Genomic DNA, 144179 nt, shown 5'->3' with positions numbered 1-144179 from the left:
GTGTTGAGGTCCCGGAGTTTAGCCTAGTGGTAGAGTGCTTGCCTAGCATGCACGAAGACCCAGGTTCCATTCCTTGGTACCACATATGAAGAAAAAAGCCAGAAGTGGTGCCGTGGCTCAAGTGGTAGAGCTCTAGCCTTGATAAAGCCCAAGGAAAGTGCCCAGGCCCTGAGTTCAAGGCCCAGGACTGGCAAAGAAAAAAAGTTCATATGTTGGAAATTTAATTCCAAATTCAGGTGTGAATGGCATTTAAGGTGATAACTTAGAGAGGGAATTAGGAGATAAATGAGATCAGCAAGATGGGGTCCCCATGATGTTATAAATGTTTTGTTTTTTTTTTTAAGATAAATAGACTATGACAAGGAGACAGCAAGAAGACTGAAGGGATACTGAAGAGATGTGGCATCATATATTAGACTTCCCAGAATGCAGATTAGTGCCCTTGTAATAAAGATGAGAGAGTTGCCCATCACCTTGCCACATGAGTGCAAGCAAGAAACTTGGCCGTGACCAGACTGAAAGCCTTTCGGAAGGGAATCTGAACTCACATTTGCCAGCCTCCAGAAATACAAGCAGTAAATTTCTGTTATGTATAAAGCTACCCAATTTATAGTATTTTTCTTACGGAAGCCTAAGTTGATTCAAATAGATATCATGTCATAATAGAAGGAGGCATAGACATGAAAAAAAAGAGTACTGGTGTTTGCTCTACTATCTGTTAGATTATGGTCAGTGTAATTGATACAAAAATTTTTGGTAAACCAGGTTTACCCTGTGGCCCAGGTTGGCTTTCATTTACTACCCTCTTGCCTCAGTCTTCCAACTGCCAGGATTACAGTCGTGTATCCCCAAACCCAACTTGAAAAAGCAACAGTTGACACTGGCAGAGTATCTGGGGCTGTCAGTCTATCCATCAATGCAATTTGAGAAAATTCTAAAGTTAACACAAATGAAAGGCACAGAAAAAAACAATGAAGGCAGAGATAGCCTAAATTATTTTTATTTTATTTTATTTATTTTTTCATATATTTTTATTGTAATTAATGGAAGGGTTACATGATATTTGCCAGATAGATGGTGCATTAATTCCCATACATTGATACCCTTTCACATGTCTTGGTCCCCATTTCCCTCCCCCCACCCCCACCCCTCATCTTGTTTTCCCCCCTTCCCTATCCAATTTCAAATAACCAAATACAAATATATCCGATATATCAGGTAACAAAGTGAGATAGTATAACAATATGACATAACCAAGGGACAGCAAAAGAGATGAGAGATAACATACTACCTTAAGAACAACAATCATTCATTATATGGCTATGTTTCTATATCCTAGAGATCCTTTCATTTAGCGTCCTACTATATGGCCTTTTGTATCAAGGTTTTTCTCTATTGCAAATATCTGGTAGGAGAGCCCAAGGTTTCTACTGATTATGACAAATGAGGGAAACCATTGAGCCTAAGTTCCTTTGAGTCTGGCTTACTTCACTTAATATGATCTTTTCTAGGTCTTTCCATTTCCTAACAAATGGGACAATGTCATTCTTTCTGACAGCAGCATAGAATTCCATTGTGTACAAATACCACATCTTGTTGATCCACTCATCAACTGAGGGACATCTAGGTTGGTTCCATATCTTTGCTATGGTAAATAGTGCTGAGATAGCCTAAATTATGTGACCAGTTTAGTACTCTAATAAGTATCAAGTCAAAAATGTTCTGCTTTTATAATTATAATACATGGATTAAAATATATTCAGATTTTACTTTCTTTTATATGCTTATCATACTCATTGGCTAAGAATTTCATTTTTATTTATTTATTTTATTTATTTATTTATTTTTTGCCAGTCCTGGGCTTGAGCTCAGGGCCTGAGCACTGTCCTTGGATTTTCTCAAGGCTAGAGCTCTACCACTTGAGCCTCAGCACCACTTCCAGCTTTTTTCTATGTATGTGGTACCGAGGAATCGAACCCGGGTCTTCATGCATGCTAGGCAAGCACTTTAACCACTAGGCCAAACTCCCAGCCAAGAATTTTATTTTTAAAATATATATTAAGGGCTGGGAATTTGGCCTAGTGGTACAGTGCTTGCTGAGCATGCATGAAGACCTGAGTTCATTTCCTTGGTTCCACATACACAGAAAAAAAAACAGAGGTGGTGTTGAGACTCAAGTGGTAGAGCACTGGCCTTGAGGAAAGCCCAGTCCCCAGGACTGGCCAATATATATATCTATATATAATAATAGAATTCTCATTATATAGATTTACTAATGAAATGAAACCAACTCATTAATCAATAAATATTTGAAGAATTAGGTGACTGCATTATATTATATCCTATTTTATTTTCAAAACTTTATTATAGCATCCAATCTGGGGAAGAAGCTCACTACACTGAACACATAGATTACGAGGAAGTACTTACTAAACCATACTTATGCAAAATCCGTTTCCTATTTATTTCTTTAATTTTAGTTCTTAGGTGTGTGTGTGTGTGTGTGTGTGTGTGTGTGTGTGTGTGTGTGTGTGTGTGTGTGTGTGTCTGGGGGCTTGAATTCAGGACCTAGGTATGCTCCTTGAGATTTATTGCTCATGTTTACTGCTCTACCGCTAGACTACAGCTCCACTTTCAGCTTTTTTTATTTTTATTTTTTGGTAGTTAATTAGAGGTTAAAGTCTCAGACTTTCCTCCTGAGTTGGCTTTGAACTGTGACTTTTCCTAATTGAAAACTCTGCCCGTGGTAGGCACTTACTTACAATATTTAAGGCCGTAAGGCACAGGGTATAGAAAGAGAAAACTGACTTGGGTCTGATAAATATGTCCTGTAGGTAATCCAAACAACTGACTCATCAGACATTTTCCTTTGGGCAAAGTCTTCTGTGTATCACCTCTCAGTAGCTTATTAGAATTTTCTTCAGGTCTTCTCTTTGTATCCTGGAGATGTGCTTCATTTGGTTCTGTTTGCCCAGAGTAGAGCATCCACTAAACCCCACTGATAACAAACGCTATTTGCTCAGTTTTTGGAGACCAGAGGTTTGCACAAGTACAGCAGTAGTAATTACTGTACTGCTAATAGAATCTTCCCATTCATTCTGTTTGCCCCTGTAGCAGAGTACCCCTCCCTCCCTGCCTCTCTCTCAAGCTGGCACAGTTCCACTGAGGAAACTCATCCCCTGTGGCCACACTGGAAAAATTTGACATGGGTAAGATTATTCACATCCCCCTCAAAGGGATGGGGAAGGAATCATGATGAGGTTATGCTTTATCCTCATTCTAAATCAGAGGCCATTTGTATGACACAGAAGAAATCCCTGTCTTTGCTTTTGTAAAAGGATTAAAAGGTAGCATTTTAACTGGCTTAGCCTCTCTCTCTCTCTCTCTCTCTCTCTCTCTCTCTCTCTCTCTCTCTCTCTCTCTCTCTCTCTCTCTCTCTCTCTCCCCCCCCTCTCTCTCCTAACTCAATGTATGAAATAGTTTATCCCTCATCTAGGGCCACTCTGGATATAGACTGTTTGTAACTCCACCCCATATTCCTATGCTGAAATCCTAGCTCCTAACTGGCAGTGTGAGGGGGAATCTTTAGGGCTCCTGGCCCTTCCTCACCATCTGAGTACACAGAAAGAAGATGGTCAGCTATACACCTGTAATCCCAGAGACATAGGTAAGAGGACTGCCAGTCTTGATCAGAAGTTTGAGACTATACATGAAAAAATAATTAAAAGAGTGCTAACAGGCCCAGGTTCCTCCTGATTTCAAACTCCAGCACCACACATAGACACTAGAACAGAACTTTCCCTAATACATTTAATAGTACACTCAAATAACGTAATAAGTTTGTTTGTTTCTTTCTTTCTTTCTTTCTTCTCTTTCTTTCTTTCTTTCTTTCTTTCTTTCTTTCTTTCTTTCTTTCTTTCTTTCTTTCTTCTTTTTCTTTCTTTTTTTTGCCAGTCCTGGAGCTTGAACTCAGGGCCTGGGCACTGTACTGGAGCTTCTTTTTTTGATCAAGGCTAGCACTCTACCACTTGAGCCATAGCACCACCTCTGGCTTTTTTCTGTTTATGTGATACTGAGGAATTGAACTCAGGGCTTCATGAATGCCCGGCAAGCACTCTACCACTAAACCACATTCCCTGCCCAATGTAACAAATTCTGTAAGTACATATTTTATCCTCCAGAAGTAAGAGATAATACATTCCTATTGTGCAAGCCATTCAGTCCATACTTTATTGTTGAAGCCCTACTACAAGTCATAATAACTATCTTTTTGAAAATCTCCTTCTAGGAGTTTATCTCATTCTAGGTTTATACCAGTAGATGTAAAGATCTACATTTACTTATACACAGACATATATATGTGGAATTTTCATCCAAGCATTAGAGGCTGGTTTCTCCTTAGGAAATTATTGATGACTTGCAATAAATGCAGAAAGATTACTGGGTCACCTTTCAGCTCATACTAGAAGCTGTCTTAGCAAGCTGGCATAAGTCATGAGCCACTAAAGAGAGTTAACTTTGTTTGATTTACTATTTACTATTGATTGAGGTTCAGATTCTACTGTTAGACGTCAACTTAGAGTAAACTGACAGATTTCAATTTTTTTTCTGGTAGAAATACAGTGATTCTCGGTTCTTGCATTTAAATTAGCAATTTTATTTCATCTTTCTTTGGGTAATCCTTTTTTGTTTCATGTCCTTCTCCAAAAATAAGTTTGTATTTTTGTTCATTGACCCAGGAATGTGTTCAAAACCTCTCTGACATCTGCACACTATATATTTGTATTAGAGTTATAGTTTTTGTTCGTTTGGTTTTTGCTGATCCTGGGGCTCTAACTCTGGGCTTGGATGTCCCTGAGCAACTTTGTACTCAAGGCTAGTGCTCTACTATTTGAGCCACAGTGCTACTTCTGGCTTTTTCTATGATTAATTGGAAGTAAGAGTTTCATGGCCCTTTCTGCCTGGGCTGGCTTTGGGCTGTGATCTTCGGCCTCCTGCTCCACCAGCACCCAGCTAGAGGTGTGTTTTGAATATTTAGAAAATTCTGCTTTGCCCTGCCTTGGATCAATGAAATCAGACTTTCAGGTTTCATGAGGAAGAAAAATAATTGAAAGGAAATGAAATTGGATTACTCAATTTGCATTTTCCACCTATGTCAACTTAAAATCACAAACACTGGAAAAAACTATCACCTAGTAATGTCACCATTTCATAAATTGCAGTACAGGGCTTCTTAATAGCAGAGGAGTGGAAAAAAATGTCATACAAACTCTGTAGCATGATGGAAATTTGTTCCATTCTGCTCATTTTTCTCATTACACTAAATTTGGGTAAAAAAACTGCAGCAACCATCATAATTTAGGGAGCACTGCCTACAGATGACACCTTTCCTTTGTACTGGTACAGTTTCTTCTGTTCATATTTAGGCGGCTTTTACTGGTATCTTCTATCTTCTATCCTGTTGAGTAATTACCACAAGATTAAGAGCACTGTATTTTCCAAGGGGCAACCTCTAATACAAACATGGTTCCTGAAGTTATGTAGTAGAATATTAACTCCCTAAAGACACACACACACACACACACACACACTCTTTTGCGGTGATCCCAGTGCTGGTGACAAACTCAGATCTTCAAGATCTTGCTCAATTTGTTTTTACTCAAGGCCTATGCTCTACTACCTACTACTTGAGCCACACTTTGAATTCTATCATTTTGCTGCTTAATTGGAGAAAAGAGTCTCTGGGATTTATCTGTCCAGGCTGGTATCAAATGCTGACCCTCAGATCTCAACCTCTTGGGTAGCTAAGATTATAGATGTGAGCCATTGGCATCAGGTTCTTCATATTATTTATGTAATTATAAAGTATGCATATTGTCTCATCACTATAGTCAATTTGATTAATTACTATATTTAATAATGAACTTTCATTTTTCCAGACACAAGAGAAACTAGAAGATAGGAAATCAAGATCAGCAGATATTATTGTACCTAAAGAAAATTTAAGATGAGATCTCTAAAAATTGTAATCACTGGCCAGAAGCATGGCCTAGTGGTAGTGTGTTTGCCTAGCATGCATGAAGCCCTAAGTTTGATTCCTCAGTACCACATGCACAGAAAAAGCCAGGAGTGGTACTGTGGACTCAAGTTGTCCAGCACTTGAGAAAGCCCAAGGACAGTGCTCAGGCCATGAATTCAAGCTCCAGGACTGGCAAAAAAATTGTACTCATTTATCATGCATAATATAAGATAAACAACAAAGAAAATATAAAATTATGTCTCGTGACCATTTGTTTAATACTTTTCTTTTTTCCCATATATTTTTATTGTAATAAAAGGGTCACATTATATTCATCAGATAGAAGGTGCATAATTTCACAAACTTTGATACCTTTTCTCATGTCTTGATCCCCATTCCCCTCCCCACACCCCCTCCTCATCTTGTTTTTCCCCCTTCCCTATCCTATTTCAAATAACCAAATAAGGATATATACAATATATCAGATAACAAGGTAAAATACTGTAACAATATGAGATAACCAAGGGACAGCAAAAGAGATGAGAGATAACATAGTACATTAAGGACAACAGTCACTCATTATATGGCTTTTGTTTCTATATCCTGGAGGTCCTTTCATTTAGTGTCTACTATATGGCCTTATGTATCTAGGTTTTGCTCTATTGTAAATATCTGGTAGGAGAACCCAAGGTTTCTACTGATTATGACAAATGAGGGAAACCATTGAGCCTATGTTCCTTTGAGTCTGGCTTACTTCACTTAATATGATTTTTTCTAAGTCTTTCCATTTCCTTACAAATGGGATAATGTGGTTCTTTCTGACAGCACCATTGAATTCCACTGTGTATAAATACCACATCTTGTTGATCCACTCATCAACTGAGGGGCATCTGGGTTGGTTCCATATCTTTGCTATGGTAAATAGTGCTGCAATGAACATTGTTGTGCCCTTGTTTCTGGATGGTTGGGTAAATGCCAAGTAGTGGAATTGCTGGGTCATAGGGGAGTTCTATGTTTAGTCTTTTGAGGAATTGCCATACTACTTTCCATAGTGGTTTAACGAGAGCTTGTACTCTTACCAACAGTGTAGCAGTGATCCCTCCTGGCCACATCGCCACCAGCATCTATTGTTATTAGATTTCTTGATCCTGGCCATTCTAACTGGAGTGAGGTGGAATCTTAGAGTTGTTTTGATTTGCATTTCTTTTATGGCCAGAGATGTGGAGCATTTCTTCATGTGTCTATAGGCCATTTTTGTTTCTTCTTCAGAGAAGACCCTGTTTAAGTCTTTGGCCCATCTTTCAAAAAAAAAAAAAGGAAAAGGAAAAGTAGTAACTGTTTTACCAGTGCTGAATTTTTTGTGACATTGTGCAATTGAAAATATTTTAAAAGTGGACATGATGACATTTGAGATATTTTTTTCCTCATGACATTTGATAGTATCAATAGTTAATAGGAAATGATAGGAGGAAAATATTATAGTTTATATACTGTATAATATGTAGTGTGTAGTATGATATTTTATAGTATTACTATGTTTACAGTACTATAAAATGTTTGAAGACAGTATAGTAACACACACCAGCAAGAATAGCTAATTTGGAGGCAGAATACATAAAATCACAAGTTCAAGACAAGCTGAGACACAGTCAGTGAGTATTTATCTCTAAAACAAAGTAGGAACAGGAGGTCTGCAGGTGTAATTCAAGTGGTAGAGCACATGCATGAGACCCTGGGCTCAGTCTGCCTTAACACACGAATGCAAACAAAGAGCTTGAAAAACTGTTTAAAATCAAAAGCAGGCATCTTTTAGGAGGCAGTCCAAAATGAAAATTAGTGTGATCTGGATTTAAAAAATCATACATAAACTTTGAATCAATCTAACTCTACAGGCATAATCCAATTATATTATCTCTTTTAGTAATCTTCAATATCAGTAATAGCTAGGCTAGTTCATTAAGCCTCTATGTGAGCGTGGGAGGTTGTGGAACTAAATATATTGCTTATACCATTTGTCAATTCACTTAATGCATCAGAAGTGGTTTCCATCTCAAAAACTAAAATGTCTCATGTGAGATTTGTCCTATAATTTGTACTCTAATCCCAAAGTACTGTAGAGAAGTACTTTGGGATGCTTTCTTTCTTGTGTTCTTATTCATTAGTATTCTCTGTGATGTACCAGGTGAATTTCAGTTTACAAACTGTGACATCCACAAATATACTTGAATTACTCTTTGAATTCAATCATTTAATCAACAAATACTTACTGAGTAAATACTGATCCAGGCTGATTTTAAATCCTGGGTATGTGAGCTAGAAACTGTTTCTATTCTCTTGGAACTTATATTCAAAATGTTATCTTCTGCAGATAAATATAGGAATGTGACATGTATTGTACTGACTGCTATAATGTACTGTTCAGATGACCCTTTGGGAATAAAGGCACTCATTTGCAAGCTGCTGGGAGTGTTGTTGGCTGAGTCTTATAGCGACATTTCTCTCCTGGTATTGCCCTCTGTCAAAGGGACCTGCCTTGTCCGAGGTCACAACTCCTCCCCTAGGACAACTTGCAACCAATTACTGCTTGAAGCAAAGCATGAAGGCATGTTACCCTTGCATCAATTTGTAGGTAATTCTGAGAGACTATGTCAGCTCCAGACATCCCCAAAGGATTATCTGACACTTCAGTTTTAATTTTATCACAGTGGAATTTTTGTCTCTGTGCAGTTTGCCTCTGTTTCTAAGTGCTGTAATTCTTTTAAGGTGTTTTTGAGAACCGTCCCCAATGTTCTACTCACATATCTCCATTTTAGATCTGCTTCTAGGAAACTCAACCTAAGGTGATAGGCACCAGAGATGGGCTTCGAAAATGGATTCCTAATGAAATTTTCAAGCAGCTCACCTCCTGCTGAATGGTGGGAAAAGCTAAGGTCAGTCTGAGAAACTAATTATAACTGTAGTAGAGCTTCAGAGTAGATTGAACTGCTAACCTCCATAGTTGTGCTGCAACAGGGAAAAGGCACCAATTAAGACGTGAGCCCCTTGGACCAAGGTTGGGGATATCTTAGGTCAATACACCTGATAATGTTACAACCCAAATGTAACTGACCCTAATGGACAAGAAGAAGGGTCTGACAACTCTATTTTTATGGTTAACCTATCCATCTTGCATGTGGATGATGAAGTAATCCCTTCTGAATGACAGCACATGCTGTCAGAGTCAGCCCCTCTTGTAAAGGAGCTACATCGACCTCCAGTTAAGATTAACTCTCAGCATAACCCACCTGAAGAATTTCTGGACCTGCTAACTAAGGTCAGGGATTATTTACTGAAAGTGTACAGGCCCCCCAAACAAGAACTGTTAGGAGCATATAGGTCAGACTGGACAATGAGGTTAGTAGACATGAAAAACTTTCAGATGAACAGATGGATGAGAGATTATTGATAGGGAACCACCCTCCTAGAATGCAGAATTTAACACCCTAACAAGCCCATAAGAAGCAGTGCTCATCTCTGCTAGGATGTGACTTGTAAGATGAAAGGGTATGTCCCAAACTACATGAAATATAAATGCCAAATCTTTTGGAGGAGATATCAAGGAAGAAATATGAAGGCTTAGAAAAGAAGTATGTACAAATGGGCCTAATACTTGACCTGCCAACTCTATTATTATCTGAGAGGAACCATATCTGGGAAATTGAAAGTAAGCAGTTTATGGATGAGTTGGCACTGACATTAAATAAAACTCAGTTGTGACTGCTCTCTTTGGGTCAGGAGTAACAACAGTAAGATGCTCTGGAACAGGACCAAACAAATGGAGGTGAAGATGGGATTCCGTGGAATACCATTCCCAAGATGAGAATAATCACCATCATGAACTGCAAGGTTGAAAGGATAGTCAAGAAGCCTCTATAGATAAAGTGTCTATAGATAAAGTGTATAAAACATGACATTTGTGGGTGCAGGGTTAATGAAAAACCAAAAAGGCTTTGCCCAAATATATGCATTATCAAAAGTGATCAAGAATAAATTAACAAAATGATGGGGTAAGCCACCTCAACATAAACACAATCTTTTACCAGGTTTCTGGAAATGAGCCAGTTCTCAGATCTAGAACACCATTGATGCAAGCTGGGTGTTCATGAACTAGAAACTCAGAACACAGGAAATCTATACAGTATTCACTCTACCATATGAGCAAAGATTTTAAAGGGACAAGTCTGAGGAGCAAGATTTGGAGAAGCAAGGTCGGAGATATCCTGGAACACCATAAACCCAGAACAAATGGCTGCATGCCCCTCTTCATCACACTGCAAGTAATCGTGCCCCAGGCTTCTGAGGATGCCTCTCCACACTGGTATAACACTTTCAGCTACTCACATAACAAGCAGGAAAGCTACTACAATGGTGTGAGGCCTGCTTGAGGAAGCATCCACACAAGTCCAGACTGCACAACAATCCACTTTGTGGTTGGGTCATTGATCCAGCAAACCCTGTGCTACTAAATAGGTCTGTGATATAAAAAAGACCTATGATAAAACAGATGGGTTCTAGGGAAGTCACACAGAAGGTCTGGAGAAGGTCATGCCATGTTCAGCCAAGCTTATTCCATTGAACAAGCAACTAACTACAGGTAGGCTACCTTGTCTTGCTAGTGAAAAGACATCTGACCATAGGATATCAAGAGACTGTGTGGTGAGTGCATCACCAGCAGAATCCAACATACAGCATTCTATCATATAGTCAGGCAACCCTCCACCATAAGGTGAGAGTCAGACTAGTTATCATTGATTATGGCCATAGATAGAGAACATTAAAAAATATGATTTGGTGGCCCACACCTTCATCTCATTTACCTCCAGTGCATGGGCCACTCTTTCTCAGTGCATTATTGTCCCACATCCTGAACAATGGATGACCTTATTTTTCCTTTATTGTATGCTATACAATAAAGGAGAAAATGAGCTGAGCTGGGTTGATGGAGAGGTTAGCTTGGAATGTGTGTGCAAGCTGGAAATGGATTGCTATTGTACCACAGCCCATTAAAACCTGACTCTGGGTATCATTCAATAAGCTAGGGGAACCTGAGGAATCAAGAGAATTTCTGAAGCTGTCTTTTTGCAGGCTTTTGCTGATACATTGAAGAATTCCTGAGTCCCTAGCAAGCACGAACTAAAACCTTCCACTTTGGGGAGGGATGCATAAGAATTGTTCGGTAAGAGACTCTGCCACCCGGTCTGTGATGAAAATATTCTGGGGTGTCTCACCCATTCTCAGTAAATCCCTGTAGGACTGAGCTCCTTCTGAATCACAACTATCTTATTATTTTCCTGGGCTTCTCCATTATCTCTCTCACTTTCACTCATTTCCTTCCTTGTGTTTTCTGGAATCCTTTCCAAGTGAATGGCTGTCATGGGTCTTGGTTATAGGAAATACACAAAGTAAGAATAATAATGATTAAATCGTGATGATATTGACGTCAGATCTTTACCTAACATTTTTCTCTCTCTCCTCTCCATCGAAGTTCGAGTTCTTTAAAACCCAGCTGAAATCTCATCTCCTTTGCAAAACTTTGATCACATTGCTCAAAAGAACCATCACTTGTCTGCCCAGGATTTTTTAATTCATTTTGTACTTCCTCATCATCCTGGCCTCAGCACCCTTCCTTACAGTATCCTAGGAAGCCTGACTCTAGTCCTAACAGCAAATGTTTGTTTTCTCTTTTCCCCCCTTCCCCTTCCTCCCTCTCTCTCTGGATTTATTTCCTCAGGGACTGACATGTGTGAGGCTTTTATTTCTTTTGGGTAAACAGATGAAGATTTAAGTTTAGATGTGAGAGGAGACAATCACTGGGTGTATGATTTGTGGATAAACATAACACAGACTGGACCAGTTTATTTGACTACTTCTGTAGGGTCAAACACTACAAAGAATGACAACATATTCAACAGTTTTGGAGCTCTTGCCCTTTGCATATGTCTTCAAGGCAGAAAGACCTGGTCCGGGCTTACGTGCTCCTTGTATGAATCCCTGAGTGATGTGCATAGCCCAGTGTAAAGAGGGCTGGCTGCTCAGCTGGCCTGCCTGGGCCGGAAAGCTCATGACATAATTAATCACTTGAATTTTAGGAAATGTAAAACTGGCCCATGATGAAGCCAATAAAACACACATTGAAGGAGAGAGTAAAGAGTTTCTTTCATTTTTTGGCCATCTTTATAAATAGTAAAATGACCAACAGAAAACAAAGGTTTGAAAAAGATAGCATTAAACAGACCACATGTGGATACTTTTTGACAGCTGAGACCAAAGAGCAGAATGTCACCTTGTTTATTAAGCTCAGCTGGTTCCTGCCCAGTGACAGATTTTATTGTTTTCTGCACATATCTGTACAGGACAGAGAAACCATTCAATATTGATATTAGGATTAAGTATACATTTTATCAAGAATATAAATGTGCAAACAGAGAATCCAAAAATAATGAGAATTGACTATGTATAACAGCTTACCCTCATATAAATAGTCACATTACCTGACACTGTTTATGACTTTGCCCCAGAGAGATTTACGATTAAGTCCAAAGCACACCCAACAGTAAGATGGAATAGGCAATCCATTAGCTAGGCTTTTCTGGACTTAGGGCACCCTGACATTGAAACTCCTTGTCTTAAAGTCTGCTGACCAGGTATACTTGTGGTTTTCATTTAGCTATAGAAGGTACTCTACTCTTGAGTTTGGCGTTGTGGTTTTTTGCTTCCTATCTGTGTTTTCCGTCTATGATTTCTCCTCTATGGATGGACATGTGACAAGTATTTGGTTGTCCCAAACAAGTAGTGAAAGGCACCTATCTACTGACTGGGCAAGGAAAGGAAGCTAGCAAGAGCATGGGAGGCTGGCAGACTTTCTGCCACTGACTCTAATCTCAGCTGGGTCCTAATTCTGCTTTCCCTAACCCATTTCTCTTCCCCCTCTTCCTCCTCCTCCTCCTCCTCCCCCTCCTCCTCCTCCTCCTCCAACTTCTTCTTCTCCTTCTCCTTCTCCTTCTCCTTCTCCTTCTCCTTCTCCTTCTTCTTCTCCTCCTCCTCCTCCTCCTCCTCCTCCTCCTCCTCCTCCTCCTCCTCCTCCTCCTCCTCCTCCTCCTCCTTCTTCTTCTTCTTCTTCTTCTTCTTCTTCTTCTTCTTCGCCTCCTTCTTCTTCTCCTTCTTCTCCTTCCACTTCCTCTTCCTCCTCATCTTCCTCCTTCTCCTTCTCCCTCCCCTCCCCTCCCCTCCCCCTCCTCCTCCACCTCCCTCTTGTTCTTTTTCTTCTCCTCAATTCTAAGTCTTGAACTCGAGGCCCATTAGCTGTCCCTGAGCCTCTGTATTCAGGGCTAGTCACAGAGCCACTTCCAGGTTTTGTGGGGGTTTTTTTGCTTGTTTTTTGAGTAGTTAATTAGAGACAAAAATCTCATGAACTTTCCTTCCCCAGGCTGGCTTTGTACCATTATCCTCACCCTACTTAGTAGCTAGGATTATAGGTGTCGGCCACAAGCTCCTGGATCATGCCTAGTCTATTTCTGTTGCCCTCTGCTACGCAGATACTTTACACCTTTACCTCTTACCAGAAACTTCAGATCTCTGTGCAGTCAGTTGTATCGTTAGGGTTTTCATTTATCATAAAACCATTCTGAAAGCAACTAGAACATCATGTTCCCCATTTTCAACCTCCATTGTTGAATCTATCTCCTTTGTTGTAAAGAAAAGAGAATTCATCAGGATAGCGTTTCTGTGCCTTCCCAGAATGTTTATCCAGATAGTTCTGCATCTACCCTTCTCCTCCCTATTCTGATGTCTATTAAAACAACTGACCCATTTGTCCTTCTATCAAAATTAACTCCCTCCTTTGTAACTGGGATCTCATCCCATCTTTTTCTCCCCCAGAACATCACTGCAGCAATTATCTTTTCTTGTTCCACATTTTCCCTCTATACTGGTCTAGATCTCAAAAAAAAGAGCATACTGTTATTTCTCACAACTTGCAAAGGAATAAAAAAAACAATCACTAGGTTTCATATGCCCTTCCAGTTGCCATTTGTTTCTACATTCCTTTAATTTGAATGACTTTGAGAATTATTTGTGCTTACTATCCTTAAGTTCTTTATGGATTTTTAACTTGATTGCTTTCTGGAAAAATCTTTTATTCACCACTCAACCAAAACAGCTTCTCTGGAGAAGCCCATCTATGGATTACTCCTAGTCCACAATTCATTTGGGTCAACCAGTGATAATACTACTTCCATCTGGATACATTTTCCTCATGTGGCCTCTGGTTATTATTATCTCCCTTCACTGCTCTAGTTCTTTGTGCTTCCTAAACATCCTAATCTCCAGTAGCACCATGTTGGTCTTTGTCTTCGGTCTCTGTACCTCTAATATCTATGTTCTCTCTATCTTCTCGTCTCCTCTCCATTTGCTATTAGATTTCATATGCCTTCCCTATGGAGACTGGACTCCTAAACTTGAATCTACAGCCAAGGCCTCTTTCTTTATCTCCAGAATCATACATCCAACTATTTCTATGTCTTCATATTCTTTTTAATGTCATGCCAACATCTAAATAACACACTTCTGATTTGCCTCATAAACCTCTTTCCATCTCAATAAACTTCAATCCATTAGCAAATTCTATCAGTTCTCTCTTTAAAGGAAGCTATATATGCTGCCTACTCCTCACTGCCATGCCACAGGTGCTCCCCGACCCATCATTTCTTCTTGGACTGGTTTCTTACAGCTCTTAATGACTTTTTCCCTTCCCTTCTGGAAGTCTATACTTAATACACCAGGGCCAGTCATTTGTTCATCAACACTATAGCTGATTTAATATCTTCACTTTCATGAATAGTGATGCAAAAAAAATCATAGAAATGCAAGTATGCATATGACAGGCTGACGTATCCCCTGGATCTATCCAGTCATGGGATTGTTTGATCCCATGGTACTTCATTTCTAGCTCTTTGAGACCCCGTATATGACTTGATTCCTTTAAAAACAATGGCTGTGGTAATTTATATTCCAACCGACAAATTTATGAGAGTTCACCTTCTCTACATCCTTACCAGCATTTATTACTTTTTGTCTTTTTAAAAATAGCCATCTTGGTGGGTATTCATAGTGCATACATGTAATACTGGTTACTAAACATCAGAAGGACTATAGTTTGAGGCCAGAACAAAAATGTTTGAGAGATGGCATCCTAAAGAAAAACCTGAACGTGGTGGCATGTGTCTGCTACTCAAGCCACTCAAGAAAAATAAATAGATCTTGTCCAAGCCAGCCAGGGAAAAAAGCAATATCATGCCTTGAAAGTTATTTGAGCGGAAAGGGCTAGAGGCATGACTTAAGTGATAGAATATCTGCCTTGTAAATGTGAAGCTCTGAGTCCAAACCCAAGTACTATAAAAAGATAACACAAAATAATAACTATAATTAAAAAACACTAAGTGTGGTGCTCTTTGTGGCTTTGATTTTCATTCTCTAATAATTAGTTACATTAAATATTTTTTCATCTTCAGTTTTAATCAGGCTTTTTGTTCCTTTAAGTTTATTATATAACCTAGATATTAATCCCTGTAGAATGAAGAGTCCTAACATGCTTCAGGCTGTTTGTTTATTCCGCTGATTGCATCCTTTCGGTGTAAAACTTCGAATTTGATAGTATTCTATTTGTCTATTATTTGCTTTTGTTACCTAACCATTTGGGTCTTATTCAACAACAATTTTTGCCTACACCCAAGTCTTGATGTGTTTTTTCCCTTTTCTTTCTTCTGATAGGTCCATAGTTTTGAATCACTCAGGCCACTTTTTTTCTCTTTTTTTTGCCAGTCCTGGAGACTGAACTCAGGGCCTGAGCACTATCCTTGAGCTTTCTCAAGGCTACAGCTCTACCACTTGAGCCACAGGACCACTTCCAGCTTTTTTCTATATATATGGTGCGGAGGAATCAATCCCTGGTCTTTGTGCATGCTAGGCAAGCACTCTACCAGTAGGCCAAACTCTTGACCCTACTTTCACTTTGCAATATGCTTGGAAGTCAGGTAGTATGGTGCTTCCAGCTTTGATTTTTTTCCTCAAGATTGTTTTGTCTATTTAAGATATTTGTGTCTCCATAAAAATCATAGGTTGCTTTTTGTCCAATTACGAATGCCACTGATATTTAAAACAAAGGGTTTTTTTTAATATAGTTTTTTTTTCTTTTATTGTCAGGATGATATATAGAGGGGTTGCAGCTACATTTATAAGGTAGTGTTTAATATAGTTCTTGGTAGAATAAAAACTAGAAGAAAGATTAGCATATATTTTAGAATATACATAGTAAATGCATTTTTATCTATAAATAAACTCCTTTTAAAACCTCATCATTTTTGACAATTTTTGAGAAAACTCTGAAAGAATATATATCCAGTATTTAAAAAGTGACTAAACCTAATGATAGAGTTCTGGTATGCATTTGTTTTTATGCCTTTTCGTATTTCTATGTCAACAAACATTGAATGCAAGGTACAGAATAAGAATTCCAATAATGAAAATGAAGCATTATGTTTTCTCTTAAGCATATAATAATGTTTAAATAATGTTAAGGTTCAAATAATGTAGTAAAGAAAAGAAAAAATGTGGTTTAGGATAGATTAGATTTTAAGCAGGAGAATGTCAAAAATAATATAAAATATGTTTTTTTTCTGCTGATGTCTTGTGTCTGAACAGTGAGCACATGTTGCTTTTACAATAAGAAACATGCTTTTGAAATTTGAAACAATTTTTAAAAGATTTTTAATCTAAAGGAAAATGAAAGCTTGTTAATCCCATGTCTGTTTTTCCAATAGCTCTGAATAGACCAGTACAATGACACATACGTAGCATAAATCAAAGTCAACTTTACTTGGCTCATTCACTATTCCATCACAGGAAAGTGAATATTACTGCATTTTGACATTGTTATTCAGTATTGTCAAAGGTACATTTGCCTTCTATCCAAGGCTTTGATTTTATTCTATGAAAATTTACATTAGTATCATCAATGAAAATGCTACATTCCCCCCAGCCATTGCTACTCAGCAGAGTCAGGAATGTGATCACATTAGGGTTAATTGCTGGATTGTTGCTTGTAGAATAACATCTGTGTGTATGTGTGTAATCTGGGCTGAAATATGTCTGCTTCACTGCCCAAAACTGATGTTATTGCAACACATCTCAGAGATACAACAGCTTTCAAAAGAAACTCTAAGACCATTTTGCTTTCATCCCAGGAAGTTTTTCCGAGTATACACAGGATCCCAAATGTCTAATGTGCTTGGTATGTTTTCAGTGCTGTCCAGTTTATCAATGGACATTACTGCTTTGATTGTTACCTTACACCGCTCAGAAGACGACCTGGGGTGAGAATCGATTCCTCTGTTGTTCTACTGAGTAGAATAATGTCTGCCTCCTGGCTAAAATTTGTGAGACTATAGGTGCCAATATTACCAGGAGCAGTCTACTGAAAAATCTTATTTGTCCATGTGCTAATAAGGAGAGAGGCTTTGAATAAAAATATGAAAGCTGTACATTTTCTGAGTGTATTATGGTACAACCTTATTTTGACAAATTGGCTACATCCACTTCGGTGCACTCCTGATGGTCTGAATCAGCAGTGTAGATCTATTACCTAGAGAGCACAGCCGAGTTCTAGATTACCAGACTATCTTGCAGACTTTTTCCAGGAGCCTCTCATAGTTGTAAATACCTTTAGAGACAGATGCCAGGAAATTTTCTTCTGTATTAACTCCTCTATAAGTGAACTAAGCAAGAACAAAATATTCTATCATATTGCTGCTTATTCACAACCAACTAAGAGGAAAGCAGAGTACATGACTATCTCTTGAACCATGACTACTTTTAGCATTCTTATTAATGTGGCAGAGATGGAAGTTCTGGGGCAGAGGGCAGAGAATGGGGAGGGAATGTACTGGGCCTTGAACTTTGGGGCTCAGGCTCTTCTTTGGCTATTTTTTTTCTTGAGGTTATCACTCTACTACTTGTGCCACATCGCTGGGTTTTGTTGGTTAATTAAAGATAATATCTTAGATTTGTTTACCCAAGCTGGCTTCATACCATGATGCTTAGATCTTAGCCTCCTGAGTATTTAAGATTACAGGTGTGAGCCACCAGCACCCAATTTTTTTCTATTAAAAATAGTTGATTATATTAGCCAGAAAGTAACTCAAATTTTTTGAGCAAAACTTCAACATTTCTGTATCAATGAATGTTAGAACAGGTAAATAGAAAGAAGTAAATAATGTAGTAGAACTAACCCATGCCCTCCCATCCATCAAGAGGATCTAATTGGCAGCTTTAGAACATTTTTCCAAAAGCACACAGAATTTGCATTCTATTCTGCTACACAAGGACCATTCACAACAATAGGCCATGTATTAGGCCATAAGTCTCAATAAAATTAAAATGAGCCATCAGAGATTTTCCATGACAAGCATGGAATTAAATTAGAAATCAAATATAGAAAAAGACATGGAAATTACCAGATACATGGAAATTATACAACACAATTCTAAACAATCTGTGGAACAAAAAAAAGCAAGAAAAATTACAAAATAGTTTAAATTGAATGAAAATGAAAATGTACCATATCAAAATATATAGTATACAGCATTAAAAGAGAAATTTATAGTCAGATTTATGTAAGAGTATAATATCTGCACACAGCAACCCATGTCTATAATAATTCCAGCTCCTCAGAGGGCAGCAAATTGTGAAGATTAGAATTTGAAGTCAGCTCAGGGAAAAAGTTATCAAGATTCCATTTCAACCAAGTTGTATGTGGTAGGCCATGCCTGTAGAATCCTAACTATGTAGGAGATGTCGGTAGCAAGATTGTGGTCTGAGACTGGCCTTGGCCTTGGAGAACAGCACGAGCGCATATGTGAAAAACTAAAGTAACTAAAGAAAAAAGAGGTATGGGTCAAGTTGAGGAACACTTGCATAACAAGCAGAAGGCCCTGATTCCAAACACCAGGAACTACAGAAAAAGTAATTAAGCAAAAGAAATGTGCATATATATATATATATATATATATTGCTTGGAATAATAGCTTACAGCAAGGCCAGTCTAACATACATACTGTGGCCCTATTCCAAAAAAATTAAGGTGGGGAAATTAATTAAAGATAGAGTACATGTCTGGCATGCCCAAGGACCTAGGTTTGAAACCCAGAACGGGGGAGGGGTGGTGGTGGAAGAAATGAATGCAATTAAAAGCCAAAATTATTTGTCTATTCTTTCTATATTATAAAATAAACAAAGTTTAAAACTCTATTTTCATTTTTAAAAATAGGGTTTTAGGCCTGGAGTTTAGCCTAGTGTTAGAGTGCTTGTCTAGCATGCACGAGGACCTGGGTTCAATTCCTTGGTACCACATACATAGAAAAAAGCCAGAAGTGGTGCTGAGGCTCAAGTGGTAGAGCTCTAGCCTTGAGAAAGACCACGGACAGTGCTCAGGCCCTGAGTTCAAGCCCAGGACTGGCAAAAAAAAAATAGGGTTTTATTTCAATATCAAAAGAAAAACAGGAATGTGGGGCCCCTCTGGGGACAGAGAGACAGGAACAGGATTCAGTTGTCAGCCTGTATCTGCTTCCTCAATGTCTACCCTGTTCTACTTGCCGCACTTAACTCTGTTTTGTTTTTCCTTGTTCCTGATGCTTTTGGTGGTGGTGGTGGTGGTGCTGAGGTTGTTGCTGAGGCCGGTGTTGACCTTGCTGATAGTGATGCTGATGCTGCAGTGCGGTTTTTGTAGTGGTGATACTGTAATTGGAGTTGCTATGGTTCTTTCATTTGTCAGGGGAAGTATCATATTTTCACAGCTCCTAAGCACAAGAACAATATTTTTTCTCTCCCAACTTCTGTTTGGAACTCTCTACATAATGAGACTGATCCAGACCCCTTTGCAGAGGAAAATGAGCCACTTGCCTGCCATTGCAGTCTTACCTTTTAAACAAGAAATTTCCCTTGAGACGCTGCATCCCATGGATTTTGACATGGTATGTCTTCATTTCCATTCTGCTTATATTATTTCCTTTGCATGTTTTTTTCCTTGCATGTTTTTTGTTCTACAGATAGTTTAAAAATTCTGCTGTTCAATTTCCAAGTATTTGGTGATTCACATATTTTTCCATATTTGATTTCTAGTTTAATTCCATGACTGTTACAGAAAATCTCTGATGGCTCACTTTAGCTTATTGAGACTTAAGGCCTGACACATGGCCCATCACACTGTGAATGGTCTTGTACAGCAACTCCTCCCGACCAGTTCGACTGGTTATCAACCTTGTGACCAGCATATTTTGGACAAGATTTCAGAACTGATTGCCCCCAAGCAAAACCACAGGCCACTTCCTCACAAGGAGCAGAGTGCCAGGGTTTGGCAGTAAAACCCAAACACTCTTGCCTCAGAATACATTTTGCAGATAATCAGCTAGTGGTCGGTTATTTTCCCCATTTATAAATGAGACTGTAGAATTCTACCCAGATAAACAAACCCAAAGACATGTACGTATCCATGAAACTGACATGGAGTCAAAGCCTCTCCTAATAATCAAATACTGGTAAAATTTGGCTTTACAAAAGACTGAGAATTTCAGACTTTTAAACTGGTGAAACAAATGTCTGGCTTTATGAGAGGTCCAAGGAGATAAGAAAAACTTCCAATACAATTTTCAATAGTCTCAGTAGTCTGAAGACAGATTGGTCAGACTATCTATGGTGACTCAGGAATCTGAAATTGGATGATGCTTTTTTGTTTGTTTGTTTGTTTTAATTGTATCTTTTTGTCTTTTCTTTTCTTTCTTTTTTTTTGGTACTAGAGATTGAACCCAGGACATTGTACTTGCTAGGCCAAGGCTTTGCTACATCTCATCCCTAGATGATGGTTTGAGTATCTTAAAAAAAATAAATTATATACAATATCTTCCCTTAAGCTTGTGTTTCAAGAGAAAGTCTGTGTTCTCCTCCCCTCTTATTTCATCAGGTGGTACTCAGGTTTGAACTTAACACTTCAAAATTTCTAGTTCAGCTATCTACCACAGGAGCCACATAAAATCACACCTTTTCTTCTTCAACTTCTATCATTTTTTTTGGAGGAGGGAGAAGCTGATTGTTTTCAGATGGGGTCCTGAGTTTTTGTCCAGGGACATGTTGAACAAAGATCTTCACTTTCTACTATGTCGCTGGGATTATAGGTGTGAACTACCATGCCTGACCCTGAAATCTGTGCTTTCTAAATTAACTCACATTCCTCCATAGGATATAGATCCATTTAATACATCCTCACTGAGTGATCAGAACCAACTCTGACTTTATAGTAGTTATTTTGTTTTCCGTTAAAAAAAAACATAGCTGATATCAGTTCTCTGACAAATGATTAGCAATTGGTAGAAAATTTCCAAAACTTTACTATCTAAAACTTTGAGAATGTGTGTGATTTTTAATATTTTAATTTTATTTTTAGTTAACTAGGTGGCTTAATTGCATTGATGCAAATTGAGATCTGATTATAAGCCAGGAAAAAGACTTAATTTCTGGATAGTCCTTGTACTGTAACAGATTCCCAGTTAAATCAAGAAAGAATCCTAATAGCAATTGCAGGCAAAGCTTATTCAAAAGCACTTCAGGCTTTAGAATAGTAAATCAAATTAAGTGTATTATTAAGTCTTATACAAAACTATAAAAGCAAATATCAAATAAAAGTATTTTAACTAACTGGGTATAATTGAGGTTAAAACCAAATTTTAGAGACATGCTTTGAAGTGATGTAATTACAGTCACATAATCTCAAAATTTATGTAAACTTGAGGTTTTTAATAAGAATAATTCTACTTGTCTAGCCCAGGATTCATACTGATATTTTTATTTCTAATGTAAATTAGAATAATATGATATTTCTGTCTTATGAATAGCATCAAGCTTAACTCATGCTATATTATTTAGTATTAATTGACATGAATCCATAGGCATTCATTTCTCATAGGAAGGTAAAGATATAAATAACATTTTAAGAAAATCTGTTATTTTGAAAGCATTAGAAATTTTGGTACTGACATAGTAAGACAACATACTTAGGTCCAAGATACCAAATTTCTCCCCCTTTATTTTTTGTTTGTTTGTTTGTTGTTGTTTTCTGTAAAGTCCGGAAGAAGAGATGGCAAGATTTAGGAGAAATAATGCTAAGTTAATAGTCTGCAAGTCTAAACTCTAAAACCAAATTAGCCAGACTGGATACCTGATTTCTTTAGTGCTCATATACTTCTGAAAATAAGAAAGTCTAACATAATCAAGAAGTCCTTTCTGCACTCTAATTCTATGAATTTATACTTCTAAATATGACAAGTATTCTGTAATAGGAAACTATTCAAAAGATGCTATTGCCTTTTCCTTCTTTCCCTTTTCTCTATGACTCCAACTGCATTCTAAACACATGCTCAGTTTTAAATCTCTGATACTAGTAGTCAGAAAAAAATGCTGTCAACACAAAGGGCAATGGCTATCTAAACAAACAAACAAACAAACAAACAAAACACCCTTGATCTAATAAGGAAAATACACATTGTATTTGTGTGATTGAAGTCCATAGTCCACTGTCTACTTTTTTACAGTGAAGACACAGATACATATTTTTTGAGACATTCAATTAGGCACACAACATCTCAGTATGTAAAATAGATAGTTTTAAATGATTCTTTTAAACTAGTCAAGGAATGCAAACAACAGAAAGATCATTAGAGACAAGATGCGACTGTGTGTTCAGTTTATTTGAAAATACAATTCTACTTGTCCCAAATTTTCTGTTCTTTAAGAATCATATCTTAGCTGGGTGCAGTGGCTCATGTCTGTAATCCTAGCTACTCAGGAAGCTGAGATCTGAGGATCATGGTTCAAAGCCAGCCAGGGCACTAAAGTCCATGAGACTCTTATCTCCAATTAACCACCAGAAAACCGGAAGTTGTGCTATTGCTCAAGGGTTAGAGCAGTAGCCTTAAGCTGAAGAGCTCAGGGATAACGCCCAGGCCTAGAGTTCAAGTCCTATAAGCAACCAAAAAAAAAAAGAATGTACCTTATGTTCTGAGTGATTTTTTTTTTGGATAAGAAATATTTTATTGGAAACATTAATGCTAATGCCAAGACACCAAGCTAAGACATTGACCAATGATCACTTACAGACATCTTGACTAATGGTTATTTTCAGGCATACCCTGAAAATAGGGTACCCTTTTCTTTTTCTCTGAGTGATTTTTTTAAGTGACATGATTTACCACTTATACATCAATGATAAATGGCTTATTAAGTTTGTACTTGCTACTAAAATATTTATGCTCATTTAATATTTGTTGATTATTATAGATATTTTAAAAGTAGTATATTCCACAGATTTTGAGGGACTCTACTTAGCATCATTAATCAATATGCCTATTATTTCACTTTATAATATGCCATATCATCTTCCATGGTAAGTTCTTCTGCCTTATTTTTCCTCTCATTTTTCTTGTTTAAAAATATTTCTCTAATTTGGTATTTTATCATTTCATATAAAATTTATTTGTTGCTATTATAATTCTATCTTCTCATGCTTTTTGCTTATTTTAATTTTTTGTCCAGTTCCAAGACTTGAACTGAGTACTCTCCCTAGGCTGGCTTGTTTAACTGAGCCATTTCTCCAGTTCAACATTTTGCTGGTTGAATGACAATGATGTCTTGAGTACTTTTTTTCCTAGACTGGCTTTGAACCTCAGTCTTCCAGTTCTCAAAATCTTGAGTAGCTAAGGTTATAGACATGAACCACTAGCGTCTAGCTCCTTTTCCCCCCACATCTCACCATGTTGAAAAGTTCCGTAGTATAAATTCTATTAGAAATGTTAAAGAGAAATGACTTGCTTGATTTTAAATAAAATGCTAATGAATTTCAACATTAAGAATAATATAATGAATGTATTGAAGGATTCTTTACTTGTATATGTAAGATAAAGTCTTGGATTTCAATAAAACAGTTCCTAATATTAAATGTCATTGAATACCTGAAATAAACCTATTTGACCATGACTTTATATATGTATATGTTCTTCACTAGATTTGAGTGAACTAGTACAAAGAATTTTGCATATATATTCATACCGGAAATCTCCTCCCTCATACAACTGTTTCAATTATTTAGTTCATATCAAAGGACTTCTAAACACAGACATAAACTGACAATAGCTGTTCTATCTTTTTGTTTTGTGTGAAATTTGAGCAAGCTTCTCTTTAACATTTTTCAGGTTTTCGGTATTTGTGCTGTTTTAATGCTACTATAAATACTATCTTACTTTATTACCTAACTCATTATATATAGTGAATTAGATATATATTTTTTCCTACTGGAAAATTTATTACTGTCTTAAATAATTTGTGATCCTTTTAAATTTCCTAATACAAACTTATATATGCATGAATAAAATTCTTCTCTAATTATGGTATCATTATTTCTTTCTTCTTGATTTATTGCATTAACTAGGATCTATTGCATGGTGATTGAAAGTAATGAAAGCTAATGCTTCTACACTGTTTCCTATCTTAAATGAAAAACTTTTAATATTTACCATTGAGCCAGGTGCTGGAGGCTCATGCCTGTAATCCTAACTATTCAGGAGGCTGAAATCTGAGGATCATTGTTCAAAGCCAACCCAGTCACAAAAGGCAATGAGACTTATCTCCAATCAACCACCATGAAACTGAAAGTGGTGCTGTGGCTCAATTGGTAGAGCACTAGCCTTGAGCTGGAGAGCTCAAGAATAGTACTCTCTCAGACCCAGAGTTCAAGCCCCACAACTGACAAAAAAATTACCATGGAATTTGATATTTAGTATAATTTGTTTTGATTTGTTTTAGAATTTCTATCATATTAAGAAAGTTTCATTGCATATTTAGATAAGAATTTTTTTTTGCCAATCCTGGCTTGAACTCAGGGCCTGACCACTGTCTTTGGGTAGAGCCTAGAGCTCTACCACTTGAGCCATAAAACCACTTCTGGCTTTTTTCTATGTATGTGGTACCGAGGAATTGAACCTGGGTCTTCGTGCATGCTAGGCAAGTACTCTACCACTAGGCCAAACTCCCAACCTAGATAAGAATTTTTATCATCGAAATCATTAAACTTAATCAAATACTTCTCCACATTTATTGAGATAGCCATATTTTTTTTTATTACCCTTTAAAAGTGGAGACGATTTCAAGCTAGTTTCCGTCTCTACAAGAATTTACTTCATTTCTAGTTGACCATTCATCCTATTAAGCTGTTTGGGTAAAAGCCCAAAACATTCTACTACTTTCCATAATCCTTGGCTCCAATATTTTAGAAGAAACAAGTAAGACTCTGAATACATTACCATCTCTAGAAAGATTAAATTTATTTCTTCCAAAACAGCTAGTACTATTGACTTGATATTTTTGTAACCCATTCCAAGAACAAAACTAAATCTGTGGCCTGGAATCAGTAACCTAACACTGTGGTATACCTAAGGTCTTCTTATGTTGGCTCTGGCATTGGCTTCACAGTCAGGGTATCCTTTCCTTTTCACAAGAGCTTACTCTTCATTGCTTTGGTTTTATTTTACACATTGTATTTAGCATTTTCCTTTTTTGCATGTTGGACTGCTAGACATTTTCCTTTCTTGGCTGTGATCCTAGTGATACAAGAAAATTAACCAATACCCAAAGGTCCCTACCTTCTTGTTTGCAAGCTATCCTATTCTGAGCTTTTTGAGAATGATAAGGTTCTTGAAATGTTTAATATGCTGAAGTCAAGTTTAGACTTGAAATAATTATGGGAAACAAACTATTATTGAAGAGAATAACACTTCTGCTAATGACAAATGAATGCTTTTTTTTTTTTTTTGGTCAGTCCTGTGACTTGGACTAAAGGCCTGAGCACTGTCCTTGGACATTTCTCAAGGCTAGCGCTCTACCACTTCAGCCACAGCACCACTTCTGGCTTTTTTCTGTGGATGTGGTACGGAGGAATCAAACCCTGGTCTTCATGCATGCTAGGCAAGCACTCTACCACTAGGCCACGCTCCCAGCCCCAAATGCATGTTTTTTAAATGCTTTAGGAGTAAACAAAACCTCTGCTTTTTCATTGTGTTCTAGTTGTGTTATTGATGACTCATGAATTTCAGATGAGTCAGTGACATAGGATTAGATGTTCTCTTGAAGATCATTGGTGATCACAGAAGCCAGTTAGGTAATGGAAAGATTAGCATAAATATAGAGATCCCAGTGTTCTTATCCACAAGCTTTAGACCTGCCTACACAATGGACCAGCTGACTTAACATGAATGGGAGCTTAAAGGAGATATTAAGTGAATGTAAACGTTTTTTAAAAAGGCTAATCTATGGGCGGGGAGTTTGGCCTAGTGGTTAAAGTGCTTGCCTAGCATGCACAAAGACCCTGGTTCGATTCCTTGGTACCACATATATAGAAAAAAAAAAGCCGGAAGTGGTGCTGAGGCTCAAGTGGTAGAGCTCTAGCCTTGACAAAGTCCAAGGACAGTGCTCAGGCCCTGAGCTCAAGCACAGGACTGGCAAAAAAAAAAAAAAAAAAAAGGCTATTCTAAAGTCTATGGAGCAAATTATGCATGTTTTTAGGTTGCAGAAAAACATTTTCTTTTCAGGATTAAGACAGCCAGAGAGTTGGAATGTGTAGAAAAAGCAGGAGGTATTTCAATATCCTTGCAGCAAAGTTCCATACAGCTTCCTTTTGAATATTCATTCAGAGTTTAGCTGTGACAATATTACTACTATATTCAAAGTTATGGATAGCAGGTGGCATGAGATAGAGGTTTACACTACAGTTCCCACCAAAATGGAGCTGCAGGCTTACATCAGTGTTCAACTCATTGCTAGTAACTGGATGTGGTCCTTAACTTCTATTGTCTTCAGTTTCTTTAATAAAATGATGCTAGTACTTACCTTGTGAGATTATGAAATTTTACCATAACCCAAGTTCCCAAATACATTCAGGACTCAGGAGAATCAAGTTGTTTCTTTCTCCATTCAAATTTCTTGTCCAGGGATAATAATAGTATTCTTAGAGGCAAGTACCACAGCCAAGTTGCAGAACAGACCTCATGGCTTGTGAGAAAACCAAAAATGATAAGCTGGTACTCAGTCAATGCTTGTATGAAAACAAATAGAATGTTTTTTAAGTTCTTGTCACAATCATTTGTGATATTTCCAGCCACGCAATTAAGACATCATTTTAACAGTTAATTCTACATATAATAGTATTAAGTTCAAGATTTATTGTTACTTGAGAGAAATACAGAGAGAATGCAAGTGTTTAAAAAGTAAGTATGCCACAGCTAACACATTTAACTCTAGCAATTCAGGAGGGTTTGACAGCTGAAGATACTGAGTTCAAGACCAACTTGGTTTACCATAGTGAGATTCACATCTCAAAAAGAAAATAGCAATTAAATAAATTTGTACTGAAATAGTTAATCCATACAGTAAGGGAAGCCTTAAGAAAATATTCAAAGTTATAAACAATTTATAAAGCAACACTCAGATATCTACCTAAAAATATACCCTTGTTTCACTAAGAAGGGCCAATTATTCCTTAATTTATAATCACACTTGGAAGCTGTTTGCTGATTTTTAATATTTAACATTTTAATTTTTAAAATAGTAGTTTAATGTAACATTTAATAAAAAATTACTGAGCATGTAGCTACTGGCATTTAGCAACAAACTGATATTTTGCTGGCTCAGGAAGTCCAACAAAGTACAGTACACAGCTTTTGCCCTCAAGTAAAGATGTGCATAGCAACATGATTTTAATGGATGTACAGGCTACTTACACTGCCATGGAAGACACAGCATAATTCAAAGATGTAAGAACTGAGAAATAAAAGACATGAAAACATCAAGATAAAAAAGATTGGTAGCAAATTGGTATTTCTGAAAGCATAAAGATCTTTCTATGCTTTTCTAATCTACCTTGGCAAAAATAATAGATATATGTATTGATTTCTATCTAGTATGTGAGGCAGACACTGTCAAATTCTTTAAATATCTTACTTAATATCCACAATAACCCTATAGTATCAGCACTTTTAAAATGCCATTTTCTAGATAAAAGGGATTAAGAGATTGACTTGAGCTCATGCAGCAAGTGGCCCAGCCAAATCCCAAACTTAGGCAGTCAAATCCAGTAAAAACCACTTCACCATGCACTATCCTATTTCACAAGCATCCAAGCATAGTCTGTTTCAGTCCAGATAAAAACTCATCAGAAAACCAAAGGCAACACACTGCTATGCTCTTGTTATTCTTACTTCATTCTGTCTTGTTGCAACATAGGCACATTCTGGTATTATAAAGTTGATTCAAAAACCTCTAGCCTCCCTGATTCCTTAGCATCTTCATCTGTCATATGTAGCATCCTCTTTCTGTGTGTAATAAATGTTAATGCCGTTCTTAAGGATATGCTGAGAGCTAAGAATATGCTGGTGAGTCTGTGATAGATCTAGAGCAACCATTCTTACTCTGGTTCACTTGGTTAGGGTGTCTGTCTGTCACATACATAAGGGAATCCAGTGTGCATAGTGCTGATTTAGAATCTATGAGGGATACAGATGTTTAGGATACAGCCACTGTTCCAAACAAGTTTATAGTTCAGCTGCAGAGAGATGTAAAACAAACACATAAAGGTAAATAATTCAAGACTCATTCTACACAAGAGAATAAAACAAAGCTCATCACAGGGTTTCGTGTGTTCAACAATCTGTTAGGATGTTATGGGAAGCAAAGCTTTTGAGGTTCTTTTAAATGTGAAATTACTAGCTTACATTTACTCAAGAAAATTGCTTAAAATCTATATTTTGGCAATGTGCATTGTGCAGCTCTAAAGGGAGCTTCTTATTTTTTCAGTGTTTTCAAAAACTTTTAAAAACTGAGCTGGCTTAAATAATCTCACCCAAACTCCTTGCTAGCCCTCACCTCAAATCCAGCTGTTGTAACTTTAATCTCCAAGGTGATGGATACTATTAGAAGGTAAGGCCTTTTACAGTGTGATTAGGTCATTGGGTTTCTGCTAACAGATGAATGTCTTTAAAAAATAGATTCAAGTGAGCTCATTTGCCACTACCAGCATGAAAGAACCCAAGGAATTGGTGTCTTTCTGTGACACCAACTGGGCTTCAGCCAGACCTTGATTCTGCTAATGACTTGATTTTGCACTTTCCAACATTGAGAAATAAATTTCTGTTGTTAATAAGCTGTTCAGCTGAAGATATTTTGTTACAGTATGTCAAACAAATCAAGCTAAAAAGAATCACTTGTTTCATTGCTTCTTTGGAAAGAAAGCTATTTATTCTGGAAATTTTTAAAAACTTAATACACATACATATATACACATACATGCATATATAACACATTATATAATATTTTACATATATTATATTATAATATATTATAAATTAAATATTAGATATACTAATATAATCATATAATATAATATATAATATAACACATTACATATTATATAAAATATGTTATATAAGATTGTTTTGTTATATATTTTTATATTATGCTTACTATATATTATATTATAAAATTATATTATATATAACATATTTTCATATTATATGACATACATTATAATAAATATAGTACATATATTATATTGCAGTATTATCTTTATATTTGTAATGCATGTGACTACCTCTATATCCTAAATTGGTTAACTATGTTGTTCACTTTCATGGCAGTTTGGACATGGAATCAGACTCAGAATTCCCAACACATAACTCAGTAAATAAAGGACATGTAGGAAAATAAAGATTTTGTCATTTCCAGATCCAGAGAATTAGTTGTAGAAGTTGAAGGAGGAAGGAACTTCTGTGAGCTGGAATAAATCAGCTTCAAAGAAGAAGAAACCGTTGAACTGGGCTTTGTAAGAACTTCTCTTGTCAATACTAGCATTTTGAACATAGACAAAATTATTTTCTTAATCTTTCTTTAAGCTAGGTATTAAGGAGGAAAGAAAGCTAATGGGAGGAGGGAGAATCAGAAATAGATACAATAGCAACTACAATTTGGTTAAAACAGGATTATGGAATGTTAAGCATTTGTCTACTAGTAGCTAAATTGTCTCATCTAAAATTTCTTCCTTAAACTCCATAAAAGGCAAGATCTAGCCCCCATATCTCGGCCCAATTACAGGTTCGGAAAAGATAACTCTAAGTTTTCACAAACCTCCTCCTCATCATTTTTTGCACTTGACCTGACTTACTATGGTCAAACACCAAGGAAAAAGCCAGTGAAAACACTGATTTTCATGCAGATACTGTGTCTTGGTGCTCCTCAGATTTCAAATATTTGAGTTGCCTACGTGATTTAGCTTCAGGAATTCTGAGTGAAATCCTACACAATTGCAGGAAATAAAGAGAAGGTTCCTATCCCCCTACTATGTACCCACACTTACTGTTTTAGAATAAGCATAGCATTGGCTCTATGCTTTTGTGTTACTTCTCTTCCAAAGCCGCGAATGAAAATATGTCCTTCTGTTTATTTAAAACAACTTCTTAGAAAGTGATCCTTTCAGTGTAGAGTTTGGCTTGGGGTAGACCCAGGTTCAATTCCTCAGTATCTCAGTACCACATACTTAGAAAAAAGCCAGAAGTGGTGCTGTGGCTCAAGTGGTAGAGCTCTAGCCATGAGAAAACCCAAGGACAGTGCTCAGGTCCTGAGTTCAAGCGCAGGACTGGCAAAAAAAAGGAAAAAAAAAGATCATCCCTGAAGTTTTACTTTACTGCACCCCTTGTGGTTAGAAGCTCTGTCTACCTTTCCTCTCTCTTTAAATTTTTAAAATTTTATTGTAATTTATTATTGGGGTGATATATAGTGGGGTTATAGTTACATTCATCAGGTAGTGGGTATTTTACTTCTTGATCTATTTTCCTTCTTGATTATCTCTTTAAGGATTTTTATATAGCCAACAGCCTTGTGAAATACTGTATCCCCCTAGGAACAAAAGATCCATTTGTTTGCTCCTTTTGGGGGCAATGGTCAAGGAGGCTTACTGTTCTTTATAAAAGGTCAAGATATTGTAAGTTCTGGATTCTGAACATTAGCCATTGAATGTGCAGGCTTGACCTAGTTCTTTTTGCATCTTCCAGTGGGAGTTGGTGCAAAGAAATCATTGTACGATATTGTAAAACTTTTCATCTCTCTGCCCTAGCATTCCCAAGTTTTTTTTATAAGCAACCACAAACTTGTTCCAGGCTAGCTTGTCAGCTTGTAAGAAGTATCTTCCATCCTTCCAAGTTGTTGACATTCTTATTACAGGATTCAGACACAAGTCCCTGGAAAAGAAGAACTAAGACAGACATTGCTGTCCTGAGTTGGTTTGCCCTGGTAGCCCCCAATAAGCCTAACCACACTGGGATTATGCACACCTTACCAGACATTCTTCTAGAGGACTTGTGAATTACTTCTGTTCCAGAAAACCTTGTTGGCTGAGACTATCAGATCTGTCATTTCCCTTTCTAGTGTATATCATCTGCCTTTTATTTTTCACAATGTGAAACTGTTTCTATGTAAAACTTTGTTGTCAGAACCTAGAACCCAGCTGATAACCTGTGTCCACCTACAGACACCAAAACACAGCTTTCTTTCATATTATAAAGATTTGCATGCCATGGACAGCCCTAACTTATCCAGACATGTTAAATCCTAGTTTAGCCCCAAATTGGAGCTTTCATTCCATAAACATGCAAGATAAAGCTTTGTATAACAAAACTAATTAAATTAGGATATAACAGGTTCACGAGATAGTCATTTAAAATGAAAGATTAACATGTACAAGGCACAAATGTAAAGGTAGAAAATGAGTCTTAATTTAGGTATTTATCCAAAATTATATGCATGTATTTTAAACATAAGGTGCTATTTACTGAAAGCCTACTCTCATTTTAAGTATTAAGAAAAGCATCTTTTTAGGTGCTGGTAACTCACATCTGTAATCCTACCTACTCAGGAGGCTGAGATATGAGGATCACAGGAAAGATATGAGATTCTTATCTTTAATTAACCACTGAAAAGCTAGAAGTAGAGGGATAACTTTGAGCAAAAATGCTCAGGGACACCACCAGAGTTCAAGTCCCAGGACCAGTACAAAAAGAAAAGAAGGGCCGGGAGTTTGGCCTAGTGGTTAAAGTGCTTGTCTAGCATGCATGAAGATCCGGGTTCGATCCCTGGTACCACATACATAGAAAAAAGCCGGAAGTGGTGCTGAGGCTCAAGTGGTAGAGCTCTAGCCTTGAGAAACTCCAAGGACATTGCTCAGGCCCTGAGCTCAAGCCCAGGACTGGCAAAAAAAAAAAAAAAGGCAGTGTGCCAGAGCTTAAAAAAAAAAAAAAGAAAAGAAAAGCATCAGCATTTTCAATATACTGAAAGACACAACATAACAATGTCTATGGTAAAATATATTTGAATTTCAAAAATATTAAGGTGTAAAAACTGTGCATCTTGAATTTAACAGAATGAAGTATTAGAGGAGTTTGGAACTTCCCTGGATTAAGAATATGTACATTGCCAAGAATTTAAACACATATTAATAAGTAGGGTCTCTAACTCCTGAATGATTTTGCTTTTCATGTGATAAATCATAATTAAGTAGGCAATATCTAATTTAAATTGTTCACAATTGAATATTGAGTAACAATCAAATGCTTTTTAAAAGTAAAGCTTCAAGGTTAAAAAGCATTTAAAAGTGGATTTACACTAAGAAAAGTGGTGTATGATAGAAGTTTAGCAGCTAATAAAATGAGAAGCTTTTTCATTTAGAAATCTATGAGTTAATTAAATACACCTTCTGACTGATAAGGTATACATTTCTAATATTGAAGTTGGAATGGCAGTAAGGTATGGTTGAATCAGTGTTGCCCATACTTCTGAAGTCACCATGAAGAACAGTAAGAAAGCCATGTTTGCTCAATAGGGGACTTATTATCAATGGAGCCTCTTTGCCCCAGGGACCTCTCTCATGTCATTTGAAACCTTGTCAGAGCAGACAACTTCTCTGTCCAATACAGTCATCCTGCCTTTTGCATTACATAGATATTACTCCCATAAAATTCATTATAGAACAAAACCAAAACCATCTGAGGATGATTTACCTCACCGTGCCAGACTTGAGACTGTCATGCTCACTTATATGGAAAAAGGTTGAATAAAACCTCCTAAGGCTGCAAAGAGAAGGATTTTTCTCCTTTTTAGTGCCACAAGTAATTCAAAACAAAATAGGGGAGGTGGAGAAGGAAGAAGGAGGAATAGGAGAAGGAAGAGGGAAGAAAATGATGATGGAAAGATAAAGAAAAGAAAGAGAAGGCGTTGGGAGTGGTAGGAGGAGGATTGGTTTTAGACAATGGCCTTTCTTCTGAACACATACCCAGGAAGAATCAACAAAATCCATTATAATAAAGAGATTGTGAAATCAGAGAGGTGATGACTCAAAGAACCAACTCTAGTCTCTAACCTTCTATCCTCCAAACCTATAGCTCAGGCACGCTTAAAATTTAAAATTTTCATAATGCCATGAGAATACACATCAAAGAAAATACGGAACTTGAGTGAAGGCTTGTTTTAGCTTCAAGATGAGCAGGAAAGAAAATCTGAGATGATCTTCAAACATTTTGACATTTCTCCTTTTGCCCCTCAAACTCAGTTTAGGGTAGTTTGACAATATTGAACCATCTTCATCTCCTTTCCCTTTGAACTGTAATCAGAAAAAAAAAAGCGGTTAACACTTAGCTTTCTTTCTTTTTTAAAGAACTCTTCTATCATTGAGAACTGAAGAGTTAGATCTAGGTCTTACAAAATTTGAAATGTCTCAAGTGAAAAGTCATCACAATCAATTATAGTAAGTGCACAAAAAAGCAATTAGTCATATCAATAAAATATAACAAGTATTAAAGTATTCCATTGGTTTAATTAAAAATAAGAGTGCTAGATGATGGTGGTTCACATCTATTATCCCAACTACTCACGGGGCTAAAATTTGAAAAGCCAGAAAGGACAGGAAAGTCCATGAGACTCCTATCACCAATTAACCATCAAAAACCAGATTCATGGCTTGAGGTATGGGCCAGGTGGTATAGTGCTGAGTAAAAGTCCAGATACCAGCACGAAAAATATATTCATGCATACATATATGAAGTAAACACACAAATATACATTATACAAACAAATAGGAGAAATTTAGAGAGTGAATGCAAGTTAAAAATGATGAAGTCATCTACAGCTGAATGATTTCGAATTCCCTATTATAATTTCTCTATCTTGAACTGCAAAATGCAAGGTTAACTGTACCAGGTCTCACACACACACAAAAAATATGTTCTTTTTATGATACTGTGCCTAGCATGAGATAGTCATTTGTTAAATAGATGTCTACAGTGAATCAGATAATGAGCTATTTTCCCATTTATATTTCTCATTTAATTTGATCTCAACAACTTTGTGAAATACTGTCATTCCTGTATCAAAGTAAAAACTAGGGTATATAAAATTTCAGAAATAGAAGCATCCACACCTGGTCATTCCAGATAACTACTCATATACAGCAGCCTCTTTTAAAAAGCAAGTAAGTGGAGTTTTTTTCCTTGATCTTTTTATGGTAGAAATAAAATAAAGATGTATAGCTACATCTAAATTATGAACATTAGGCCTAAAATTAAAATTCCAAACTCATTGGCTACTCCAGATGTACCCCGTAACTAAACAGGATTTATTCCAAACATCAGCCAAGTAATGTCATCCAAAGTATGATGACAACCCAGAGCCTATTTGTTGAATGTATGAGAAAGTAAATGCACTTTACTGTTTTCCTCTTTCCCACTTTCTACAAAAATGAAAATAGGCAGAAAAGCATAGCATAGCATTGAGCAACATATCACCTTATGATGAATATAGACTGGATGTGTGGCCGCCATTATACCCAATGTCAGAACTGAATTGAAGCTTCAAACCTCAGCCCCATCAGATCCCTGCTTGACTTGTGGGTGCAGCTTGCTCTGGTCCAGATGATGGCATGAAGGATAGGACTGAAGAGTGCTTCGCCAGGCTCGAAAGCACCAAAGGTGAAGAAAAGGAGGAAGGAAATCAGGTAGGTACTCCTAGCTCCCAATCTCAAACTCAGGGTGGGGGTGAAAGCAATGGCAAGGCCCCCTCATTTAAGGGAATGGAGAACTAGCACTGGTAATATGCTAATCCCTGTCCTTCCTAGTGGAACTACAAAGTCTCAGAAAGGAGATATTGTCTTCCCATCCCATTCACTGCTACACACACACACACACACACACACACACACACACACACACACACAAAGGGTCTACGTGACTAAGCTACAATTTACTCCATTTTCTGTATTTGATACATGTTGGACTCAGGCATTTCAGTACATGTTCATCTTATTCATTATAATCAGTAGGAAATAAGAAATGACACAGTTTTGATATAAGTACAGTCAGGATTGAAAAAAGAGCTTCATGGGTACTTATAGGCTATGTGTGAAATAAATGTATGTATAGATACGTAAAATGTACTGAAGACAAAGCAAATCCCCAACAATTACTCAGGATTAAATGAATTAATTGAATGAAAGCAAGCTGTGAGCTGACTCAGCAGGTAGGGGACCCACATGCTTCTAGGCAGGAAGAGGAAGGAGTAGGAAAGGGTGAGGGGAGGAAGCAGATTCTGCATTTGATAACAACACCCCGTGTAAAATGTGACCGAAAGAGCAGAGAAGAAAAGTCAAAATTAAAAATAACTTAGTTGCCCCAGAAAGCCTCTATTTCCCTCCCCATGTTAGAAAATTAGGCTTAAGGCTGGGTGAAAAGTACAAGCTGGAGGAGCCACTGTGAAAATGTCAGCTCCCCACAGCTACAGGGGATTTAGGTCTGAAGGTTAATTTAGTAGATTTAAAGTCACTTCTACCAAATTCTATTCCTACGGGCTATCCAAATTTCATAATAAAATATCGCATATATCACTTGTGTTGTTTCTTAGCTCCCTAGCAATAAAATCAAGATATAAAATTGTGCAGCTTGACCCCCTGCATAGTTCTTATAAAAACATTTACCATGTTCCCAGCTGGTCATCAGATGTCTAGACCAGCCACAGACAGGCAGAGCAGTTGCTCTAATTCAGATGCTCAGGGAGAATTTCTGCCTTGAGTTTATTCCAGTTTTCTTGCCTCAGACTCTTTACTAGAAACCAGATACAGAACCCTGTATAGCTATTTACCAAAATCCTAGTGTGTGGTAGCTTGTACAAAGTCAAAGAAGTCCCCTGATTTGGTGATGTGAGAAGCCTAGAAGACTCTTACTTTCTTTTTTTTTTTTTTTTTTTTTTTTGCCAGTCCTGGGCTTGAGCTCAGGGCCTGAGCACTGTCCTTGGACTTTCTCAAGGCTAGAGCTCTACCACTTGAGCCTCAGCTCCACTTCCGGCTTTTTCTATCTATGTGGTACCGAGGAATCGAACCCGGGTCTTCGTGCATGCTAGGCAAGCACTTTAACCACTAGGCCAAACTCCCGGCCCCAAGACTCTTACTTTCTTGTGATAGCCATCCCTCCTCCTCCCTGCCTCTCATCTTCTCTCATTCCCTTTTTCTTTCCTATCTTCCTCCCCTCCTTCTCCTTCTTTTTTTATTTTCATTTTTTGTACTATAGAAATTTTGAACTCAAAGCCTCATGCCATGAGTTATGATAGGCAGGCATTCTTCCTCAGTTTTTAAAAATGTATTTAGTTATGTTTCACGAAGAACTTCATGCCTGGGAACAGCCTCAGAATGTGGTCATCCTACCTGTGCTCCAGTATAGCCAGAATAACAGGCATGCACCACCAGACCCAGATCCATCGTTCCCACTGGAACCATTTTCATGCCTCTGTTTTCCACAAGACTCTTCCTTGCTTGAAATTTCCCCCCACCCACCTACCCAATTTCCTTTATTCTGTATGTTTTCTAAATTTCTGAACCAAAATATCTAAAGGTTCTAAGCCCCTTCAAAGCAAAATACCCATAAAATGAATCCTGGAACTTGAATAGTCCTTGATCCACCCTCCCAGTGTCAAATGTTAACCTGAGCAATAAATCATAAAGTCACTGATAGTTTGGGGATGAGGTTGGGAGAAACCTCTGAATCCTCTGAAATTATAGACAAATTTATATGTGTATGCTATTTCCTGAGGAAGAATGCAAGGTTTTTAACTGATTCTTAAAAGAAAAAAAAAGTGGAGCCAGAGAAGTTCAATTCCTCAGTGCTTACCAGGTCTTTAAGTAATTGTCACTGTCTGGGTCATGAAAAATGAGCTTGTGAATTCATTTTACTTCAACTCAACTTTCCAACAACAAAGAATGTGATTTCCAGCAGTGCTTTTAAGTGTTATTTAACATTTTTCAATGCCAAGTCCCAGCAGAGGTTATGATAGAACGTTTTACCCATTTTAAGATGTAAATTGCCCAGGAGTTTAAGCCAGCTTGCTATCATTGTGAAGGAGAAACTTGAGTACCTCCATAGGAGTAGTAATAAATTCTCACATGTACACTGAGAATTACAGTAATACCTAACACAAATGCTGATAATTATTGAAATATGTATTTCATAGACCTACCTTGTTGCTTGACATTTCTGTTGTTTGATACTTGAGTACTTTAAGACCATTTCAAGAAAGAGATGATCAAAATAAATAAATAACATTATCAACCATACTTTAATTTGCCCAAATAACTTTTATGTTCCAGTTGTTTTTGGCATACCAGAAACAGCAATAGTGTAAGTGTTATACGGTAATTTCAATTTCAAGAAACAGTAACCACATGTTGAGAGACTGAATCGGGAATCTTTATTAGAAAGCAAGCAGTTGCAGGTGGACACATATCCCCAGAAAACTCGCAGCCTCGAATACACTTGGCATTATTAGAAAACGGAGCCACGAGAGTAGCAAAACTAAGAAAGCAGAAAAACAATACTGACAAACCAGATGAACTCCTGTGGAGAGCCAAAGTGGGATGGTATAGTGACCTAAGGAGAGTCAGAAGACATGAGTGCAAATTGGTGTCTGCGCTGGACAGGTTCCAAGTAGGATCCTGGTCAGGGAGCAAGATCACAGGGAGCTGGAGAGTCTCAAAAGGTCATGGCACAGGATTGGCAGGTCCAGTAACTCTGCCTCTAAGAATTCAGGTATGGCCGTCACCTGGGGATGGGACTTACTTGCTTCTAAGAAGAGGACAAGATGTCTGCCAGTTAAACCCAATTACCTACCATCCACTATGTGACCAAGATGACACAGCTTAGACCCAGTATGCTTATTTCATAACCATTTGATGAGTCCAATCAGAAGACATACTTAATTTCTAACTTCCTGGTCAGTGCACCAAATACATTATCAGAACGTTTAGGGCAGCTCTGGCAATAGAAGTATTCAGGAAAGGTAATAGGAAAGTTAATTAGCAAAAATATATGGCAGAGGAAAAGGGCATGTGGTATAGACATGCCATGAAAAGTAGTTCAGCCCATCTCACCCATTTGGGCTAACTTTGTCATTACAGAGCTTAGCCTCAGGTTATGATGCTAATTATGACAGCTTTCGGACTAGTGGGCTTCTGTTCCCTGTAAGGTTGTAATATCAAAGATTTACTGTGTTGTCCTTATTTCCTTGTCCTTTTGTCCTTTTTACTTCTTCATTTACAATCCCTTCCCCCATTTCATTCACAGACAGGATTGGGTTTGTTACATTATCCTGCCATCTTCAAGCTGTGTAGGCTGAAATTGCCCACCAGCTTTTCTACTAACCCACATCAGTGGTATATTAAATATACATTTCTAGAGAGGGAGAATTTAATAAATATATAAAACAAAGGCTGAGTATTTTTCACCTGGATTATAGTTACCAAAGTTTAGGTAGAAAAGGAAATTAGTTTTTACTCTTTCTAATTAGAAAGATTAAAATTATCTGAGTATGTAAAATGTCAATGGAGCCTTGATTTAACAACAATTCTGTGTTTGGGATGTCACTTTTCACAATACATCATATTTTAGACTATAAAATCCAAGGAGACATCTTCTTCCTTATTGCAAAATTAAAAAGATGTATAAAAATTTGTGATGACTTTTCTTGTGTTCACCTTGAAGACACCTGTTCTTATGACAGTTTCATTTCCATGAAAATTTATACCAGTATCTTTATGAAGTAAATAAATGCACACACACACACACACACACACACACACACACACACTGCCAGTCCTGTGCCAAAAATCTTCAGGGCTCTTGAGCTTCCTGTGACCTTGTCCCCTAACCAAGATCCTTTCTAGGCCCCAACCAGCTTTCATGCACCATCTTATGAAAATAGTACATCTACAGATATTGAAGGAGATTATGAGGATTAACATAAGACTGTGTATGACACCTAATTTTTAAGTTTATATCACACCATGTCTTTAAGGACTACAAGTTATTCTTACAAACTGTTTCTATGGTTTATTTTTCTTCAGTGATTTGATCTTAGAATAATTCTCTCCTTTTAATGGGTTTGAATTATAAAGAATTTATTTAACTTTCCAAGTGTATTTATTCTCCTTCCACATTATGATTATGCATAAAAGACGTATTACCCAAAGGCAACCATAAAATGAAAATTTTTTCCTCTTTGCTTTCCAGAGGTGGAAATTGTTCATTGGAGCTGGATTGTATTCTAAGAAGGAAAGAAGATGGCAGAATTCTTAGAGAAGGAGATTATGAAGGATGAGAGTAATACAACTTTCCTTAATAGACCAATGATTATAAGTTAAACTATCCATCTTTCTTTTTCTTTTTCTTTTGGCCAGTCTTGGGGTTTGAACTAAGGGCTTGAGCACTGTCCTTAGGCTTTCTCAAGGTTAGAGCTCTACCACTTGAGCCAAAGTACCACTTTCAGCTTTTTATGTACATGGAATCAAACCCAGGTCTTCGTGCATGCTAAGCAAGTACTCTTACCACTAGGCCAAACTCCCAGCCCTAATTTCTCAAATGTTTATGTGTTATGACTTCTGTAATCATATGTTGCATAGCTTTTCACTTTTGTTGCTTCCTGTATGAAGTACAGGACAATTCAGAAATGAGACAGAGATGATACTCTGCTGTAGTCATCATATAATGGTCCCTCCCCCAAAAAAACTCTGCTAATAATAAAAAATTCATGAAATAGAGATATTTAAATAGACTGACTCACTACATTTATTCACAAGTTCCATCAAAGAGGGGGCTGGAGGTGAATGATTATGTGAAAACACTTCTCTTTCACTTTCTCTTCTTTTTTTTTAATAGCCATTTCTTTGTATGACTACATCCTGTGTGCACATCAGGATTTATAAAGCACTGTAATCGGACTGTCAATCATAAACTAAAGGGAGCACAGGTCTGAAGGTAATATTTGAGAAGGGAAACCAAGAGATGAAGCTAAGAATTACAGAAACTGGGTGATCTCATACAATATATTACCAGGGAGAGCTAAGCATCATAGAAAAAAAACTGGAGGAAGATGACTGGAAAAAATGGTTACATACAATACTAATGTGCCCCTAGAGCTTGGGAACTATGTTTAGATAAGCTAGAGAGAGCCGATTTTAAATGTGGAGTTCAGAGTATAAGATGACATAAATAGAGACTGGTACCTGAGAACTAAGCTGGTGGTAAATGCATTACAAGGCAGGGAAAGCTGGGAGAATTCATTGATTTCCTGTGGTTCTCAGAAGGCCTGAAAGACTTAATATGTGGCACAGGAGATATATGCTATGTACCTCAGTGACCTCTAGGATCAGGTCATTAACACCAGCCCTGTTACCACATTCTGTCTCTAAACCACATGCCATAACTGTTTCTAGGCACATAATTACCTTCTTCTCCCTGCTCTCCATTTACCTCTCCTGCCACTTAACTGCTTCAGGTCTTTAGGGAAGTAATTATTAAATCTCCGTTCTGAAATTGCTAAATGATCCCTCAGGAACTAAGAAAAGTCATTTCCTTTCTGAGATGAGCAAGGTATTTTCTGCCACCCACAGAACTGGGTTGAGATAGACACACAAGATGGCTTTGACAGTCAATCACTGGTGCATTCATTCATTTTTGGATAAAGATTAATTAAGAACTGGTTTGCATCTCTGTGACAGCATACCTGCCATAAACAACTTAAGAGAAGACTTATTTGACCCCCTGGTTTTAGAGACTTCAGTACAAAGTCAGCTGGGATCCATTGATTTGAGTCTGAGGTGAGGCAGAATAACATGGTGGTATGGGAATGAGACTAATCACCTCATGGAAGTCAGAATATAGAAAGAAAGAGGAAAATGTCCTTATGCCCTTATGCCTTGAAGGAAGGCACCTTCCTTCAAGCAAACTTATCTTAAAATCAGGCTCCACCCTCTATCACTTTTCAATATCCCATTCAATTGTGAATTCAAGGATGGATTAACTCATAGATTAGGTCACCTCCCTCATAATACAATCATGTCCAAAAACCTATGGGCTGACAAAAGAAGACTTAAACATGTAAGCCTTTATAGAAGAATAATTTATGTCTAAACCAAAAGTATTAAGGCTTTTTGAAATTAGATGTACATTAAAATTCAAATCTCTCCTGTCTAAGAGCTCATATTTGAGTTAAGGAGAAGTAGAGACCCAGAACAGTTCAAAGCAGTGCTAAAACAGAAGAATGAGAACAGATGGGAAAGGTAAGTGTTATGGATGTTTGGAAGACTCCTAAAGACAGGGAGATATCTGCCAGAGTGATAAACAGAGGAAAAGAATTCCAGAAAGAAACTGCACAATTTTAGCCATAGTAAAAAGATAAACTATCATTACCAAATATTATGTAAAAAGAAAAATATCACTCCATCCACCATGTTCTTTTGGCTTCTGGTTTTGTAGGATTGTGTCATTATTTTCTGTGACATTTATTGATACCATACATGCCCCATGTGTCTTTATAACTAGGTTGTCTCAACATCATGAGCTCCAATATTTCTTTTGACTGATTATGTCACAGCTACTTCAGAGTGTATTTGCCATACAAACACCTTGCCTTTTTTTTCTCTCCCCTTTTGTCTTTATCCCATGCAGAAGATCTTATTTCAACTCCATTCTCTATATTTCTCGTGGCTAAATAAAAAGAATCCATAAGTAGTAGAAAATGGTTTCACCTTTCATAAAAACCTACCTCAAGTAACAGCAGATTTAAGCTCTCTGATTAATATATTCTAATTCCTTGGAGGGGTGGGACATTCCAATTAAATTTGAAAAACTTCTTATTTCTTGTTTCTTTCATCTGTTATCCTATCCTGCACTGGACACGTGATATTTGATTGGGGTGAGAAGGTTCTTATGAATCTATCCGCTAGTTTAGAGGGGAAAGTAAAAGACAAAATAAATATTCATAATTTCAACCACAAAAGACACATGAATGATAAGGGATTGCCATGGGAATAATGGGGAGGCTCCAGATACCGCCCAGTGCTAGTAGGATAACCAACTACTCCACGGTCTCCTACTAAGGAAAACTTAGTCTCAAAGTGCAAGGTAGGGTGACTTTCATTAGGTAATCTTTACTTTGTCAGTATTTAGGAAAAATGTATTACTTCTTACAGTAATACATTCCTCACTAATTGTACCTGAGTTCATAGCTAATGTAGAAAGCATACTAGGAGACAAGAGGATTGGTTTGTCAATCTTGTTTGCTACTTTCTGGAGTGCTTCTAATTCTAAATGCTCTCTCTGTGGCAGAGTGGACCATGAACATCATGCAATTTTTATCTTGACCAGACAGAGAGAGAGAGAGTGAGAGAGAGAGAGAGAGAGAGAGAGAGAGAGAGAGAGAGAGAGAGAGAGAGAGAGAGAGAGAGGATACAAAGTAGAATCATAGAATCAGAGTGAGCTGAACACATAAGCTCTGGATAATTTCTTTTTTAATATGAAAGGAAGGGAGAAGGAAGTGGTTAGGAGGAGAGGAAATGGGTTTGCCTTTCTATAGAGCACTGAGATGTCCAAAACTGCTCTATAAAATAGGTGCTATTATTATCGCATCTTAGTAACTCACAAAGAGCATAGTCATGGGACAGCTCCAACTTTTCACGCTACAAATACTATTCCTGAGAAAGCTGACCTCCCAGAGAACACCTTTCCTCTGGAAATTTCCCATGAGGCTGTCTATGGTGCTTCTTTATTTCTAAATGTGTATACCCCTAGCAGAAGCCCTCAAAGAGCAAGTTGGCTCATTTCCCAATTTTCACTCACTTTTTGACTTCTCTCCTTCCAGCTAGGCTGACATAAATCTTCCTGTGAGCGCTTTTCAATGTCTACCACTCCCATAAGGTTCTAGGGCTCTCTTCAGTGATTTCAATGCACAGGCACTGTAGCTAGATACCCAGATGGATTTGCGTTTTTACTATTCTTACAAATATTTCATAGAAAGAATCAGCATACATGAATTTTTAATTAAAAATTTGATACATTCCTATTGTATGTATCTGTGGGTATGTTTCCTTTGTTCATTGTTACATTAGAGATAGTTCGCAGCTCTAAAGCCTTTACAAATGTATGCTTTAGGGGGAAGGCAATAGGGACAAAAACATGAAAAGAGATATCAATATGTGTGAAGTATTGCACCTTCTATCTGGTGAATATAACTGTAATTACAATAAAAATACTTTTTAAAAAGATATGCGGGCCAGGAGTTTGGCCTGGTGGTAGAGTGCTTGCCTAGCATGCACGAAGACCCGGGTTCGATTCCTCAGTACCACATACATAGGAAAAAAAAAAGCCAAAAGTAGTGCTGAGGCTCAAGTGGTAGAGTTCTAGCCTTGAGAAAATCCAAGGACCATGCTCAAGCCCTGAGCGTAAGCCCAGGATTGGAAAAAAAAAAAAAAAAAAAAAAAGTATGCTTTAAACAGCTTTGGCAAATAAAATAACCAGCTAAAGCTTTAGTTTTCTTACATTGCTCAATGAATACATTTTAAATTTAAAAAAAATCTGTAAGTGTACAGTACAGTTTTTTAAAGAATACTCATGTCTTCCTGGGTTGTGACAAACTTTTTTATCATGTGGCAGTAAAAAATCACATTTTTCCTTTTGCAGGAACTCTAAACCCAGAAGGTAAGTATATAAGTCCATATCTGCCTATATTTTATCTACATAATCATAGTAAGTTTCTTGACTTCTCTGTACCTCAGTTAAATAAGTTACAATTTAAATACTTGTAACTGCTATCTTGCAGACACCAAATAAGACTTGGCTGTTATTAACCTGGAGGGAATAATTACTACAAGCAATTGCTCTAATTTAATTAGGAATTTATGTAAAGCAAGAATATCTTATCTGTAAAACTCCTCCAAATGTAACAGAATATTAATAATATTAAATTTAATAATTAATGAAGATGATATTGTACATTTAAAAGGTAGTTAAACATTTATTGTTTCAATTATTCAATGTTTCTTTTCATGTTCTGAGTCCCCCCATCTTCCTTGCTTTCTGGTCTGAAATTTTTATTTATTATTGACCCTTGAAAATTTTACGGGCTGTAAAGACTACATCTGAGAAATCTGATGGATGAATGAAATGGCTTTGGCCAGCTTTGAACCTCATCTTTTTGGCCCTGACTATAGTATACAGCAAAAATTTCAAACGTCTTCTTGACATTTGGGGAAAATTGCTAAATGGTAACTCAAAGGTATGAAAATAAAACAAAATCCAAGATGTTGTTCAAAAGCCAATATTCTTAAATTACTTTTGGCTCAATATAGCGTTTATACCAAAACCTGGGAGCTAAGATTGACCCTTCAGTTTGGCACAAATATTGATTTAACAGAAGTTTGAAATGGCCAGTAATAGCCTCAAAACTTATTTTTAAAAGTCCTCTGAATAGAAAGGGATTTCTCTGTAGAAGATATATGGTTATCATGACATTTGAATTACAAAATGCAGTCTTACCAATTCAAAGAATAAAATGAACAAAGTATTAGAATTTCAAGGATGTTATTTAGAAAGACCTATAAGAAGACACATGAGAAATGTATGATGTTATTTTTCTATTTGCATTTTATTAGCATAAATTAATTAAACAAAGGCGTTTCATTATATTTACATACATGCATATAATATAATATACTTTGATCATATTCACCTCATCTATATTTCTGTTTCTTAAACCTTTTCTGATCTCTCCTTTAACAGTTCTCAGTGGATTTTATCATGATATTTCCATAATGTATATAATGTACTTTAACCATATTTATATCCTATCACCTTCTCTTTGCTTCTACCCCACTGGTTCCTCTATCTAATTGTCCCCTTTTATAATCATGTCATATTATTGTTGTAGTTGCTATTATATTTATCTAAGGGGTCTAGATTCCACATGTGAGTAAAAATGTGATGTTTGTGTTTCTGAATTCATCTTAGCACCACGTTACTTTTAGATTCTAAAAATGGTGGTTCTTAAAGTGTGGCATGGGGTAGATTTTTGTAGTATTAAAGACTGAAGTAAGGGCCTTGTGCTTGCTAGATTAGCACTCTTTCACTTGATCCATGCCCTCAGCTCCTTCTACATTGTGTTGTGTGTGTGTGTGTGTGTGTGTGTGTGTGTGTGGTTGTGTGTGTATTTGAACTCAGAGTTTCACACTCTCATTCAGCTTTTTTGATTGTAGCTATTGTTCTACATCTCCACTTATGGATTTTTGCTAGTTAACTGGAAATAGGAGTCTAACAGGTTTGTCTACTCTGGCTGACTTTCAGCCTTGATCACAGCCTCCTGAATCTCTAAGATTCCAGGCATAAACCATCAGGGCCAGCTTACATGAATATTTTTGAGTCTGGTTTGGTCTGTAATCTACCTACATATACTTCCCCGTATCACTGAGCAAGATAGGCATGTACCACCATACCCAGCTATTGACTCAACGAAGTCTCAGCAGCTTTTCTTCTGTCTTTTCCCCTTGAATTGCTATGGTAAGTAGGTAGGAGCACAAGCTTGATCCACAGCAACCCACAGAAATATTTTTAAATAAGACTAGAACCATGCAAACGTGATACCCACTAGACACTGTGCTGGAAATGAACTTGACAACTCGTGGGAAGGGGAGGCATTGGGCAGGGAAAGTGGGAATAAACAGGAAGGGGTGTAACACTGTTCTAAAGGAAATGTTCTCACTACCTCACTTATGTAACTGTGACCCCTCTGTACATCACCTTTACAATAAAATGGAGATTTAAAAAATATCTTCAAGGGGCCGGGAGTTTGGCCTACTGGTAGAGTGCTTGCCTAACATGCACAAAGACCCAGGTTCCATTCCTTGGTACAATATACGTAGAAAAAAGACAAAGTGGTGCTGAGGCTCAAGTGGTAGAACACTAGTCTTGAGAAAGTCCAAAGATAGTGTGCAGGTCCTGAGCTCAAGACCCAGAACTGGCAAAAAAAAAAAAAAAAAAAAGACTTCAAAACAAAGGAAGATTACAATGACTTGTCTTTCTAGTTTGTATTTTTAAAACTGTACCCCAAAAGAAATTATGAAATAATGTGTTTAGTCTATTCATAAATGTTCAATGAAACAAATATAGATGTCTGTTTATTGATACATCTATGTACATGTACATATATATATACACATACACACATGTATATATAGTTGTGTAGTATATATACCTATATATATACATATATATATATTCGTGTATACAAATATGTTACTGAGTACTGGTAGCTCAGGTCTGTAATCCCAGCTACTCAAGAGACAGATCTGAGGATTGCCTTTCAAGGCTGGCTTTGGTAAAAAAAAAAAATATCCATGAGACTCTAACCCCCAATTAATCCCCCTGAGTTCAAGCCCCGGACCAACCTCCACCCCCGCCACACACACACCAAAAAAAAAAAAAAAAAGGCTAATTAAATCTCAGCCCTTCAGAACAGAAGGCATAATATATTTTACTTAATATTATAACTGATATATGTGTACAACATTCCTGCTGCTTACCAAAGTAGGATGATTAACTTCAGAAAAAAAAAAGATGTATATTTGAGCTACAATGGAATTGGCTGCATTTTGTCAGGGTATACCATTTATACTTGAAAAACTGGCTAGCAACAGACTGGTATTCAAACCTGGGCATTCATCAAGCAGTTTTTTGTAAACAGGTATTGGATACTTGTCACTTCAAGAAAAACAAGCTTTATAAAACTCAAGCTTCAAAGCCAAAATTGGAGTTCTGGAAAATTTATATTGACTACTTCCTGGTAAGGTACTTCTCAATATGCAAAGAATTTTCTGATGAAATTGGTGGTAATATTAATGTACCTGACATTTTGCTACTCAATTATACAATGAATTAATATTTAGATCTGCATAGTTCAGTGAACTATTATTTTTCTAACGATCTATGCCTATTGTCATTTGTCTATTCAGAATGAAAGGTAGGCCAATGAATTTTAATACAATGGAGTATGCAACTTCATTGATCTGTCCTGAGTACACTGTGTGTGCACTGATTTCTAATAAGTTAGCCTCTGTCAAATTTTGGTAGAAGAAGAAAGAATAATATCCTCAATTTTTTGAGGAGTCTAACTAATACACTCACTTTCCCCATCTGTTACAGATGGAAACAGGGCCACATTTTTTTCATGTATTTTAACCAATAATGCAGAAACAGATATGAGAATTTCGCTAACATCCATTCATCTAGATACCTAAGCCAATAAGCCATTCTTCTATTGGTCTATAGAAAATAGGATCATTTAAAATAAAATGTGTCCATTGTATTAGCATGTAATAAATTTTTACTTACCTTAATAAATATCTGGAGAGGTTCTTTTAATTTTTCATATGGATTATTAAAAATGTAACTCATGAAAACAAAAGTTCTGTGGCATGAGTGGATTAAACAGTTCTGTGGGAAACATTTGGAAATGACTGTCTGATGCCTGCATGTGTTCTAAGCCAGGAGCCATTGTGACATGAGTGTCAAGTGGACAGCTACCACCAGCAGAGTTCCATGTAGTGTATGAAGTTCTCTCCCTGGTCTTCCTTAGAGGAAATTAACCACCTAAGGGTTCCTGTTTCTGATTGTGATGTTTGCCTAAGGGAATTTTATGATGCTCACAGAGAAGAAATTCAGCAGGAAGAAGGTCAGTTCATTGTAACATTGCTTCTTCCCATGTTTCATTTGTTAACACCTTGTTCTTTGTTTCACAATGAAGAATATACAAATTTCATTCCAAAAGGGAAAAATCTTCCTCAGGAAATAGATCAGACAATTGCTTAAAAGTGTTTGCCAAAAATGAAGGTTCAGCATCTGTAGTCAACATTTACTTCTCGTGGTTGGGATAGACATGGTCCCAACTTGGACAAAGAAACAATTCTTAATATTCCAAGATAGTAAAACAGCCTAAGTTGAACTCCTCAATCAAATGAGGAGTTCAAATAATATCAAAAATCCTGAGTCATAAGAAGCATATATAGATCCTAAAAATCATAATGAATGTTAATAAGGACAAGCCACATCCACCAAAGATCTCCCTCCATGAAGGAAGACATTGATGTTTGAAAGAAGAAAAAGCTAGAATTCCTACTCTAATGTTACACTCTTGAGAAGTTCTGGAGGGATGCACAGATGAAGAACTTACAGAACTGCTTCATAAATTTGTACTACCAGAAACTCAGAAGGATATATCAGGCTCATTTCCCTCTGAAATCCCTTCAGCAAACCCGGAGAAAGTTCCCAGTTATCCAGAGCCCACTGATTACCTTGAGGGAAAAACAAATTTCTACCAAAATTAAAACTCTCATGAGAAGTAGCCAAAAACATACATCAAGAAACTTTTAAAAGGCAAAGCCAAATATTTAGATTTACCCGGACTTTGGTGCGTGGGTCAAGCTAACTTTTGTCCATGGCAGAAAGTAAAGACTTTTCTTCAATACTAACCCATTAGAGGAATTTGTGCAATGGCTTCTTTTGAGGCCATGAATCCTTCATGAGAAACCACAAATCATACCCCAAGGATTCTGTCCCTTCACTGGACTTCCTGCAAGCTTAATCCCAATCTTTCTGCTTTCAACCACAGTTGACATTTTGATACTCAGACTATCATTTTGATTCCTCAAAAGTGGAAGTAATTCAACTACTGAATTATTTTCTACTTAGCTTGTCACAAAATTCAAAGCATTCGTACATCTTTGTGAACTCCTTCATAGTTTTCTTCCTGTTGGCCCACTATCTGCAAAATGCTTCATATGCATTTACAATAAGTCCAGGCACATCATCCTTTTGAACAATTTAATATGGGCCATTTTCTGTCCATGTTCATGTTCTCTCAAAGTCAATTTATGAAGGCTCACCTTGTATCTATTCTCATACATAATTGATATCAAATAATGAAAGGGTGAGAGGAAATGTGAAACATGTGGAATCCCCCAAGACAGCATAGTATGTGTGTGTAATGTGAGAAGGGGTGTGTGTTTGTTTGTATGAGCGTAGGTGTGCATGTATGCCCAGGCCAGAACTTCAGGTCTTACACTCTTATTAAGTTGTTTTCTCTCACAGCTTGGTGTTCTACTATTTGAACAATGCCTCTTGGTCCAAATTTGCTGGAAATGGAGTCATAGCATTTTTCTGCTTGGACTGGCTTTGAACTATGATTTCCCAAGTTGTAGCCTCCTAAGTAGCTAGAATTACAGGAACAAGCCACAGTTCTCTATATATTTCTGTCTAATGGCTTTTGTAGGTAAAATTTGTAATGAACAGACTTTTTTTTTGCTGGTCCTGGGACTCAGGCCTGGATTCTGTCCCTGAGCTTCTTTTGCTCAAAGCTAGTACTCTACTATTGGAGCCACAGTTCTACTTCCAGCCTTTTCTGAGTAGTTTATTAGAAATGAGTCTCATACACTTTCCTTTCCAGCTGACCAAACCAAAGTCATCAATCTCAGCCTCCTGAGTAAGTAGGATTAAAGGCATGAGCCACCAACGACTAGCTATATTGAAAATTTTTTAATAGGCTGCAGTAGAAAATTCTACTACCAAGAGTACTAAAATTAAGCTGTATGGAAATAACGGCAATTGAAAGGCCATTTATTGCCAAGAAAATACTAATTACAAAAATGAGATTTTTCTTTTAACTTCAGCTTCATCTCTACCAGACAATCAGGCAAGAAAGGAAAAGCTTAATATGACTCTGGATAATGTTTACAGATTCATGAAAGGAAACAAATACTCTATCCTATACATACATTATAGAAGAAAAGGCAAAATCAAAGGAAAGATGTGTAAATAAGTCTTAATAGCATAATATTATATGTGCTTCGATGACAAGATCCCTTTGTGTGAATGATATCCATATTAAAGTTCATTTTTAGACATAAGAAATGGTTGCCATTGTAGTTTAATTGTTCTAAATATAGAGAATGATTAAATAATGTTTCCTTCACTACTTAATGAATGAAGTCTATCCATAGTCATTCCTTTGGGACTAGACTCTTAAAATACAAATATTCTTAGCAAATGTGCTAGTTTTAATTACTCTTTGTTTACATTTTGAAAGAAAGGTTTAAGGACAACTTAGTTTCAAAGAAAAGGACTAATATAAGTATAGCAAATTCATGAGAAAAACATAAGACACAATATTTTCTGGTACTAGATCAAATCTATACTCGACAATTTTTTTCACTTAAAAATTTATTTTAGGGCTGGGAGTTTGGCCTAGTGGTTAAAGTGCTTGCCTAGCATGCACGAAGACCCGGGTTCGATTCCTCAGTACCACATACATAGAAAAAAGCCGGAAGTGGTGCTGAGGCTCAAGTGGTAGAGCTCTAGCCTTGAGAAAGTCCAAGGACAGTGCTCAGGCCCTGAGCTCAAGCCCAGGACTGGCAAAAAAAAAAAATTATTTTATTTGATCCTCCAGATTTGCAGATGTGATATGTATACAATCAACTCATGAGATAGCTAATAAAATCCAAGATATTATTAAATGGCTTTACTTTGAGTGAGATATTTGTGTTTACTAAGTAAACTATGGTTCTGGTAATGGCATTAGTAAAATCTTTGTTGTAGTCACCCTCAGAGATAGATAACTAGTTGAGCATATTAGGTCTGATGCTCATACCAGCAGGGTAATAGAAAAAGATGGGCCATAGCATAGCCAGCTAACATTTAAGTGACTTCAGCAAGAGAAATCAGTGAGTCCTCTGCTGTAGATTTGGGTTAATGGAGCCACTTGTTTTATGATCGTGCACACAGTCAGTCAGCTTTCCCTCACATGTACCCTCAGCCAACCAGCATGTAAAGGTTTCACAAAGGACAACAGGAAGAGAAGACAGAATCAAGAACAAACTAGACATTCCAAACCTAAAATTCTAAATCTTGTTTGATTTCAGGAGATAATCACAACTATATTTTTGTCACCTATAACTAGACTGTTGTGCCCATGTAACAGCAAAGAGAGATAGATGTTTACCCCGCCCCAATCCGTGACAGATGGAGGTAGGCAGCAGTCAGCAATGTACAAACTCCACCCAGTATTTGAGGAGAAAAGGTTGATAGGGCTGGTGCCAAGAAGGTAGAGTGAGGAGATGACAAGGTGAATATATGAGGAAACAAAACAAAACCAAGAGCACGAGAGTGGGGGCTGATAGGGAATAAAAGCCACCAAGCATTGTAGCTATATCAAGTACGGACAGACTTATTTTAAACCTTTTGTGGATTTCATGTTCTCTTCACAGAACCCTATCATGGTCATTTTGACCCATTTTTTTTTACCTATGTAAGAATATTAGAAGCCAGGTTCTGGTGGCTCATACCTGTAGTCCTAGCTGCTCAGGAAGCTGAGATCTGAGAATCAAAGTTCAAAGCCAGCCCCAGCATGAAAGTCCATGAGACTCATCTCCAATTAGCCACCAGAAAACCGGAAATTCTACTGTGGCTCAAAGTGGTAGAGCACTAGCCTTGAACTGAAGAGCTTAGGGATAGTGTCCAGGCTTAGAGCCCAAATGCACAAATAAATTAAAAAATAAATAGACTATTAGAGAGAAAATATGATTCTACTCTTTCTCTGACTTTGCCTAGAGATCCTTCTGTTTTTTCTAGTAATGACAAACATTCCATGTAAGGATAGGGAGGATTTTGCTTTTGAATCAATCATCAACACCTAGACAAGATCTCATGTGACTAATTAAAATTATAACAGAGCTTACAATTATAAGTGAGAACAAAATTGCATCCAAGGTCTTTATCTTAATTCACCTCCTTCATAATTCACCTCCGTCACTCCTGATACAGAAAAGTGATGTGCCTCTCATCCACATTCCCTGTGTGGTATTGATGCAAGTGACCATTTATCTTCTTTATTTTAATATCTACAAAAATATTATATACAGATGTAATTAGGCAAAAGCCTTCTATGTTCACAAGACAGACACAAAAATACATGGTTCATTACCAAAACAATACAAACAATTGTTGTTGCTGTGAAAGTTATTGGGGAGGAAGAAGTCGAGAAAAGAGCTAGACTTTGAAAGCAGAATAGATCTCAGTATAGTTCCTTACCAAACATATATCATATATCATATATGTACATATAAATATTATGCACTGGGCACTGTGCTAGCTGTTGAGTATACAAGGATGAAGTTCATAGCTATGTGATTATGCCAGAATCCATCCTCTTGTGGCATTCTTCAGGAATTTTTTTAAACTATGAATTAAGAACAATTTATCTCCTCAGACTTTCATGTTAATTTATCGGGACCACATATACAGTCTACCCATAATAGTAGTTAACTGAATAGTAGTAGATGCTTTATAAAAATTGTGATTATTTTCCTTCCCTCTGGAAGTATGTGCTGTTAGGAGGCATGAACATAAAGAGGAGAGGAGCCTGCATTCAGGAACTCTGACTCCTTTTATCAGCCACAAAGGACTAGAGATAAATAATGAACAAAAGGACAGGCTAAATACAAAAGCTTCAAACCAACTCTTGACTCCTTCATCCAAAGATAGTGTGATAAGAATAAGACAGGGTGTGAATCTCTCCTCCTGGTCTGGGCATTCGACCAATATTCCATCATCTACAACAGTCATTTGCCAACCTTTAATTGCACACTATATAAATAAGCAACAAAGAAAAGGACTTGGAGGGAGTAAGGAAGGTTGCATTTAATATAAATAATTTAGTTTAGCTAGGAATATTTACTTGAATAGACACAGACACCAAGAGCATTCTGTTTATTTAAAAATAACATTTACCAACATTTTATTGAAATCTGACTCTGCTCCAGGAACTAGCTGAGCTAGGTGTGAACAAATAGAGATGAAAAGACACCTGTCTTGTCCTGGAAGGAGCATGCTTTCAAATGGGGGCTTCCAGTTGCCAATTCTGTTGGCTACTTACTTAGACTTAGATTTTAAATATGTACACATATCATGTAAAATCTTGTGTGACACAAGTTAAGTCTTTATATATAAACAAATCTCTATTCCTAAAAATAAAACCCTAAAATAATCTCCCTTTTCCATATTGTTCCCTGATCTCCTAATATGTAAACAATCCCCTAAATATCAATGGAATATAGTTTGAATCTTCAGTCTTTAGTTTTCAACTCAGAATGCATATCATAAAGCAGTGTTAGAGTTGGAGTTTTGCCAACCTGTAAAAGCCGATTGAACTATAATACACTGAAGGTACGAATATGATAGGTTCATTAATAAATGAAACAAAACCAAGTCTATGCATATTCCAATGACAGTGTGAGTCAGGACCCCACTATGTTCACTCTGCCTATATCTGATGATAGCGTAAGAATTCCACAGATTAATGACACCAGCAGAGGACACTTTGTAGCAAAGTACATGGACAGGAACCAAGTGGGTCACCCTAGACATGACAAGCTGAACTGAGGAACTCTCAGTGCTGAGAATGACCAGAGAACAAGGGCTGATGGGGGCTCAGTCTCCTGTACAGTAATGGAGAATTAAAGGAGAAAAAAAGGGAGATAGAGAAACATACCTGTAAAATCCATAGCACATAATTGTTCCCAGTAAATTGGGATGGGGATATTGAAAATGATAGGGTAAAGCACAAAACAGAGGTTTTTGCTCCCTCATTTGTCTTTTGAAATTTTTTTCAGCCAATTTCATGGCATTATGATAAAAATTACCTGAGATAATCAACCTGTAATGAAGTTTATTTTGGCTCATACCTCCAGGGATTTCAATTTGTGGCCTTGTATTCTTGTATCCTATTTCAGGGATGTTGTTGTAATGATACAGTAAAGTATGACAGGAAGCATGTATGTGGTAGAGCAAAGCTGCTCACCTCTGGGTGGTTGGAGAAAAAAACAAAAACAGAATAGAAGATTTCAACACATAATATTTGGGGGGACTTTTCCAAAAATATTTTTATTCTCTTTAAGTAGTTTTACAGAGGAGAGTGCCATTCAACAGAGCAGTTTATGGGGGACATTTGATATTCAAATATTTAAAAAAATACTTAGATGATAGCTATTTTAAGATATTATTACCATTGATTTTTACATCATATATCTTTTTTCATATATTTTTATTGTAATTAATAAAGGGCTACATTATATTCACCAGATAGAAGGTGCATTACTTCACATACATTGATACTCTTTCTCATGTCTTGGTCCCCATTTCCCTCCCCCCACCCCCACCCATCATCTTGTTTTCCTCCCTTCTGTATCAGACTTCAAATAACCAAATATGCATACATACACTATATCAGATAACCAGGTGAAATACTGTAACAATAAGAGATAACCAAGGACAGCAAAAGAGATGAGAGATAACATAGTACATTAAGGACAACAATCACTCATTATATGGCTTTTGTTTGTAGATCCTGGAGGTCCTTTCATTTAGCATCATTCTATATGGCTGAATTACATCATATTTCAAATGTCATGTTTAACAAACAAGTATTTAAGGATTCTCTATATACAAGCACTGGTACATAGATTTTAAGACATAATTAAAATTAAGCTGAGGGTTTGTATGCCATAGAAACATATCAATCTATATAACATTACAGAGTATATACCCCATCGTATATTTTTATGTCTATGTAGTTGTGTTTATATCTCCAAGACCATGTCCATAACCTTGGGTACCCAAATATTGAGTCGTTCTTGTACAGTTTGCTGGGAAGTGGATGAAATTAGAGCAAAGCATGTTGAGTGAGATAAGTCAAAACCAAAGGAACAAAAGACACATGGTATCATTAATATGTGGATATTAGATGATAGCTTTTCTGATCTTTGAAATATTAATGGCAGATTGTGTTGGTGGAACAGGCAGTGTGAGGAACGGTGTAGAAAGAGGAGTATTGCATAGCTGAGCTCTCTCAACAATATTTTATATTTCTGCTTATTCTTTCTTCCATCCCATTGCCACCTCATTTATTTTTTCCACCTAAATCTTGTGTCAGGGTGCAGGATGGTTACAGATGTATTTCAGCCAGAACAGAGGTAGGATGGATGAAAGACAAGGGAAAGAGGCAAGAAACACATAAAAAGATTGAGAATTACTGTAGGTGCTGAGGTCTGGGTTTAGCGCTTCCATCAATGAGAACATGTCAACTCGCAGGAGGAAGTACATTTGGGGAAATAGCTGCAAAAGCAATCGTGTGGGTAGCAGGAAGAGAATATACCATTCTCTCTGAAAAATTAAAAGAAAAAAAAAGTAGTATCTCTTCTCACAATTTAATGAGTGTTCTAATCAGTGTGATGGTTATCCTTTTTTTACCCCTGGTTATGTTTTAGCTTTGAGGAATCTACACATACTTCTAAGAATGGCTTTCAATAGCACTTCCAAAATGTCTTCCCTTTTTCAAGCCTTCTCCCTATTTTTAAACACTCTCCTTTCCTCTAGGATAAAAAGAGAAATGCATGAAAATGTGGTCAGGTAACAGTCTAATTCTGATGATGTATTCTTTCTACCAGTTCTTTTGGAAGGCTTTTTTTCCCTCTCACAAGCTAATACAACAATGAAAGGTGTGACAATACATCTTCCAGATATCAGAAAATTGAAATGTGGACACCACTCTCACTTACAATGACCCTCAGTCAACTTACATTTGCCAAGTATAAAGAGAATAAGTGCTTGATTTGCAGACTGTAATTAGATTACAGCCATCAGTGACATGGATGTTTGTTGTTAGCGAGCTGTTAAGGAAATCGTGTCGATGGCAGCCTAATTAGAGGATCACCCACGGGTGACCCAGCTGGCATTTATTTCTACTGTGTTACTCAGAGGTATGACCAGAAGACAAATCACAGTTGATTTTATAAAGTTTCTGATCAGAGGCAGCTCTGAAAAGAGTGAGTTATTGCAGAAGACAAAGAGAACCTGATGACTGGAAAAATTATTCAGAATATCAGAAAATAACAAAAGCAACAGGATTTACCAGGTTCCACCTAATGCAAGTGGCAGTCATGAAACAGCAACTATGAAAAGAAGCTTGCAGATTACTTAATTTGTAATATTCAAGGGAAAAGCATCCAAGCCATGCTTTAAAAAAAAAAAAATCTAGTAGCAGGCACGCATGACTCATCCCTGCAATCCTAGCAATTCATGAGGCTGAGATCTGAGGATTAGAACTCAAAGCCTGCCCAGGCTGGCTTTATAACCAGCAAAAAGCTGGAAGTAGAATTGTGGGACAAGAGGAAGAGTGCTAGCCTGAAGCAAAAAAGCTCAGGGACGGTGCCCAGGCCAGGTTCAAGCCCTAGAACTCTCTCCTCTCTCTCTCTCTCTCTCTCTCTCTCTCTCTCTCTCTCTCTCTCTCTCTCTCTCTCTCTCTCTCTCTCACACACACACACACACACACACACACACACACACACACACACAATTGGTCTAGTTCTCTGAGGAGGAACCTGAGATTTAGAGGCAGTAATGACTGTTCCAAATTTACCCAGGTTATAAGCTCAGGCCAAATTCCAGGGCACCAGATTGTGTGTCTGTCACCTTTCGACCACACTGAATAGGCTAATTTGAATCGCTGAATTCTGAAATATAAAGAAAAAGGCAGAGTAGAAGGGGAAAGCACTGGCCTAGCAACCACAGACACAGTTAGCAATCTTCATGCTCCACTCACTCTATGAGTAGAATCTATAATACGCTATAAAGGACAAAAGTGCATTGATCAAAAATAGGAATCTAAGCCAGTTATGGTAGTGCACATCTATAATCCCAGCTACTCTACAACGGAGGGAGGAGGATGGAAATTAGAGGACAGACTGAGCAAAGGCAGTAACAAGACCTTATCTCAAAGAAAAACTGAAAAATAGTTTTAAAAAGGACTGGCACATTGGGGACGGGAGTTTGGTGTAGTGGCAAAGTGATTTCCTAGCATGCATAAAGACCTGAGTTCTATTCCTTCGTACCATATACATAGAAAAAGCCATGATTCTTGGAAATATGATCCTCCTGATCATGGCCTCTTTTACAGCTAAATGAGAGGTACATGCCATACTGCCAACATTTGCTTGGGTTAGCCTCAACTCTAACCCCTGGCTGAGATTTTGGCATGAGCTACCACATCCAATGTAAAATTAAAACAAAAAAAAACCAACCCAGAATCTTTAAGTGAATTAAGAAACTGTACTACAAAAGCAAAGGGAGATTTTGGAGACTGTTATCTTATTAAAGCAATGCAAGTCAGTGAAATTCAACATAACACAAAAAAACAGAGAAGCAATAAATTACATTCATGAACTCATAAAACTAAAGCTGGGGCTGGAAGTGTGGCCTAGGAGGAGAGTGCTTGTTTAGAATGCATGAAGACCTGGGTTCAATTCCTCAGTATCAGGCACACAGAAAAAGTCAGAAATGGTGCTGTGACTCAAGTGGAAAACTGCTACCCTTGAGAATGCTCAAGGATAGTTCTCAAGCTCAGAAAGAAAAAATAAAGCTATGTTCACAATACATTTGAATGGCAATAGTACATTACAAATTTGTATGAACATATACAAACAGATACTCTATTCCTCAAAATAGTGGAATCAATGATTCTGTATTGAAAGAACCCTACAGACTCCACTCCCAAGCTCCTTGAGCTGATTCAAAACTTTGGAAGGGTAGCAGGCTATAAAATTAACCCTCAAAAATCAACCACCTTCCTATATGCCAACAGTGAGAGGAATGAGTCAATAATCAGGGAAGCAACTCCTTTCGTAATAGCCTCAAAGAAAATAAAGTACCTAAGAATTAACTTAACTAAGAATGTAAAGGACCTTTTTGATGAAAACTCTAAATCCTAGAAAAGGAAATTAAAGCAGAAATGAGGAAATGGAAAAACCTCCCATGCTCCTGGATTGGAAGAATCAACATTGTGAAAAAGCAATCTTGCCAAGGGCTATCTACAAATTCAACACAATACCCATCAATATTCCAAAGTCATTCTTTAAAGAAACAGAAGAGGCAATCCAAAACTTCATATGGAATAAGAAAAGACCCTGTACAGCAAAAATACTTCTTAGCAGAAAGAACAACGCAGGAGGAATTTCAATACCAAACTTTAGACTCTATTACAGAGCTATAGTGACCAAAACAACTTGGTACTGGCACAAGAACAGGCCTGAAGACCAATGGAATAGAATTGAAGACCCAGATATTAACCCACAGACCTGTCCACCTAATCTTTGATAAGGGAGCCAAAAAAATAGAATGGAAGAAAGATAACCTCTTCAACAAGTTGTGCTGGCAGAACTGGTTAAGCACCTGCAGAAAACTAAAGTTGGATCCTTCTTTGTCACCCAGCACTAGGATTAACTCCAAATGAATCAAAGACTTCAAGGTAAAAGCCGATACACTGAAAACTTTACAAGAAGGAATAGGAGATACAGTAGGTCTCCTTGGCACAGGTCAAAACTTTCTTAATAAGGACCAAGAATCACAACAAATCAGAGAAAGGCTGGATAAGTGGGACTGCATTAAACTGCAAAGCTTCTGTATGGCAAAGGACATAGGTAGCAAATTAACTAGAAAGCCTACAGAGAGGGAGAAGATCTTCACTAACCATACAATGGACAAAGGCCTCATATCTAAAATATATCAACAGCTCCAAAAATTTGAATCACTCCAAAACTAATCTCCAAAGAAACAAACATACCATTAAAAGATGGGCCAAAGACTTAAAGAAAGTCTTCTCTGAAGAAGAAATAAGAATGGCCTATAGACACATGAAGAAATGCTCAACATCTCTGGTCATAAAAGAAATGCAAATCAAAACAACTCTAAGATTCCACCTCACTCCAGTTAGAATGGCCAGGATCAAGAAAACTAATAGCAACAGATGCTGGATGGGGATGTGGCCAGGAGGGATCACTGCTACACTGTTGGTGGGAGTGCAAACTCGTTCAACCACTATGGAAAGCAGTATGGCAGTGCCTCAAAAGGCTAAACATAGAGCTCCCCTATGATCCAGCAATTCTACTCCTTGGCATTTACCCAACCATCCAGAAACTAGGGCATACTAAATCCACTACCACAACAATGTTCATTGCAACATTATTCACCATAGCAAAAATATGGAACCAACCTAGATGTCCCTCAGTTGATGAGTGGATCAACAAGATGTGGTATTTATACACAACAGAATTCTATGCTGCTGTCAGAAAGAACGACATCGCCCCATTTTGTAAGGAAATGGAAAGACTTAGAAAAAATCATATTAAGTGAAAGTAAGCCAGACTCAAAGGAACATAGGCTCAATGGTTCCCCTCATTTGTCATAATCAGTAGAAACCTAGGGCTCTCCTAGCAGAGATTTACAAGAGAACAAAATCTAGATACTTAAGGTCATATAGTATGACACTAAATGAAAGGACCTCCAGGATATAGAAACAAAAGCCATATAATGAGTTACTGTTGTCCTTAATGTACTGTTATCTCTCATCTCTTTTGCTGTCCCTTGGTTATCTCATATTGTTACAGTATTTCACCTTGTTATCTGATATAGTTTATAAATGTTTAATTCGTTATTTGAAATTGGATAGGGAAGGGGGGAAATCAAGATGAGTGGGGAGTAGGGGGGAGGAAATGGGGACCATGACATGAGAAAGGGTATCAATGTTTGTAAAGTAATGCACCTTCTATCTGGTGAATATAATGTAACCCTTCTATTAATTACAATAAAAAAAAGTATGGAAAAAAAAGAAAAAGCCAGAAGTGGTGCTGTGGCTCACGTGGTAGAGCTCTAGCCTTGAAAGAAGCCCAAGGACATTGCTCAGGAGCTGAGTTCAAGGCCCAGGACTGGCAAAAAAAACAAACAAACAAAAAACCTAGCTTACCTCGAATACTTGTGGTCCTGGGTTTGATTCACAATACTCCAAAAGGAGAAATTAGAGATTTGTCATTATTACCAGTCCAAAAATGCTCCCTCCTAGCTCATATAGTCCCTATCCCATGAAATTCTGCTCTTTATCACCCCAGAATTTGGCTCACTAGTCTTCTGTTATCTGAGTTTTAGATTAGGTGCTAATATTATGTAGCAATTAGCAATCTGGGTAGTGTACACACAGTTATCTCTGAGTGATTACATGTACATGTATGCACACATAGGTCCAAAAAGTAGATCAAGTGATCATGAATAAATATAAGGAATATTTGGATTTATAATGTCTTATTGATTTCCTTACCTACTGACAGAAATGTTGACCTGATAATATAGCTATAGGTTAAAAATAATAATACCCATATACACAAACATACACTGCCAGTAGATGCCTTAGATGATACCTCTGAATGTTGAAGTGGCCTTTTTTTTGCCAGTCCTGGGGCATGAACTCAGGGCCTGGGCACTGTTCTTGAGCTTTCTCAAGGCTAGCACTCTACCACAATATCACTACCAGCTTTTTCTGAGTATGTGGTACCAAGGCATCGAACCCAGAGCTTAATGCATACTCACCAAGCACTGTACCACTAGGCCACACTCCTGGCTGTGTTAAAGTATTTTTAAAAAGGCAAGGCATTTATATTACTTCTAAAAATTAATTGAAACTCATGCAAGAACTGTCATTCATTGGAATAATGGAATGAGACAAAAGAAAAACATTATTAATACATTTAACAAAAAAACCTGATGAGCCTTCCTTACCTGACTTCTTTCTCACTATCTTCTTTAAAGCAGAAAAGTTCTCTTCTCACTTTGTCTGGGAGATTGATAAAGTTTTACTATTATTACTGATTGGTTTCTCATACCTTTTTGCCTGTTTCTCTCTATATCTGGCCCTCTGTCTCATTCTCCCAGCTCTACTTCTTCCTTCCCTGTTAAGTTTTTCTTACGATGGTCACACAAGGATTCACCTGTTAAGGTCACAAGCAATTGTGTTTGTTCTATCCTCCATTTATATTACCTTTTTGAACTTCGGTGTTGACTTGCCCTTTATAAAATCCTGATTGTGTTCTGGGTAACCCTGATTGCTGGTTTCAACATCCTGCTCACTACCACATCCATTCACAAGCACTTTTTCCCAATTTCTGTGTCCAATGCAAGCCAGCAGCCATACTTTATGTTCCCTTCATGTGATTGCTTCCATAGACACACCAGATGCTAGGCTACCTGTCCACACAGATCAGATCTGGCTAGCTCTTTCAGGTATTTCTCAAACACCATTCCTTTATGCTGTTTTTCTTATTTCCTTCACTACTTTTTTTTTTTACTCCAATCCCAACTTTTTCTCATTGAATTGATCATATACAAAACAAAATTTACAGAATTTATTTGGTGTAATAGAGACAATTATATATTTGTTGGTCTAAATTTCAAAAACAAATGAAAAGAACAAGCTATAATTTGGTGACAAAATGACTTCACTTATAGTTTTTGTGTAGTTGTTATTTTTCTCATAGCCCATAAATTAATAAACTGTCTACCCTGAGAAAATATGTGAGAAGTGGTCTTAATAAAAATTGTCTTCTGGCCGGACGTGGTGGCTCATGCCTGTAACCTTAGCTACTCAGGAGACTGAGATCTGAAGATCAAGGTTCAAACCAGCCCAGGCACAAAAGGACCTGAGACTCTTATCTCTAAGTAACCTCTAAAAAATATAGGAAGTGTGGCTTGGCTCAAGGGGTAGGGCAGTAGCCTCAAGCTGAAGAGCTCAGGGACAGTGCCCAGGCCAAGCCCAAGCCCAATGACCCACAAAAAAAAAAAAAAGTCTTCTTCTCTTTTACTTGCTCTAATATTCTGGTCCCTTGATGTTTTCAAATAAGTTAATTTTTTTTAATTCTCAAGAAAAGGTGGAATTCTTTTCTTTTTTAGTTTTATTTAAATAGATTTAGTTATTTATATTCTTTAGCCAGTTCTGGGGCTTATACTGGGGGCTTGAGCACTGTCCGTGGGCTTTCTCAAGGCCAGAGCTCTACCACTTGAGTCAGAGCACCACTTTTGGCCACAGCACCACTTTTCTATGTATGTGGTACTGAGGAATTGAACCCAAGGCTTCATGCATGCTAGCCAAATTCCTGGCCCCTAGATTTTTTAAATAATGACTGAAAATGACAATTAGAATAGGCCTATTCTGCAGAAACATGAATTACATAACTATCATAACTATCTGCAACAATGAAATGTAGAAAAGTCCAGAATAACATTGACAAATAATCATACAACGATTTCAGGTTGTTAGAGGTTACCTGGCCTGACACAAAATAGCTTTCATAGCTCTGCTTTATGCTCTGTCAAAAAGAAAACAATTTTGAGTTTTTCAAATTAGTTTCAGCGTACTTGTAACTTTGGGATTACTGCATGACTCAGCAACCTAAGGAAGAAAAGAAATATCAAAGATTCAATTCATGGTGAGTCATCTAGATGAGGCAGAGAACTATGTAGACTTAGAGTCATTTCTCTTTTCACTTCAGTGAAACAAGCTCAGCTCAGAGACAAATAGAATTTTTTATCAGGAGTGAAATTTCCTCAACCAAGTATTCTGGTCCCTCATTAACTGAAAGTGCAAAATACCCATTAAGGCAAGACCAACACACAGAGTCATGACAGAGCCTGGCAGCTCCTGGCTCTTGTGAGCTGAGGTCTTTCACAATTACTGAGGAAGGATTAGCATGACCAAGCCCTGCAACTGAACTCCATTCAGAACGCCTCAGTTCTGTGTTTCTTTTAAACAGGTCTCTTTGCAAAATATACATTGGAAAGGTCATAAAGATAAATCTTTCTCCCAGGCTATGAAAATTAACCTTTTTTTTGCTTCTGGGACCAGGACTTGAATTCTGGGTCTGATATTTTCACTCAAAAGGTGGATGCTCTACCATCTGAACCATGCCTCTAAGCCCTGTAAATGGAGCCTTTTTTGCCAGTCCCAGGGCTTGTACTCACTGCCTGGGTGAGCTGCTTTTGCCCAAAGCTAGCACTCAACCACTTGAGCCACAGCCAACAGATTGACCCCCACCTTTTTATCCCAAGTACATATGGACTCAAGCAAAACCCCGGGTATGCACTGCCATGCTTGACTCAGGGAGGACAATCTGACCACCTAAACCTGGCAGTAAACATTCCATTGTGGCCTAACCTGTAGAGAACTTAGGCTGAGCTGTAAGACCAGGAAAGGGTTAAGAGGTTGGAATAGGCTGAGAACTGGACCCTGAAAAGGTCAAACAGCCAAGGCACGACAGATGTATAAGTTACTACCCTAAGTGTGTTTAAGTTAGAGCTATTTGGACACTAAATGCTTGGAAATAAGATCTCTCCCTTCTGTTCCCTAACTATAAGGAAGTTAATTATCACTATGTATTCAAATTGGATCTCATGTTCATAGCTGCAGCCACGAAGTGCACTGGTATCTTATTTTCTGCCTGTACTTGTAGGCACCTCCCCTGTACTGAACTAAGTAACCTTTCTCCTTGCTCAGACCCCATAAAAACCTAACTCCAAACCCACCTCCTTGCACAGCCTCCATTCCCAGGAGAAGCTGCTTGCCCCTGGCTGCTGTATTTCACAGTCCTTACCTGGTGAGATCGAGTCTGCCAGGCCAGAAAATTAACCATTTTGATATGCCCAAACAGCCACAACTCCAATGAAATAATCGCCAATTAAACAAGGAAGCACTGTTTCTATTTCTGTCATCTTAGGTTTATCTCACCATAGTCTTAAAAAGATTTAACATTACATTTGGTTGATAAATCACAATTATGTACATTTATGGGATATAAATAATGTCATGTTTGCACGGATGTGTCCAATGTGGAACAATTAAGTCAAGCTCCTTGCATATCTGTCTCTTTACTTGTTCATCATGTTTTTATAGTGATATATATGAAATTTATTCTCTTAAGTTATTTTGAGCTGTGTTCTAATAGTAGTTCTCATGTCAAGTTTTTGAGAAACCTCCATAATGATGGCATTAGTGACTTACTTTCCCACTGACAGAGCCCAAATTTTCCTTTATCTCTTGCCAAGACTTGATCTTTGGTGCACTTTCAACAGGGCTGAGGTAATAGCCCATTGCACTAAAATGTGACATTTCATTTGTACTTCCCTAATGACCAGTGACATTAAGCATTGAACATTAAGCACTGTTCGTGTTCATGTCTGCTTTGGAGAAATACCTGTTTAAAGTCTTCTGAATGTTTTTACTATTTTTTTTTCCAGTCTGGGGTCTCAAACTCAAGGCCTGGCATTTTCCTTAGACATTTTTTGCTCAAGGCTAGCACTCTGCCACTTGAGCTACAGCACCACTTCTGGCTCTTTTTGTGTATATAGTACAGAGGAATCAAACCCAGAGCTTTGTGCATGCTGGGCGAGCTCTCTACTACTAGCCCACAATCCAGGGCACTAATTATTTTTATATGAACTCTTTTTGGTAAACTTACAACTGTTTAAATGATATTTAATATGGAATGGAAGAGATATTTACCCTCTTGATTGTTTTTCTTCTCACCAAGTTTTAAGATGTGTTTAATAAGACACTGAAGCAATTGATTATGTATTGACAAATAAAACAGATACAAGACTTGACCACTCTTTCTATTGCTCTTATTACAAAGTTCAGTGGTTTTACTCTCCTTGAACTCTTCTCTACCTTTAACATGCTTCCCTGGTCTCCAATTGTTAAATGTTACAGTTCTCCCTACTACCCAAAGGCTATTTCCCACATTCTTCTACTATGCCTCCAGCTACAGTTGGCTATGTAGTCAAATATTATACTCTTTTAAGCTCCTTTTATCTTCTGGCCCCAGATATAAGCACTGATCTGTTGGGAAATTCTTGGAATTTTGCCCCCTTGATAAAAAAAAAAGAAAAAGAAAAGGAAATGGGGGAGGGAGAAGATGTCCTTGTTTCAAGTTTCTTTTTTATGCCATGAAAACAGAAAGAACAGCTGATACTTTAGCACTTCATCTCAGACAAGAGGCAAGAAAAAGGAACCACAAAGGTATTCAGGGAGCCACTAACATGCCAACAACTAAGAAGAAATAGGTCTGTATTGACTTAGTCAATACTTTGTTCCTTGCAAGCCAAAGGTAACTCTTTTATTTTTCACCCTCCGGTCATGGGGCTTGGACTCTGGGCTCTGGGCTCTCAGCTCAAGGCTACCTACCACCCTATGCCTTGGCCTGGGCATTGTCCCTGAGCTCTTCAGCATAAGGCTACAACCCTACCCTTTGAGCCCCAGTGCCACTTCTGATTTTCTAGTGGTTAACTGGAGATAGGAGTCTCACGGCTGGCTTTGAACCGAGATCCTCAAATCTCAGCCTCCTGAACAGCTAGGATTACAAGTATGAGCTACAGCACCTGGCAACAGAAATGTTTTCTACCACAGAAAAAGCTCTTGCTTCATTCTGTGAATCACTTCTCACTTTCTCCAGAAACTGCCCTCTGGATGATACCCATCTTCTCTTATACAACTCAACCTGTCTTTCTTTACTGACCCTTTTTCTTTATCATCAAAACATATGATTGTCTCTAACCCTTTTTTCTCTGGCCATTATTTGAGATAAGGTATTTCTTTTTTACCCAGACTGGCCTGGACTTCCTATTTGCATTTCTCACAGTAGCTGGAATGACAGATACTTACCTACCTTGTCAAGCTTTTTCTGTTAAGATATTGTCTCTGGAACATCTCCCTCACTCCCGAGGCAAGCCTCAAACTGTGGTTCTTCCACAGGTTTTGCATAGCTAGGATCACAGGCATGAAACACCATGTCTCAACTAAGACATGGGTCTTGCGAAGTCTTGCCTGGGCTGGTACAAATTGTGATCCTCCTGACTTCATGCTCCTCAGTAGCTAAGGTTATAGATATGAGCCCCATGTCCCAGCAAGAGAAATAATTTTAAATATAAATCTCGTCAAATAATTTCTATATTTCATTAATTCAATGACTTCTCAATACTAAATACTAAAACCAAAATCCTTTACATTTCCTGAGCAAAACAAGCATTTTCTTCCCTAAAATATTACATCTGCCTCTGGCAGGAATGCCATTTCTCCCATACTGTGCAGTTAACTCTTACTCATCTTTCAGGTATGAGCTTAATTACTGAGTTCTTATGGAAATCTGCACTAATTAGAGTATAAATAATGCAAGGCTCCTTGTTTACTTTCCTATCACCCTGTGGTTTTCAATAATAGGATTTGTTACCATCCTAATAAAATCCCATTTAAGTCATTATCTAGTTAGAGAAACCTAACTAAAAAATGTAAGTTCCATGAGGGTTGACTGAGTACAGTTTATTCAGTAGTGCTATCTCACAGGCTAGCAGAGGACATACAGATGATCCTCAGCAACACAAATGGAATGTTATGTAGGCTTAGCAAGGAAACTCATACTGACTTACTGCTCTGATCACTGACTTGTTTGACTATATACTAAGTATTTTGCTTTAATTTTGTAAATATTTAATCCTGGTAATTATTTAATTTACTCATTTAATCATGATAATTTTACAATTATTGTACGTATTTCTAATATCTTTTGAAAATTCGTGATTTTTCTAAGAAATTTATTTTAGGGGACTGGGAGTGTGGCCTAGTGGTAGAGTGCTTGCCTAGCATGCATGAAGAACAGGGTTTGATTCCTTGATACCACATACACAAAAAATCCAGAAATTGTTATGGCTCAAGTGGTAGAGCACTAGAGTGAGAAAGCTCAAGGACAGTACCCAGTCCTTGAATTCAAGCCCCAGGACTGGCAAAAAAGATTTTAGGAAATATTATTTATTACTGGCTATGCAGCTGTCATATATTTTTAAAATAAAAAAAGAGGTAAGTCAAAAACCAACCACCTCAGTAAAACTAGCTTATTACCCTTCAAAATATACTAAAATAACATCTTTCCCTTCGTTGAGACGTTGTCTAAATGGAATGAAACTTTAATTCTAAATCTACAAGTGTGAGATTAAATAAGAAAAGAGGTTGAACAGTGACAGGTCCAAAATGTCTCCTCCTACAAAGACTTAAAGGCCAGCCCGTATCCCTGAGCTCCATGATGAATACGTGTGGGAAAAGAATGATGAGCTTATAATGAGAGGCATGGGGGAAACCCTACCAAAGAGGAAAAAGTCTGATGAGGACTTAATTTCTGAGCAAGACCAAATTCTCCAGGGCTCTGATTTATTGACGTATGAATATTTTGGCAGAAAGAGCAAGAGGAAAAAGTAATTAGAACCAATTTCTCAACATCAGCGTTCCTGACATTTATACTGGGTAATTCTTTGTTTTGCTGGAGATAATGTGCATTGCAGGATACTTACGAATACCCCAGGTCTTTACCTGACAGATGTCAGAAGACACACACACACACACACACACACACACACACACAATTTTTCCTTCAAATAGTGATACTCAAAAATGTCTTCAGACTGACAAATATTCTCTAGCAGCAGGAGGGGAAAACATTTCTTGTTGAGAACCACTGAATTAGAGAAAATAGAAGAGATCTTTTCTATTTAAAAGGAAAAAAAGCACAAGCTGGGTGCAGTGGATCACACCTGTAATCCTAGCTACTCAGGAGGCTGAGATCTGAGGATCAAGGTTCAAAGCCAGCCCAGGCACAAAAGGACCTGAGACTCTTATCGCCAAGTAACCTCTAAAAAACAGAAAATGGGGCTTGGCTTAAGGGCCCAAGGGGTAGGGCAGTAGCCTTAAACTGAAGAGCTCAAGGACAGCGCTCAAGCTGAGTTCAAGCCACATGACCCACCAAAAAAAGAAGCATAAAAAGACAAACTTTTTTTTATCATTTGTACAAATTCATATATTCATTCATTCACTTTATGAGACACAGCATTAGGTAGCACACTCCAAAATTTAGTACAGTGTAGTTGCTGTTAGGAGCTGAAGACGACAAGAAAGATCATTGTCATATCATATATCATGGATTTATAGTTGTATTGAGTGTAGGATTTACTGCATAGCCAAAATTTTCACCTAATACAGTAGATAGTCAGCATTGTTTAGCTTCCTGAAAAGCCTTCTGACATGTACCAGTTGAAGAGCTAAAAATCACTTTTCCCAGACCCTTGCTGCCAGATTGCTGGGCTACAAGTTGCCTCACCATTGACGTCTCATTGGTGCCTGACACTGACTCCACAAATGGAGAAGAGTCAGTCTTTACTGTTTGTTGTTCCTGTAAAATTGGTCATTTCCCAGTAGTAGTTTCTGGTGTCTAGTCTCAAACCCTACAAGGGGGTCTACAGATGAGAAGAGTGGGGATAGTAGTGGCTTTTCATTCCTGAGGCTCAACTCATTGTATAGGTCTGTAGTAGAGTCCTAATTATTACGTTGAGAAGCCACATCTTTGCCGCATCTTCTGAAAGCATCTTAAACCTTAGTATTCTATCAAAGGTATATGAGACTTATTTATTGTATCACAGTGCATCACACTTAGAATGAGTCCTAATTTGTGCACACTAAGCTCTGTAACTCTGCACAATGAAGTGTAATAGCTTAGTAAATCTATCACATGCACTGAGATCACACACCCACAGCACAGAAACAGATCCTAAGTCTCCTTAGTTAAGCACCAGATGAAGAATTTGGCTTCCGTGTATGGGCCAGGCTGCATGAGAAATATGTTTGCTTTTGTTTGTGTGTTGTAGAACTGACACAAGTAAAAATATAAGATTTCACTGCAAGTATGGTGCCAGAGATAACCACAGAGTACAATATGGAGTTGATAGAGAGCTAGGAAAGATTTGCTAGAGAAGTGAAGTCTGAACTGAATCTTGAAATAGGAGTAAGAGTAAGCCAGGGAAGTTGTATTTGATTGCGGAAAAACAAAAGAACAGGATGAGCAAGGATGTGCATACCAAAAATTAAGAAAGGATAGTGTATTCCAGAGGTGGACATTGTTCACTGGAGCTGGATTGTATTCTAAGAAGGAAAGAAAATGGCAGAATTCTTCGAGAAGCAGATTGTGAAGGATGTGAGCAATACAACTTTCCCTAATTAACAGACCATTGATTATAAGTTACACCATCTCTTTTTCTTTTTCTTTTTCTTTCGCCAGTCCTGGGGCTTGAAATCAGGGCCTGAGCACTGTCCTTGGGCTTTCTCAAGGCTTTCTCTACCACTTGAGCCACAGCACCACTTTTGGCTTTTTCTGTGTACCAAGGAATTGAATCCTGGTCTTCATGCATATTAGGCAAGCACTCTACCACTAGGCCTAACTCTTGGCCCCACATCATCCATTGTTATAACAGCATTTTAGGAAAAAAATAGAAGCACTAATTTAAATATACACACTGCATTTTAAATTAACTAAAAATGTCATTCCTTTATCATGCTACACTATTAGTTTTTAATACCTAAATTAGAGTTTGTATTTAAACCTTCTAGATAAATACGAAATTCATAGAGGTCCTTTCAAGTCATTGTTGGTCATTTGGCAGTTATATGTAGCTTTTGCAAGTGCCTGTGGTCTTGACTTTTTTTTAAGATTGACAGTAAATTTCAAGACATATCAAATTATATTAGGATTTCTTTCTCTGCATTTCTTATTTGATTACACTCAGAATTTATGTTTTTCATGATTGAATTGCACATAACTGTAGGTCAAATAATTTCTCTGAAAAGTTAGCTGAAAACTTGACAAATGGATAGCTCTTAACTGAATAATGGTCCTACATTAATGCAAAATTACCACATTAGTTTCTTACTACATTCAAAAATCTGTAGACTTACAAAGGTAGCTCAGTGATAGAGTATTTGACTAACAAGAGCAAAGTCTTATGTTCAGTCCTAGTACCAAAGAAGAGAGGGAGGGAGGGAGGGAAGGAAGAGAGTGGAGTTTATAATGTATTGAAAGAAATGTAGTAAGTTCAATTCTCTTAATGTAATTGGTGTACGTATGATAGGCCAATTTTGTGTGTGTCCAAAATACATTTTCATAACTGTATTATCACAGGGGATCCATCACTGTGCTAGAGAAATACAGTTTTTTCATCTCTAGGATTCACCTTGCAGTATTTTTTCCTGGCTCAAACTTAAACTCTTCCACATGTGAAGGATCAATGACCTCTCATCCTCTGCCTTTGAAAGGCAATGATGGAGGTAGTTGGTGTAGATGGGTAGAGGGAGATGGACATGGTTAGTCTGAAAGGTTTTTTAAAAATTGTTTAGGCAATTGCTTAGGAGACTGCACTAGGAGAAGACACATAGAGTATAGGCTAACAAAATATGAAGCCACCGTTTTATCATCTTAGGTTGTTTAATTTATCCATAAGTTAAATTTTTGGTAACAGTGGCACTAAATCATAAATGGTGAAGGTTTTCACTTGGATTCTTTGAACATGGAGCTTGTTGTTCAGAAATATGAGTGGAGCATGTTGTCCAGAATAATGCCCAAGGGAGAAAGCATGATGTTGTGAGAAAGGCTCCTTTTCCAGAGAGCCCTGGGGCCGAGACCAGTCCTTTATCGTTGATCTGCATTGAGGGAGTGGAATCTGGCCTTTCTACCCACATCTTGCATAGTCCTTGATGTTGGCTGCCCCAGGAATGCACCTTTCTTTCCCCAAAGGAAAATGCCAATGAGGCTTGAGCTGTGAGTAATCTACAACATCTTCCTCAAAGCTTGCAAGATGTGCAGTTGGGGACTGGCATTGTGGTTTGTAATCCTACTTACTCAGAAGGTGGATTGGAAGGACCATGGGTCACACTAAGCCAGAGTACCATGCTAGAAGTGGATCACATTTGTTGTGGGAGGTGCAGGTAATGGGAAGATCATGGTCTGATACCAACTGCTTGCCTAATAATTCAGAGCCCCAAGTTCTAACCTTCGTACCTCCAAAAAGTATTTGTACCTGGGTCGTGAAAGGTGAATTTGAATGGCTCCTCACAGCATGCATGCACCCCCAGTTCAAACACAGTATTAGCATGCATACATACAAATATGCACATACTACACACATACAGCCACCCTCATTACTCTTTATGTAGAACCTTGACCTCACCCATCAACTACTTTTGTCTTTCAAATTAAATACAGAATTACTCAAGAGAGTTCATCCTTCTCCATTTTTCTTGAAATACCAGGTTCAAACCAGGCTATTTTATACTCAGCATCAAAAGTCATTTTAGAATCTTAAAAATAGCATTCTCTCTACCTCCACATTCTTGCCACTACCCCACAGCTATACTGAAAAGCTTTTTACAATAAATTATCTGAAATGTTTCTAAAGGCATCTCTCTCACGAGGAGAACAATAACCTCATACAAAAAAATCTATATCTTAGCTAATGGCTAAAGATCACACTGACTAAAGTCATAATGAGGTCACTATGTTCAGTTAATAAAGGATATTTCTCTTTAGCCTTTTGGGCCTAAGTGTCAGAGTGGTTATCCCTTTGTGTTACAAATTCTATCTTCTTCTTCACTTATCATAATAAATTCCATTAGATTAACACACTGAGCATAATCTTTGACCCTAGAGTATGTTGTCCAGTCTACCTTTATCTTTTATTCTCAGTTGACATTATTTTTTAAGTCTTTAAAAAAGACTTTTGGGAGCCAGGAGCTTGGCCTAGTGGTAGAGTGCTTGCCTAGCATGCACAAAGACCCAGGTTTGATTCCTTGGTACCACAAACATAGAAAAAAGCCAAAAGTGGTGCTGAGGCTCAAGTGGTAGAGCTCTAGCCTTGAGAAAGTCCAAGGACAATGCTCAAGCCCTGAGCTCAAGCCCAGGACTGGCAAAAAAAAAAAAAGACTTTTGATGATGCCAGATTATTGCTAATTCCTATTTTTATTGTAATGAATTTGTTAGATTAATTGACTTCCTATCTTGCTATGAAGAAACATTATAATATGTCTTACATTATGACAAATGATATCTTCCTGTAGTCTGTGCAATGAACATCCTGGGGCAAACTCAATCATAAAATAAGGATGTTTGTACTAATTAGAATGTGACTCACATTTGTTATAGAGAACTGATGATTTCTTCACAATCACTGAATTCTTTTTTTCTGCTAGTTTACCAGAGTTGAGATCAGAACCTCATGGTGTCTCAGCCACTAAAGACATTTTTTTTTCATTTGAATTATACTCATTTGCAGTACAGTTATCAAGAACTAGTTGCCAACAGTAGCATTAAAACTCCAACAAAATATCAGGAAGCAGGTGCTTGAAAGGGGTAAGGTGAAATCAGGGGGTGGGGGAAGATGAATGAAAAGAAGTTGAGAAGGGAGAGAGACCATTTTCAAGAATTCAGTGTACATCCTACAAAATCACAATGAGTGAGGGAAGGGGCGGGCCAGGAAGGGATGGGTGAGAATATTGAAAATATGACACATTGTGTTCATAAACTGCTTTCCTACATGGCAACTCCCCTGTACAACTACTGAAAGATAGTAGAAATGATCATAAAGGAGGTTAAAGTAGAGACAATGCTGAAAACTTTGGCAAGATATAAATCACCAACAGATAACATTTGCCTAGTGCTTAATACAGCGTAGGCAGTAACCTAAAAGCTTTAGTGTTTTAACTCCAGGGTAAGCCTCGGATTATTTCTGAGTTTTGAGATGAGGAAACTGAGGCACATAGAGGACATTAAACATGATTCAAATTATGTAACAATGGGGTCTCCAGTCACTGTTCTTGACTGTAACACAATTGCTTCTGACTAAAAGTATATGATTCCATACTTGAGAATATTTCCAATGTAGTATTAGTGATAAAGGAATACTATGGACAAAAGTAATGGTCAAAACATGCTAAGACTCAAGAGTAAGTTTAAAAAATGTGTAGTTAGCCGGGAGTTTGGCCTAGTGGTTAAAGTGCTTGCCTAGCATGCATGAAGACCTGGGTTCGATTCCTTGGTACCACATACATAGAAAAAAGCTGGAAGTGGTGCTGAGGCTCAAGTCGTAGAGCTCTAGCCTTGAGAAAACCCAAGGACAGTGCTCAGGCCCTGAGCTCAAGCCCAGGACTGGCAAAAAAAAAAAAAATGTGTAGTTAGCGATATGGGACTTAGATCACACTCAATATCTTCCTACAGAAGGAGGCTAACACTTTGGGTTTGGTGAAGGATGAGTTCAGAGCTGGTGATAGTGTTGGCAGGTGACACTATTACTCTTTCAAATTGTGGATTTATAGGCTGGCCCCTGAATCAGAGAATAAGAAAAAGACACAACGAACCAAACAGTAGCCACATTTTGGGGGATGAATGGTATAAAGCATATTTGTAACCTGACTCCTGACATTCTAAATGGTGCTATGAGGCTCAGTGTCAATGACCAATCTAAAATAGTGAATTTATTGTTAGGGTCAGTGGAGGAATTTAAGATAATATTGCCATTTAGCCCATGCTTCTAATCACAGCACTTAGATATGGACTTTATAGCATATACCCTTCTGGGGTTTTGGCTAATCTTTAGGATATTGAACTAGCTTCATACAGGCTTTCCATTCCTTTAACCTGATCAAAGTTTGCCAAGACTTGCTCTTCTATTATAGATACTGAAACAGGGGCTTGTGAGAAATAGGGGCTTGTTCATACAATAAGGGCTTAAGACAGAGCTTGAGGCAGGGGTATTACATAGTGAATCCTTCTCTCAAAAAGAAGAAAAAACTATTTAATATTTTAATATTTCTCTTGACTACCTCAGATAAAAAAGAGAGGCTTGCTTTACACATGGTCAAATGCTGTTTATCTTTTTAGCAAGTAGTGTTCTTGGTGAACTGTGTTCAAAAGTCATCTTTTCAACATTAGCCAGTTTTAGGAATCAATCTAATATTCTAAGTAGGGAATACTTTTCCCTATAGATAGAACACTTGTTTCCTTCCTTCTGCTCTGGCATTTGCCCCGCTTTCAATTCATCAGCTACTTTCTTCAAACACATTTTGTCAGGGGATGAGCATAATGAAAGAAAAGAGAGAATAGACAAAATAGCTTCTCATTTTTGCTTTAAAAATTCCTATCGTTCCTTACGGAAATATCATTAATGAAGGGAAGGCTTTCTTCCCATGATTATCCAAAGGAAAATACATTATCCCAGACTCTGTAAGTGAAGATGGAGAGGATAGAATGAAGAAATGGGAAAATGTCCAAGTGGCATGAGAAGAAAACGACAGGCATAGGAGGGCCAATTGAGCCAAAAGTGAGACTTTCTCAAGTCAGCAGCAGAAGGTAACCCACTATCAAGTGTTTAAGGACCACTGGACAATGGAGTCTATCTGTCTCCCAGAGACTTTACTACTAGCTGCCTTTGCCATTGGAATCCATGGAGGATTTCCCTTGATCCAGCCCTACCTTCACTTTGCCTGATGACAATCTTGCAAATGCAATCTTTGCTGAAACTCAAACTCTGTACATCTTCTGTGTACAAACAAATCCCTGTTGTCCCCTGTTTGCAATATCTGTAATAGAAGTGCAAAGATTAAGGGACTAGAAAGTCAGAATGAGGCTAGCTTAATACCCCAGAGACAAGCCAAAACCCTAGAAAGGTACATGATATAAAGTTCATATTCTTGCTGAGCATGGTGGCTCATGCCTGTAATCCTAGCTCAGAAGGCTGAGATCTGAGGATCATGGTTCAAAGCCAGCTAAGGCTTGGAGACTTTTATCTCCAATTAACCACTAGAAAATGCGAAGTGGGGCTGTGGCTCAAGGGGTAGGGTGGTAGCCTTGAGCTGAAGAGCTCAGGGATAGCACCAAGGCCCAGAGTTCAAGTCCCATGACCCACACATACACAAAAAGTTCATGTTCTTGTTTGTTTCTTTTAATCTAAGTAGATATCTTATTTGATAACTATATAACTGTTTACTCTATCTCTTTATCTTGGACATATGTGTGTGTGTTTAAATCAGTCTTTGTTCCCTTTTCTCTGCAAAATCTTTTTTTTTTTAACTCATGGGACTTGACAGTCTCAAAGGAACATAGGCCCAATAGTCTCCCTCATTTGTCATAATCAGTAGAAACCTTGGGCTCTCCTAGCAGAGATTTACAATAGAACAAAATCTAGAGACATTAGACCAAATAGTACGACACTAAATGTAAGGAACTCCAGGATAAGGAAACAAAAACCATATAATGAGTGACTGCTGTCCTGAATGTACTATGTTATCTCTCATCTCTTTTGCTGTCCCTTGGTTATATCATATTGCTACAGTATTTCACTTTGTTATTTCATATGGTTACAGTATTCTACCTTGTTATCTGATATATTTGGGTATATTTATATTTGGTTATTTGAAATAGATAGGGAAGGGGGGAAACAAGATGAGTGGGGGGGGGAGGGAAATGGGGACCAAGACATGAGAAAGGGTATCAATGTATGTGAAGTAATGCACCTTCTATCTGGCAAATATCATGTAACCTTTCTATTAATTACAATAAAAAATATATGAAAAAAAACCATGGGGCTTGAACTCTGGGCCTAGGCATTGTCCCTGAGCTCTTTAGCTCAAGGCTAACAAAGCACCACGTCTAGTTTTCTGGTGGTTAATTGGAGATAAGAATCTCACAGACTTTCATGCCCAGCTAGCTTTGAACCACGATCCTAGATCTCAGCCTCCTGAATAGCTAGGATTATAGACACCTGACTTTCTCTACAAATTCTTTAATATTGATGGTTTTTATACACTATTTCATCTCTCTTCTTTTTGCATTTACATATCCTATAAGGCCTGAGCTCCTCTACTCTCATAAGATTGAATACCATTAATACTCTAAAGATTCTCAAATCCATCTAGTTATTCCAGGCCAAGTCTAAGCTCCAAATTCGCATATCACATTGCTCAATGAACAATTCTTCTTTGGTATACTGCAGAAGTCTCAGAACAGATCAACTCATTTTAATTTTTTACTCTCAACTTCTTTTTTTTAATTGTCCATTTAATCTACTTTTGTTCTTATACCTTTTCTTTATTCTTAATGTATACAACATGTTGCTATTGTTAAGGTTCTATATAGAGGGGTTTCAGTTACATAAGTCAGGCAATGAGTACATTTTCTTTTTCTTCTTTTTTCTTTCTTTTTTTTTTTTTTTTTTTTGGTGGGTCATGGGGCTTGAACTTGGCCTGGGCGCTATCCCTGAGCTCTTCATCTCAAGGCTACCACCTTACCCTTCAGTCAAGCCCCACTTCCCTTTTCTAGAGGTTAATTGGAGATAAAATGTCTCAAGTCCTTTTGTGACTGGGCTGGCTTTGAACCTTGATCCTCAGATCTCAGCCTCCTGAGTAGCTAGGAGCCACTGCATCCCATGAGTATCTTTTCTTTTGAAGAGTGTCACCCCTTCCCTAGCTCTCTCCCACTTTTTCCCTCCCATCCCCACCTACAAATGGCATAGATTATTTTTAGCATAGTGTCTAGTGGTAGGTTCCAGGGTTTTCCTCATTTGTGGTTACTAGAAAGTGCCTCATAAACACACTGGATGCTAAAAGACAAAAAATACATTAGAACGTGATAAATTATACAGGTTTCTACACATTCACGCAGTGAGACCCAAGGAGCCTCTGTTTATGAGAGGCTCACAAAGGATCAAGAGCTGTGTATATTACCATACAAACTAATAGTTATCAGATCTTCTACTTCCTTTGTGTCTTGAAGAATGTCACATCATTTCTCGGTCTTTCAGTTTAGGCACATGACAATCATCGATGTGGTCTTTGCCCCCTTTTCATATCCAGTTGACTTGCTCGTTAGTATTTGTTCTTATCCAGTTTACTTGCTTGTAGTATTTGTTCTTATCCATACAATTCTGATACCATTTTTGTTGAATAAATTTCTCTTATAAACACAGTACCAGAAGTCCTGAACTAATATCAATGTTTCTCAGTAATGCAAATATACTTCCCATGTATATAGTGGGATGAAAATCTGAAATGCAAACATGAACCTCTCTGAGGTCAGAGGTGAGAATGGTTAGGATGATCTTGCTAAAGCTAACGGCTGGTAGATAAGGATATATTTTACTATTGAGCTGATCCAAGAGCTCAGGTTTTCAACTTTAGTTTGAGCCCAGAATATTGTGAAAGATGTGCTGGTGTCTTCTTAGTCATAAACTCAATTCTTTAGCTTCCTTGAGTACTGTTAAAAGTATTTATTGCACTGTCCATCATTATTATAATTTTGCATGGGGGAAATCTTTTGAAAATATTAATATATTTATTTATTTATTTGCAATTCAAATCTTACTATGGAGATAGGTTGAGGATACAGAGATGGTTACAGGTACATTTTCCCCCGACATTGGGGATAATCTCATATTATATACTTGAAATAAGGAGACTGGATCTAAGCAATATCCCTCAAAGCAATATGCCTTGTCCTTATAGTCATCTTCATGCCTTGCTGGGTAGACGGGGCTTTCCACACAGCTCTGAAAAACTTTACAAGTAATAGGAGACATATCTGGGTTACAAATGTGTCCTGAGCTATTAAGCTCCAGGAAAGTCTGACTTCCCTTGTATAAATGCCCCTTGATTTCCTCTGATGGTTTCCTGAGATTGTTTGCCTTGCTTATATTTTATACCTTTATTACGTTTCAGTGTCCTCATTTGCTTTTCTTTGTTATGTATAAAACCTTTGTTAGGATCAATTCCTTACAACCTATGTGGTTTTGTGCTGACTGCATTAACGGGCTGCTGGTCTTTGGGACAAGAGTCCACCAATAGTCTACCAGCTCATCAATAAAGACTCCCTATTTGACTTCTTAAGTGGTGGCTTCTCTTTCTCTTGACTGAGTTCCCTTACAACATACTCTAGATGTCATTTTAGGACAAAGAGGGTAAAGGTGAAAAAATCTCATCTTTAAGAAATCTCACCTGAAAGAAAACTAAGCCACCCAAGAGATTCTGAAGCAATGTAGACAAGGGGTCATAGTTTAAATCAGGAAAATGAAGATATTATAAAAATAACAAGTTTATATTCTTGCCTCTATTTAGTAGAAAAAGAAAAATTAAATATATTGTAGAAATTAAAGACACAAACCACATTTTATATCACATCTGAGTTCTCCTGGGTTGGCTACTTGCCCTCTTTTTCTTTCCTGCATATTTATTTCATTTATCACATATTAACTGTGAAAATAAATATGATTTCTTATATATTTTTATTATACATGCTGTGCATTGATCATGTCCAGGTAGCTTTGCTTTGCTTTTTCTGAACCTTCCACCTTCTCTCCTCTTCCTGTCCACTTCTAGACCCTAATGATTCTTTCTCTATGTATTTTCCTTTAAACAAAATCACCCCTTCTTGAAAGCAAAAGGTCTCCTGTAACTTTCTTTTCCTTATTTTCTACTTACCTTCTTATACAAAGCCATCCTCTTGTCTTTCTCATATCTCCTGGTTTGAAGGAGAAAGGATGTAAAATTAGTTGATAGTTTTCCTATTGCTCTATGTGGGGGGACGCAGTGGATTTTGTTTCAGATTCCAATGGTCAACCCAAAGGGGATGTGGCCAGGAGGGATTACTACTACACTGTTGGTGGGAGTGCAAACTCATTCAACCACTATGGAAAGCAGTATGGCAATTCCTCAAAAGACTAAACATAGAGCTCCCCTATGACCCAGCAATTCCACTCCTTGGCATTTACCCAACTGTCCAGAAACAAGGACATACTAAATCCACCAACACAACGATGTTCATTGCAGCACTCTTTGCCATAGCAAAGATATGGAACCAACCCAGATGTCCCTCAGTTGATGAGTGGATCAACAAGATGTGGTATTTATTCACAATGGAATTCTATGCTGCTGTCAGAAAGAACGACATCGACCCATTTTGTAGGGAAATGGAAAGACTTAGAAAAAAAACATATTAAGTGAAGTAAGCCAGACTCAAAGGAACATAGGCTCAATGGTTTCCCTCATTTGTCATAATCAGTAGAAACCTAGGGCTCTCCTAGCAGAGATTTACAAGAGAACAAAATCTAGATACTTAAGGTCATGTAGTATGACACTAAATGAAAGGACCTCCAGGATATAGAAACAAAAGCCATATAATGAGTGACTGTTGTCCTTAATGTACTGTTATCTCTCATCTCTTTTGCTGTCCCTTGGTTATCTCATATTGTTACAGTATTTCACCTTGTTATCTGATATAGTTTATATATGTTTAATTGGTTATTTGAAATTGGATAGGGAAGGGGGGAAATCAAGATGAGTGGGGGGAGGGGGGAGGAAATGGGACCATGACATGAGAAAGGGTATCAATGTTTGTGAAGTAATGCACCTTCTATCTGGTGAATATAATGTAACTCTTCTATTAATTACAACAAAAAATATATGAAAAAATTGCTTCAGAAGACAATTATGCTTGATAAAACTGGATCATATACTCTAGCACTTCAGGCATTATTTTATAGACAATGAGACTGTTTTAAATAGCAGACGTTCTTGCCCAAGCATATCGGACTCAGAACACAAAGAGGGGCATCAAGATTCCTAGATTAATTCACCTCACACAATGCCAGGGAAGCTCTTTAAATCTCTAATGCCAAGACAGAATCACAGGCTCTGCCCTACTCAGTCCATGTTAATTAAAGAACATGCTATGATTAGCATTGTTTACTTGGTGCATGACAGTTTCTGCCACCTAGTGGTTTGCTAGAGATAAGCATAGAGGCACTTTCTAGGGTTCTGGTTCCAAAGTATAAAAAATGAAGCACTCAGGACAGACTTGCCAAGATTCTACAAGTACACAATCTAACAAGTTTCATCCCTTGTAGATGATGCAGCAGCTTTTACTGTGTACTAGCTTGTGGAGGTGAAGAAAATGTAGAAATGTGTGTGTGTGTGTGTGTGTGTGTGTGTGTGTGTGTGTGTGTATGTTTTTATAACATGAAAGACTTTTCTATATTGATTGCACAGCAAAGGTTACTCTTCTGAAGCATGCTTCATATTTTGAGGAGTTTTGAGGAAGTAAGTATTCATATCCAGTTAACATTAACAGGAAGCTCAACAGGAAGTCTCTTCAGTACCTTAAGGAGTATTCAACATTAAGAATGTTCACACATACCAACGAAAACCCTGTAACTCATGGATACTGAACAACACATTGTTGAATCACCAATGGGTCATCGAAGAGATCAGAACAGAAATCCAACAGTTTATGAAATTTAACAATAAGGAGCACACAAAATACTAACTCCTTTGGGACACAGCAAAGGCAGTACTCAGAGGAAAATTTATAGCGCTGAGTGCCTACAACAAGTTGGAAAAATCGCAAACCAACAAGTTAATGTCTCACCTTAAGCACCTGGAAAAAGAGCAACAAACCAATCCTAATCCCAGTAGAAGAAAGCAAATTATTAAAATCAAAGTAGAATTAAATGATTTGGAATCCAAAAAAACTATAGAAAGAATCAACAAAACAAGGAGTTGGTTCTTTGAAAGAATTAACAAAATTGACAAACCCTTAGCAAATCTTACCAAAAAAAGAAGAGAGCATATCGAAATAAACAAAATTGCAGACGAAAATGGTAACATCACGACAGAAATTACCAAGATCCAGAATATCATGAGGGAATACTTCTCAAACCTTTACGCCAACAAATTTGAGAATCTAGAAGAAATGGATGAATTCCTAGCCAATATTAACATACCCACACTGAAGCAAGAAGAACTAACCCAACTAAACAGGCCTATTTCAAGCTCTGAAATAGAAATGGCAATTAGAGAACTTCCACCTAAGAAAAGCCCAGGGCCAGATGGATTCACAGCTGAATTCTATAAGGTCTTCAAAGCAGAGCTCACACCAATACTCCTCAAGCTCTTCAACGAAATTGAAAATGAAGGTTCTTTACCAAACTCATTCTATGAAGCCAGTATAACCCTCATCCCCAAACCAGACAGAGATTCATCAAAGAAAGAGAACTATAGACCTATAGTTCTCAACAAAATACTGGCCAACTGTCTACAACAATTCATTAAAAAAAATTATACACTATGATCAAACTGGATTTATCACAGGGAGGCAAAGCTGGTTCAACATAGGCAAATCAATTAATATAATTCAACACATCAACAGGAGCAAGGACAAAAATCACATGATTGCCTCAATAGATGTGGAAAAGGCATTTGACAAGATCCAACACCCCTTTATGTTAAAAGCTCTGGAGAAACTAGGAAGCCATGGAACATTCCTCAATATAATAAAGGCTGTGTATGAGAAACCCACTGCTAGTATTACACTTAATGGTGAAAATCTAAAGCCATTCCCTCTAAAATCAGGAACAAGACAAGGATGCCCACTCTCTCCACTCCTCTTTAACATAGTAGTAGAATTCCTAGCCAGTGCAATAAGGCAAGAAGCAAGCATAAAGGGGATCCAAGTAGGGAAAGAGGAAGTAAAACCATCCCTCTTTGCAGATGACATGATTCTGTATTTAAAGAATCCTATAGACTCTACTCCCAAGCTCCTTGAGCTGATTCAAAACTCTGGAAGAGTAGCAGGCTATAAAATTAACCCTCAAAAATCAACGGCCTTCCTTTACGCCAACAGTGAGAGGAACGAGGCAATAATCAGGAAAGCAACTCCTTTCACAATAGCCTCAAAGAAAATAAAGTACCTAGGAATTAGCTTAACTAAGAATGTAAAGGACCTTTTTCATGAAAACTTTAAAACCCTAAAAAAGGAATTAAAGCAGAACTAAGGAAATGGAAAAACCTCCCATGCTCCTGGATTGGAAGAATCAACATCATGAAAATGACAATCTTGCCAAGGGCTATCTACAAATTCAACTCAATACCCATCAATACCCCAATGTCATTCTTTAAAGAAATAGAAGAGACAATCCAAAATTTCATATGGAATAATAAAAGACCCCGTATAGCAAAAACACTTCTTAGCAGAAAGAACAGCTCTGGAGGAATTTCAATTAGACTCTATTACAGGACTATAATTATCAAAACAGCTTGGTACTGGCACAAGAACAGGCCTGAAGACCAATGGAATAGAACTGAGGACCCAGATATTAAACCACAGACCTATGGCCACCTAATCTTTGACAAGGGAGCCAAAAAAATAGAATGGAAGAAAGACAGCCTCTTCAACAAGTTGTGCTGGCAGAACTGGTTAAGCACCTGCAGAAAACTAAAGTTGGATCCTTCTTTGTCACCCTGCACTAGAATTAACTCCAAATGGATCAAAGACCTGAAGGTAAAAGCCAACACTCTGAAAACTTTACAGGAAGGAATAGGAGATACACTAGGCCTCCTTGGCACAGGTCGAAACTTTCTTAATAAGGACCAAGAATCACAACAAATCAGAGAAAGGCTGGATAAGTGGGACTGCATTAAACTTCAGAGCTTTTGTATGGCAAAGGACACAGCTAGTAAATTAATTAGGAAGCCTACAGAGTGGGAGAAGATCTTCACTAACCATACAGCAGACAAAGGCCTCATATCTAAAATATATTAACAACTCAAAAAATTGAATCACTCCAAAAGTAATCTCCAAACTAACAACCATCCCATTAAAAAATGGGCCAAAGACTTAGAGAGTCTTCTCTGAAGAAGAAACAAAGATGACCTATAGACACATGAAGAAATGCTCCACATCTCTGGTCATAAAAGAAATGCAAATCAAAACAACTCTAAGATTCCACCTCACTCCAGTTAGAATGGCCAGGATCAGGAAAACGAATAATAACAGATGCTGGAGGGGATGTGGCCAGAAGGGATCACTACTACACTGTTGGTTGGAGTGCAACCACTATGGAAAGCAGTATGGCAGTGCCTCAAAAGGCTAAACATAGAACTCCTCAATGACCAAGCAATTCCACTACTTGGCATTTACCCAACCATCCAGAATCTAGGGCATACTAAATCCACTAGCACAACAATGTTCATTGCAGCATTATTCACCATAGCAAAGATATGGAACCAACCTAGATGTCTCTCAGTTGGTGAGTGGATCAGCAAGTTATGGTATTTGTACACAAGGGAATTCTATGCTGCTGTTAGAAAAAATGACATCACCCCATTTGTTAGGAAATGGAAAGACTTAGAAAAGATCATATTAAGTGAAGTAAGCCAGGCTCAAAGGAACTTAGGCTCAATGGTTTCCCTCATTTGTCATAATCAGTGGAAACCATGTGCTCTACTAGCAGAGATCTGCAATAGAGCAAAACCTTGATACATAAGGCCATATAGTATGAAGCTAATTGAAAGGACCTCCAGGATATTGAAACAAAAGCCATATAACAATGATTGTTGTCCTTAATGTACTATGTTATCTCTCATCTCCTTTGCTGTCCCTTGGGTATCTCATATTGTTACAGAATCTCACTTTGTTATCTGATATATTGAATTTATTTGTATTTGGTTATTTGAAATTTGATAGGGAAGGGGGGAAAACCAAGACGGTGGGGTGGGTGGGAGGGGGAGGGTAATGGGTACCAAGACATGTGAAAGGGTATCAATGTATGTGAATTAATGCACCTACTATCTGGCAAATATCATGTAACCCTTTTATTAATTACAATAAAAAATATAAAAAAAACAGACAATAACAAAAAAAGAATTGTTCACACATTGGCCAGTTGTAGTGGTCTACTTCTATAATCCCAGCCACTTGGGAAATGAAGACTGGGAGAATCACAGTTTGAGGCCATCTTGAACAAAAACAATTAGCATTGAGTGCATAAGAAGGCCACCATTACTTTTTTTTCTTTTTTCTTCATCTTATTTTTATTCATATATTTTTATTGTAATTAATAGAAGGGTAACATTATATTCACCAGATAGAAGGTGCATTACTTCACAAACACTGATACCCTTTCTCATGTTTTAGTCCCCATTTCCCTTCCCCTACCCCCACCCCTCATCTTTTTACCCCCTTCCTTATCCAATTTCAAATAACCAAATAAATATGTATGCAATATATCAGATAAGAAGGTGAAATACTGTAACAATGTGAGATAACCAAAAGACAGCAAAAGAGATGAGAGCTAACATTAAGGACAACAACCACTCATCATATGAAGGCCACTATTTCTTTGTGTGCCCACTAGGCAGTCAGCATCATGCCATGATTGCACTAGAGACAAACACCCAGCACACTAGACACCAGAGAATGCTTTTAGACAGAAAGAAAAAAATTCCATGGACTATCACTCAGTTGTATAGAAACATGAAATTAGGTCATCTGCACAGAAATGCTTGAAATGGGCATTATTATTATGCTGAACATGTCAAACTCCAAAGGCCAAATATGTTGTTTCCACTCATTTGTGAATTTTACACCTAAAATAATGGTGACAACAACAACAATGATTGTGATGAGGAGGAAGAGGAGGAAGAAGAAATGGAGGATAGAAATGAATGTAAAGGTGAGACTATTTAAGAAGACATCAGTGGGAGAAGGAGGCATAAAGGAAGCAATAGTGAGGAATGAAAAAGAAAATTCTGATATATATCATGTACATTCATACATAGTATACATATAGATTCCTATATATACTATATATATTACAGCTATAATATATATAATCTATAGTACATCTATATAATACATAGATATAAAGTATAGATATACTCACAGCATACTAAATATTGTTGGAAAAGGGGAATGGAAGAAAGGTGAGAAATGAGAATATGGTAGTCAGAGAGGGTGAGATTTCTCAAATTGCACTGTGTTCTCGTACAGAAACCCATAGTAGAACCTCTTTACATTACAAATGTAAGCCATCTCAAAAATAAAAAAGTGTATCTCATAATTATACAGCCATAGAAATGACAGGGTTATTCTCTAACATGACATTGGGCAGTGAATGAGAAGTAGAGAAGGGCTAAACTGTGCAACTGCTCAATTTATTGAACAGTGACTTTAAAACTAAATAAGGGAGCTGGGCACCCATGTCTCACACCTGTAATCCTAGCTAGTCAAGAGGTGGAGATCTGAAAGAACACAGTTCAAAGCCAACTTAGGCAGGAAAAGTCCGTGAGATCCTTGTCTCCAGTTAACTACATAAAGCCAGATATGAAGTGGCTCTGTGGCTCAAATGGTAGACTGCTAGCTTTGAACACAAAAGCTGAGATCCCAACTAGCACACACACAGATACACAAAAAAACCAAAACTCCAAGAACAAGGGAAGTGTAGGACATGGTAATGTCTTCTTTTCAACAGAACCACTAAATGAAACAATCTAGAGGATCAGAGTTCCAAGCTAGTTTCTGCAAATAGTTTATCTAAAAACAGAAGCCAGGCACACTGGTTACAGAGAGGCATGGGTAGGAAACTAGCAAAAACACAAGGTCCTATCCAAAAATAACAAAAACAAAAGAGTAATAGAGGTATGGCACAAACAGTAGAATGTGTGGCTTAGCAAGTTTAAGACTGAGCTCAAGCTTAAGTTTCTCCTCACCACCGCTCCTCAAAAAAAAAAAAAAAAAAAAAAAAAAAAAACCCTTGCCTACATTTCTAATATTCCTATGATGTCTTTCCTCATGTATACTTAGGGGCTCACCTGGTTCATAACACTTTCTAGTCCTAGTCAATTATGCCATATCTTACATAATTGGTAGCTTTCAATCACTTAAGGACACTGATACAAACTATGAACTAGAGTTCAAAAGAAAAGGACAGGAAAGAAAATGTATTAAAGTATATTTGGATTCATACTTGCAAGTCAATTGTGCCATATATGTAATCACTCAATCGCAACTATGTATGTACAAACATAAATAAACCATAAAACATTTGGGTCATGCAATTTTACAATGTAGAGAATTCTAAAACAATCACAGTACATTTGTACAATGTTTATGTGACATTTGAGTCATCCCATATAATTCTTTGCCTAGTCCATTGAAGGCTTCTTGCTGTCATAAATAATTCTTTCCTCATTTTTTGTTTATTCGGGTTTTGCCGGGGTGGGGGTGGCTTTGGTTTTTTGTTTGTTTTTTTTTTTTTACAAATAACACCCATGAATTTTAGAAACATGCCTACTAGCCAAACGATTGAGCATTATGCCTTACAAAAATCTAAAAATGGAGACAAATAATTAACCTCAATTATCTGAAGTATTCCAAATTCCAAAGTCATTCAGCTCTTTGCAGACCAGACCATTTGTCTTCATGAAAAGACAGATGGACTGTGGCATTCATTTGAAGGAGTCATGTTACTGATAGAGCAGCTTGTTTAGTAACAGGAAATTGAGCTTTGGTTGATTCCTGAAAATAGGGATTAGAACACTTGACACTGTTTCTGTTCAGTTGTTGCTATTTCTTCTAATGAAAGTTTGCTCATCCCAAAACAATCACTGAATTCAGGAAAGGCTGAGAATGCTCATGTAAGGAGAGGGTCATAACCTTCAGATTAAGATTATACTCAAGCAGGAGTTAGGACTGGCTTTCAATCCACTTATACTACCTATGTGAAATTCAGTTACTAATTACAGTCAAGATAACTTTTTGTTTAAGTATTCCCTATAATTTCTAATGCATATACATTTGTTCTAAATTTTCTTCTCCTTCAGACTTGGTCTATCCTTATTATTCTTGTTATTTTCATGGTTTCTTTTTAATCTAATTTCTGATTCTGCAGTCTTGCATAGTTACAATTAAAATACTGCAGTGATCCATAAATCCATGTTTAGTCTTCTGTTTATAAAATGGTTTTTGTGGTACTGTAATTTGAAATCAGGGTCTCATGCTTAAGATTGCTAAACATTCATTCTATCCTGTGAGTCAAAACACCAACCCTTTTTTGGCTTTATATTCCTAATAAAATTTTGACTTTTTGCCAGGGGCCAGCCTTAGGACATGATCCTTGGGCATGATCTAATCTAAATTCTCTGTGTAGCTTAGATAACAGGTGTTTACCACCATGCAGAACTTTTGGTAGAAATAGGATCTCACTAACATATTGTCCAGGCTGGACTTGAATAGTGATCTGATTTATCTCTGCTTCCCAATTATCTGGAACTACAGATGTGACTACCATGAACTGTCCCAAACTTTTATACGGTATTTTCCTTTATTTACTTTGAATTCGTTCCTCAATTACTGAAAGTACTTTATTTAACTAACCCTAAATGTTTTCATAAACTGATTTTTATTTTGCTACTACTTCAGTTTCTTTGTGTCTTCTATTGATTTTTGTCCAAAGTCATTTATTTATTTAAATGATGAAAAAGATACAAGACCTTTTCTGTATAATTTAGTAATGGTTATATAACAAAAGATAAAATCAGCCCACTTATTAGTTCAAACAATGGCAATATCCTTAGGGCCCATTTATACTGTTTCAAAATAGAAAAATACGTATTTTGAGTATCTTTCTGAAAACTAAAACCAGTATATAATTTAATCATTCATTTATGTAAGCATTTAAATAAATCTAAAAGCTCAAGAAATAAGGAAAAAGAAGTAAATGGCTTTTATGATGTCACAAAGGTAGAATTATTTTGCTGTCTTACTTAGTCATCACTGAGATAAATTTCTCTATTTTACCATGAGCTGGGGCAAGATACCATTTTGGTATGGCTATATATGTGGATATATATATGAACAAGATTCCATTTTGCATTAATTTTCCTACAAAGAATGTCTCAGAAATTTGTGAGAAACCCTGGAAGAATCAAAACACTAAAATAAATAAATAAATAAATAAATAAATAAATAAATAAATAACAATTGAAGATACAGAGCTGATTTTACGGAGATTTTTTTTCTGACTATAATTTTTTAAAAGACTCTCTACTTTGAGAAATCATTGTATTCAAACTTGTTGCATTTATTGTTAATGTATTTCCACATAATAGAACAGAGATAATTTAGAACTGACAGCCATTGGGCAAATGAATTTCCTAAGAGTTTACGTGGATCTGAGAGGCAAATTTTCCCACCTGTCCTAGAAACACTTCTGGTATTCAATTCATAGATTCAATTTCTGGTTGATGTCAAAGTCCAGCAAACAGAAAAAATACATGAATTAAGCCAAATTAAACCTTTGATTAAGATCCTATGGGTCCAGAAACAGGAGGCCATAGAAGTAAAGGGTGTGGTATAACATCCCATCTCCCTATTTCTGCCATGGCCTTCAGTCTCCATCACATGTAATCTGGTAAGCACATGATTTCCCATGTGTGTTCACTGATCCAAATTCAGGCCTCTAAGAGCTAATCCAAGATCATCACAGAGATCCATCTCAGCTTCATTTCTTTTTAAAATTTTTTATTAAAGAATTTATTAACATTGATTTTTACATCATATTTCAAATGACATGTTTAACAAGCAAGTATTCAAGAAGGGAATCTCTGTATACAATCATTGGCACTTAGTTTTTAGAATGTAAAATTAGGCTAAGGGTTTGTATATCATAGATACATATTAATTTATGAAATAAAACATTATGTCTATAGTCATAGGTTTTTATGTCCATGTTGTTATGTTTATATTTCCAATACCATGTCCATTCAGCTTCATTTCTTTAAATGACTCTTGATGGAATCATGGATATGTAAGTTGCATTGGCTTATGTGCAGAACAAAGAATCTACTGCCAAGCAAGGTTATTTTTGATAGTGTAAAAGTGTTCAGTGTAAGTAGCTACTGTATTATTCTATTACTTGCCTGTTGTTGCTATAACAAATTACCACAAACCTAGAGATGCAAGGCACACATTTATTATCTTAAAGTTCTGGAGTTTAGCAGCCTAAAATCTTGGGCTAAAGTCCAAGATGTCTGCAAGGTTTGTTCCTTCTGGAGAATCCAAGATTACAGACTATGTTCTTTTGACTTCCTTAGCCTCTAGATACTACCAGCAAAGCTTGGCACATGCCTCTTGTCTTGTCATTCCAATCTCATGCTACTATTCCATATTTCTTATTACTGTCCTGGAGCCTCCTACCTTTTTCCAAAAGTGTTCTTGTGAATTACATTGTGGCCACTCAAATAATCCCAGATAATTTCTCTAGTTCCAGTAACCTAATTAAGCATATCTGTTGCCTATATAAGATAACAAATTCACAGACTGCAGAGATTATGATATAGGTATCTTTGAGAGAGATTATTCATGTATAAACAAGAAAACACTGAGACTAGGATATGGGATTACCCTTTGTCATGGAAAATCAGAAAGACATCAAATTCTTTCCATTTTAATTTCCCCATAGGTGGAGGTGAGGGGGACAGATAATTGGACCTTTATAGACAGTTATATGAAAGGAAAGGAAAACCACTCTGAAAGTCCACGTAATAAGCTGGAGCATTATAATGGAACAAAGAAATAGCATCTTCCCTGGACTTGCAGGACTCTTCCTGAAGAACTGATTTTGGTCTGGCATAGCTAATACATGGACTGGTATAGCTAAGACATCTGGACAAAGCCACTGGCCTCGCTTCTTTACTGATGGACCCAAAGTTCCTGTTGAAGACCCCAGTCATTCTCACAGAAACCACAACGCTTCACAGGTCTCACCAGAAAGGACCACACCTTTGTCAATGTCATAAATCACAGCTATCTGAACTGACAACCCATCATGCATTTTGAACCCAGGGCTTCTACATGCCCCACCCTGTTGTTATAGCACACTAAGTTTACAGCAAACACATGCTTTAGCATGCCCCTCTCCTATAGATAAAATTCTTTTTTTTCACCAACAGTGAAATTCTCTTATTATCAGTAGTTATCAATACATAGTTCATAAAGTTATCAATAGATCATTCATAATGTTTAGAAGTCAAAGTATTTTTAAAATTCAGACAACCAAAAAAGCTATAAGAATCACATATAATAATCAGAAAAACACAATGCCACCAAAAGAACTCAATAAACTTTCTGTCATAAACCTCAAAGAAATAGAGGTCTGCAAACTGACACTGAATTCAAAACCATTAATCTAAAAACATTCACTGAGTTTATAAGAAGATGTTAATAACATATAAGGAATACCATGCAAGAACAAAATTAAAAGTTCAACAAAGAGATGGAAAACAGGACTGGAAGTTTGGTCTAGTGGAATAACGCTTGCCTAGCACGACCGAAGACCAGGGTTTGATTCCTCAGTACCCCATACAGAGAAAAAGCCAGAAGTGGCTCTATGGCTCAAGTAGTTGAGCTCCAACCTTGAGAAAACCCAAAGACAGTGCCCGGGCCCAGAGTTCAAGCCCCATGACTGACCAAAAAAAAAAAAAATTTGCACAGTAGGAACAAAAAGCACATGAGATTCAAAAGTGCTCAAACCAATTCAATGTATAAAAGATCGTACTGAGGTACATTAAAATTTAAAAAATAATAGTTTCCCTCATTTGTAATAATTAATACAAACCTTGGACTCTCTTAGCAGAGGACTACAATAGCTCAAAACCTAGATACATAAGGCCATATAGGATGAGGCTAAATGAAAGGACCTCCAGGATGTGGAAACAAGGGCTACATAATGACTGAATGTTGTTGTTAATGTACTAAGTTATTTCTCATCTCTTTTGTTGTCCCTTGGTTATACTCATATTGTTACAGTATCTTATCTTGTTATCTGCTATATTGAATATACATTTATTTGTTTATTTGAAATAGGAAAGGAAAAGGGGGAAAACAAGGTGAGGGGAGGAAGTGGGGGGAGGGAAATGGGGACAAAATCGTGAGAAGGTGTATCAATGTGTGTAAAGTAATGCACCTTCTATCTGGCAAATATAACTGTAACCCCTCTATTAACTGCTATAAAAATCAATCAATCAATACTAAAAAATAAAGAGAATTCTGGAAACAATAAGAGAAAGAAGATTGCTACAAACAAGGGAATAACACAATAAGCAAATTTCTCAGCAGAAACCTTGAAGGCCAGGAGAGCAAATAAAAAAATTGGTCAGCCAAAGGGCCGGGAGTTTAGTCTACTGATAGAGTACATGCCTAGCATGCTCTAAGACCGGGATTCAATTCCTCCATACCACATACATAGAAAAAGCTGGAAGTGGTGTTGTGGCTCACGTGGTAGAGCTTAGCCTTGAGAAAGCCCAAAGGGAGTGGTCAGGCCCTGAGCTCAAGCCCCAGGACTGACAGAAAAAAAAAAAGAAAATGAAAAATTGGTCAGCCAAAATATTTTGTCCACAAAGCTGTTCTTCAGAAATGAGAGAGCGAGAGAGAAAGAGGAGACTTCCCCAGATAAACAAAAGGTGAAGGAATTTGTTATTTGATATAACTTATGAGTACACAAAAGAGAACTCTTCAAATTAAATAAGACACTGATTAATAACATATGAGACAAAAATATAAGACTCAAAAACAAATAAGCAGGATGTTAGTGGATCAGCTCTAATTTTAGCTTAACAGGAGGCTGAGATCTGAAAATTATTATCTCCAATTAACTACCAAAAATCAAGAAGTAGAAATGTAGCTTAAGTGATAAAGAGTTCTAATTTTCAGCAAAAAAGCTTAGCGACAACACCCAGGCCCTGAGTTCAAGTCTCAAGCATCAGGGGAAAAAAAGACTTACATATAATATTTTAATATTGAATATTTTATATTGTATATAAATTACATATAACTCCAGAATAAGGCTAAAATTATTTTAAATACTATAACTATAATAGTATACTAAAGAATATAATAAAAATGGAAATAAATAAAATTACATAAATTTTGGCATAAAATATACTGTGGAGATTGGTTAAAAAGTACAAGACTTTTGTATGTGACTGAAATAAGGCAGTCAAGTTAAAATAAACTATTCTATCCTAACAATACTATGTCTTACATAAGCCTCACAATAACACAAGATCAAAACCTATAATAAATGCTCAGAAAAGCAAGAGAAAGGCAGCAGAGTATACCTGTGCAGAAAAATCATTGAATCATGAAGGACAGCAGGAGATAAAGAAAAGTCACACAAAAGGATCTACTATGCAACTAGAAAACAATGAATAAGCTAGGTGCTAGTGGCTGTAATTCTAGCTACTCAGGAGTCTGAGATCTGAGGATCACAGTTCAAAGCCAGCCTGGGGGGAAAACCTTGAGACTCTTATCTCCAATTAACCACCAGAAAATCAGAACTGGCGCTGTGGCTCAAAATGGTAGAGCGCTAACCCTTGAGCTGAAGAGTTCAGAGACTGCACCCAGGCCCACAGTTCAAGTTCCACGACTGACAAAAAAAAAAGAAGAATGAAATGACAATAATAAATCCTCAGCACAAATATTTTAAATTTAATGAAAAGCCAGAGGCAGAATTGATGAATGGAACATCTGTTGCCAGCTACCTTCCAAGTTTATGTTCAGTGTCACTCCAAGTCCTTCATATTTTTCTTTTCCCCACCTGTAACCTCGTCTCTACTATTTGAATAATTTCTTATTTTTCATGGCCCATTTCAAAAGCCACTATTGTCATGAAAATAACCCAACTCAAGCTAATCTCTTCCTTTCCAGCTTTTTCAGCAGAAATTGGTATCATCTCATACTACACTTATCCACAATCAGTTTGATAATATATTTGTGAGTTGGTCTTTTCACTCAATACCAGAAATAATAACCTCCAGACATTAAGACAAACCAGAACAATGTGTCTTTAAGACCTGCAGTGAAAACGTATCCTCAACTCACTCAGGCCTATACCACAGAGTGCAGTTTCTCCAAGCCAAATTCCTACCACTAGGAGTGGGAAAACACTGGACAAATAAAAAGAGATTTCTACACAGCAAGACTAAACCCATTTCACCAGATCTACCTTCACAGCAAATCAAAGCCAACATTTCGTTATCCCTATCAGCCAGATATTGATGTGTTCAGACACATCGGGTGGGACAACAGTACACACTGTAGAATGACTTGTTATGAAAAAAAGCCCTGGAATTAATTCAGACCACTTTTTCTCTTTGCATGATAGTCATTCCTGGGTTTCTTCACACCCAAAATAGCCATCAAATCAGTCCTACCATGAAGCAGCTGTTTCTGGTCCATGAAGTCAAGCAGACAATTGGAATTCCAAGTACAGATAGTAAATAGAGACCGTATTACAACAGTAATCACACTAATCACCATTTTTGTCAGCAAATGTGATGCATTTCATATGTTCAAATCATCGTGTCATCATTAATTAATCAGTGGTCTGTAATCATTACTGCAGCAGCACACAAAATGATGAGCAAGATTGAAAAGAAATTGTGTCATATAGAGTGCACTGTATGAGTGAGATATGAGTGAGGGGTTTTCTTCTGATCTGTTGGCTTTCAGTTTGTTTGCTTTTTCACTGAACAGGCTGTACCAAGCTCTCTCTTGCTTTTCTGACTGAGCTATGCTGTTCCTTCCTAGCTAGAGCATCTTCCCAGATAAGTCCTATTCATCTACTAGATATTATCATTTTAAGAAGTCCTGCAGTCCTTGGTCATATAAATTTTTACCCTCTGTTAAACATCCTGTTTAAGCCTGACACTCATGCTGTGCTGCAGGGTATGAGAACTGAAAACATGTATGCTCACCAATGCATCCTTAGCATAGGGCTTGTAAATAAGCATTACCCAAAAAGTAGTTCTTAAATCATTTTTTTAAATAAACCTCTTCTTCATTAGTTTTCCATGAGAGCAAGAGCTAATGAGTCAATTATTGCTATCATGACTTCTCACTCTAGAAGAATTAATCGACTCTGCTGTCTAGATGTTTTATCTCACTTAATGCTCACCATGTACCTTAGAAGAACGAACATGTTCCCTGTTGCATATAAACAATCTCACAGAACATCAACATCAAACGAGGACATTCTGAGACCATTATCAAGTGAGACAGAACAAGACTACTTCATTATTTTGTCTAAAAGGCCAAAATAAGATCACAGTACAAACTCCACAAGAAACCTCTCCTCATTAGTAGAAGCTCCTTCTCATGTTCCTTTACCCACTGTACTTTTATGCTTGCTTTTATCTGCCTTTTCTGTAGACAGATTTATTGCCCTCACTTTCCAACAACAATTATGTATGACAATTTTTTTCTTTGAATCTTTCTTCAAGTGACCCATCACAGCCTATGTTCTCTAATAAGCCTCTCAAAATATCCTCTGCACCACATCAGCATTTTCCCTTACCAGCCTGAGAAACTCAACTTGATCAACTATACGTGTATTCCCAATGATTCCTAGCTAGACAGGATTTTCATGGGGTTATGCAGGAAAATGCAATGAATGGGAGGGGAAAAAATGACAGTTTTTACTTATAAGGTTTTGCTTTAAAATACTAAGAAAAGTAATTTTATTTTTTTCATATATTTTATTGTAATTAATAGAAGGGTTACATGATATTTGCCAGATAGAAGGTGCATTAATTCACATACATTGAAAGAAAAGTAATTTTAATCAGTGTTTAGCATAGCACATATATATGGCTCCCTTCCCTCAGCTGTCCTTCTGGAAGGTGGTTTCTTGATGATGAGTTATCTCATAATTAGAAGGTTACAAGAGGATGTGTATTATTCCATTTATATGTGACAGCTGGAGTCATCATAATCATGGAAATAAAACAGTGAATGGTGGCTTCCTGGAGCTAAAGAGAGCAGAAAATAGGAAATAATTGGAAAAATGGCATAAAGTTTTTTAAATTAGTGCATGTTGCTGGCCTTAAGACATTCATCTTCAATGCCATCAACCTCATCAAATCCGTCTTGATCATTCAACCACAGGTAATTTCACTCACCTATTAATGTTATAGCAATAATAAAAGTTTTCATGGGAAACAAGAGCCTCAAAAACAATTTCCTGAGTTTTTTGTTATGATAATCCATGCAGAAAAATAGACATCTATTAGTGAGCTGTCTAATACCTTAGGAAGATTTCATTATCTCAGAAACTGAAAAAAAAATTATTTGAGGAACTTTAGGGAAAGAAAATTGTAAAAAAGAAATGTAGGTCAGACTTGGTAGTTTGTTCCTGTAATCCCGTAAAGAAGACAAACTAGACAAAGAATTAGTGAGATCTTAACTAAAAAAAAATAAATAAAAGCACTGAGCATGGTGACATGAGCCTATCAGACAAGCTACATGGAATATATAAAGCAGAAGCTTCACAATCTAGGTTTGCAGGATATAAAAAGCAGATCCTACCTGAAAACAACTAGACCAAACAGGGCTAGCGTGTGATTCAAGTGGTAAAGCATCTGTTTAGCAATCACATGGAAAAGACCCTAAGTTCAAATCTTGTTACCAAAAAAATATCAAATTGAATATATTTACCAGTATAAATATAGAATTACTCTGTACTTCTGCTCTTGCTCTGCTATATCTCAGAGGAATATAAATATAACACTGCATTAATAGTTTTCTTCAAAATATTTCCTAAAGTATTAGGTATAGAGAGTAAATGGATATTATTTCATTTTCCCCTTGTCCCTATGGTTAAAAAGAAAGTGTAGAATTTCAATTTCTGTTTTGGCCTATAAACAACTCAAAAGTTTCCCTCATCCGTACTCTAAAGATGTCAATTAGATCCTCTTGATGGATGGGAGGACATGTTAGTGCTACTATATTATTTGCTTCTTTATATTTACCTTTTCTATCAGTCTTTTATATAGAAATGTTGAAGTTTTGCTGAAACAGATTTGAGTTACTTTCTGGCTAACACAAGCTATCTTTTATAAGAAAAACAAATAAGTTGGGTGCTTGTATCTCACACCTAGCTACTCAAGAGCTGAAATCTTAGGGTTGTGGTTGTAAGTCAGACCAGACAGGAAAGTCTGTGAGAAATTTATCTCCAAATAACTACTCAGAAAAAAAACTGAAAACAATGTTATACAAAAATTCAATAGTGAGAAACAGAGAAGCCACATTTTGAGAGGTTGGATTGGGAGTCTTTATTAGAAAGCTGGTAAGTGTAGGTGGACATATGTCCCCAGAAATCTTGCAGCCTCAAATACACTTAACACTGTTAGAAAATTGGGCCATAAGGTTAATAAAGCAAAGAAAGCAGAAAAACAATACTGACAAACCAGATTAACTCTAAGGAAGAGCCAAAATGGGATGCCCAAAGAGAGTCGGCAGACCTGACGCATGGCTCAAAATGACATCTGAGCTGGTCAGGGCCTAAATAGGGTCTTGGTCAGAGAGCTCAAAAGTCTCATGCGGGCCGGGAGTTTGGCCTAGTGGTTAAAGTGCTTGCCTAGCATGCATGAAGACCCAGGTTCGATTCCTTGGTACCACATACTTAGAAAAAAAAAAAAAGCCAGAAGTGATGGTGAGGCTCAAGTGGTAGAGCTCTAGCCTTGAGAAAAATCCAAGGACAGTGCTCAGGCCCTGAGCTCAAGCCCAGGACTGGCAAAAAAAAAAAAAAAAAAAAGTCTCATGCGTTCATGGCATAGGATTGGCAAGTCCAGTAATTTATGGTCCAAGTCCCTGCCCCTGCCTCTAGAAATTCAGGCACATCCACTATCACCTAGGGGTGGAACTTCATCATCCTCCTCCATGAAGACAAGATAGTGCCTGTTAAACCCAATTTCCTATCACCCACCATGTGACCATCATGGCACCAGTGAGACCCAGTATCCTTATGTCAGTGGTACTGTGGCCCAAGTGGTGAAGCACTAGCTTTGAGCAAAAAATTCTCAAGGACTGTTAGGAAACAGAGGAAAAAGGAATGGACTAGGACTATTTTTGAGAAACAGCAAGGGACAACAACCTCTGATCCTGCAGGAAGGTTCTTTCTCCTCCATCTTCCTAACAGGAAAATGCCCAGGCCCTTTATTCAAGCCCCAGAACCAGCAAACAAACAAATAAACAAATAAATAAAGGATGCTAAAAGATAAAAAAAACAGTTTGGAGATAGAGAGCAAGAATGAGTTGAGTATTGTGGACATGTTGGAAATATCAGAGAAGAAATGTAAACCATTTGTGGTAGATTTAATGGAGAAAATAGACTGCAGGAAGAGATGGTCATTGTAAGCAGAGAGATATTCTAAGAAAGAATTAGAAATATTGTAGAACAAAAACACTATAATAGACATAAAGGAAGTCTTCCATGGGCTCATTTGTGGACTAGATACAAAAGATGAAAAAAAATCTGGAACTGAGGATATGCAAACAGAATCATACATAAGTAAGCAAAGAAAAAACAATGAAGGAATGTACCATTCTATTGTGGGATGTTGACAGTGTCATAGTTCATGCAGGTGTGGGGGCCAGGAAGCTTATGTTATCTCTGTGTACTTTCCACTCAATTATGCTGGGAACTCAAGACTTCCCTGAAAATAAAGGTATTAATTTTAATGCTTGAATAAATGGTTTCTACCAAAGAAATGTGGGTATCAGTCTTGTAGTTAAAATAAGAGAAAATGTTGCTTATAGTAACTACTTATGATGCAAGAAAAATACCTAATTCATTAGGGAGAATAAGAAAGAAAACCCCTACAAGGTTTCTATAAGAGTAAAATCTTTGAAAAGTAGCACACACTTTTTAGGACTGTACTTATAAACAGAATGTCAAGGTAAATTAGCACCATTTATACAGTTGAAAAAGAAAAGAATACTAAAAGCAATACTATTATACATAAAAGCACTAATAGTTCTACAGAGGTATATTTTGACACTACACTGATATAATCTTAAGGAGAAATATTTAAAGAGAATTTCTATGAATACTGCAAACTGATAAAATACCAAGCTATTGCTATTCAAAAATCAGTTTCTCTTCATTGTTGGTGGAAACATTGGAAGACTACATTTCCCATCATTGCTTGAGGCTTTGTTGTTTCTAATACTTTTGGAAGAACTATTCTCCAGATATAGTCATCAGCTATAAATCATACAGGCTATTTTCTTTTTTCTTTTATTGTCAGGGTGATGTAACTTTTGCATTTTTATTATTATATAGGCTATTTTCGGTTTACTGACGTTGACTAGTTAGATGATTAACCCTTGCATATCAACACTATCAAAGTTTACCGAACAACTAACTATAATGATAGTTAAAAATAGACTAATAGTGCAACAAATTTGAATTTTATCTTCATGTAACAGTTTTGCTTATTTGTATATACTTTTATTTTTAAACTGTGTTTATTTCCCCAGATTAGTTAACACCCACACAGATGTATATAGACTCAGGAAACTGAGTCGTGATGGTATTAGAATAAGGACAGAGCAGAAAGCAGACCAGATCAACTTTATAGTGAAAAGTTGAAGGACACCATGGTGACCTGAGAAGAATCAGGACATGCAAGGGAATGGAGACAGGGGTTGAAATGACTTACAGAGGATCTTAGGAGGGGGCGGGGGAAGCAAAGTAGAAGGCAGAGCTGTGAGGAGTTTCTGGACATGTTTTGAGAGTTCATGATAATGGCCTGAGATGGCCTGATTTCTGGAACCTTGTGTAATTTAATGGATCAGCCTGAGAAACTCAGGGGTAGGGGGTAGGGATTGGGCTTTCACATCTGGATTAAGATTCCAGGCTGGAGGAATGGCCCAGTGGGGAGGGTAGTCAGTTGTCCAAGCCACGTGACCTTCCAAATCCTTCCAACAATCCACATTCCCATCCTCATTCCCAGGTGATAGACACCTGTCGGGGACCTGCCAAAGTTATCTATTTCTGTAGGTATTTTTTTTCTTAATAATTTTCTCTTCCCAAACAACTAGAATTTAGTGAAAATCTGCCTAGAAATGTTAAATGGAAGAAAATTCACTGTTACATCTAAAGATAGCGTACCAAATAATAAGATAAACATCTATGTTGCAAATGCACAAAGATCATGAACAGATAATATAAAACACAATTTCTTGCCTGATACATTGAAAATGTTCAATCTCATGATTAATTTTTTTAAAAAAGAATTAAAGCAAGAAGTTTGCTCTCTACCACTGGAGCCACTTCTCCACTTTCACTTTCAGATTTTTTTCCCTACATTTGTCTGCCCAGCTGGCTCTGATCACGGTTCTCGGATCTCAACCTTCGTGAATTGCTAGGGTGACAGATGTGAGTCAGTTGGCAATGTCTTTACTTAAGCAAACAAACAAAAAACCTTTCGGTTTTTCAAGTTTTCTGCAATGATATGAGGCTTTAAGCCAAAAATATATTGCATTATACCACTGAGAATGTTCATAATTCCATTTTAAAATCAAGAATAGTAATGGGAAAGGAGAAGTATCATAAGCAATATACATTTTTTAAATGATTTCTTTGTCCTATCCACAGAATATACAACAAGACAAAAGATGAACTTATAATAATCTTTGGATTTCAAAAGGTAAGTGGTATCAAGGAAAGCATATTGATGGCCACAAATGAGGCACTCATGAGACTGTGCCTGTGTAGAAGTGGGGGTACAGGGGACAACAGCTGTGTGAAAAGTTATTCTGGCACTGCATAATACAGAAATATAAAACACTACTGACTTAGTGAAGAAGCTTTGGGAAACTGCTGAATAGCTGCCTAATAAATTTTGGACAAATCTACATCCTACATAGTAAGTATGAAATTAAGGTATAATGTCTTTTCATTTCCTTTCTTATCCTTTACATGGAAGGAGGGTAATGTATAATGACTCTGTCCAACTGAAATATAAAAGGCATAGATATAATTTTAAATTATCTAGTAGCCACTATTTTTTAAAAAAAGGTAAAGGAAAGGGGAAATCCATTTTAATAATATTGTTTAACTTAATACATCCACATATTTTAATATATAATCAATATTAAAATATATCAATATAATGTATATCTCATCAAATTGAAGAGTTACAGTTACATAAGTCAGGTAAAGAGTACATTTCTTTCTAGACAATGTCACCCCTCCTGTTGTTCTCTCCCAGTTTTTACCTCCCAACCCCACCCATATGGCCTCTATTTTTATAACCAGAAAATTTGTCTACAAAAGAGATAGAATACTGCACACTAGAAATTAGGTACTACTTTCAGCAATCATGGACTGTACAACTTTTCATCCCCTCCCTAGATTAAGAGATGCTAGTGCCACTGTACAATATGTCACAGGGAAGACAGTGAGGTGAGTGGAAAGCACAGGAATGGTGCTTGGCTTATAGTGGATAAATCCGTGACCTCACACAACAGAATTTTCACACATATTAGAGACGACTTGCATGTTCTAAAGGAATGGAGCTAATGAACTGTCCAAAGCTCAGCTGTGCTTTCCAGCTTGTCCATACAAATTGGACAAGTCCTTTACTGCTACAAGCGATTCCTCTGATGGTGCTAATGAGTGCGGTGTTTAAATTTATTACAAACTGGACTTAAATTCTTCACTGGCATGTGAAGTTATATCTGTGTCCTAGCAATAAAATAGATAAAATAGATCTACATCAACACAATTGTTTCTTTCTACGTATCCCTAAAAGATCATGGTTACATAAGAAAAGAGCAAAATGCATTAGGACATGACATGAGAAATAAACCGCTAATTTTAATGTGTCCATCAATCATCAACAAATTTAATCAGACTTCATATTAGGCATTTCAGGAGTTGTCAGGAAGCAACTATGTAAAGGATAAAGTTTTTTAATAAGAGCGATTAGGTTTATAGACCATAGAAGATACCTGGCAACATAAAATAGTATGTAATAAATTAAATGATATTAATAGTTTGAGTTGCATGACTACTACAGTGGTTTCTCTAAGTCACAGAATCTGTGAGATTAACAGGATTTCCATGAAATGTTAAAGTATTACTTGTCTTACCATTGTGTTTCACAGATGGTGGATAACACAGTGGTTTCTTTAGCAAAAGCAAGATAGTAGCACCAGATTGCAAAGGAACAATAGTCTCCCCTCATCCATGGGGTGTATATGTCAACACTCCCCAATGGATGCCTGGAACTGGGAATGATGCCAAACCTAGATAGACATAGACAGACAGACAGACAGACAGGCAAACAAACAGTGCTCTGCTGGATAAATATATCCTTATGATAAAGTTTAATTTATAAATTAGGTACAGTAATGACAATGACTGTTAATAATACAAAGCAATTATAGCAATACACTGTTAAAAAAAAATAAAGTTATGGGAACTGGGCGCTGATGACTCTTGCCTGTAACCCTAGCTAACTCAAAAAGACTGAGGACTGTATACACACACACACACACACACACACACACACACACACACACACACACACAATTTATGTGAGCCAAGCTTGGTGGCACATGACTGTATCCGGGCAGGTAAAAGGTTAAGAGTCTCCAGGTGAATAACAACTAAGGCAAAAGGGGCACGGAAGAATGGTTTAAGTAGTAGAGCACTGTCTTAACAAGTGTGAGGCCTTGATTCCAAACCTCAATCACATGTCTCCGTGTGTGTGTGTGTGTGACACATATGGCTTATGTGAAAGGGGTCTCTCAAGTTTTCTTACTGTACCATACTCATTCTTCTTGTGACGATGTGAAATGGTACGAAGTCCACATATGAAATGAAATGGTGTAAGCATAGTTTTAAGCTGCATAAATTAAGTTACATAGTTAAGGGACAAGTAGCTTATACAACATGGACACATTGAGTATAAAAATGATTCCCATCCAGGTTAAGATGGAGCAAAAAATTGCTAATTTTTCATGTTACCGAGAAGAGCAACTATGTTAAAACTTCTGGCCAGGCGTGGTGGTTCACGCCTGTCATATTAGCTACTCAGGAGGCTGAGATCAGGGGATCAAGGTTCAAAGCCAGCCCCAGCACAAAAGGACCAGAGGCTCTTATCTCCAGTTAACCTCTAGAAAATAGGAAGTAGGGTTTCAAGGGGTAGGGTGGTAGCCTCGAGCAGAGGAGCTCAGGGACAAGGCCCAGATCCAAGGGTAGGGTGGTTGCCTTGAGCTGAAGAGCTCAGGGACAGAACAGCACCCAAACCGAGTTCAAGCCCTATGACCCACAAAACAAAACAAAAACCTTCTGAATTGTTCCATGTTCCATTTAATATTTCAGACCACAGTTGACTTCAAAGAAGTGAAATGACAGAAAGAAAACCTTGAGAAAATTAAACCACAGATAAGAAGACCACATATAGTCATTGTGCTTTTCATTATCACAGATTTGCAATTATGATAACAACAATCAAAAGCCAGATTTGCTGAAAAATGTGCTTGATAATGTAGACAAATACTAATTTTATTAAATTCTGACAAGTCTAGGACATGTCTTTTCTGTATTCTGTGGGATAAAATGAGAAGTACACATGATACAATCTGCACTCATACAGGTACAACAGCAAAAACAGCTGGTACAATTGGATTGCAAGTTAGACTAGTCACTTTTTTGTATAACAGCATTTTTATTTGAAAAAAGTAACTGTCAGATAAACTATGGGTATCTAGCCTTGAATATTTGGCAGATCTTTTCTTAGAAATAAACAAAATGAGCTTGTCATATCAAGAAAGAACAACTGACAATATTTTTAACAATGGTAAAATTTTAACTTACAAGAAAATTAGAGCTAGGCACTGGTGGTAGCTCACAACTATAATCCAAGTTTCTTGAGAGGCTGAGATTTGAAGATCATGGTTCAAAGTCAGCCAGGGTAGGAAATTCTGTGAAACTTTTATTTCCAATGAACCACCAAAAAGATGAAAGTAGAGTCTTGGCTCAAGTGATAGTGCATCACCTGCAAGAGGAAAAGCTAAGGGTCAGTACCCAGCCCTGAGTTCAAGCCCCAGTACTGTCACACACACATACACACACACACACACACACACACACACACACACACACACACACACATTGAATATTAGAAAGTGTTCATCTTAATACATACCAAAGTTTAAACTCAGAACCTCAAGCTTACAAGATAAGTACTCTACCCCTAGGTCACACCACTAGCCCTTCTTAGCACTCAGTTATTTTTTGAGATAGCATCTCATTTCCTGCTGGGACTTGTGCCTGGACCTCATCTGTCAGTTTTAGGCTTCCTTTATAGTTGGAAAGACAGACACACATCACCATGCTCAGCTTCTGCTACTGAGAGGGAATCTTGTAGACTTTGGTGCCTAGAGTGGCTTGAATCCATGATCCTCAAGCAGCTAAGATGGCAGGCTGAGCTTCCCACCTAGTTAAAAGAAGCTTTAGTGATTGGTCCTTGGTACAGAATTTGCCCCTATAAAACATGAGGGAGAGGGGCAGCGGGGAAGCCTGCACTTGCTCAGCTCACAGTTGCATAAGTACCCTGTGTAGGCCCTTGGCAAACTTAATAAACACCCAGGTTTATCTTTAGGCACTAAGAACAAACTCAGATCTCAGGGAGAGCCCTGTCTCCTGGCTCAACGGTAGTCAGGCTTTCTTCCCCAGGCTGGGCCTCTGCTTTCTGGAAGGATTTTGAACCCAGTGGGACATGCTCCCAGCTGGATTTACTTCCCTCACTGCACCACGGGGCAGTCTTTTTCTCTTTATCTTCTAATTCCTCCTCACTCCCATCAAATACAAATTTAATATACCCTTGTCACATCTGCAGTAGCTTAATACTAGTCATCATTATTTAAGGGAAGTGTCTGCATCCTACCATTCTGGTGAAGATTTTTACGTTAATGAAATTTCTTTCCATTAAGTGAGGTATCAAAATTCTTCCCTTCCTTTAGTAGTTATGGTTGCTTTTCTAGAATGTATTACAGTGTTGGAAAAAATTACTGTGAAAACAGACATCAGTATGTTTTGCTATTCACTGTGATAAAAAAAAAATCTTAAATGTCAGGTTGTGAAAAATCTTACTCCTCATTCACAAGGTAACTCATGGATTGGATAAGGCTTTTTGTTGTGCCCTACCTTGTTATTATTTTAGATTTTCTCATTTGGGTAAATTAATATCTTTAATTTAAAAAAAAACTACTTAAAAAGATGACTGTAATCACCAGATTCTAAATGTATATGTTAGGTCTTTTTTTCCTTAAACAAAGAAAAACTCCCACTAGCTGAAGAATGTAACTATACATTACTCTGACAACAAAAAATAAATAAAAGAAAAATTTAAAAAGAAAAAGAAAAACTGCTGTCTCACAAATGTAATTTCGGTGTCAGGGGGAAAATCTCTCCTCCGTGTGGATTTGGAGAAGGTGAGTCATTTCACTCTTTCACAGTTCTGCACACGGTACTCAGGCTTCGCAGGCCCCTAGGTTGACTGAAGCCCCAGTTGCTGTTTGTCTCCCGATCCTAACCAATGCCAGCAGCCCCAGCCCGACGCTCTCCGCCAGGGCCGCACCGCCCACCCCGGGGTCCTCGAGGCTTCCACTTCCCAGGTGCCTGGCGATCTGTCCCCTCCACGACCCGGCGACGCCACGCCAGCAGTAGTTCCCAACTTCTACCAAGAGGAAGACGCTTTGAAACGCAGCATGATTGAACACACACGACCCACATCCAGACGGCAGTTGGATGTATGTTTCTTTTCTTTTTTTTACGATCAAAAACTAATGTGTGACACTTCCAAGTGCCAGTGTGTGCGTGCGATTACTAATGGTGACATCTGCATACGTTTGAATGTCCGCCGAACGCCAAGTTCACCGGCGGGCCCTGCTCCTCGCCTGGATGGACGGCTGCAGCCACCTCTTCGTCGGGAAAAGTCCGAGCGGCTCCGGGACGCCAGCCCTGAACGTGCAGCCAAAAAGGTTCCCTGCAGCCCGGATTCCCGGGCGCTAGCCAGGGCGCAATTCCTGCGCAGCGCCCGGGCATCGCAGTGCGCCGGCTGCCCCCTCTCGGCCGTGAGAACAATAACCCGACACCGTTCAGAATCAACCCCAGAGGCCTCGGAAAGAAAATCATATTCCAGGACTACGCAGTCGCAAGACGACTCTTAAAAAAAAAAAAATGCCTGTTTTACGCAGCCAGCCGGGTCTCACTGCCTCTTTATGAACGCAGTTGTTCGGAAGGGAAGAGGAGAGGGCTGGATTATGGAGAACTGACATGGCTTCTCTGGGGGGGGGGGGGGGGTCTGACACCCAAGGTTCCATGTGTGTTCCACCCTCAACGTACGTAGCAAATCACCTCCGAGTAAACAGTCCTTAAGAAAAGCACTTACCTTCCCCGCATGGTGGTTTCTAAACCCTGGAAGGAAGGAGCCTGCTCCCCCACCCACTCCGTTTAAACCTTGGGAAGACAGAGGCGAGACCGGGGACCTCTGCCACCGAGATGACAGGGGCCACTCTTCCTTAAGGACCTGGTCACCGCTGGGTCCAGACGTGGCCTTTCCAACCCTGCAGGCTGCGCTCGCGCTCTCCTCTCTCTCTCTCTCTCTCTCTCTCTCTCTCTCTCTCTCTCTCTCTCTCTCTCTCTCTCTCTCTCTCTCTCTCTCTCTCTCTCTCTCTCTCTCGCTTTTAGCATAAATAAATAATAATCACAACCTCGTTTTAGGAAAGTGAGGTTATCACTGCAAAGGGATCTCCCCCTCCCTAGACCACGGCTACCTGTGCATAGAGCAAATTTTCTCCCACGACTCAATAGTTAAAATCTGCCTCCACTTAGCCATAGCCAAGAACTGCTTTGCAGGCTGGGAGCCGTGTGTGTGTGTGTGTGTGTGTGTGTGTGTGTGTGTGTGTGTGTGTGTGTGTGTGGCGTTACACTCTCGAGTATTTATTTCTAATTTTATTCTCATTTGCTCCCACTTCATTACCACCCTCCTCCCAATACACACACTTGGCTTGGCAGTACCCGAACTTGTTCGCTCCTGTCCACGTTTGCCTCGGAGCTTTGGGGAAGAAGGTAAGGTAGATAGGGGGTGGAGGAGGGAGGTGGTAAGTGGAAGAAGGGAGACCCGGGCAGACTTGAATGGGCTCCAGCCTAGACTCCCGTTGGCTGGAGTGGCCACAGTGGCGGAGCGAGCCCGCGGAGGCGGCGGGGAACGGGGCGCCGCCCGCCTGCCCGCACAGCCCATGCAAGCGCCGCCGGTGTGCGGGTGGCAGCAGGCGATCGGGGAATCCACGCGGATCCCCGGGGACTCCCACCCGCCTCTCCGCCGTCGCTCCGAGCCCGAGAAGGGGAAGAGGCTGCGCCGTCTCTGAGCGCCCACCCCGCCCGCTGCGGCCAGTCCCCGCTCCCAGGAGGCCTCAGGTGCCCGAGCAGCGCATTCCGGGCAGGAGCGGAACGCCGGGACGAGCGGGCCGGGCCCACCCCTCTTGCAAACTGCTCCAGGCGTCTCCTTCGCGGAGGAGGCCCCGGAGACCTGGCGCCCTTCTCTAGGTTCCCGCAGCCTCTGGGCGCGGAGAGCAAAAGCGCGAGCCGAGGGAGGGCGGCGGCAGCTCCGGGGCGGAAGGCGCGGTGCAACCGCGGTCACGGCCGCCACCGGGTCCCGGGCGGAAGCGCGGGCCCCCGGGAGGGAGGGGCTGCCGCGCCCCGCCGAGGCCCAGGGCTCCGGGCTCCCGGAGGCGCCCTGCCGGTGCCGGAGCCCAGCGGCGGCAGGACGAGCCCAGATCGGGTTCAGCGCCCACCCCGCCCGCGCACGTCCGCCGTGCGGCGCGTCTCCCACTTGCACACCCCCGAGAGCCCCGCTCCCCTCCCGGGCGCGCAGGCCCCAGCTCCCAGGCCCGCTGCCCTGGCGTCTGCCACCTCCGGGACCGCGAGTCTGCCAGACTCAGCCTCCCCGCGAGCTGTGACTTCCCGGATGGGGCCATGCTGTTCTTCCAGGACCATCGGGGCTCCTCCCCCTCGCCGCGATCTTTCTAAGAGGCGACCTCCTCCCCGCCCGTGCTTCACCACTAACTCCTGTCACCCGCCAGGCCAGGGAGAGCCAGCAGCTGAGTGCGGGGCGCGGGGTCGCTACCGCGGGGACACACGCGCGCGCACGCGCAGGGTGCCAGGCGCGCGGACCGCTTTGATCCTCGGGTTAATGAGTAATAGAAGTTCTCCCCGTTCGTCAGATGGCTCGGGCTTCATGAAAGTTATGATGTTTTTGTTTGTCTGTTTGGTTTTGGTGGTTTTTTTTTTTTTTTTTTTTTTGTTTGGCCAGCCACCCGGACCGCGTCCGGTTCCTTTCGCTGTGTGCTTCCACACCGACTGTCATGACAGCAATGGGGATTTCGCAGCATCTTCCGAGACGAAGTGCAGATGGAGTCTCCTGCAAGAGTCTTCTCATTAGGTCGTGGCTGGCTGGATCCGGCTCACCCAGACAGCCTGGCCTTCCTCCCAGCTCACCCACTGCAATGGGAGGGTTTTATTATTATTATTAATCTTCTGATTTATTTCTTCACCGTCACGAGGCTCGCCCAGCCTAAGTATTGAGTGTGTAAAATGTAAACACGCCTCTCAAAGTAGCTTTACCTTTATTGGGGAAATCGTTCCTTTGGGCTACTGAAGAACAGGGAACAAAAGAAAAACTTATATTAAAAGATAATTCCGGTTTCCTTATTCAAGAGAGTTAGGGAGCCTCTGTGTTGTGTCACTTGTATCACAGCCCCTACACAAACAGCTATGTTCTCTATACAAATTAGTAATATGTAACAACGGTTGACCATTAGGTTTATGACAGGAAATACACTTGGTATTTTAATTTCATGTCTATGTGTGCAAGCACATGCCGGTCCTGGGGCTTGAACTCAGGGCCCAGGCATTGGCCCTGAGCTTTTTTGCTCAATGCTGGTTCTCTACCACTTGAAGCAGAGATCCACTTCCAGCTTTTTGGTGGTTAATAAAGCTAAGAGTTTCTTGGAGTTTACTGCCTAGGGCTGGTGTCCAAAGGCCTCTCAGATCTCAGCCTTCAGAGTAGCAGGCATGAGCCACAGGCTCCCAGCTTTAATGTGTTTTGTTTTTGTTTTTGCCAGTCCTGGGGCTTGAACTCAGGGCCCGAATACTATCCTTGGGCATTTCTCAAGGCTAGCACTCTACCACTTGAGCCACAGCACCACATCTGGCTTTTTCTGTGTATGTGGTACTAAGAAATAGAACCTAGAGCTTCATGCATGCTAAGCAAGCTCTCTACCACTAGGCCACAGCTTCCATCCCTAATGTTATTTTTATACTCTGCTGTTCAATGTAAAGTAGATAATGACTGAGGTTATATCGGCTTAACATAAGAGAAAAATGGGATAGCAAAAACTGGAAATAACTGATGTGGCCCAGTGAAGAGACAGGGCCAGCCATGAACTCAGTCTAATACAGTCTACGGGCTTTTCTGCTGCCTTATATCCTCCAGGCAGACATGGGAATTTGTATAATTTGAACCTACATCAGAGGGATGTGATGAAAAACAAGTCCAAAAGCACCGCGCCAGGTACCAGTGGTTCATACCTGTAATCCTAGCTACTCAGGAGGCTGAGATCTGAGGATCATGGTTCAAAGCCACCCCTGGCACAAAAGGACGTCAGACTCTTATCTCCAGTTAACTTCTAGAAAATGGGAAATGGGGCTTGGCTTAAGGGTAGGGTTCTCAGCCTCGAGCTGAAGAGGTCAGGGACAATGCCCAGGCCCAGGGGTAGGGCAGTAGCTTTGAACTGAAGAGCTCAGAGACAGCACCCAGGCCGAATTCAAGCCCCATGATCCACAACAACAACACCAAAAAGAAAAAAGAAAAGGAAAGAAAGAAAAGAAGAACTGATACAAAAACATTTTGTAATTTTTCTGGTCAGAATACTACTCTAAAATATATATCCAAAGGAAATCAAGGCATAATATGAGACACCTGCATGCCCCTGTTTACTGCAACACTATTCAAAATAGCCAAAATAGGGAATTAACCGAAGTGTTCACTCACAGATAAGTGGCTAAGAAAATGTAGCACAAGCACACAATGGAATATTATTGATCCCCCCAAAAGAATGAAATCGTATCATTGGCAGCAGCATGCATATAGTTAGAGGTCAATAAGTGACATAAGTCAGACACAAAGGAAAATGTACCACATATTTTCAGTCATTTGTAGAAATTAAAAAGTTGATCTTACAGATGGGAAAGGATGGGGCCGTGGCAGTTTAACAGGAGAAATTCTGATTGTCTACAGCAAAGGGTAACTGTCACAACTATCTGAGAAATATGTCAAAATAACTAGGAAGTGCATGAAATATCCAAACACATAAAAATCATTAAAGCTTGAGGAGGGTAGTGTGCTCTTTTCTCTGATTTAACCACTACACATTGTGCACATGTATTTTCAGGAAAGATATACGAAATTCTCAGCAAATATAAGTAGAATAAAAAGAAAAGTCCAAAGAAATGATTTGTCTAAAGACACCCAACTAATTGTAAAACGAGATGCAGGAGACTACCTCCTTCTGAATGCCCTTTCCACTGTATCGAAACCACATGGGTTCCATCCAACAGGAGTGAAAGAATGTAAATAATTCAGCAATTTCAATAACCATACAGCCAAATCTTGATTATTCCGAGCTTTCTCTTCTAATAGTTTGCCTTCTGGATATTTGATTTTTATTAAGCTTCTTCAAAAGGAGAGAAAAACCAGGTGACACTCAATTATTATTTACCAGTTTTAACTTATAAGAACTCTAATATTAAAAAAAAAAAAAGAACAAAAGACACAAAAAAGCCAAGGAGGTTTGGTAGGAGCAGTCACTAGAAAAAGTATGTAGACTAACAGGCTTTCAGATAGTTTCTAGATTTTGTTGTTTTGTCTTTTTCTTTCTTTCTTTTATTGTCTGTCCTGGCATGAACTCAGAGCCTGAGCAACATCCTCGGGTGTTTTCAAGGCCAGATCTCTACCACTTGAGCCACAGCATCACTTCCAGCTTTGTCTATCTATGTGGTACGGAGGAATCAAACCCAGGGCTTCATGCATGCTAGGCAAGAACTCTGCCATGAGGCCACACTCCTGGCCTGGATTTTGGTTTTTATTGACACTTCTAGCCCATTGTTGACATTTTAAAACTCAATGAATTATTCTAAAATGTTTCCACCTTTGTTTTGGAGAGAAACAACCAAGTCACTTTTCCCCACTTTTCCCCAATGAGCACTGGGCATGTGCCATCATAATTGTGATTAAACAAATGAATTGAGCCCTCTTGTAACGTGTTCATTTCTACTCTTCATTCTTTGTCTAACTATTGAATGAGAGGAATGTAGACATTCTATGAAAGAGCCACAGAAACTTCTCCCTTTTCTCCACAATGCCTCCACAAATTATTTCCTTTTCTTAAAATCATGTGTTGGTTCCTTATCAATAATAGAGGATAAAAAAAATTGGTAGGGAGGGGTCATGGGGCTTGAACTCTTCAGCTCAAGGCTACTGACCTGCCCTTGAGCCCTCGTCCCACTTCCCGTTTTCTAGTGATTAATTGGAGATAAGAGTCTCATGGCTTTGTATTGCCCGGGGTGGCTTTGAACCATGATCCTCAGATCTCAGCCACCTGAGTATCTAGGATTACAGACGTGAGCCACCGCACCTGGCTAAAATTTTACTCATTAAGAAGCTAATCAAGAGCTGAGGACTTAAGATTTAGCTCAGTGGTAGAGTGCTTGCGTAGGTATAAAAGACACTGTGTTCCATCCCTAAAACCAAAAGAAAGAAGCAATAAGGGAAGGGAGGAAGCTGGGAAGGGATTCATGATAATACTTCCTGGCAACTTCTCATCTCTCACTGAAACTTTGAGCAATGTTAAGCAAGCTGTAATCACCCTTTGAACATACAACACAGTCCCTTGTGTTTGTATTTTTCAACCTGTCCTATCACTAAGTGTCCATTCAGTGTCCCCAAGCTCTGCTTGGGCAGCACTACCTCTATGAATTCTTTCCTGAATCTCCAGAGCATCCTTCAGAGTAATCTCTCACTCCTATGTGCTGCAACTTCTGTTACTTACATATCTCTACTACAGGTTGCAATTGGTGTAGTGATTTCTTTCCATATCTGTCTTTCCAGACAGACTAGAGATCCTTGTGAATACTAGTGTAAAAACTCTGGTGTATCTGAAAACATAGGAAACAATGGGTAATCTTGTTTTCACATAAAATGTTGATTACATTTTGAAATAGTATGGTTAGTATATTAAATCACTAGATGTATTTGTTATACAATGAAGAATATTCCCAAAATAATTTCCAGAATGGAGGAAACACTATATAAATTAAAACTTTTTCACAGTACCAGTTGCCTTTGCTTTAGCAGGGTTTAACATGAAAATCTCTTTTGGAGATTGAGAAAAAGTATAGCATACTATCTAAGATACAACTAGAATATTGATGAACTATGTATATATCCTGTTTGATGATTTTCAGAGACACTCTGAAATCCCAGCACAGAGCATTCATCCTGGTTCCTGACCCATGACAGTATCTGTTGAATTGTTAAAGTAAACTGAACAACCAGCTTAAATACCCTTGGTCCCAGAGGTTTTCCATTGTAGCTTAGCACAATTCCTGCTCTTTAATGAGATCTTAGCAACATTAGTCACTTCATAAATCACACCCCGATATTCACTTTTTCTCTCAGCTTGTATAAATGCTTTTGGCTAAATTATAATTACTCACATGCTTTTGACATTTATTAGGGAAGTCATTCCCAAATGTTCCCCATTGGTAACAGAAGTTGCTGAGAAATGGAGCTAATTAATAGGCCTATAGAACAGATATGGCCTCCAAAATGTTAGTGAAACATTCATTCATTTATTCATCAAATATTCTCTTATCATTCATTATGTGTCAGGTTCTGAGCCAAGCAATGCCCTTTCTGGACTGTTATATCCAACATTTTCCATCATAAATGTTGTAGACTTTTCGATTGGCAGCACCTTATCAGTGGGCAAATGCATTCTATTAAATCTGAGACCAATAAGGCAGGCCACGACTATGGAATTAAAGTATTTGGCATGCCAAAGTATTTGTCGTGCCAGGTTAACTCTTTAGTAAAGAAGGAATTTTGTATGCTTATACAAAATTCAGTAAATAATTGAAAGTTATTTAACAGCACCTCTGGAACACAAATGTTTATAGCCTTAGACCACTTCCCTGAAAGATGGTCGCATCTTTTATCATAAAAAATATATGTCACATCAGTTTCACATGTAATAAGAGATCTACAGCTCAGCCTAGAATACTTATCCCATCTAATATTTGTTTATTTGGATATATTAGTAATGTTCACATACTCACCATAGGTAATTAATTAGAAAACACACCTGGGAGACAGTAGGTACAGCATCATTCACAACATTAAAGTGTACCATACACATCACTAGGGAGGAAAATGTACAACTTTCAGTTCTTCAGTCCTGAGGGAAGTAAGGGAAAATGTAATAAGCCATGAAGAATTAATAAAGTCCATATTTCAGAGGTAAGGTTGCTATTCTCCAATAAAAACATGTTGGGAACCATTGGCTCAAGAAATATTTCATTACAGATTGAAAAACCAGGGTTACAAAATCCTCATTTTGGGAACTAGACTTGTGGCTCAAGAAGCAGAGTCCTTGCCTAGCAAGCATGTAACCCTAAGGGTCTGTCTTCTTTCCTTCCTTCCTCCTTTCCTTCCTTTCTTTCTTTCTCTCCTTCCTTCCTTCTTTCTTTCCTTCCTTCCTTCCTTCTCTCTCTTTCTTGCTTCCTTCCTTTCACATTCTTTCTTTTGTTTCCTCAGGGACACTAGATCATGTCCAAATTTGCAAAATCAATCTTAAAATATCCAATTATCTGAGCAATTCATTTCCTCAAATAAACTTTGTTTGAATTGTCTCAGTAGTTACCACTCTTGTAATCACTTTAGCATAAACTAAGAGAAATCATTTCCACATTGTAGTGAAAATATTTAGAACTAGATGTGTTAAATGCAAATCCTGCTTTCCTGCTGATTAGTTCCGGGATTCCCCCTCACCCCCCCCCCCTCTCTCTTTCTCTCTTTGTCTCTGTCTGTCTCTCTGTCTCTGTCTCTCTGTGCTTGTGTCTGTTTCTGTCTCTCTGTCCCTGCCTCTGTCTCTCTCTCTCATTCTCTCTTTCTGTATTTGGGATCAAATCCCATGCCATACACATAGTAAGCAAGCCCCTCTGCTACTGTGCCCATGTATTCAGTCCTTTTCCTATTGTTTCTTTCCTCTTTCTTTCCTTCTTTTTGAGATACATTCATTTCTCCTGCACTGCATACAATTAGGGAGGGATTGTGTGAAATCAAGAAGGTACTATATGTGAAATTCCTCTGTGAATTGTACAATGTTCCAAATACATGTTTCTGATGTCGCTTATGAAAGTTTCAATTAAAAGAAATGCTTCTTGAAATTTAATAAAAAGAAAACCCAAATCGATTCTTGGAATCACTCAGAGAATAGAATTTTCTGAACTAGATACTAAGAAAACATTTTTTTTCAAATATTTTTCCACTTTGTTTTGTTTTATGTTTGATCAAACTAGTTCCGATGCTGCTACAGGTAAGCAATTTTTATTTTAATTCTAAATTAGTGATGGAGGCATCACAAAAACACAGTCATGATAAGTATAAAACACTTCTCTTTACATTTTACATAATTTCTTTTGCTGTAATTTTGTATAATTTACCTTTACTGTTTTGTTCTATGGGATTCATTATTAGCATTTACATTCTGACCTCCACAAAACATTTCTGTGGGAAGTGGAGATGTACACCTCAAAGGGTAAAAAGTTACAGTTATGCAGAATTGATAAATCTAGAAATCTCAGGTACAGCATGAGGTTAACAATTAGAGTTAATAATACTGTATTGTACACTGGAAATTTGCTAAGAGCAAAAATTACAGGTACTTTCACTACATACACAAAAAAGTAATTATGTAAGCTGATGAGTATGTTAATTTCTTTGACTGTGATAATCATTCCACTATGTATGTGTACATCAAACATCATGGTTATCTACCTGAAATATACACAAGAAGAAAGCAATATAAGAATTTCTAAATTCTGAAACTGTTTAACAAAGTATCTCTGCATTTATATGCAAGATGAGTGAAAAAATGTCACATTGGTTATGAAATCATTTTTCTCCAAAATTCTAGACCAATGCAGTTCAAAGTGGAAATGAGAGGAAAGTATGTATGTGTGTATGTGCTTGTCCTACATATGCACACACATATGATTATGAACACACATATATGAATTAACAAGGAATACAATAATTCAAAAGAACACCAGTTTGTTACAGGTAAGTATCATACAAGATATTTTACACGTCTACCTTTTCCTATAAACTTGCTGATTAGCAATTAAGATGTATAAATTTTTCATAACTACATTAATGTTTCTCTTTTCATTGTACCTACATCAAGAAGCAGAAAGAAAATACTACAAAATAAAAAATACTTTAAAAAGTTGGGATTTTGGGGGCCGGGAGTTTGGCCTAGTGGTAGTGTGCTTGCCTGAGCTTAAGCCCAGGACTGGCAAAAAAAAAAAAAAAAAAAGTTGGGATTTTTGGTTTTGATTTTTTTTTTAACAATTTGGCCTGTCCAAATTGGAATAGAATCCCAAGAGCTCAGCCTCTAGGGTAGCTAGGATTATAGTTGAAAGCCAACAATACCTGGCTGGATTTTTTTTTCTGTGTATGTTTTTGTTTTTTATTTTGAATAAGAAAAGTAAAACTTGCAATTATAGTTCTAAATTAAGTAAATAAAAACTGTATATAAGCCTGACACTAGTGGCTCATGCCTGTAGTCTTAGCTATTCAGGTTGCTAAGATCCTAGGATCATAGTTCAAAAGCCAGCAGGGGAAGGAAATCTGCGAGATTCCTATCTCCAGTTAACCTCCAAAAAGCCAAAGTGAAGCTGTGACAAGTGGTAGAACACCTTGGGTGAAAAAGCAAAGGGATAGGCCCTTAGTTCAAGCTTTAGTATGATCATATTCTCTCTCTCTCTCTCTCTCTCTCTCTCCTCTCTTCATATATATACAGACACATACATACATATAATTAAATTCCTTATTTCTTTTTAAATCCTATGAAGTCACAATTGTCCCAAGTGAATTGCTGAGCCAAGCTCTTTTCTAGCAGGCAAATAAACAGGATTAAGAGAGACTCTGAACTCTGTAGGGAAAGGACAGAAACTGGTAACTCTCATCTCTTTGCAAATAAGAAGTGATACTCTCCAGAGATTTCCCTGGGAAGGCTGGAAAGTGAGTAATATTCATTTACTGGGTTGCAAAAGTGTGCAGGGGTTTATAATATGAGTATCTGTCCATGTAGGCATGCTAAAGAGATTCCTCAGTGGCTAATGTTCAAAAATACTAGAAAATACCCACTAGAATTAATAATGCCTCTCCAGTTTTATCATAATATTTTCCTGATTAACTTGGTAAATTAAATTGTTTTTAAGTGGACAGAATAAAAGATAGGTACAGGGACCAGGAGCATGGCCTAGTGGTAGAGTGCTTACCTGGCATTCACGAAGCCATTTGATTTCTCCTGTCACAGGCACAGGAAAAGCCAGAAATGGTGATGTGGCTCAAGGGTAGAGTGCTAGCTTTGAGAAAGCCCAAGGACGGTACCCAGGCCTCTGCGTTCAAGCCCCAGACTGGCAAGAAAAAATAAAGATAGGTACACATCTACACCAGAGTATTATAGACAACAAAAAAATGGAGTTTCATGATGCACGATGTCAATTAGCAAATTTCATGAGGTGAATCAGTTGAAGACACCCAGGAAAAGGATGGTAGGCAAACCCTCACAGCAGCATCACCACTCCAGTTCATTTATAACTTTCTTCTGTTTCCAATCTTCCATAAAGAACAGAAGGCCTAAAGCCTTAACTTTCCCTAGTTCAATACTCACTGCTTTGGGGGAGAGCTGGGTTTGCCAGCAAGATATCTACAGCCATAGCATTGTAGATAAATCAATAGAGACCGGAAAAGATGGGCTTGATTATGTGCCTGACTTCAAGCACTGCATCCCTGGCCTCCATGCTATGAGTTCCCTGACTGTGGGTGTGTAAATCTGATTGACATGCCTTTTACAATATAAACTTCCAGAGAATATAGAAAATTCTTGCCTCTTTCTCTCTGGGTCTCTGTCTTTGTCTCTTTCTCCACATTCTAGATCAGAGCGCAGAGCTGTGATTAGCTAGTTACTCCATTTGGGGAGAATTTGCCTCCTGCCAATGAATTTTAAATAATTTAAATTAGATTAAATTTAAATAATTTTACACGATGGAAACAATTTAATAATAGAAAAACTTTGTGATCTGTTAGCCAACTAATAAATGTTATCTGCCTTTTGTTCTAAAGATGAACTCATCTGACAGTCCATTCCTGAGCACCCACTACATACCAAGCAGTATTCCCCGCCCTGCGGTTACGGCAACAAACAACACTGACAAACACTACGGATGTCAACTCCACAGCCCGTCAGGTGGTTATAAGTGCTGTGGACAAAAATAACATCGGGAAGGGCAATGGGGTGGGGCTTCTGGTTTATTAAGGAAGGCTCCCTAAGAGGATAACCTTTAATCAATGACCAAAGGAGGCAAGGGGCCAGCTGTGTGTAGCAGGGACCAATAAGTGAGCTTGAAAGGAAAGAGAGAAAGCTTAGAAGGCTAGTGTGTGCCTAGTACACAGAGAAGAGCAAGGCGACCATGGTGACGGAGAGGAGGGATGGGAGAGGGGTAGGGAATGGGGTCAGAGGCACTGGCAGCCAGCAGGGGCTAAGTGCTTTTCAACTCCAGGCCACTGTGAGGACATAGCCTTTGCCCTGAATGAGGTAGGAGGGCTCTGAAAAGAGACAACATCAGCTAGCTCATGCTCTATCAGGGTCACTCTCAGATACAGGGTGGATTCAGGAAAACAAGAACCACTGCAGGGATCAAGGTGAGAGTTGATGGTGGATAACAGCAGTTGTGGAGGAAGAGCAAGGGCCTGTGGATCTTGAATACACCGTGGAAAGTATGTACTGATAGCTTGGATGTCAGGCATAAAAGAATGTGGGGAGTTTAAACAAGCAAACAAGAAGGGAAGAAGAAATTAGATATGCAAGCCTGGTAGTCAGGGGTGGAAAAAGTCCAAACTGAAAGCAGGTTTAGGAGTTCATTTAAAGCTTTCACAATATTTAATAGTTGGCATAGTAATGGGACTACCCATTCTAGAGTCACAGTATAACCCTAACAGGCACAGAAACAAGTCTATGGGTAGTTCTAAGGGTCCCAGAATGAGGCCAGGGTACTAGGGTAGGAGAAATTGCTAGAAAATGTGAGGAACAGCTTTTCACTGTATGATCAAGAGCATTTTGGTATTTCATGGAGTGACACAGCACACCAATGTACCGCACTAGGAAATTGGACTAAAAAAAAACAGGAGAAAGATAAGAACAAGAGGTAGAACAATAATCTGAGAACTATGGAAGTATGAAGGTTTCCACATACAGAAATGATAAGTGTCTAAGGAAGGAAATGCTAATTGTCCCGATCAATCATTACACGCTGTTTGCATGTATCAAATTATTAATATAATTATAATATAATTATTAATATAATATAATACAAATATATATTCATAATTTTTACTTAAAAGAATAATAGTGAAGGGGCAGGAGTGTGGCCTAGTGGTAGAGTGCTTGCCTGCCATGCATGCATGCACAAAACCCTGGGTTCCATTCCTAGATACCACATATACAGAAAAGGCTGGAAGTGGTACTGTGGCTCAAGTGGTAGAACACTAGCCATGAGAAGACTCAAGGACTGTGCCCAGGCCCTGAGTTCAAGCCCCAGGACTTGAAAAAAAAAAAAAAAAGGAAGCATGCTGAAGAAAAATTTGCCAGGAGGCAGAGGAAGTCAAGAAAAAGAACAGGAAGAGGTCCAAAAACTGAGCCCTAGGCAATCAATATTTAGAGGCTGTGTAGAAAGGAGGATCCTCATAAGAGACTTAAAAAGACACCGTGAGGGATATAGCAGGATTCTATGATGTTTGGGGCAGCTGTCTGAGATGGGCTGTATTAGACTTTTTGTTGCCTTGACAAAATACCTAATATTAAACAATTTCAGCAGAAAGAAGAAGGCTCTGTGGGGTTTTGTTTGTTTTTGTTTTGTTTGTTTTGTTTTGTTTTGCCAGTCTGGCTTGAACTCAGGGCACCGAGCTCTGTTCTTGGGCTTTCTCAAGGCTAAAGGCTAGAGCTCTATCACTTGACCCACAGAACCACTGACAGCTTTTTTCTATGTATGTCAAACCTGGGTCTTTGTGCATGCTAGGCAAGCACTCTACCACTAGGCCAAGCTCCGGGCCTAATTCATACATTCAGAGCTTTCAATCCATTGTGGCAGGAAGGGTATGGTGGGCAGTGTAGTTCATATTTTGGTAGGAAGTAGGGAGAGAGGGAGAATATTTTACCCATAATTTGTACTTTGGGCTATTTTCTACCTCCCCCCACATACCTTTTATTCCACCCAGACCATGAAGCTGTGGCACAGTGTTGTCCTTGCTCAGGGTAGAGCTTCCCTTCAGTTAATCTTCTGTGAAAATGCTTTCACCAATATACCCAAAGGTGCATGGCATTCATCTCCTGGGCCATCTTCAGCTACTCAAGTCTACATGTAAGATTAACCATCATAAACCAGGCATATTGGTACATGCCTATAATCCCAGTACTTGGAAAGTGGAGAAAGGAGGAGGATTATGTGTTCAAAGCCACCCTGAGCTGGCTTTCAGATACTGTTTCAAAACAAACCAAAACAAAACAAGAAAACAGAGAAGATTAATCATTTTGCGGTTGACTCTTGTGTCTCAGTGTAATCAGTAGTAGTACTAACTCTTCACTTTTTTTTTTTTTTTGGTCAATCATAGGACTTGAACTCAGGAGCCTGGGCTCAGTTCCTGAGCTTTTGTGCACAAGGCTAGCACTCTACCACTTTGAGCCACAACAATTACTTTCAGTTTTCTGGTAGTAGAGATAAGAGTTTCACAGACCTTCTTACCCAGGCTGGCTTCAAACCACAATCCACCGATCTCAGCCTCCTTAAGTAGCTAGGATTACAAGCGTGAGTACCAAACCCCTGGTGCAAATTTTCACTCTTAACGGTGTTTTCTTATTCCAGTGAAATATTTTTATGGTCCCCAAAACCAGAAAATGGCTTCACTGAGAAGAGTAATCAGGTCTTAACAGGAGTGAAAAGGAGGACTGAGAATGGGGGAAGTATGACGGGGTCATTGGGAAGTTATCTAACCAGTTTCAGTGTCATAACAGCATGAAAACCTGAGGGCAAGGGGAAAATGGGAGGAGAGTGAAGTTTTGCTGTTAGGAAAGGAAAAAGAGGCAGAAAATTGATACGAAATGGTTTGGTTGTCAAGACAAAGATTTAGGCGAGGTGGGAAAAAGCACAGTGAGCTTGCTCAACGATGATGCCCTAAAGGTACAAGGTGCTGTCTGAGCGGACAAAACAGACAGCAGTGATACACAGCTTGCAGTATGACTTGTATGTGAGCCCGCAGCACCTCATCATCGAGTCAACAATAACAATTATCATTTTGACTGCAACACACATATTCATATTATATATGAAACATCTTTTCCTTGATCAGACTTTATGCTTTTCTTCTAATTTTGAAGGGAAGTCCTCAACGTAGGTACTATCCCTATGTTTGGGTTGTAGGTGCTGTAGCCACTGTGTCTTTGGTTCCATCTGCTCTGAGCAGTGTTAAGCTTGCAAAAGGGGAATGGAATGAGTCACAAGTTGAGGGCTGGCCTGAGGTGGAAACTCTGGCTGTTCACCTACAGAAGAAGAGGGAGGTAGAGGATGGGGACACAGGTAACTGAGTAGGTATTCACAGGGAGGGAAGCTACAGTTTTAAGGTGGTGTGGGGTTTGTTGTTTGCCTTTGGATTTTCCTGTTCCTAACTTCTCAATGAAATAGTAAGCATCATGATAAGACAAGGGGAGAGGATGGCCAAAGAAGTATAGAGGACTGAGAAGAGGGAAAAATGTGAGGGAGCCTCCAGGGTGTGTGGGAGAGTGAATGCACTCAGAAAAACGTAGTAGGGTTCCAGGGCAAGACAAAAAAGCCCACCTGGGATGAGGTAAGAAATTTACAAAGAGATACATCAGTATGACTTGTGTGGGTTGTTTTTTTTTTCCCTGTCCTCATTCAGCTGTGTAACTGCAGGAGCAGAGTAGGAGGAGAATTGGACTCAAGCAGGGATGGAGTTTGCCAAGGAAGTATGAGAAAGTAAGAGGGAACAGAGTAGGAAAGCATAGGTAAAATGGTTAAAACAACAGTGGTGTTTAGAGCTATGTAAGGATGAGGTGTGGATATGAAGGGAATGAGAGGCACTGAAATGATGGGAGTTTGACTGTAGTTCCTGAGAAGTCAAACATAGCTTCCGTTAAGCCCAAGAAAAATGAAACTGGAAAGATGGCCAGTGATGATGTGAGAATGGGATGCTTGAAATCAAGATGATGGAGGGATGTGCAGTTATTATCAGTAAGGAGGCATTCTTGGAAACAACTGAATCTTTCACTTACCTTGTCTTCATAATTGAATATGCTTTATACCCTACAAAACTTGGATCTGCTCCTACAGATTTAGAAATTATTATTTAAAAACAGAGATTACCTTACTATCCAGGAAAGCCATTCTTGGGCATATAAATGAAGTAAGAAAAGATATAATAGAGGCACTTACTCAACCCTATTGACTGCAGCACAACACTGACAATAGCTGAGCTATAGACATAGCCAATATGCCTTACAAACGATGAATGGAAAATGAAATTGTATTATTCACAGGGAAGTAGATGGAATTAGTGATCACAATGTTAACCAAAGTTAGGTCAGACTATTTGAGGTTATTTGAGGGGAGGAGGAAAAGGCAATGTCCAAGGGTGAACAATACTGAAATACATTGCATCTGTGAGTGAAAATAGCAGAACAAAACACACTTAAAGCTGTTGAATAATAATAGTTGTAGGGATGGGGAAAAGGAGACTACATGTAAGTGAGTGTGTCACTTACAGCATATGCATGTGTGAAACACCATGGTGAAACCCCTTTGAACAATTAACATACATTTTATAAAATGAATAATCAAAATATAAAACAGGCTCTGTCTGGTCTGTGGGCTATAGTAGAAGGGGAAGGGTAAACAGAGAAAATGAAGGAAGATGAATATAGTAAAAAAAAAACTATGTATAAGAATGAACATGGGGCTTGTTGAGACTTGTTTGGGAAAGGAGGAGGAGGGATGAGGGAGAGTATCACAGGATGGAGTCTAATAGAGGTATATTGGATGCATATGTGGGACATGTCTAAAGAAAACCTCCTTACACAACAATACCAATAAAAAAATAGGGGGAGGGAGAAGTATTATCTTTTGTCTAGTCATTTCACAATGAAGACACTATGCTCCAGAAACTAAAGTATGCCAGGATCCATACACAAAAACTTTTACTATCTCTGTATAATAACAAACACTGGAGTATATGTAAAGAAATATGGTTAAGCTGAGTGCCAGTGGCACATACCTGTAATCCTAGCTATTCAGGAGGTTGGGATCTGAGGATCACAGTCCAAGCCAACCTGAGCAGAGAAGCCCATGAGACTCATCTCCAACTTACCACACACATACACCCACTAAAAAGCTTGAAGTTGAGCCATGACTCAAGTGGTTGAGTGTTAGCCTTTAACACAAAAGCTCAAGAGCAGTGCCCATGGTCTGATTTCAAGCTCCAGGACTGGCATATGCACGCACACACACACACACACACACACACACACACACATTAAAAAAAAGTGATACAAGAATGGTCAAGTGAGTCAGATATGTCTGTATTATGAAACACTCTTGGTATCTCTTTTAAAAACACGTTAGAAAACTCACGTTTGCTTCCGTCGAAAATGTGCACAACAAGTACGTTTGATGGACAAGTTGTGGAAGGTTTTACCAGAGGCAGTAGTTTTATGGTTTTGTTTTTGTTTTTCTTTTAAAGCATGTGCACTATTGGAATGTCTGCAGAGGATTTCTTGGGGATAGGGCTGGGGAGAGGAATGCAGAAATTCTGCGGTCAAGATAAAAGGCTTACCACCTATATTGACTACTTGAAATTTTGAATCGTATGAGTCATTTCCACTAACCTATTATTTTTACAACATCACAAAGAAATCAAAGCATTTTTGTTCTCTTCCTTCAAAACTTCTTAGATATGTTTCTTTTCTTATAAACTCTGTAAAAGAAATCAAATTAATCACGGATCAACACATTTCAGAAAGAAACTGTTATTCAAAGCTAACTTCCCATTGGTTGAGAGGTACATTGAACTAATAATCTGATTTGTTGAATTGAAACTCCTTTGTACAACTACTTAAAGATAATGATTATGAAAGTAAAATAAAAATAAATAAAGCCTACTTCATCTAAGATGACTGCACCCATACTATTTCCCATTACTGAACCATATCACAAAAGTCTCTTCCTCTTTCTTCTTCCCTTCACTGCTCTCTCCAAAAGCCAATACTTATGTGGCCAGGGGACTTTCACTTTCCTGGATTCATGCTCTGTTACTTAAGTAGAATTTTTGTAGTAACAATTCTCTACCATAATTGGTACAAAGTTATTGACCCTTAAACTGATTTTAAGTAGTTATACACAAAAACAAAACATACGAATAACTCTAGTTGTCTCCAGTGGTATTATGTGGGGTGTTTATTTCTATCATTGCTGCCTTAATCTCTATATCTGAGCAGATAATCACTAACTCAGATTTTAAGATGTGCATGATTAATTTACAGATCATTTTATCCCATCCTCTCATTTTATAGCTTTGAGAGCTGAGGCATAAAATGGAAGGACCTTTAAGAGAAGGATAGCCATTGCTCAAGGAAGGCCCAATCCAAGGTTAAATGTAAGGTGTAAGGTGAGTAGATGGACTGAGACAGAAAGCTGGTAAGCATGTTCTGTCATAAAATTCAAACACATTCTCACTTGCTAACAGACACTAATGGCTGCAATAAATTAAAGAGAGTTTAGTTAGACAGTAAACAATTACAGTTGACATAGGGTATAAATTTGATATCCTAATTAATGTACTGATCGAGAGTTCTTTCTAGGCTAAGAACTCTGGCCCTAATTTAGCCATTATATTTGTGGGGGTATGTGCATGTATGTGTGTTTGCACATTTAAATTTTACTAGGCTGAACCACACTCAATAATCAAGAAACAGTTACACAGAGCAAACCATTAGCATTAGAAGAACACAGAGTGACTCAAAATAAACCCAAGTTTTGTTACTCTTTCCTCTAAGAGTGATGATACTTTGACTTACTCATAGTATTATGAAGATTAACAAGATTTATCTATAAGTATTCTAAGCTGCCTGGATTTAAATACTGCAGTTGGCTGGCAATAATATTTTCTTTACATCTGATCTGTATGATTCGTTTTGTAATGAGATATGACTATAAAGTACAAGGACTAATCTTGGACAAGCATATCCCATCAAGACTCATGTATCCAAACCTGCTTTGTTCTGCCATGTAGTCACCATGGGAAACTCTATATTTATTCTGATGAGATTGCCATTGCTTAAAACATTTTCTGAACTGCTCTTTGGAGACTGCCTTGGTGCCAGTTTATGAGACACTGGAGAAAAACAACCTCCTTATGGCTTAGGGAAAATATGGAAGCACATAAAGGTTTGTTTTGTTTTGTTTTGTTTTTAAGAACATCAGGGCTGAGAACTTAACTCAGAGGTAGAATTCTTGCCTAGCAGGCATAAGGCCTTGAGTTCAATCCTCAGCATTGCAAAAACAACAACAACTATTCATTTATCAGGTATTTCAGTGCCCTGAAGAGATGTGTTCTACATATCTAGCAAAGAACAGCTTGCATAAAAAGACAAATGTCAGGTTAAATTCCTATGGAGTTATTATAAGGCTCATCAAAAGTATTTTTAAGAACATCTATACATATTAAACTATCCTGGAAGATAGGAAGAGGGACTTTTTAAATATGAAAAGTTAGACAGACATCGGGCTGGGAGGTTGGCCTAGTGGTTAAAGTGCTTGCCTAGCATGCATGAAGACCCGGGTTCTTCCTTGGTACCACATACATAGAAAAAAGCCAGAAGTGGTGCTGAGGTTCAAGTGGTACAGCTCTAGCCTTAAGAAAGTCCAAGGACAGTGCTCAGGCCCTGAGGCTCAGGCCCAGGACTGGCAAAAAAAAAAAAAAAGAGAATGTCAAAAAAAAAAAAGAAAAGTCAGACATCTAGTGTTCATTTATTTGACTAGTCATATCTTGCCCAATAATTTCAATAAGTGACTACCTATGTTGTACGTTGTAACTGTTAAAAGACTTTTATGAACATTGGTTCATTTTGCCATTGAGACAACCCAAAGATGTTGCAAAGAATGATAATATCACCTAAATACTACTTAGGAAGAAACTATTCAAGCTCAAAAACCTAAGAGCCAGTCCTCAGATGATGACATGAACATACTGAAACTACTCTTGGGACACTCCTATCTTTCTCATTTCAAACCTTCTCTATTTCAACATTAAAACCAATGTTTCTGAAGTATGTTATCAAGAATCCTTGCATTGATCCAATGATGGATCACACGTGTAATTCTAGCTCTTCTGGAGACTGAGATCTCATCTCAGCAAACAATCTGGGTGTGGTAGTATGTACTGGTCATTCCAGCAGCTCGAGTCATCAATAGGAAGATCACAGTCCATGCCAGCTTGGGAAAAAAAATGAGACCCTATTGGAAAAATGACTAAAGAAAACAAAACAAAATACCAAGTGCTATGACACAAATGGCAAAACACTTACCTAGCAGGTACAAAGGCTTTGAGTTCAAATTCCAGTACCAAACACACCAAAAATTTTGGATTCCTAACATAGTCTTTATAGTTTTCAGGTTTTTTTAATATGTCTACAAATTCTTTGGATCATCGTACCGAAGGTGATGTGTAACCTGATTCTTGTTGAAGGTAGATTAGTGAGTCCATGCAAAAAGTGGTAAATGTGCTTTTTGAGACTAGTTATAAAAGACATTATAGTTTCCTCTCCCTCCACCGCATCCTGCCCCCCTAATTCTGGCAGAAAGCAGCTCTGTTGTCATGAAGTCAGTCAAACCGCCCTCTAGTAAGATTCATTTGGAAAGCCACTGAGGTCTACGAACCTCAGACACATGAATATGCCCCTTTGAAAGCAATCAGTCTCAGACATGCCTTCAGGTATGTCTTGATTACACTCTCAAGAAAGACTCTCATCCAGAACCATATACAATCCCACTTGAAGATTTCTACTTCTCAAAACCTGTGTAAGGAGATGCAATTGTATTATTTTAAAGCCCATAAATTGAAAATAATCTTTAATTCATCCCTTCATGACTAAAAAGTTCCTCCAATATTCTGTGGCAACTAAATTTGGAAAGTTCTAGTAGTCTGCTCCCCATAAGCATAAGATGCACATTCATACATTCAATCAGCTGCAGATGGAAAACATTTTTAAGTATTAGTATCAATATGTACATGCTTTTAGTTTTCCCTTATCACTATCCCTAGAGAAGCAGAAGAATGCTTTTCATGATATGATAGTCATCTTATATTAGACATTGTAAATAACACAGAAATGATGGAAACTATAAATAAGGATGGCTAGGCAATATGCAAAATGACTTGAGATTTTGGTACCTATGGAGATTCTCTCCTGTGGATACCAACGGTGAATATATTGACTAACCTTCTCCCCCTTTTTGTTTATTTTGTTTGTTTTTGCAGTATTGATGTTTAAACATAAGACCTTACACTTGCTAGATGACAGATCTTCCATTTGAGCCCTGCCCTCCACTCTTTTATGTTTTAGTTATTTTTTAAGCCCTTATGACTTTGCCAAGGGCTGGCCTTGGGATTCTATCCTCCAATCTAAACTGAACTTCTCTGTAGGTACAAGGACAGGCACCCTTATTAACCACTATTCCCTTCTTGGTTAAGATGGCATTGTGCTAACTTTTTTACAGGGCAGACATAAACCCACATTCTGATCTTTGCCCATAAGTAGCTTGGATTACAGGTACAAGCTCTATAACCTTCCTAAGGATGCATAACATTCATTAGTGCAACAAGGTCTTGAGAAGCCCTGCAGCTATTCAACTGGTTTTCGGTTTTTCATAATGCAGTTTTAATTCCCCTTTAAGGGATTATTATTCATACCAACATGGAAGGGGTTTGTGTGCTTTGAACTGTAGAAGCACTGATTGATATTAGCAATTGCAGTTGGTTTCAAATTTCCAAGTGAGCTTTGGGGAAAAAATGTCAAAGATTGGTCTACACTGAACATTTCTCAAAGTGATGGTTTGAAATCTTTAAAAATGTCAATGTCATTAAAAAGTTGGAGTTTTACTGTTATAAATTAAAAGAGACTCAGAAGATAAGTCATATAAAACTAATCTTTGAATCTTTATGTGATTCTGGATAAGGAAAAAAGAAGAAACCTATAGTGGAGAGTATTTAGATAATTGAGGGAATTAAAATTAAGGACTCTAATTAGATAATGTATTATATTAACCAAATAGCATTATATTAATGTCAAATAGTATTATATTAATGTCAAATAATCATACCATGGTAACATAAACATTGAGCTTTTTCTTAGGTGGTATATGCTGTCATTTATAGAGCTGAAGTGTCAAAATATATATACTTCTCAAATCATTCAGAAAATGAATGTGTGTATGCATGTTTGTATGTATTAGGTGTATGAATGTGGTATGAACATGTGTGCATGTGGTTTGTGTGTGCATGTGTGGTATATTGTGTGGTGTGGCATATTGTGATACATTTGTGTGTGTACTTACATGTGCATACACACAAGAAAAGGGTGGGCAAGAAGAGTAAACTGTACAGGCCTCTCTCTAGATTTATACCCAGACAGCTAAGGCATAAAAGAGAATATGCATCATCATAATTACTAAGTTTTGGACTTCTACTTGGTGATAGTGTTATGCAGTGAGAAAACAGACAAGCCACATTTTGAGAGGTGGAATCGGGAATCTTTATTAGAAGGCCAGCCAATGTACACAGACTCCCTTATACACTTAATACTGTCAGAAAACGTGAGAGCTGGAGAGGAAAGAAAAAGTAGAAAAACAATACCAGATCATCTCCAGTCAAGAGCTGAAGTGGACACCATGGTGAACAAAGAAGAGCTCCAGATGATGAAACATAAGCAGACAGGAGACACGTGGCATGACAGATTGGCATCTGAGCTGGCTTGGACCTAAACAGGGTCAGGTCAGGGAGCAGGGTCACATTGAGCTTGAGAGTTCACATCCCAAGACTGGCAATTTTTTTGTTAATCCAGTAACTTATTGTCCAAGTCTCTGCTCCTGCCTCTAGGAATTCAGGAATGCCATCACCTGGAAGGGACATCCCTGCTCTACCACGAAGACAAGATGGAGCCAGTCAAACCCAATACTGTATCATCCACATGTGGCTAAGATGGCGTGGGATAGATTCAGCATCCCTACTTTAGTAGCATCAAAAAGGTTCAGAAAGAAGTGGCATGGCTTCCCTACTCATCTTATGGCTGAATCCTTCTTTTCCTTCAAGTTTATAATGTAAATGCTTCTTACAGACCATCTGAGTAAGCTCTTGCATTATTCTCCTATCACAAGCCATCCTGTAAATCACAATATTTATTTATTCTATACTCCCTTACTTACTTCATACTTCTTTACAGCGTATCTTTTTCTATTCAGCTGTATGTTCCCTGGGAACATGAATAAAATACTTCTTTTATTTAGAACTCTTTTTGGAGTTCTTTAGCAAAGATTGGTCCATAATATGCATTCACAATATTTTTGGAATAAATATCTTTTTCACTCTTCCTTTCCTACTATGTGGTACTTCTAAGTTACTTCTCCTGAATTCCAGAGGTATCATGTGCCTTCATGCTAATACACACACACACACACACACACACACACACACACCACTGCAATGTGAGTGGTTTATATCATGATGACTTGCCTCTGTCACCAGACTTTCCCTGGGGGCTAGCTGGGTGTCTCGCAATAATCAGTAGACCATTGGGTTGATTAGACTTCTCCAGAATGTCATGTTCACCCAGAATCTCACAATGCAGTTTCACTTGGAAATAGGAAATATTCAGACTGTAATTAGTTCTGTTATATCATCCTAGATTAGGGAATATGCTTATAAACAGAGACAACAGAAACACAGACACAAAGATACAGAGGGAGAGACAGTATGACAGAGACCAGGAAGTAGTGTCACACAGGCAAGGAACATTAACAATTCCTGGTGACTACCAGAAGCTAAGAAAAATCAAAAAAAGATTCTCCCCCTCTTCTCTCCCCACCCCCTCTCAATCTCTATTGAGAGTGTCCTGCTAACACCTTAATTTCAGGTTTCCAGCCTCCAGAACTATAAACCAGTAACTTTCTGTTATTCTAAGTCACCCAGTTTGTGGTAATTTGTTATGGAAGCCTAAGAGACACATAGTAATGCTTTACTAACATTTACAAAATACAAATGTGCCTCTTCCCAGATAAGCCTCTACTCTAGGTCTTCAAAACTAACCACAACAACTGGCCCTGGAGAATCAATGCAAAGAGTTTTGAGATCAAATCCCTGGCCTACTGAGTTGTTAAATGTGGTTCCCAATGTATTTGTTATCCTCTCCAAATATTTGCATTTTAAAAAGATATTTAGTCATTCAATATTCATGGATCCATTTACTCATATAATGGTTTCCCAAGAGTGCTCTGAGCATCAAGCATGGTGACAGGTCAGCCAGAGTACTCTTTGAGGACATTGGAGCAGCTTTCTCTCAATGGTCTGCACCTACTCAGCTCAAAAAAATGTGCTGAATACCCTTCTGGTAGAATATAAATGAGATGTATGCCTTATTGAAGAAAAGCATGCTCTGTCTGGAAAATGTATGCTGTATGTAAGCACACTTTGAGTGGCTATAAACAAGAAAGAAGAGGATAAGTAACCAGTCACACAACCAGTCAGGCAGGCTTAGGCTCAACCATACTGGAGAATCCCAACATATCAGGTGGCTTTGATTCTAACTGCCTACATTCTTATGCTTCCCCTCTTTTAAAAGTTCATTTTCCTGTCTGTCATGTATAGTAACTATTTCTTCCCATTTGTCTTCTCTTCATATTCTATATTCTCTCATTAGATTTTTGTTTGCGTCTGGTTCTATTGGCTTCAGTTACCATCCAATATACAATGATGTTTCCCAATCTCTTACTCTAAACAAATATTTCTTCTATTTCCCTTTAGAAGACCCACAAAACACCTCGAATCCAGCATCTCAAAAACTCAATCCATTGGTTTCACCAGCAAGCCTGTTTTATCACTATTTATTGCTTTATTTATGTGAGAGGCTGTTGTGTAAGGCGCTTCATAACGATCACATTGTGCTTCAGAGAACCCAAATTCTAGGAGTTCTGGTTTGAATGTATGTCTCCCTCAGAGTTACTGTTGAATGCTTAGTCTCTTGGTGGTGGGACTATTTTAGGAGGAAGTAGATCATTAGGGATCGTCTTTGGTGCTATTACCTTATCCTGGGCCCCGCCCCTCTTCACTAACTTTCCTCTTGCATTCAAGCCACCACGTGGGTAAGCCTCTCCACCACAGGTTCCCACTGTAATGATGTTTTTGCCCATAAAGCCAAGAGAGCATGGACTGAACTCCTTACATAAACCCTTCCTTCCTTATGCCGCTTTATGTTGTGTTCTGTACTAACACTGAAAAAGAAATCTAAGTAACACACTCTGATTTTGTGAATATACTTTTACCATTCATTCATAAGTAAAGCTGCATTTTTTTAGAGCCACTGTAATTACCTTGCTAATCTCTATTATAAATAACAGGAAGCAATCTAAATTTCTTATACTAGAGTTATACTTGTTTAATGATGACAGCACCTCCATAGGGCAAAGTAATTTTAATAAAATCATGTTCTGGATCAATTATTTATAATCTAAAACTATTTATGATTTAATATAAAATTTAATTCTATAATAAAATTTAATATTAAAATGATACAGAATGCGATAATGATTTTTGTTCCAATAACAAAATATGAATAGAACAAACATTATTGCAGATTGACAACATTTACCTTTATTCTATCTTGAAATTCACACCAAAAGGAAAATTTCATGAAGGAAATAAATTAGCTGAAGATGGCAGCCCTAGACATGAAGTTGAGGGACTGAGAATGTGACCTAGCAGTACAGTGGTTGGCTAGCATACATGAAGTCCCGAGTTCAATTTCTTGGTACCACATACACAAACAAAGCCAGAGGTGGTGTTGTGGCTCAAGTGGAAGAGCACTAGTTTTGAAAAACCCCAAGGACAGTGCCTAGGCCCTGAGTTCAAGCCCCAGGATTGGCAAAAAAAAAAAAAAAAAGTGAAGTCAGGGAAGACCTCTCAAAAACACCCAGAAAGCACACTTGAGATGGGAAAATTTTGTTATGTAGAGGCATAATCTGATTTATCTTTGTATTTCTGATTATGACAAGAAGATTTCTTGGAGGTTAGCAAGAATAACAACAAAAGGGGAAGCTACATTTATTTGTCCATGTGACAGAGGGTGCAATTTAGGGAAAAAATGTTGAGATTTTTTTCTAAAGAAAGACATATAGTTCAGTGGAAATGTTTGATGATATGTTGATACAGCTTGACATATGTTGATATATTTTAGAGGCATGTTTTGATGATATTTGAAGCCACATCAGATATGTTTTTGGTGATCTACCTTATTTAAGCAATAGGACTTGGAAGTTAAGTAAGAGAAATCAGGAATGTTTTTAGCATTAGCAGAGTGGAAAACATTGTACCATTTAATAGGATGATATTTGTATTGCTAGGTATATACCAAGATTTAGTTTGATGAGGGCAGAGATATATTTTAAAATTGCATAGACATAAAAACCTATGACTCTATAGACATAATGTTTTATTTCATAAATTAATATGTTTCTATGACATACAAATCCTTAGCCTAATTTTGATTAAGTTCTAAATACTAAGTCCCACTGATTGTAAATAGAGATTCCCTCCATGAACACTTGTTTGTTAAATTTGTCATTTAAAATATGATGTAAAAATCAATGTTAATAAATTCTTTAATAAAAAATTGCATCTCTCGTTCTTATGTCTTAATGTATACACTACAAATTGCCTGCCAAATATCATTTGTTTAAAAGATTTGAAAGGACATTCCTACTTGTACTACACATTCATGGTTTTAAAAGGAAAGTTTAAAAATATTTTAACCAAATCTCCCTCATTATTTCATAAAGAAAACACACTCTTACAAGGAGATGAACTGATTTGCAAAAGCTCTAAGGCTTCTAGTAGCAAATGGATCTCTTCATTGACCTCTGCTTCCTAGAACCAAAGTTCAGAAGATTCAGAGAGGTGGACATGGTGATGCTGCCTAAGCCTTAGGAGTTGGAACTGTCAAGAAAAGGTACTTCTCAGGTGACACGAGTCATCACGACATAGTGACACACACACACACACACACACACACACACACACACACACACACACTCCAGAGGTGGTTAACAGTATACAGATCAAGGAGGAACATCAGAGTTGTAATTTCAAAGCCTGGGTTCAGGACCCCATTATCAAGCTAACAGGTATTGTCAGCAAAGGGTATCACACTGCATAATAAACAAATGTTTGCGGGTTTGAGGCTCAGTCTTCAGAAGTGACCTTAGGTATTATAAAGGTTGCTGAAACTCCCCGGAGGTTAAAGGGAAGAGGGATTATTAAGAGAGCGAGGGAGCAAACCTCCAGCCTCACAAAATGGAGTCCAGCAGAGCAACAGAGATTATGGCAAGAGGAGAGAGATTACAATAGGGGAAGGGAGTGTGTCTACGGTGGAACCTCAGGTGACCTCGGAGGACCGGGAATACCTCAGAGGATGGGGGCCTCCCACTGCCTCCAGACATGCCAGTTTCTAGGGTTACAGGTGCAGGGTGAGGACTTCTAGGGGGCATGGGAGGGGAAAGGAGCCATTTCTCCCAGGCAGACTTAGCAGGTACTGGCCAGAGGCAGTGGCCATTGTGAGTGGGTAGGTCATGTTATACCTCTTCATACTCAGGAAGGGGATCAGTAATGGCTCCGCCTCTTACTCCATCCTCTACCTGAGTAAGTTTATCCCAGTATTCATGGGAAATTGAAAGGAAGAAGAATTGGCTTCATGTGGAAATGGCTCAAGTGAATTTTCTGCTAACACTACACCTAGCAACTTGAGTTGCTCGTAAAAAAATAAATAAATAAGTGTTGCTGGATGTAGTGATAGACGTAAGAACTTCTCAAATTCACAGTAAATCTGGCTATGTAGTTTTCTCAGCAAAGCCAAAAGAAAAAGGAAAGAAAACAAAGACCCTGTCTCAAACAACAACAAAGATGTGCGTTAGCATTTATAGGCAAATGTGTGGGACAAATCATTCCAATTACACAGAGATAAATGATAAATATAATTGTGTATGTGTATTTAATTTCCCCTCAAAATAAAGTTCTCGCCATTGAATGGTAAGATACATGTTTTTTCATCTGGCTTTTCATCATCATTTTCCAAATGTAAAAATGATGCCTTAGAAGCTAGGTGCCAGTGGCTCAAACCTGTAATACTAGCTATTCATAAGGCTAGTATGATCTGAGCTATTCATAAAGCTAGCTAAGGTAGGAAGTTACTATGAGACTCTTTGTTTTTTTTTTTTTTTTTGCCAGTCCTGGGCTTGGGCTCAGGGCCTGAGCACTGTCCTTGGGTTTTCTCAAGGCTAGAGCTCTACCACTTGAGCCTCAGCACCACTTCCAGCTTTTTTCTATGTATGTGGTACCGGGGAATCGACACCGGGTCTTCTTGCATGCTAGGCAATCACTTTAACCACTAGGCCAAACTCCCGGCCTACTATGAGACTCTTATTCCTAATTAATGACCAAAAAGCCAAAAGTAGGGGCTGGGAGTTTGGCCTAGTGGTAGAGTGCTTGCCTAGCATGCACGAATACCTGGGTTCAATTCCTCGGTACCACATACATAGAAAAAAAGCCGGAAGTGGTGCTGAGGCTCAAGTGGTAGAGCTCTAGCCTTGAGAAAGTCCAAGGACAGTGCTCAGGCCCTGAGCCCAACCCCAAGCCTGGCAAAGAAAAAAAAGCCAAAAGTAGAGCTGTGGTTCAGGCTCTGAGTTTACACCCCAGTATTGGCATGGTAGAAAAAACACATATACAATTTTACTGGGAAAAAAATGTATTTTTTACCCCCAAGGCATGGAGTGCCATAGAAAGTTTAATATAGTTAGTTGAAAAACTTTTCAAGCTTCAGTCATGCCAGGTTACTCAATAATTTACATCTTAGTCACTTAACTAATAAATTCATACTATGGTTTATTATACATTAACTGCAGGAGCAATGCTGATTTTAACATGATTCTCAGTAACAATAAGCTCTTGCTGGGGTTTGAATATGTCACCTCGAAAATTTAAATGTGTCCATAAGAAAGTATTAACATGTGAGTCCTGAAAGAAATAATCAGGTCATGAATCTTAAATGGGATTAAGGTCCTTATAGAAGAGTTTTCACATTATGTCCAGCTCAGTTAGCTCTTCTGCCATCTCTGTGTGGAGACTGCATTCCTCCTTACTGGATGGTGCAGAAATAAGGCCCCATTGAGAAAAGCAGAACGTAGTCCTTACTAAATAACCGAACCTATGGAGTCTTCATCTTCGATTCCTCAGCCTCAAATTATAAGAAATAAATTCATTTTCTATACAAAGTATCCAGTCTGTAGTATTTTGTTACAGAAGGACAAACAGACCAAGACAGTGGTGTAGTTATATGCATGTAATGTGGTACCTGTACCCCCATGCCAGCATTTCTAGATAAGTCGTAGTAAAATCAATATAATCCATGCAGTAAGGTTGCACCAAATGGTGGTCGTTGATTTCTAAGATCTTAGATTTATGTTAGTGACAAGCTTTCAATCCACTTTTTAAAAATGCTAACAGCCATTTATATTATTAGCAAAATATCTTTCTTAAAAGTTTTCCAAATGCTACCCTTTTCATACAAAAAAAATAGGCTCTTTCTTTTTCAGGAGAGAGGGAAATTTTACAATAATACATGGCATGAGTCATGGAAAGAGCTTGAATAAATTGTAGACACGTTGCTATTGAGTCACCATGAATGATACAAGACCACTTGAATACTAATGAAGCTCAATCCTTTATGATCATAAAGGAATAAAAATACTATTTTATTTTACAAAGTTCCATTTCAATTTTGCCCTACAAGAAACACTGAGACTAGATGCCATCAGTTTTTATGCATAAGGAAGATTTGTTCCCTAAGAAGCTAAGTGGGATGCTGCATCTTCAGCAGAGAACTGGAAGCATAATATGACCTTGAATGTATTATTTCTCCCTGTCCAAAAAGTATTTTTTCTTTCACAACAATAGGCAAAATATTAGATTAAATAAAACAAACTGGCCCAATTGTAACTCACATAGTCCAGGATCTCTGATTCTAAAGATTTTAAGCAATATGAGTAACAGGGTTTGATAGGTACATTGGAATGCTTGTGATTCATTATATAATTTAAGTGCCCATCTGTGCAGCTTGGTAAAGCCATCATTGATGAAAATATCAGCTGCCCAGCTGTTTTCTCTGCTCCATAGAGGTCATGAGGCTTGCTTCTCTGGCTAACACCACCACTCTAACCACCCTACCTTCTGTCACAAGGACCCTTCGTTTCCATCTTCTGGGAAAGCAAGGGCAGCCACACTAGCCCTTAATTTTGAAGAAGTTCCCAGTTATTTTCTAGGCTAGTTGTCATTTAATGATCCATGACATAGATTAAAGAAATCATTATCACTGTGCCTCATCTCCCAGATAGCCAGCCTGGGACAAAGAGGCCTAGTCTCCTAGGTTAAATTTCTGACCCCTTACATTTGCCTTTTAACCCTTCAAAAGGGAAATGGGGGACCGGGAACATAGAGTTGTAGAGTACCCTTGGTTTTGAACAAAGGGGGTGGGAATTAGGCAGCATCCAAAACAGGCAGCACACTATTACCTTCTGTACTCTGTATTAGGGTTGTCAAGGGAGCAAAATGATTTAGATATACAGATATACAAGAGGAGGCTTATTAAGAGAATTAGCTCACACAATTATGGAAGCTGAGGAGTCTCACGATAGGTCATCTGTGGGCTGGAGACTTTAGGCTGTTGGGAATGTGGGTCAATCCAAGTCTAAGTCCTCAGAACCAGGAAACGAAGTGTGGTTCTCAGTCCAAGTCCAAAGGTCTGAGAACTTGAGGAGATAACTTTGTGTAAGTCCAGTAATCCAAAAATCCTAGAGATCTTAGAATTCTGATATCCAAGGACAGGAGAAGGACAGAGCTGTATACCAACTCCTCAGATAAATAGATTTGCCTTTCCTCTGTTTTTTTCTTTTTCTGTGGGCTTTTGTTAATTGGAAAATGCTCATCTGCATTGACAACCGATATTACTCAGTCAGTACACTCAGACCCATATGCTAGTTTCCTCTGAAAAAACACTGGTTTGTAGGTATTCCTTAATGTAGTCAAGTTGACACTTAAACATTCATCATCATACCTTGATCTTCCAGGAGCGATTTAGCACATTGTCTATTTTTTGTGGCCCTCTGGCTATTGAGAACCATGGTGAGTCTAACAACTAAAGCAGAAAGTAGCAATACGTCCTATCTTCCTTTTAATATGATTCACTTGAGCCATATGGACCTTAGCAACTGCTTTGCTAACCTCTTCAATGAAATAGCTACCAACTAAGTATAAGGTGGTATGGGAAGTATAAATAAGAGATGAACAAGATTTGAACAAGAAAATGAGTCCTACTAGTTAAGTAGAACTAGAAGAAAGAATTGCAGATATATAAGATGTTGATTTAATATGCCACAGACTCAACAGAGATGGGCAAGAAGGAATAAGTCACTAATACTAATAGATTTCCTTATCTTGACCTTTGGCCTTTTAACTCAATGATATAATCAGGCTGTCATGTTTAATTTGTCACTTGATTGGAGAGAGGGAATAATAAGTAGGAAGTAGTTCAAAATTGTGCACTAACTTTAAGAATCATTTGTTTCTAATATAGGGTCCTTTTCAATGTCAACATCTCAGGAAAAGCTCCAATTATCCTATTCAGTTTTGGATACTGAATTTTACCCTATAATTGTGAATGAGCACAGGGCTTTTGGAACAACTATTAAATACTATGCATTCAAGACAGGTCTTACATACTAGGTAAATAATCAGTACTTCTTCAACATTGAAATTCATTCTTAGTAATCACATGAATTGTTAATGATAAAGGCTCTAGTAACTCATTCATAAAATACATATTTACCAGCGATGTGGAAATTTGAGTAAACACAAGCAACCATAAGATAGCTAGATTTTATTTGAGGACCTATTATTTTAGAGAGAATTATCCAGTTCTAGATGTTTCTCATCAAATTTCTCCGTAGCCTATCACAATAAAACAAATTATACCTGAATACAGCTTTGCAATTTGCAAAGAATGTTACAGTCATTTGATCATTATACCTTCAATGCCAAAGAAGCTAACATTCACCTTTGTAGAAAATGGGACGATGACCAAGAAAGTCAGTGATATAGCTAGTGTCACCCTCCAAATCCTAACTTCATTCAACTCTATCCAGAGACATTTTATGATTTGTCATCTTCAGCTCAGGCATGCTTGTCACCTGAACACTAAATTCTTATGTGGGCAATTATGAATCATAAATGTGTGAGTAATATCAATACAATTAATTAAAATTAAGTAACTTTTTAATTACTTATTCTTTCTTGCCTAGTTTTATGCACAGAATGATTCAAAGCAAAATTCTTAGCATGATAACGAAATAAATGTGTGTCCCTAAACTAGGAATTTCTTTGTGCTCAGTGTGCTGAAATTACATCCAGTCTTGATATACAAACTGTGTATATAAGGAAGCAAGAAAACTGCTATAGGCCTAACTATGACCTGCCTCCCCTAAGTTAGTATGTCCTTATCCCTGTTGCCTATGGATGTGACTATAATTTGAGGTATGATCTTAAAGAAGTGATAAAATTCCAGTGAGACCATTAACTGGATTCTAATCTGAAATAACTTGAGTACTTATAAGAGGAGAAAATTCGGACACTGAGCATATGAACAAAGGACCATCCATATAAAGACACAGATAAGGAGCACATTTGAGAGAGACATCAGAAGAAAACAACTTCTTTGACATTTTTGTCTCAGATTTCCATCCTTAAAATTGCAAGCAATTTTTTTTACTGTTTTTTTACTTATTCTGATACTGTGTCATAATAGCCTTAGTAAATTAATAGAATAGTTAAGTTTTAGTTGCTTACATAAGTGAATTAATATAACTCAATTTTTAATATAACTCATGGGTATCAAAATGCCATTACTCTCAATTTTCAAAAAATCATATGTATATATGTCAATTTTGAATATATGTTTGTTTTGAATACAGACATCATTCACTTGCCATCATATTCAATCACATACAAGTCAAAGTGACATACATAGTATAGTGTTAGTGTTATAGGTTGGATTGGTAGTCAAGTTTCCTGGGTATCAATTCTACATGTAATATATGGATTTTCATTCAAGTGGTTGAATTTATACCAGACATTAAGAATAGATGAGGTTCTTATAAGAAATAGTTAAGGCATAAGACAAACAAGAGACCAAGCAAAAACCCTAAGGGACACCAAACATGAAAATTTGGCTAAAGCAGAAAGGGAGAAATCAAATCACATTAGTTTCTGAATGAGAGAAATGGCTGAAGGACAAATGTATGGTTAGAATAGAGTGTGAGGATAAGCTGGGCATGTCTGGTAGATTCAGTTCTGAAAGGGCGACCTATTAGGTAGCCAAATGTTCTATCCCATGCCTACCTTAGGCAGTTATTCTTTCCCAGAATTCCCAGGGAGATATATATTTCTCCATGTGGTAATGCTGGTCCCAGAACCACATGGAGGGGCTTGAGTCATTGTCCTCATCCTAGACACAAAAGATAGACTATTTAGTGTAATTTTCTCAATCTTAGTGTAAGGAGCTTTACAAAATTCTGATATCCAAGTTAAACCAATTAAAGCTGATTTGTGGTGAGATGCCAGGCAACAATATTTTTCTAAAATCTTCCAGATAAGCCCAATAGGTAGCCAAATGTGAGACCTACTATTACAGATAGTAAGTCTTGGTTTCTCTGCTTGTGGTAGACTTCTTAAGTGATTCTTACTAAGCAGCCCATGAGAAACATTTAATCCTTAACACTGACATGGCTGTCTTCTATTTCTGGTTCTCCAATTCCCTAAGAAAAAACAAATATAGGCCATCTTGTTTCTCTTCGCTTTCATACTAAGTACAATATCCTCTTGCAGCTGTTTACTTCTGATTTGACAAGATACTATATATTATGTCATATTATTATTAATATTGTACAATAATGTATAATATTATTAATATAATATATTATATTGTATATAATACGATATATATAATGCAACATAGGGCTGAGTCCTATGCCACATTATGGCTGTTTACTGCTTATACTAAGAAGCAGTAAGTTTAGCAAGTGTGCTGGGAATCAGATTATGGGCCAAATTTTAATGGGATAGTTTTTCAGCTAGAGACAGTGGTCCTAAAAAAATTAATTTAGCAGACTAGAAAAATCAATATATATTTTAAAGATATAGAGAAAAAGAACAATGAGGCAGAAAATTATGAAAGATGGTGAAAAGAAGGAACAATTAAAGTTGACCAATAGATTAGATATATGAGAAGGTTGGGAACTGAAATTCTGATTCTGAGATTATTAGCCTGAATAAGAGAGAAGTTATAGACATGGAGAAATGACTAGAAAAGGCTAAATATTTTTAACAAAGAAAATACAGAAAGGAAGAAGATTAAACTATGTTTCAGACTTGCCTGAGAATTTTTGACATGTAGAAAGTAAGGCTAGTAGAGTCCTATTAACACAAACAGCATGGTAGTAGCATTAAAAACAGACGCATAGACCAACAGAGCAGATTAAAAGAACTAAAAATAAACTCATGCAGCTCTAACCATCTGATTTTCAACAAAGATGCCAAAAACATATGCTAAAGAACACAGCTCATAGTGCTGCAAAAACTGAATATTCACATGTAGAACATTGAACAGATCCTTATCTCTCACACTGTATTTTGAATTTTAATTCAACTTGAAAATAAATCAAATACCTTAAAGAAAGATATGAAACTCTGAAATTTCTAGAGGAAAACATAAAGGAAACATGTTAAGACGGAGGCATGAGCAAACCTTTTCTTAACATATTTCCAAAGCTCAGAAAATAATGGCAAGAACTGATAAATAGAATTGTATCACATTGCAAAACTTATACATATTCTGAGATATGTCTAAAGGAAACAATTAACAGTGATGTATCAGCCTGTAGACTGAGAAGCAAATCTGTGCCCGCTCTTCATTTGACAGAAGATTAATCCAGAATACCTTAAGAACTCAAAAAATTTAACACCAACAATAATTATAATAATCCAACCACTAACTGGATAAATAAACTGAACAGATGCTTTTCAAAAGGAGTATAAATGGCTAATAAATAGTTTTAAAGCCACAAAGTATTTTTGGCCTCCAGGGAAATGCAAATCAAAACTACAGTAAGATTTCATCTCACCCCCATCAAAATGGCTATTTTCCAGAAAAAAAAAATTTGTGGCAAAAATGCAGGGGAAAAAATAATCTTTGTTTATTGTTGATGTGAATATAAACTATTCCAGTCACTGTGGAAATCAGTATGGAGGTTTCTTTAAAAACAAAGATTCTGCTAATTTATTCCTACGTGCATATATGAAGGAATTAAAGGAGATACCCAAACACCATTATTGCAACACTATTCATAATCACCATGTGCAAACAGTCTAGGTACTCAGCAGTACAGAAATCAATAAAGAAAAATTGGGTACATGATTGAGTATTATATTATATATCCATAGGGAAGAACAAAATCGTGTCCTTTTTAGGAAAATGAATGGAACTGGAAATTATCATATTGAGTGAATTAAGACAGAGTCAGAAAAACAATACTACATATTTCCTCCCATATGCAGGCTGCATAGAGGGGAAAAGAAGGCATAAATGTAAAAGAGAAAGGAGTAGGTGGATAAGAAAGGGTGATGGAGAATAAACATGTTCCAAGTACATTATATGCATATATAAACTTTTCCCAATGAAACCCATTATTTTGTACAATGAATAAAACAAATTTAAAAAAAAAGGAAAAATATAGAAGAAAGTAAGGCTGGTCTAAAGACAGAAATTTTCTGCCAAAGAATCTCAATTGCAGCCGGGTGTGGTGGCTCACGACTGTAATCCTAGATACTCAGGAGGCGACTGTAATCCTAGATACTCAGGAGGCTGAGATCTGAGGATCAAGGTTCAAAGCCAGCCAGGACCTAAGACTCTTACCTCCAATTAACCCCTAGAAAACAGGAAGTGGGGGTTGGCTCAAGGGTAGGATGGTGGCCTTGAGCTGAAGAGCTCAGGGACAACGCCTAGGCCGAGTTCAAGCCCCATGACCCACAAAAAAAAAAAAAAAAGAAAGAAAGAAAAGAAAAGAAAAAAGAATCTCAATTGTATCCATACAAGTGTATTAGGAGTTGCCGAGAACGTAGTATACTAGTAATATACTGCTAGCCTGGCATGCACCAAGCCCTGGGTTCAATTCCTTAGTACCACACACACAGAAATGGAAGGAAAAAGGAAATACCTGTCAGTAAATGGCTGACAAGTACCGAGACAAGAGATTTAATAACCATTCATTACATATCAATGGTCAGAGCCATCCCTGGTTTTCTCTTGCTTGCAGTTTAAAATTAGCTCACTTGCTAGCATGTGAGAGGTCCTTGCATCTGAGAGAGCAAGTTCCACTCTTACAGGCCTGGTAAGAAAAGGCCTTTGTAAGTTGCTCTCATAAACTTTTGTTCATTTCCTCTCCCAATTGTATGTTGTACACTACACAAGTAATTTTTTGTATGCCAAGAGGTCTCCCCACCCCAGTAAATGACTTGTGAAACTTACATACTAAGGGAAAAAAGAAGAGATGAATTAATAAGATTAACCATGAAGAGTTAAACTGAAACTGGACAGCTATCATTGGCAGCAGGCCAGATCAATGCAGCATTGGCAAGTTTAAGAGAAGATTAAGGTGACCAGGAAAGCTGGGGAGAAAGTGGGGAATGAAAAAAATGGTATGTTTTGAGTGTGGAGTTCAGGTATTCAGTCAACATTTTTGCTAACTGTCTAGCTTTGGGTAGGACACTTGAGGTCTACAAAAAATATGTACAGATCACAAGAACATCTTCATAAATATTCTTTCAGCCAATACTTACAGTCCTATGAATATTATTATCTCCATTTTAGAGATCTAAAATCAGAAGGACATAGAGCTTAAATGTTTTGGCCAGAATGATATAAGGAGTAAATAGAAACCTCTAGACCATTAAGTTCAGTACATTCCACCGAATGCTAATTTTTGAAAAGGTACATCATAGTAAAATATAGTAAATATTACACAGTAGGACAGAGTTGGCTAATTTCATTCCCCTAGAAAAGGAAATTATATCCCATCCAACATTTTAGTTGCTGGAAATATCAGCCTATACTTCTATCGATGATATTATCATTATAGAACTGAGCAAAATATGTGGCCAACATTTCAGGCAAATAAAAATAAAACCAAATATACTTTTAAAGTATATATGTATATATATATGGGCTGTTTACACAGAGGCACTGTTTAGCATATATAAGATTAAGTCATCAGTAGCTATTCTAATATTTTCAGGATTGTAAATTTATTCCTTATAAATTAACCAAGTCAGGCACAGGTAGTTCATACAAGTAATCCTAGCTACGCGGGAGACTGAGATCTTAGGATCATGGTTTGAAGCCAGCCAAAGCAGGAAAGTCCATGAGACTTAGCCACCCGAAAACCAGAAGTAGTGCTGTGACTCAAAGAAAAGAAAGAATGAAAGAAAGGAAGGAAGAAAGAAAGAAAGGAAGGAAGGAAGGAAGGAAGGAAGGAAGGAAGGAAGGAAGGAAGGAAGAAAGAAAGAAAGAAAAAAAGAAGGAAGGAAGAAAGAAAGAAAGAAAGAAGGAAGGAAAGAAAGAAACAAGCAAGCCAAGAATATCAATAGTTTATGACTGGGGTTTGAGCCACTGGTAATTTTGACGCCTGTTTTTGTTTTGTTGGCTTATATTTATGGAGCTAGGGATCAAATCCAGGCTCTTGTGCATGCTAGGCAGGCATTCTACTTCTAACAACATTCCTAGCCCAATTTTGACATTGTAGAGCACTTTTATTGATACCATGGAGAAAGCCCATATACAGCATGTTCTCTAAGCCCCTACAAATCTGGAATGTTTGTTCACCAGCTCTGTTGTTAACATGTTGTGTGGCCTTGAGGAAAGTGTCGGGGACATTCTCCCCCTCCTTGAATTCTTAGTGTAAGAATGTGCCTGCATCTTGTAATTAGGTCACTAAGCAACACATGCCTGCTTGCGTTGATATGCAAACATCCTACCACCTGGCCTCTACTCCGAGCAAACATCCTACTACCGGACCCCCTACCCCGAGCAGTTCCTACACCCCAACCCCCTCCTGCCTCTCCTGAAGAGGCATAATATAAACCCCTGTGTGAAAAATAAAATTTGCAGCTTGATCAGAACGCTTGTCTTGCTGCCTTCTTCGTGTCTCCAATCCCTTTCATTCTTTCCTCTAGGTTCTTGGCCCTAGTTGACATCCCGCTGGATGGGACAGGAAAGGGCATTTATCTCTGTGTCTAAGTTTCTTCAACTTTACATGAATAACTTCCTCCCTCACTAGCTTGCTTGAACATTAAATATGAAAGCGTAATGAAGCATCTAATAAAGAATCTGGTCTTTTAAAAATATTAGTATTTTAAGAGACTTGCAAATATTTACTGGGTTTCATATTTCTACTAACAACATGCACACAAAAATGTACATATACAAACCAAAACAAAAACTCCTTCATATCTATTTCTAGTCAACATTAAACAGTGGACAGTCTGCTGGTACTTCTATATCTTGTTCACAACCAGAAACTTGGTAGGGATCCAATAAATGCTAGCTGAATTAAACTACAATCAAATTACTCTGCCCCCCAGGATTTCAAGGATTTAGAGAAGCCCACCACATCCAGCATCTCATTGGTCAGCATCTGGCTATTATATGAAAGGATGTTGTCCCTGCACCATTTCTCTTCAGTCTGCAGGCCCTGCCTTTTTGTCATGGTTCATTCCAGCTGAACTAAAATTTCTCCAAACATGACTGAAGCAATGGGCTGAATCTAACAAGATTAAGTTTAATAGGGATAAATGTAAAGACTTATACTTCAGTCCAAAAAGAATCCTGGACAAGTGCTAGATGGGGAATATGGGGATTAGTAGCAACATGTGTGAAAAAGACTTAGTGGTTTTAGTTGAAGTTAAGCTCAATTAGTTAAAAGTGGGCTTTTGCTAATAAGAATGCTGATGTGAACTGATCCAGCATTAGCTCTTACTCCAGCCTGTGATTCCCCTACTATATTTGTTCTTAAACCTCAGTTTTATCAGAACCACCTCACTATCTTCTTCCAGATAATGCCACAAATCATGGGCCCATCTCCAGAGTTTTTGATTTGGTGGGTCTAGAGTGAGGCCTGAGAATGTGTATTTGTAACACCTTGCCACATCAGCAATATGGTTTTTGGCCTTATCCTCATACTTTGGTGTTACCGGATCAGTAATGGTGGACTTATTC

General features: G+C 37.9%; 3 long non-coding RNA genes across 4 annotated transcripts; 1 reads left to right on the top strand and 2 right to left on the bottom strand.

Annotated features, from left to right (window-relative positions):
- Window positions 1–33624: 33624 nt before the first annotated feature.
- Window positions 33625–48058, bottom strand: LOC150069398 (uncharacterized). 2 transcript variants are annotated; one of them, XR_016535457.1, is made up of 4 exons: window positions 47941–48058; window positions 42326–42441; window positions 35029–35195; window positions 33625–33848 (listed from the first exon to the last, which is right to left on the bottom strand). It is a non-coding gene; the product is annotated as an uncharacterized LOC150069398 (long non-coding RNA). The 2 variants fall into 2 exon arrangements; XR_016535460.1 differs by lacking the exon at window positions 42326–42441.
- A 46881-nt stretch (window positions 48059–94939) lies between these two features.
- Window positions 94940–105625, bottom strand: LOC150069397 (uncharacterized). Its single transcript, XR_016535454.1, has 3 exons — window positions 105461–105625; window positions 102883–103063; window positions 94940–95020 (listed from the first exon to the last, which is right to left on the bottom strand). It is a non-coding gene; the product is annotated as an uncharacterized LOC150069397 (long non-coding RNA).
- A 435-nt stretch (window positions 105626–106060) lies between these two features.
- Window positions 106061–127713, top strand: LOC150069396 (uncharacterized). The gene is made up of 3 exons (XR_016535453.1): window positions 106061–106140; window positions 116543–116666; window positions 127637–127713. It is a non-coding gene; the product is annotated as an uncharacterized LOC150069396 (long non-coding RNA).
- The last annotated feature ends 16466 nt before the right edge of the window (window positions 127714–144179 follow it).

This window comes from Megascapheus bottae, chromosome 1, assembly GCF_031878675.1.
Source record: "Megascapheus bottae isolate mThoBot1 chromosome 1, mThoBot2.hap1, whole genome shotgun sequence".
NCBI classification, from domain to species: Eukaryota; Metazoa; Chordata; class Mammalia; order Rodentia; family Geomyidae; genus Megascapheus; species Megascapheus bottae.
This window is presented reverse-complemented; position numbering and strand designations above follow the sequence as displayed.